The following is a 144,179-nucleotide window of genomic DNA, read 5'->3' on the forward strand; positions in this document are numbered from 1 at the left end:
TAACGTTGCTTTAGAGTTTATTTTCCTGATTAAGGTCGGTCAGCATCGCATATGGAATTCCTGAACCCAGCGGCCCAATAGATAAGGATAGATAGAATACTACGACGTAAAAATTGGCTTCTCCAACAAGGTAAAAATATTGAAAATATTGGTCATAATTTTTTTCGCCCAGTTTTGAGCACTCCACACCCTGGACTCCCTCCGTTACGTAGGGAGGAAAGGGAGTCCACCTGGGCTACACAATCCCGTGTCGAGTCATAGTCATCTGGCATGTGTCTAGCATGTCTGGCTGTCTGGAAAATTTCCGGAAGCAAATCAAACACTTTCCTTCTCATGGTCTGATCACAAAAATGTCGGAAACGGAAAAATATTTAGGGCCTACTTTTTATTCCTGCCATCTTCAGTCTCAGATCTTGCCTTCAATATGTCCAGAATGTAGGAAATACGGCGAAGACTGCTTTGAACGCTGACGCATGCACAGACAGTCTCACAGTCATGACAGTAGTCTAGTCACAGTCGTCAGAAAGTTCGGACTTCAGAGCTGGAGCGCAGCAGGGTGACCGTAAGGTCATGGCCAGATTCTGCTAAATGGACTTCAAAAATCTGTCAGATTGATCAAAAATCTGCCAAATTCCCAAGAATTACTCAAAATACACTATAAACACTTAAAATCACATGCAGCTGTTGTAGTATTGCCTTAATTAAGGTTCAAATTAATTATAAACAAAAATTTTAGACAAAACACTAGTTGCATCACAATGAATTAGTCTGGTTCCCAGTGAACCTCGGCACCTACATGTACACCAGCCAAGCTGTCCCATTTATGCAAGGGTTTGTTTGAAAAGATTTGAGCTTTGTTAAACAAATGTACCAATGTTTTTTTTTCAAATTTGCTATGTTTTTCTGTCAAATAACCATTTTCGCAGAATTCTGCCAGAAATCTGCCAAAAAAATCCATTCTGTCAAATTTTCTGTCAAACTCGTTTTTCAACAAAAAAATCTATCAAAGTTAGCCGAAAATCGGCTAAAACGGTCACCATGCTTCGCAGACGTCACCAGGGTGACCGTAAGATCGTGACCAAATTCTGCTGAATACAATTCAAAAATATGTCAGATTCAACAAAAATCTGCCAAATATACTTAACTCAGAATGACTCGAAATACACTATAAACACTTAAAAGAACATGTAGATGTTAGGCCAAAAAATAAAAAATATTCGGTCTCTGGTCAGACCAAAGTTCCGGAATTGACGCGGCCACGCGGCTTTTTTTTTTGGGGGGGGGGCTTTTTTTTTTTTCTTCAAGCTTGGATTGTACAGACAAGGTGGGTACTATTTTGCTTTTTTGGTGTCCTCGTGTACATTGGTGTCCTCCATAAGGCCCCCCCCCCCAAAAAAGTCTCCGGTTTCTGGTATGGAGCTTGCCCCAAAAGTGGTGCGGCGACGCGGCTTTTTTTTTTTTTTACCTGATTTTTTTTTTTTTTTGGCTTCAAATGTCGGCTGATGACTGCAAATGGTGTCCGACTAAACTTAGTGCAAATATATGGGAGTCCAGAGAGGCCACATAAAGCTTATTCTCGATCATAACCCCATCTAAAAACACGTTAAAATTGTGCAGCAGCAGAATTCCAGTCAAACCAGTGAGTTTGGCGGTTTTGAGACATCATCTTTTATTGAAAAAAAATAAATTTCATTTTGCCGACGCGCATGGCCGGCTACGGCGACGCGCGCGCATACCAGAAACCTGAGACTTGTTTTTTTTTTGGCCTAATGCAAGTTTTTTTTTTTAAAGATTGAAGCTTTTTTAAACAAATGTACCATTTCTCTTAAAATTTGCTGTTTTTCTGTCAAATGTCCAAATTTGCCCCCCAAAAAATCAATTCTGTCGAATTTTCTGCCAAACTCTTTTTTAACAAACAAATCTGTCCAAGTAAGCCGAAAATCAGCTACAACGAGCCCGGGTTGCGACGACTTGAATCAAGGTTATAGAATTGTATGGAACGCCAAAGAGGCATTTAATGTGATCATCGAATCGGTGAAGCACTTTTGCAATCGGTGATGCATATTCATTATCGGTGAGGGACTTCTGCGACCGGTGTAGCATGAATTAAGGTTTTATGAAATACGGACTCCTTGGTGGTATTACGCATGCTCATGCATAGATAATTAGGAGAGGGACCGGTCACGTGAGAGGGTTTAACCAATAAAAGGGAAAAAGAGTCCGATTTTCATACGAGTCCGATTTTCATATGACACCGGTGATCAACTTTTACTGGTGATGCATATTCACGAGCGGTGATGGACTTTCGTGATCGGTGAAGGGCTTCGCGATCGGTGATGGACATTTGCAATCGGTGATGGACTTTCGCGATCGGTGATGGACTTTCGTATGGCGAGCCAAAGTAACATAGTATTAACAAAGTCTTAAAACAATTTAAAGATAACTCTAAATATTTAGAGATATCTCTAAATGATTTAGAGATATCTCTAAATGGATTTAATTCATTTAGAGATATCTCTTAATGGATTTAGAGATATCTCTAAATGAATTAGAGATATCTCTAATTCATTGAGAGATATCTCTAAATCATTTAGAGATATCTCTAAATTGTGTGTTAAATAATGAGACACCTACTTTGTGCATTCCAAGATTTAAAGATATATATCTTTAAATATTTAGAGATATGTCTAAATCGGTTACGGCTCCGTTGAACCACTAAATACATGCTTAGTTTGCACGCACCGTAAGTCAATCATGTTGCCATATCGAATGCACGATAAAATCGCCGGTGCTGTATTTCAAGTATTGCATTTGAAGTGAGTGGTGTTGCCATTTTTAAAGTCATTGTCGAGGTCGTCAATCAAATAATTGTATTTACTGAAGCCCGTTTTACCAACATTTTAACAATAAATAGCCCAATGCTGCGCAAATTAAAACACGATTTAAAGATCTCGAAATGATTAGAGATATCTCTAAAACATGTAGAGATATCTTTAAATGATTTAAAGATATCTTTTAGTACATAACAGACATCGTCGATAGCACTAAATTGTTTTAATGACTTTGCTAATGCTATATAAATGTTACTTTGGCTCGCCATAGTATGAAATTGTATTATAAGACGTCATTGTGACCGGTGTGTTTAAAGCAATCGTTGATGCCAACATTTAGAGATATTTCTAAATGATTTAGAGATATCTTTAAATGATATAAAGATATCTCTAAATGAATTAGAGATATCTCTAAATGATATAAAGATATCTTTAAATCATTGACAATAAAGCTCTTTCGTGTGTCACTTATTTATCAAAATAATTTGTCTTTTAAACGATTGGGAGAAATCTTTATGTATTAAGAGATATATGATTTAGAGATATCTCTAAATATTTAGAGATATCTCTTAATCATTTAGAGATATTTTAAAATTAATTTAAGACTTTGCTAATAAGGGAATAAATGTGTGCTCGAGAGGTTTTAATCACTCTGTTTAAGACTGCTTAGAGTCTGGGTGCAGGAGGCCGGAGGCGAGGGTAATTATCAGCAACCAGACTCTAAGCAGTCTTAAACAGAGTGATTAATACCGACCGAGCACATATTTATTCCCATTCATAAATACCTTTTCGGTAAAAAAAAAAATCAAGTAATTCGTTTAAAAAATCCCGATTTTGATCAACAAGTTCACTCCAGCTTTTTGAAACATCCCTCTAGCAAAATAATGGAGTGTTCAGCTGGCGAGTAAGATGTAAACAACCCTTTTATGGAGATTGACGCGCGCGTAGCACGTTCTGCGCGATGTCGCGCAGAACGCACCTGGGGCGTTGCGTTTTGAATTTAGAACTATAAAATTCGGACTCACAAGTAGTGTTGCGCATGCCTACGTGAGCATTGTGAACGTTCAACCAATGAAACGGTAAGAGGCACTGGATTTTTAGGAGTCCACATTTTATGTGACACTGGAAAAGTGTTTAAGACCAGCTAGCCATGTCTTTATCATCCGTTTTAAGACCGGCCACGTGACGGGCTCTCGACCAATAGGAATGGCTAAACTGTCTGAGGTATTTATGAATGCTATATAAATGTTACTTTGGCTCGCCATAAAAAAAACCTTCGCTCGTCCCCCTGCCCTGTTTGTATGGGCGGCCATTAGGGCAAAAAAAGACAAAAATAAAAATAAAACAAAACCACAAAATTAACGAATACAACTCAAAAATAAACAAACAACTCAAAAATAAACGAACAACTCAGAACTAAACGAATTTAACTCAAAAATAAACAAACAACTCAGAAATAAACGAACTACTCAGAAATAAACGAATATAACTCAAAAATAAACCAACAACTAAAAAATAAACCAACAACTCAAAAATAAACCAACAACTCAAAAATAAACCAACATCTCAAAAACAAAACTAACAACTCAGAAATAAACCAACAACTCAAAACTAAACAATCAACTCAGAGTTAAACGATCAACTCAGAATCAAACGATCAACTCAGAAATAAACGATCAACTCAGAAATATACACGAACTCAGAAATAAACAAACGTACGAGCGAATTCCGTAGCCTTGCACTTTGGAATGAGAGCGATAGAAAAAGGCCGGGAACCAGTCCATCGTCAAGGAAACAAGGACGCAAAAGCCGCGGCCCCCGCCGGCGCTCGCGCGCGATGTTGGCATCATGTATCATATTGTTGTGACCATTTTAGCCGATTTTCGGCTAACTTTGACTTTTTTTTGTTAAAAAAACGACTTTGACAGAGAATTTGACAGAATGGAATTTTATTGGCAGATTTCTGGCAGAATTCTGCAAAGATGGTTATTTGACCGAAAAACATAGCAAATTTGAAAAGAAGGTAGATTTGTTTTTAAAAAGCTTCAATCTTTTTAAACAAACCATTGCAAAATAGGACAGGTTGCCATGTCGATGTGCTGAGGTTCACTGGGAATCGGATTTTGTCGTGACAAAATTTAAAGCAATTTCATAACCCCTTTATATATGACTATATATTGTTTATAATTTGATTTGAACCTTAATTAAGGCTATATTACAACATCTGCATGTGATTTTAACTGTTTATAGTGTATTTTTAGTAATTAAATTCATGGGAATTTGGCAGATTTTTGATAAATCTGACAGATTTGTGAAGCGCATTTAGCAGAATTTGGCCACGAGCTTACGGTCACCCTGGTTGGTATGTTGCGCACATAACATGCATTTATATGCAGATGTCAATGATGCAAACCTCGAGCTGGCAGGCTTTGCTGGCCCTGCATCCTACTTTTGTAAATTAATTGACGATTTCGATGTTGTCATTGCATAGCCTTATGCTGTTGATGTTACCGTAACTATACTGGTTAAGTACTGTTCGTCTTCCAAGAGCAATACGCGAGCGAGTTTGAGCAGATGAATTAAGTCAACATCAGGTAGGCCTGCTAGTGCCACGGTAGCCCCATAAATGTGGCCTATTTACTGGACTGCCTCCGTAAACATAGGCCACACATCCACATGTACAAAAATCGTGTCGACGGAGCCAAATTTTGATTTTCACATTTAGGCTTAGTTTGTATGTTTTTTTTGCTTTAGAAGCATACTCACCCTCTTTATAGGCTAATCAGAAAGTGCTGCCTTTTTCAGATGTATATTTTTCGTGAAATTTCCAGATTCATTTTTACACGTTTGCGTATCAAAATTTCAACATGAAATTTCACAAAAATTAGACATCTGAAAATAGCAGCACTTTCTGATTAGCCTGTAAAGAGGGTGAGTATGCTTCTAAAGCAAAAAAAACCATACAAACTAAGCCTAAATGTGAAAATCAAAATTTGGCTCCGTCGACACGATTTTTGTACATGTGGATGTGTGGCCTATGTTTACGGAGGCAGTCCAGTAAATAGGCCACATTTATGGGGCTAGTGCCACGGAAGCTTGAATTGCCTTCCGCGATACTGCGTTATACCTAGCTGGAGTTACCCAGCCCTGAGTTTTATCATTGGATTGTCATCTAGGGCTGGAGCGTATTTTTCTCGTAACTTGTAGTAACTAGTATATTCAAAAAAATTTGGAAAATGTTCAATTTTGTCCCCGTTACACACTAATTGCAACTGCAACTCACCCCAAACTTGCCTGGAATAACCATTACACAGGTCCTTGAAGTAAAAAACGATCCACGATGAAGATTCAGCCTACAATTGCAGTGAAAACAGGAGGAATAACCGCTAACTTGACAACCTTGTTGGATTGGCCAGGACCGCAATTGGTTTGTGCACAAAAAAAATTGTGTACAATGAATGGCGGTCGATTAACAATAACACTAACAGGCACAGAGAGCGATCGCTGTCAACTACTCGGTTTTGCCGGCTGCGCTGGCTGTTGGCGCATGACGTCACGCGGAAGCGTAACACCCGATGACTGTTTCATGCACTAATATAAGGTTTACCACTCGCATCACAGCTTTGGTACTGGAACCGCAACCAATAGTGCATGAAACAGTCATCGGGTCATACGCTTCCGCGTGACGTCATGCGCCAACAGCCAGCGCAGCCGGCAAAACCGAGTACAGTCATTTTCCTAGTTCCGGATAGCAAACATCATTCAGGCTGCTTTCGGCTCAACTACTCCACGAATTCAAGTGACATTGGTTTAAAAGTTTACCTTGAGTGATGGAGATACTACAAAATAATTTTCAAAATTTCAGCTCTTTTTGTTGTGACTTTACGACGTCAAAAGTACCGATGCCGCTTTTCCTAGTTCCGGATCGGTTTAATCAGTTCCGAATCGATCAAAAACTGATTCGCGCGAAAAAAAAATCACGCGAGAAAATCAAGTTTTCAGCCAGAACCACCCCAAATCAAGCACATTTTCTGATTAAGTATTATTTAATTTTCCCAAAATAGTTAATTCAAGAGAATTCCAGCAAATTTTCAAAAGAGAATTAACGTAAATAATGTTGAAACTTTTGTCTGCAGCGCAACGGCACGAACTCACGCACGGAACAAAAACCTTGCATACGGCACAGAATACGTCACACAAAATTGATTAACGCGCGTGTAGTTGGGTCGTAAGTGCACGCGCGATCCGGAACTAGGCAAAAGCATACGGTCATTCGTTTGCAAATTTTCAAATAATAGAGACGCTACAACTTATTTTGATTGAACAAACATTCGATGGAAGAGTTTATACGATTGTAGTGAATGAAAAAAATATTCGAAACCACACGGTACGAGAGATATACCGAGGAGAAAATTTATCGTCGATTCGCAGCTGCCGTGATTTTCTTTAAACCGTCCAAACATGTCGAAGTGCGAGTCGGAAATTTTCTAAGGATTTTATCGAAAACGATCTTTGGGTATCAAGAAGCTTACATATTCCTTTTCAAAATGCACTCCGTCAGAATTTGTTTTATTGGAGACTAATCCAAAAGAGGTAGGTTTTTATTTGAAGCGATCCGGAACTAGGAAAAATCCGGAACTAGGAAAACGACTGTAGTTGACAGCGATCGCTCTCTGTGCCTGTTAATCAACCGCCATTCATTGTACACAATTTTTTTTGTGCACAAACCAATTGCGGTCCTGGCCAATCCAGCAAGGTTGTCAAGTTAGCGGTTATTCCTCCTGTTTTCACTGCAATTGTAGGCTGAATCTTCATCGTGGATCGTTTTTTTTACTTCAAGGACCTGTGTAATGGTTATTCCAGGCAAGTTTGGGGTGAGTTGCAGTTGCAATTAGTGTGTAACGGGGACAAAATTGAACATTTTCCAAATTTTTTTGCCTATACTATCGTTTTCGAGAAAAACTCGCTCCAGCCCTAGATGACAACCCAATGATAAAACTCAGGGCTGGGTAACTCCAGCTAGTTACTGCGATAATTTATCACAGAAATCCGGAATTCAAAGATAATTCCTTCCTCGTTACCGATTTGTCTTTGAATTCCGGATTTCTGCGATAAGTTATCACGGTAACGCGGTATCGAGGAAGGATTTATCTTTGAATTCCAGATTTCTGTGATAAATTATCACGGTAACACGGTATCGCGGAAGGCAATTCAAGCTTCCGTAGCCTGCCGAGTAACTAGGACTCTAGCTTGAGTAACTCCAGCTGACATGCTCCATTTTCATTCACATGTAACGCTGGAGGCATAACCTGTTCGTTAGAATGTGGTAGCAAGAGACCTAGTCCGAGTAACTTGGACCCAACTTATCGCCTTTTTTAACATTTGGACATGGTCTGGCGATAGTGGGGTCCAAGCTAATACCGCGACCTGGACAACATCATCCTGTCACTGTCCCAAAAACCAACATTTTCCAACAAAAAACATCAGATTTCACCTCAAAACGGCCTCCAAATTACTAGATATGCCACCTGAGGTACAAGTACTCCTAGAACTATGAGGCTCCACGTAGTGGAGCCTCATAGTTTCAGAACCTCGCAAAATTGTTGTCAGCACAAAACACTAATTAAGTACAAAAACGTCCATCCCAACCAAGCTTTTTCCCACAGAACCGCTGCACAGTTTGCCCCTAAACTCCGTACAATACCTCATGACATACTCACGCTATGTGCACCCAACAAACATCGGTGGATTCTGTCTGTTTTTCGGCAAAAATGATGAAAAATATGCCCTCTCCGCACTGAGCCAACCTAACACTTGAAACGAGCACGCGCGCAGAAGGGGGGTACGTACTTGCACTTGTACGCATGCGCATACTATCGTTCCGCTCCTACACCATACCCCCCGCGGCGCGCTCCGAGCGATCGAACCGAAAATGACTGCGATCATTCTGCGCACGTGCTCGGAGAGAAATTAAAGGGAATCTGACAATAAGAAACATGGTCATAGTGGGAGGGCGTATTAAAAAAAAAAGAAGCTTTTGTTGGAAACTTGGTCTTGCCGATCTTGTTGTGGGTTTGAAAAGTTGGAACTTCAGGTTGATGGGGATTGTGATGACTAACATTAGTATGAAGGGGGGGGGGGTGCAGGGAAATATCTACTACTAAAGTTAGGCCCTAATAATAAAAAATAAAATTCAACTGTGAACAATTTGTGAATTTAAAACAAACAATTTATGGTACGCCTAACTTAAGGCCATGTCATATTTAAAAACCAAAAAAATTAAATTAAATTAAAAAAAGGTTGTTGTCATGCTAGAACTTGGTCTTGGAAATTGAAGTTGGGTTGACCCTTCCTTTTTTCCCGGTGGTGGGGGGTGGAGGGGTAGGGAAATTTCTGTTGCTGTTGCTTAAAATCTGTCATGTCTGCAAGAAAAAATAACACAGCAAGCATCAATGGCAATCATTTGAATTCTGTATATGTTTGAATGGAAGCACTTTGACCTTTAATCTTAAACCTTTGACCTCATGACATTTGACCTCATTACCTTTGACCTTTGAATTGACCTTTTGTTTATAAACTAGAAGCAATTTAAGGGTCAATAGCTGTGTGCAATTAACATGCTGATTTTTAATGTGACCTTTTAACCTCTGACCTCCGACAGTTTGACCTCTGGCCCTTTCTTGACCACCGACAAATTTCTCGCTAGACCGGACATGCCGGATCAATGGTCAAGTTACACAGTAAGACCAGTTCAAACTGAGCTAGGCTAAGATAAATGTTCCTGTTTAGGATTGTACTCTTAATTAATCTTATCACTTGTTATACTCACAATCAAACAATTACACACAGTAAGTCACAGTTTTTTATTATGTAATCAATGGCCTTCTCCTTTGACCTTTGACCTGTCTTAACTCCGATGTGCTTGACCCGATCCCAACAAATGAGGTGTCAAATTCAACGATTCAGAGAGCTCTATCCAATGAAATTATTTTAAAGTTGAATCTAAAAATATGTGAATGTACCTACTTAAAACAAACCCTTGCACAATGGCACAGAATATAAACTGGGTGATTTGGCAGACTTTCAAAGTGGATTTAGCAGAATTTTACATGGTATTACGGTCATCCTGCCATGTAAGACGGTTAGTCGGGTACCCACTGGTGATACTTCTTCGGTTTTGCGCATGCGGAACTCGGGGTACCAGAATGTCATGCCTGTCTTTGATTTTCTGATCATTTTGAAAACACTCGTTGTGACAAAGTTGTGCCGTACTTTACATCAAATTTCTTGGCAATGCCAGATCCAACACTCGCGTAAATTTACAGGAGGCCCAACAAGTAAGTGATTCACCTATTGGCAAAATTATACATAGTTTTATGTAGCGGATCAAAAGATAGAATGCTGTCGCTTGTATTTACCTGACGGAAGCGCGTGGCGTTGTATACAACGCCACGTTCACGGGTCTAAAAGAGACCCTAAAAAAATGGCCTCTCAAAAATTGTTCATTTTCACCTCTAATATCCCACCCCAGAGTTAATTTACATACCTCATACATTCAGCGGTCATTTACGAAGCCTAATGATCGACTTGAAACAGACCTAAATAAAAAATGTGAAAAATCTTGACGATTTCCGTGGCGTTTTTTTTTACGGACAAGCCACCAAAATCGTAATCGTAAAATTTGTAATCGTATACAGTCCTTTTCCTAGTTCCGGATAGTAAATATCATTCAGGCTGATATCGGCTCAACTACTCCACGAATTCAAGTGACATTGATTAAAAAGTTTACCTTGGGTGATGAAGAGACCACAAACATTTTTAAAAAAAATTTAAGCTCTTTTAATTTTGATTTTACGACGTCATAAGTGCCGATGTCAATCTTCCTAGTCCGGATCGGTTCAATTAGTTCCGAAACGATCAAAACTGCTTCATGCGAAAAAAAAAACTCACGCGAAAAAATCCTTTTTTTCCCAGCCAGAACCAACTGGATCAAACATATTTTCTGATAAAGTATTATTTCATTATCCAAAAATAGTTCATGCAAGAGAATTCCAGCAAATTCTAAAAAGAGAAAAAACGTAAATGATATTGAAACTTTTGTCTGCAGCACAACGGCTCGAACTCACGCACGGACTGAAAATCTTTGACCCAGCAGAATACGTCGCACAAAATCGATTAAAGGGAAGATACAACTTTTGCAAACATCAAAAAACGAAAAGAACAAATTATCACGAGAGGTTTAGCGAGAGGTTTAGAGCAAGGGTGGAGGAATTGGCAGAGCAGGCTGTGATGAAGGAGAGTGTGGATAGTAGGTGGTCTGTGCCAAGGAATATCTGGTTGCAAGCTGCAGAAGAGGTCTGTGGGTGGACAAAGGGTGAGCCTAGGCACAAGGAGTCATGGTGGTGGACCGAAGAGGTCAGGAATGCAGTGGATGAGAAGAGGCGCCGCTTTAATATATGGAAGTCATTGGGCGAGAAGACGGATAGGTTAGCGTACCTCGAGGCAAAGCGGATATCACGGAGACAGGTGTGGATGGCACAAGATGCCAAGAGAAGGGAGTTTGCAGCGGATCTACGGAGTGGTGAGGGTAGGAGGCAGTTCTTTAAGATTGCCAAGCAGATGGCAAAGGAGCGGCAGGATGTGACTGGTGCGAGCTGTGACGGATATTGAAGGTGTGCAGGAGGTGTGGAGGAGATACATGGAGCGGCTGCTCAATGTGGAGAACGAGTGGGACAGGGAGGTGGAAAGTGAAGTGGTGGAGGGTCCATCTTGCCTTATCGAAGAATGGGAGGTAGCTCAGGCACTGAAGCACACCAAGTCTGGGAAGGCCGCTGGTCCATCTGGAGTGGTTAGTGAGATGATGAAGGCCTCTGCAGGTGTCAGTGTACAGTGGATGACGGCCTTGTGCAATTCCATTTTGGCAGAAGGCCGTATTCCCACAGATTGGCAGAACAGCATCTTGGTTCCCCTGTTCAAGGGCAAGGGTGACCCTTTAGAGTGTGGCTCTTTCAGGGCCATCAAGCTCCTGGAGCAGGCAATGAAGGTGTGGGAGAGAGTGCTTGAGGTACGTCTGAGGATGCAGGTGGAGATTGACGAGATGCAGTTCGGTTTTATGCCGGGTAGAGGAACTACTGACGCCATTTTCATTGTACGACAGCTGCAGGAAAAATTTCTGGCCAAGAAGAAGAAGCTCTACCTCGGGTTTGTGGATCTTGAGAAAGCTTTTGACCGGGTGCCAAGGGAGGTTGTGCGATGGGCCTTGAGGAAGCGGGGTGTGGAGGAATGGCTGGTGAGAGCAGTGATGATGTTGTACACTGGTGCTAGTACGGTGGTGAGGACAGGTGCAGGGGATAGCAGGAGTTTTGAGGTGAAGGTTGGTGTACACCAGGGCTCGGTACTGAGCCCCCTACTGTTTGCTACTGTGATGGACGTGGTGTCCAGTGAGACGCGAGGCGGGCTGCCTTGGGAACTGCTGTATGCGGACGACTTAGTCCTTATAGCAGAGACAAGGGAGCAGCTACATGCAAAGATGGCAGCATGGAGAGTGTGTCTGGCATCTAAGGGTCTGAAGATCAACGCCGGGAAGACCAAGGTGATGGTTAGTCGCCTCAGCGGTGGGCCAATGACGAGCTCTGGTGCATGGCTGTGTGGTGTGTGTGGGAAAGGTGTAGCTGCCAACTCAATCCAGTGTACAACGTGTAGGAAGTGGGTTCACAGGCGATGTAGTGGCTTGAAGGGTAGTCTTCAGGCTGCTAGTGCCACGTTCGTCTGTAAGAGATGTCGGGGTGATGGTCTACGGCCAGAGGAGAGAGAAGCGGGTCTGGAGGTTTGCGGTGACACGTATGAGGTGGTGGAGTCGTTCTGCTACCTGGGTGACATGCTGGGTGCTGAGGGAGGAGCAGATGCAGCAGTGACATCACGCGTGAGGAGTGGGTGGAAGAAGTTCAGGGAGCTGGCCCCATTTTTGACATCCAAGGCGCCGCCCTTGAAGATGAAGGGCCAGGTTTACACCGCCTGTGTCCGAAGCAGTATGGTGTACGGCTGCGAGACATGGCCCACAAGGGTGGGGCACATCCAGCAGATGGAACGAGCAGAGATGAGAATGATCAGGTGGATGTGTGGGGTGTCTCTGGCTGGGGAATTCAGTTCAAAAAACGATATTGAAAAAAAAATACATATTTCTGGTAAAAACAGTGATTTTTGCAATTTATGATTAAAACGTTCAGATTTGGTAAAAAAATAAAATTTTGTGTATGTATTACTTTCTGAATTATAGGGAAAAGATTTGATTTATTTTATGATGTTACAAGTTACTAACATTACTCAGGGACATTAAAAAAAATATAAAAATATGAATATATATATAGTGTAGGCCTTCACTTAAAAATGTCAAAATTAGCACGTAATTCCGTTACCAAAAAAATGGCAAAAGTTACTTATTTCACAAATTTTGCTTTTACTGTAATTTTCAGAAATGGATGGAATTGGGGGTTGAACATATATAGCAAATATAGTTACACTGACTTTTTTGAGGTTTTGGGTTCGAAAATGCTATAAAAACCAAGAAAAACAATCATTTTCTTGTAGTCTGGTTCCCTTACTCCATATAAGACATGTAAGAAGAAACAGAGCAGTTTACATACATTGGGGAATTGTAAGGTCAGGGAACCAGTCTAGCTGGCTCGTACCCATTCATAGGTTTGTAATCGATGGTCGTGCGATGGTCAATTGGGGCCAGTATTTGAAAAAAAAGCCAGTTATTTCCAACGCTGTTCGGCCGATCAGCGTTAGAAATTGATACAAAAATACCACTTTTCTTGAAAATGACAGTAGGCCCTATACCAGGTGCCATGATTTTACAGGATATTTTACACTGTCATTCACTGTCGAAATTATTTTGTCAGCAGAAAATCAACCCAGCTACAGTATAGTCTGAGTAACTTGGACCCAACTTATTGCCTTTTTAACATTCGGACATGGTCTGGCAATAGTGGGGTCCAAGCTATTCCTTATACATGTATGCCGAGCAACACAATTCTGTCATTGACCCCAAAACCCAACATTGCTCAACAAAAACATCAGATTTCACCCTCAAAACGGCCTCCAAATTACTAGATACACCACCTGAGGTACAAGTAGACATCGATTAAGATGGTTGTACTGAAGTTTACTTACGATCCGGATGAAAAGTGAAATTTCCCGTTCAATTCCGAGAGCTCCCCTCGCAATCATGAACACGTTAAATTTCTGACTCGTGTTAATGTTTAAACGACGCCATTTGGTCTTCATGCCCAGCATACATTCAATGGTCCCCGTATCCCGAGTGCGATTCCGTTACCGAGCGCGCGTGATGCATCGATTATGATAATGAGTAGACTGGATCACGTTTGTAAACACAAGTGCATTTCGAATGATAATAGGGAGTCAGGAACTAGGGCAGCTTTTATGGATGGATACCAGTTCAAGCTGGTTCCCGATTCCCTGCACCAAAACAGCACCACGGCACTGGTGCAGTTTTGGTGCTAATTTAAAATTGGAACGCGCACCTCAAGTGCACCACCCCTGTGTGGTGCGCTTTTGGTGCTAATATAGAATAATTAGAACGCGCACCACAAGTGCACCCCATCACCAAAATTGGTGCAGTTTTGGTTTCAGGATTTAATTAGTACTGCTGAAATTTCGCACCCACATCAAATCTGCACCATTAATGCCGCACCAAAACAGCACCACACTCATGTGTGGTGCGCTGTTGGTGCTAATTTAAATAATTGGAACGCACCAAAACTACACCCCGTGTACAGTTTTCAGGTCTAACTTTTTACAGGGTACACCAAAACAGCACCATTTACAAAGGAGGTGTCAATTTGGTGTACACCAGCTTTTGCAAAACACCTACACCAAAACTACACCATATGTACATGTACACAAAATCTGCACTCCAATTGGGTGAGGGTATTCTAGTCCTAAGTAAAATTTCAAGATCCCTATGTTTCCGAAATTTTCCAAATGCCGTATAATTTGCATAAATGCCGTATATCAATTTGCCTAAATTAAAGTTAAAATAATGGATGCCACGTGTGGACATGTACCAATTGAATTTTCCCTGATAATCCAAGTCAAATTTCACACCACAGTAGGGGAGATGGGGGTTAGTTGGAACACGGGGTTAGTTGAAACAATGAATTTTTCTTGCTCAGCTTAATTAAATTTTATAAAATGTTGCCCTCAAGAGATGTCCCTTAGCAACAGCCATCCACCATATTGCCTGCAGCAACACTGCAACAATAGTGCTCAAGTGGGAAAGATAAGGTTGTTTTTTTCACATTTTGAGTAATTTTTTCACCATTCAAAAAATGTGTACTTTCTTAATGGTGTTTATAGATAACAGTGACTAGTTTGGGGATATTATATGCTCCAGTACTAAGCTACAAAATAAGATTAAAAAGATATGTTATTGGAGCCCCTGTTTTGTAGAGTGAGCAAACAAATGTCACATGGGCCACTGGGGCTAGTTGGAACATTTTGATGGGGGCTAGTTGGAACATAATGATGATAATTGAGGAAATATTCTGACTTGGCAAACAATTTTGAAAGCATGTAGACAGGTAACGTTGACCTTACCTCAGTTTTATGCAAGCTTTTCATGTTATATTTGGGGAGTTAAATTTCCCGTTTTGATGTTTTCTTTTTATGATCAGGCTTGTAGCTGACTCTTGCCTCACAATTTTCCTGTGTTTTTTTTGTCTTGGTGCTGTTTGTGCCATTTCTTGCCAGTTTGTTAATTAAACATTATTTTAGGAGCATCACCAGTGCTTGGAACAATTATTTTACTTGAACTCAAATATAAATGCAGTTTTTAAGTAATTGTACTATACTTTCAGATTAACAGCATACCAAGTTCCAACTTACCCCATACCATGTTCCAACTTACCCCATAGGAGGGGTTAGTTGGAACACATGTCGTAGTTATGATCAAGATGGATTTTTAAATAACCATCAACAATTCTGAGAATTTTATATGCTACATTTGCAACACACATGTGTATGAATAAAATGGCATAGTTGTTGTTTCTTGAAGAAAACCTGTTTGTGTTATGGATAGGTTTTTGTGAAAATCGTTCCAACTAACCCCCGTCTCCCCTACAGTGCTATACCAAGGTCCTTAAAAAAGTTGTTAAAAATCCAAGTGGTGGAAATATGCCTAATTTGCATAAATTCTAAAGGCCGCTAATTACATGATTTTCATATGATTTGGCCATATAGTATATGGCAATGTACTTTTGCATTTTGTTTTTTTAAGAAGGAATTTTTGCCATATTTGGAAAGAGTTTACCTCCCGAAGCCGGAAATGCATTGGAGACATTTTTTCTCAGCTACCATGTGGCAGCCATCTTGGATTTCAAAATGGCCGCCATTTCGAGCCTAATTTGTATCATAACTAATTAGGACTTGATTGTCACATGAAGTTCATTTCGATGGCAAACCCCATGTTTTTGATACCAAGGAACCCGTGTACATTATTGTTTATGGTGTACTTTAAATGGATGGCAGCCATCTTGGATACATTTTCAGCTTATTTGCATAATAAATTTGGGCTCGAATGTCGTACCAAGTCAATTTCGGTGGAAAACCCCATACATTTGACACCAAGTAATCTGAATGACCCATTGCTGATGATGTATCCCAGATGGATAGCAGCCATCTTGGATTTTTCAAAAAAGCCGCCATCTTGGGTTTCATTTATAATAACATTGTACCTGAATGTCCTATTAGTCAGGTGGCATATGGTCGGAATCGTGACCGACTGGTCCAAAGCACCAAACTTGGCAGATAGATTCTTGTAGACCTAGAGAAGATATTTAGAAGGGGTGACACCTGAAATTCTTTTGGGAAGGGTGCCTAATTTGCATAAATCTTTAATCCCTGCCATGTAATATATTTTTCCCATATTTGGGTATATTTTTATTTTTTTTATTTTTTTGAAAAGTGTATTTTGGTGATTCTACTTGCATATTCTTACTTCAATAACATTTTCTAAAGCATGTTAGTGACTGAATAATTACAAGGACATAGTAAATCACCAAAATGGCTACTATTTTACCCTAAAGATACGCGCATTTACCTTTTCCTCAGATATCATCAACTAGTCTCGCCAAACGTGGGTATTGATGAGCTTCAAATTCACAAAGGTACTTACTGACATAGTTAACCTAACAAAAATAAGTGGGAAATCATGTGAAAATTGATATCATCTTGATGATTGGCCCAAAAGACCAACAAAGGGGAGAAAATGTGGTGTCCGTAAATTGGGCTACTACGGGAAGGGTAACGTGGGGACTTGAACAAGTTCAACAAAATCCCCTCAAATAAGAGATTATTGTTGTTTACAATAATTTTGTCTACGCCAAAACGTTTTCTCAACAATAATTTTGGGAATTTCCTTGAACTTGTTCCAGTCTTCCATGTTAGGCAACCCTTCACCTTACTTGTTAGCCCAATTTATGGACTCCTCGTTTTTTCCCCAGTTTTTGTTTTCTGGGCTAAATATCACATCATATCATCATTGTTCACATGATTTTGCAAAAGGTTTCAATAGGGTAACTGTACCAGTAAGCTACGTGGTGAATTTGAAGTTCATCAATGCTGATGTTTGGCAAGACTAATTGATGATATCTGGGGACAAGGTAAATGCGCGCAATTTAGGGCATAATAGTAGCCATTTTGGATCGTTGCTATGTCCTCACAATTATTCAGTCACTTATATACTTTGGAAAATGTTATTTAAGTAAAGATATGTAAGTAGAATCCCCAAAATACACTTTTCAAAAAAATAAAAAAATAAAAATATACCCAAATATGGGAATAAATATATTACACGGCAGGGATTAACGATTTATGCAAATTAGGCACCCTTCCTAAAAATTTTTCGGGTGTCACCCCTTCTAAATATCTTCTCTAGGTCTATAAGAATCATTCTGCCAAGTTTGGTGCTTTGGACCAGTCGGTCACGATCTTGACGAAAATTAGATCTAAGCCACCTGACTATATATGAAGTCCATGTTCTTAATTAAACTCAAGTAAATCACTGTGGACGGGGTACTCACAATTGATGGCAGCCATCTTGGATATTTCATAATTGCCGCCATTTTGAACTAATTTGCATATTAAATTTGGACTTGAATGTTGTATGAAGTCACTCTTGGTGGCAAACCCCATAAATTTGATACCAAGGAATCCAATTAACACATTTAGGCATCCCAAATGGATGGCAGCCATATTGGATATTCAAAAATAGCGGCCATCTTGGATTTCATTCAAATGATAAGGTGGCATCTGAATGTCATATGAATTAGTCCATTTTGGTGGCAAACTGCATGTTCTTGAATTTGATACCAAGGAACCCAAGTTAATCATTGTTGATGGAGTACTCCACTGGGAGTATACCCCATCAACAATGATTTTCTCGGGTTCCTTGGTATCAAAAACATGGGGTTTGCCACCAAAATGAACTCCATATGACAATCTGGTCCGAAGTTAGATGCAAACTAGGCCCGAATGGTGGCCATTTTGAATTCCAAGATGGCCGCCACATGGTAGATGGAAAAAAATGTTACCAATGGATTTCCAGCTGAGGAAGGTAAACTCTATCCAAATATGAAACAAACTCTTTTGTTAGCAAAGAAAAATGCAATGGCCAAAAATACGACATATATACTATCTAGTAATAACTCTCGTCCTAGGTTGCTTTTCGGGGTACTTTAAACAAAATGTTGTCATTTGACATTGAGGTCATTTAGGGCCAATGATTTTCCGTTTCAGAAAAGTGCAAATTCCGTTTGCAAAAATCCTAAATTCCGTTTTAGGCTGAAAAAATCTGTTTCATATTTATTCAATACAAAATTTGGCAATTTATATACATTAGGCCTATACCATGTGCACAGAAAATAATTCCAAGACCATAATGAAATAGTCGTTTGGTTGGAGTGCGGGCAAATTGCCCCGAAAAAGATTGCTATTTTATCAACGGCCGATCAATGTACAGACGTAGTATTTAACTTCGCCACAGTCAAGTCGTATACTGCACTGCCACTGCCACACACGTGAGAAACATGCAATAGCTGCAGGCCAATCCCATGACGTCACACACATCAGCTGGCCGAAGCGAAATTCATGTCCGCCATTTTGTTTTCGGGCTAACGTTAGCGACAAAAATAGGATAGTTTACGGTAGATTATTGGACCTAAGCACGACATGCATTTCAATAGAGCCCAAGTTAGATGTTATACGAATGGTTGATTGATTGCACAGAGAAAAATAAACCTGCTGATGGAGCAAAAGAGTCCCGCGAGAGCATGCCGTGAGTGGGATGATTTTCACCCGTGCGCTGGCCGACAGCTACGGCGTGCGTTGGGACTGTCACTCCCATGACCACGTCTACTACGGTAATGATCTCGTAACATTTATTGCTCTGATCTTGAACGTTTTTGTCCCACCAACATCGTGATATAAACATCGCTCAGTTTTATATGGCTCGTCTGTTCAATCAATCACCAACAATTCGTTTTGTATTTGATACATTTTATGAAATTGTGTTTTTTCATCAATAAAATTGCAGAAGTTATTTTGTTCAGATTCAAATTCCGTTTTCCGTTTCAAGGAGCAGATTCCGCGAATTCCGTCCGTTTTCCGCGATCGCGGAAAATCATTGGCCCTAGTCATTCAGTGACAAATCACCCCCAAAACTTTTTAAATTTTAAACCCCAACCTCTTCAAATTGGTTCATATTTAGTTTATGGGGTAATTTCGGCTGAAAAGCCGAAATTTTAAGTTTTAGCGCCATCGGACAAACGGTTTTCATGCTACCGCCCAGGCAATTTTGGTCAAAATGGACATTGCTGCCTTTTTGTTAATCTTGATTTCTTTTGAAAGGTTACATCATTAGAAATCCAAATTTACCATTATATTTCATGTCGGGGTTATTAGAAGTAGGATGACATTTTGACCTTTACTTTGACCTTGAATTTGACCTAGTGGATCACCCGACATTGAGACAAACTGGAATGAAAATTAAACCCCAACATGTTCTCTACAAAATATCAAAAAATTGGGTACAATATTTTTTGTTTTGGTTTTTGGCTCATCTCAAAGTTGACATACCTGTTGCAAAATGTGACATCCATGCAGTGTACTAGTGGATTTTTTGTCCCTGAAATATGTTCATGTACAGGGTGACACAAGACTGTTAAAATTATTCCATTTATTTTCTGAGTTGATTTATTAAGCACTAATTTTTTTACGGCCATAAAGTGTTATGTAACTTCGAAGGTGGATGTACGTGAATTATGCAAATCCTAATTCCTTTTCCCTTTGTTGCATACCAATTCCCGGCTTGCACTCATGTGGGAGGGGTATAAAACCCTTGCCCACGTATTTTCAGATTGAGTTTTGCGGTTTTTGGTTTACTTCTTTCCCGTAATATATAATTTGATTTTTGTGATTGATAAATCCTGTGTTGAATCCTCTGTTCTCTTGAGTTATTCCTTGATTTTTGGTCTGAATAGAGCGGTGCAAAGGTTTGCTCTGCGACACAGGGATATCACATTTTCCAACACTTATACCAACTTTGACAAGAGCTAGAAACCTAACAAGAAATATTATACCCCATAGGAAACATAGGATCGCAAAAGGTACCCAGGACGGGAATGATGATGAAATCAATGTCAAAGGACAAATTGCTGTTCAAAGTACCCCAAAAAGCAATGCAGGACGAGGGTTATGGCCAAATAAAAAATCATGTAATTAGTGGCCATATTGAATTTATGCCAATTAGGCATATTTCCACCACTTGGATTTCTTTCCGTTTTTAAGAACCTTATAGCAATGCACCATGGTGTGAAATTTATTTATGTACATGACTGAACTTGGATTATCAGGAAAAATTTAATTGTAACATGTCCAAACATGACAGCCATAATTTTAACTTTAATCTATGCAAATTAATAAATGGCATTTATGCAAATTATTATCGGCATATTGCAAATTTGGGAAACATAGGGATATTGAAAACTTTATGGTCTAGAATAATGAGTAAATCAATGTAAAAGGACTAAAATTGTTGTTTTTAAATACATGTACCTCAAAAAGCTACCTACCGGTAGTATATGAAATATGACCAAATCAATGCGAAAGTCCTAACATATGCAGCCATTTTGCATTATGCAAATAAGGCATATTTCCACCACCTGGATTTTTAAAGACTTTTAGTATGTCATTTTAGGGACCTTATAGAAATGCACTGTGGTGAAAAAAATTCTTTTGCAATTTGTTTGAGGTTCACTAAAAAAAATGAAGTATTTTGCCTGTACTAATAGTCTTATCGAGCCTATTGATTTTGGGGCCGACGTGTCAAAATTCAAGTCCACTATTGCTAAAACAATAGAAATCTTCCATTTTGGTTAGGCCAAAAAAAAATGATGTGTTTACGGTAATGGCCTGAAAAAATCCAAGTAGGTAGGTAGGTAGGGAAATAATTTTATTTTGTAATTTTTTTTTTCAGGGAACCCTTGCTTCCGGACCAAACTGGAAGTGCCTTATAATTTGAATGTGGAAAAAGATGTAAACTTGCTTTAATCGATGTTAAAGCGCCCTCTAGCGGCAGGTTTAAACATGTTTAAATTTAACTAGTGCAGGGCCAGTCGAAAATGTGCGTGTTCGAAAGGGGCAGTTGAGAACTGCAGCTCGTGCAAACAACGCACATTATTTAATGGTGTGAACGCACACTCGCAAGTTAAACGCACAAAATGTTGTCACCCCCCTGGCACTGATATTTACCCCTACTGGACAATATGGTATCGCCCTAACAACTGTATAGGGCGTAGTTGTAGGGTGATACCATATTGTATTAGAGTTGCTCAGTCGACCGCCTACATACAGTGCAGTGATGGTTGCTCAGTTGACTACAAAATGCATGTGCCCGTGCATGCCACTCACGTATATGTACATGTACGTACAAAGACATGGTGTGCAGTGCTATCGCCCTACAATGGGCCCGTCCCCTTTGCACTGTTTGCGTCATATTGAGCACGCGCGCTTTAGCTCGAACATAACGTAAAGAATGGAAAAGAACCCCATGATGTGCCCGTCTTTTTTCCATTGTTGCATCATATTAAGCACGCGCGCTTTTGCTCAAACATGACGTAAACAATTGAAAAGGACGAAAATGTGCCTGTTCGGAAGGGGCAAGTTGAAAATGTGCCTGTTCGGGAGGGGCAAATTGCTTGACCGCTGCGTTTTTGAGAACTTTTCGTGCAAACAACGCACACAATTATGAGGAAGAAAAGTGTACCTAGTTGTTTATTTACCCTCTATTCTATTCGCGGACGCGGCATATTGACGCCATAGATATAGAACTATAGGCCTACCTATGATTGACGCGGCATATCATTCTACACGCGGCTTATTATTCTATGCGAGCATGCGCGCTTTAGCTCAAACATGACGTAAACAATTGAAAAGGACTGCGCGTGTTCTAGGCTATACTCTGCCACGTTGAAGCTCAAAAAATGCTTTTTCGAGAACCGCCCGTCCAAACCACTTCAAACTTGGCACTGCACATTCTGCTGTCCCGAGCAATACACCCGCCGATTTTCAACTTCATACAGTGCGCGGTTCTGGAGATAATCGGTGGACAGACAGACAGACAGACAGACAGCATGACAGACAGACAGACAGACAGACAGACAGACAGACAGACAGACAGAGATTCCTTGAATTATAGTATAGATAATCAGTTGAAGTGTGTGGCAAGGTTTGCTGAAATCACCTTATGATTGATGTGCATACATGTAATCACCTTCATGCTAAGAACAAGTTGAGGGGGAGAAAGATTGATGAGAAAATTAAAATAAAAACTTTGTAATTGTTGTATACGTGAAATTGGCATCATGCTAAGGCCCCCCCCCCCCAAAAAAAAGAAGCTATATTTTCGATTACATGGCATTCGAAAATAGGGTAGGTAGGTAGTGAATTGATCTTTCTTTGCACATTTTTTTTTGTTTACGATCATATTGAGATGTCTGCATGTAGTCAAGGGTAAAATGAAGAAATTGATGCTTTTGGGTGTTTTTTCTTCTTCTCATTTTTCCAATAAAAAATTAGGGTAGGGGCTGTCAGAATAGGTAGGTAGGGAAACCGGAAGCAGAACTATTTTTTTTTGGCCTAATCAAACTTAACGTAGCCCATCATCGTGTGTTTGTTCCCCAAAACTCTAGTTATTTTTTTTGCTTTTCATAATGTGAGAGTTTTCATCCTTTATTGTTTTAAATCGAATCCTACATTTAATTGCAGAATATTTTGTCTTTTTCTGATTCGTGGCTCTGGAGTCCGAAATAGCGATAGGTCTGATCCCATCTCCTAAAAACAAAGTCACAACAACAGTGTAAGCAAGGCAGTAGACGAAGATTCGTCATGGTTAAAATTCTTAGTGCCAAAAACATCCACTGCGCTTAGATGGCGAAGATGGCGGTATTTATCACCACGTGCCGTAGCCGTGTCTAAACACTCGATCAACATCCGCGACATTTTACAGTGAATGAGCATCTGCATGTTAAGTACATATGAGGCTATCTGTGAATCTACATTCACACAGGATCTGTCATTCCCAAGAAATTTGAGAAAAATATGGGACCCGATACGAACGTTTACAATTTTTGATTTACTGGAATTTCTGAAAGTTCATGCATGGTACCCTGAATCATTTACTTGAAAATGAAGGGAGCCTTCCGAGGTAAACGTTTGCTACAAGAGCTGTTTAGTTTTTACTGCTTCAAATTTACATGCTGTTACCTTTGAAGCAGCTGTAGCTATTAACAATTTTGATTGATCCGCTGTAGGCTTGGGACGGTATTGCATTTACTATACCGCGGTATCCAGTGACAAAAAAACCGCGGTATTCACTAAAACCGTGGTATTATGTTAAGTGGGGTATTAGTTACGTCATTATCAAAAGAAAAAATAACTAACCACCACACCACGTGCCGAGTTGATAAGCCGCCGGCGCAGCATAAATCACGCAAATGCTTCACGCCGCAAATCTCCTAGTCCTACACTAAAAGTGTCTTGGTTTCAAACTTTCATTATCAGTCCATTTGTTTGTAAAAACAACATATCATTGTAACAGATTATTAAACAGGGGAAGCTTACTTTTTGTGGTATTGCATATTTTGAATTTGTAAGTCATTGACTTGACAAGGTCCACTAAAAAATAATGCAGATCGTCGACCGATGCCAGCACCAGAGGCCGACCACGCGACGATCCCCAGATCCTAGTGAACATATGCTTTTCAGTTGGTATCCATTGTGAGTGACTTAAAAGGCTCATGCAATTTATGCCGGCCACCAGCGACTCCTTACGTGCTTCGCCGGTGTCATGTGAAAATCGGACTCCTACAAAAAATATCGTACTCCTTCTCACGTGATCGGTCCGTGATTGATAATAGTAAACATCACAATATTACGCATGCGCAATTGTGGACGCTGTAATATGAAGTTGTCGGTGCCGCGACCTTCATAACGAACGGACCAATCATTCCAAAACATGAATGGAAAATGTTTCGAGCGCCGTTTTAGATGGCCAATCAGCTTGATCTACACAGTGCGTGGGAAAAAGCATGTGCAATTGTGTTTGTGGGCCCAGCAGGACGGACGTAGCTTTACGTGTGATCGTGCGGGCATTACGGGGGGTTTTCCCACGGTGAGAAATCATGGTTCTTGTATTACGCTTTCTTTTGGAGTATTTTCTTTTCTGGATTTTTATCTAGACGACTCGGCATACTCAGGCGAGTCCCTTCCCTTTGAACGTTGGTACCGATGAATAACTAACGGACCAATCGAACCGAAACATGAATGAAAAAAAAATGTTCCGAGCGTAGATTTAGATGGTCAATCAGATTCTTTTAAAAGGGTGTTTGACCATTTTTCATCTCACCATCGTCTCGGTAAAACCTTCCAAAAAAAGGCGAGTGCGGACACGGCTTTAGATCGATAAATGCAGTGGGTGGGGAAAAGCACGTGTTCCGACTCTCTCTGTGCGGAACCAGTGTGGGACCACGTGTATGCGTATCATGCACTGGCATGTACGGCCACGCACATGACGCACATAAACACTAAAGTGTGCGCTTCCAGATCGTTCAAGAGTTTTTACCCACGTTGAGAAATCATTCGTTGAAGTATTTTTTTTTCTTAATTTTCCCGGATGGTTCACACTCGCTGCCTCGTATATTCAGGCAAGTCCAGATTTGTTTTCCGGGGCCGACACTGCTTGATTGTACATTTATTCCCAAGGCCCATGATGAGACATCATGATGGCTTTGATATTGCGCTATCCTTGAAATATTTGTTTCTCATTTTCCCCGGATCGGACGGCTCAGCATCGCATGTGAATCCAGGCATCCCTTCCCTTTGTACGTGCATCTCGCACGCATATAGCACTAGACTGAAGCCTGCAAGTTTTGGCGGTCATATAACCAAGATTGACAAGGTTTTTGTTCTTGTTGCTGATATTCTTGGGAACTAGGTTGTGGCAAAAATTACGCATGATGATGTAAGATTTCTCTGAAACAATTAAGACGACCAGTTTTTGTCACGACCGTCAAAAATTCCATGTGTAAAACATTGTTTGAACTTTCAGCGGAGACACTTTAAACACAAAGAAAACCGCAAACACGGCAGCGTTAGCAGAACTTCAAAGGCCTTTGTGGTATTGCAGCTGCCGAAGTATCAGGTTTTCTAGTCGAGCTTGACAATTGTGTTCAATCTGTCAACGGTAATTGACAATGCAGACATGAAACTGGATGCCTGAAACCACAAAGAATGGAATCAAACATGTCAAAGAGGTTGCTTGTCTTTCTGTTTGAAAGGCTTTTGCGAAGATTCTGAACACAAAGGAAGAATACCGCGGTATTGAAATTCCATACCGACTTCACCGGTGTTTCGGTATTCATGAATCATTAGTCGGTGTTAGTCGGATATTAAAAAAAACCTTGACTATCCGGTAATACCGAAATACCGTCCAAGCCTAATCCGCTGTTTATTCTTGCCAGATAGACATTTAACTATTCGGTAAAAAATATTGTCAAATCAATGTTGATATTGGTATAAGAAACTTTTTGGCTGTATTCAGAAAGTCCTACAAAAGTATAGATCACTGCAATAGTTATATAAACCAGTGCTTTTAATAATACATATACACACTGGGAAAACTGGTATTGACTTAAGTTAATTTTGTAAGGAAATATTTGTCAAGTCTTGTAAATTCTAACAACAAGAGCTGTAAATTTTACGTGGATTTGAAATAATGCTAAATTTTTCATTTTGTTGCAGAAAGAGGATATGTGAATACTCTCACCAAGTGCTACAAATGCTGAATGCAACATGACTGAGAAAGAACACTCCCAAGTGAATGGTGTCACGATGCCTCTTGCTTTGCAAGAAAATCAAAAAGATGATAGTTCTGAAACCAGAAAGAATATTGAGGAGTTGGAATCATCAGGTACATACTTTGTGTTATGTCATAACTATATGCATGAACGTTAGGGGGTAACAGCAGGGCAATTTCATGCAAAAGTGGACACGGCTGGAAAGTGGAAAATTTATGAAATCTTCAGAACCTCAAGCATCACAACCTCTATTGTGGCGTTAAGGGGACAACAAAAACTTTTGTTTGAGTGGTGTGCTTGTGATGAAATTGATTTCAGACACCTAGACACGTAACGTCATTAACATTACGCTACAACAAAAACATGATGTTTCCATAACATCAAACAAGCTTTTTTGTAAAATGTCATTGAAGTTTGTATACATTGAAGCTATGGAAGCTATATATCTACCACAAAGTTATTTTATTTAATTTTTGCAAGAAAATTCACAGACATGTATTAAATTAACCCTAACTCCCTAGCGTCTTTTACTAGGAACTGAAGTCCATCAAAATCCATCAGTCACTGTGCTTCCAATACAAAGCTGTTCTTCCAACACAAAACTGTGCATGACATAATGGAATCCACCACTGACGCACTGGTTGACATTCATGGACTTGCGACACATGGCTTTTATCACAAAAGCAGTACAGGAAGCTAGGCAAAATCAATCGGATACCCCTAGCCTGCTTCAGGTCATTAGGCTGTACTCCATCAATATTTAGTCACGCCAGGCCTCCTGGACCAAGTTCCCCAAAATCCACCAAAATGGGGGGATGTTTTTTGATGAAGTTGGGGTTAGGGTTAATGCATACTGAAAGTTAAAACCCTATGTCAGATTGTGCAACCTCTGTAATGGTCGTTTACAGTGACTGTATGGATTTTGCATCGGGGTGATGTAAATCAAATCAGATTTTGCCCTTCATCGACGTATAAACACTGTATACTCCATGTACTCAGTGTGTTACCTTCCGAGTGAAAGTTGGAAAAAAATCACTGGGGTGGGACTCGAACCCAAGACCTCCTGCTTTCTAGAGCAGATGTCTTACCACTCGACCACCGAGCTAACGGGATCGGTTGGCTGGTTCGAATCTGATGTACACAGCAGCGGGTACTGCATTAACTATTCATAAGATGGGATTTTGCGTCGGGGTGATGTAAATCAAATTAGGTTTTGCCCTTCACCGATGTATAAACACTCTCTCTTTGATTCCAAATATCTTCCGAAATACATACATAGCTGATAACTTTCATATACACCATTGTATTCCTGAGAGTTCGACCATTCATAAAATATAATAAAGCTCACCAAATCGTAACTTTTTCCACGCACATGTATGGTGTCTTGAAAAAATGAACAACAATCAAGCCTGTTGTGACGAGATTGCCGACATTTTGGTTTGATACAGTAGTGGAGAAATGCAGAAGTGGAGCCTTGACATTACAAAGGCTTGCATGAGCTGTTCCACCATTTTATCAGAGAGCATTGAGCAAGTGACTAATGTTGGATTATAATGTTTCGTAGATGAAACATGGCAATACGGGTGATGTTTTGCACATGGTCCTTGAAGCTCTAATTTCTATCAAAAATTACCCCAAGGTTTCTGGTATGACGTGACCATCGGTGTTGATGTTTTCTATGGTGTTATGGCAAGGTTTTCACAGTTGAGCTGAAGTTTATTTGCTCCCATCCATTCTTTCATGTAAGCATTGCTACATTCTGTTTGGGCAACAGCAGTGTTAGCCAAAGTTTGGCAAAATTGATCCCAGGAGACTTGAAATCATTCCTAAGACATGTCTTAGCATTTCATGAAATTTTACCCCCAGTGCAGTCTAGAAGTTTGATGCATCACAAAACTGAATGTGTCCTCATTAAATAGCAGGCTCTTAACACTTGATTCAATATCGGATAATCCCGGATCAGATCCTGATGCTCTTACCATCACACTTGCCATCAATCCCCTCAAACTCCTTGCTGTGTCTGATCACCATCCCTCTTGCCAGATTTAGTGTTATCCTTTTTCCCATATATTCTCTTCTTGTCTCACATAATGTCCTTTCCATATGAATCAAATAAACAAATGAGAAAAAGGACCAGTTCACTTACTATAACCTTTTTGTCTGGAAATGGCAGGTCTAATGAATGGTGCTGGTGGAGAAACTGTACCAAACGATGTCATCAATGACTCCATTAAAATGCAGGGGGAATATGAAGTAGAGAACGAGGTACATGAGGATAAGACTGAACTAAAACAACCTACACCAGAACCAGTTGACCCTGTAAGGTTTCACTTTTGAAAGAATTTTTATGTAAATATAAAGAAGTCACCGGTGCCTCTTTGCAGTCTTAGCCTATAGAGGCCTTTTCACACTGCACAGCCAATCCCCGGGAAATAAATCCCCGGGAAATTCCCGGGGATTTTTTACCCCACCAACACCCCAGCAACCATTCACACTAGACACTTTTGATAACTCCCGGGGACACTATTTCCCAGGAATATGCACGATCGTTTCACACTCGCAATCAAACCCCGGGAATTGTGCAAAAGTTTTTGGGCGGACAGTCGGCTATTAATTTCGAGAAAACCTCCTGTTTCTTGTTGATGATGATGTTGAGAAATACATATCGAGAATTGCTACCTACCTTTCCCCCGACAGACACGGAGCCGGCCCGGCGCCCGGCCAATTAACCCGCTCTTCCGGGCCGGGCCGCACCGGTGAACTACGATGAAATGTTCCCGCATGCATTGTCGGGAGCATGCCATAAGAACAAACAGGCCTCTTTTTACTTCCAATCTTATCAAATTTTTATTTTTAACGACTTTGTAACGTCAAAAAATTAACTTTTCCATCGCAATTTTCTTCGGAAAACATACAGCAATTCGCCTTGCATCATATGGACGGATCATCCAATGAATACCGTAACTAAAGGGATGCTTTTAATACCCTTTTTAAAGTTTTATATCGTTTCTCGAATAAATTCTTTACAAAAATTATATTGTGATGTTGAGGAGCTTCTTTTCTAACATTGGAATGTTTCGAACTTCATAAAGAGAATTTTGTATAATTTTGGAACGGTTGAAATGCTGGTAAATATTCTTTAAAAAAAGAAAGAATATGTTACACCCTACAGTAAATGGTGTGATCCACATTGGTGATGCAGTACTGCAGCTCAGCACGTGCATCGAAGAAATTTTCATGGAAAATACATGTACACGTACGTTGTTGGATGACAGTTGTCCGTTTTTGAGGATAAAAGTGGGTGAGATTTTCCAGGCGCAACGTACGCGAACTTAGTTGGGAGTCTTTCAGTTGGGAAAATTATCACGGATAATGCCTACATGTTCGTTCAAACGTTGCTGGAAAATGATTATGTTTCAGTTGAGGATAAAAGTTGCATTTCCAGGCGCTGCGAACTGAAGTTGTGAGTATTTCAGTCACGCAATTAAAAAAACTGAACACCCTTTGCATTGCGATTTATTTCCAAAAGTTCGGAGCACTTGAATATTGTGTCGCAAAATGCGACCGATACAGGGGGGGGGGGGGGGGGGAAAGGTGGGGTAAGTTCAAACCCGCAGACGTCAGTGCTTTTCCCCGGGAAATACGTAAAACCCCGGGAATTTCTCCTTTAACCCTACTCCCGAGCAGGGGTAAGAAATTTCCGGGGAAAAGCTTTTCCCCGGGAATTCCCCGGGAATTTCTTTGGTAGTGTGAACAGACGACCGAACTTCCCCGGCAATTTCCTGGGGAATTGCCGGGGAATTCGTCTAGTGTGAAAGCCCCTTAGGTAACATTACTCATCAGTTCTTTCTTTGCCCGACATTCAGTACAGTACCTTTTACCATTCCAATAAGGAACGTCAGTATGTTTTAATTGCCCCACATTATGTACGGTACCTTTGACCATTCCAAAGAGGAACATCAATATGTTTTAATTGGCTCTAAAACTTGTGGGTACACAATGTTGCGTGTGTAGTTCTACCATTCCTGGAAATTCATGTAACATTGTCTACCCACAATTTTTCGAGCCCATTAAAACTTGTGGGTTAACCTGAGTAAATGATGCAAGCAACCAAATTTCAACTATGTACATTGTTCACAAACCCATGTTCATTAGAGGTACACTAGGGAATGCCAGAAATAATGTTCAGATGTCCTTTTAATAACAATGTCTTCTGTTTTACTGCTGAGGGCATTATACAATAAGCCAGTTCGGTATCTCGATGAAGTAGTCCATGTCAAAGGTCGTTTGGGATAAAATTGCTGACGTGATGATACGCGATGCTATGCTTGTAATTAACACGCGAGCGTCGTGAGCCCGTCTCCCTTTGCATTCATGCCACTTGATGAGCGTTCGATTATCCGGAATGACCTGTGGCCCATATCATTGTGCGCATGAGCAGTTGAAATACCGAACTGGCTTATTGACCTATCGCTGTTTGCAAGTTAGCCACGCCCCTTAGACAACCCTATGGAGTTTTTGTAGGCTAAGATTTGTTTGTCTCAGATTTTGCGCGTTCTGAGTCCATTTGTATATCATGTAATTGGACAATATTTGACAAGCTGCGTAACGCGATTCTACCGCGATAGGTAAATTTTCTGCTGTGATGTGGTCCATGTCATTTTGTATGCCTGAGGGTTGCCATTTGTTCCTTAGGGCATATAAAACGCATTAACTATATCACAAACCAGGGTAGATCTCTGACAACCCTCTTTCCCCCTTTTTAACATAATGGTCCCACCTTTGGACCCCACGGTACTGTGTGTTCGGTGGGGAGTAGTGCACTGGGTATCCTGATTGCCATCACCAAAAATATCCCATAGACAGAGTGTTAGCACAATGGATGTAAACCAGTTGCATCGATGCGCACATACTTTTCAAACTTTGGCAACGAAGATATTTTATAAAACAAATGCCAAGCAAGCAACTTTGGAATGATATATACAGTTGACTCTCCATAATACGAGCACGGCTAAGACAAGATTTTGGTTTAGACGAGCATATTTCGTCAGTCCTGACCAAAGTGTGCATATTACTATGAAGAAAAAAAATGCTTAATACGAGCTTGGGTGATACAAGATTACGGTTAAGACAAGCACTTTTTGTGGTCTGGTAATTGCAAATCTATTATTATCTGTCAATTTCCAGGCGCATTCAGGAAAACAAGTTGTCAATCAACGAACCTATTCAATTTTAATTGGCACCATGATGATGCTTGCTAACTTCAACGCTGTGGTTTTTAACCCCTCAGCCGAGAGGCCTGAGGGGTATTGTCATCGCCTACGGCGTCCGTCCGTCCGGACGTCTGGCTTGTCCGTCTGGGCAGCTCAGTTTCCAGATGATAACTTGAGTTAGAAATGTTGTTTGGGATTGTAACTTGGGTAGGGGGTTGCCCTTAGGACCGTAGGAGTAAGCAAGTTGGGATTGGTTTTGGGGTCAAAAGGTCAAAGGTCAAGGTCATCATGGTGAGTTGAATGTAAATGGTTTCCGGATGATAACTTGAGTTAAAAATGGGATTTTGGTGTCTAACTTTGGTAGGGGGTTGCCCTTGGGAGCAGGCAAGTTGGGATTTGTTTGGAGGTCAAAAGGTCAAAGGTCAAGGTCACCGTGGTGAGTTAAAGGCAAATGGTTTCTGGATGATAACTTGAGTTGGAAATGAGATTTTGGTGTGTAACTTGGGTAGGGGGTTGCCCTTGGGTACAGGCTTATTGGGATTGGTTTTGGAGTCAAAAGGTCATGGTCACTGTGGTGCTGTGGTGATATAAAAAGGTAAATGGTTTCCGGATGATGAGATTTTGGTGTCTAACTTCGGTAGGGGGTTGCCCATCGGTACAGCGTGTTGGGATTGGTTCTGGGGTCAAAGGTTAAGGTCACCATGTTGAGTTAAAGGTTAATGGTTTCTGGATGATAACTTGACTCTGGCTGAGGGGTTTCAACAGCAACGCTGTTATTTTTATACCACTAGCACACTTTTGTTCGTGTTTTCACGTGCTGCGTGAGGGTGCTCATGATCAAAGTGGACAATGGGCGTTGCGGTTCCAAGGCTATCAGAAGGATTCTTTATGATGGCTCTCGTGCCGCCCGAACAAACAAGGCAGACAATAGGCATTTGTGATTACCGTGCGATCACGGGGTTTCTTTATGGTGCCGCCTGAACGAAGAAGGCTGGCAATGAATGGGCGGTTGTCCCATGCCAATAAAGGGGAATCTTTAAGACGGCTTTCGCATCTGGTCCCGCCCGAATGCAAGCGCGTGCTGCATGATTGCGGTACCACGGTTATTGTGCTTGAAAATAAAAATTCCTTTGGAAAACTAAAATAACCCTCCCCCCCCCCCCGAAAAAAAATGCAATTACCAAAAGTAGATAAATCAATTTTAGAAAGAAAAAATCCCCCAAAATATTAAAATAACCCTCCCAAAACCTCAGCTTATTTTAAAAAAAAAATAAAAAATTAATAAATGTGTTAAAAAAACAGCAATTCCCTGAAAAGTATTAAAATACCATCCCCCAAAAAAGTATCCTTAAAAGAATTAAAAATATGCAGTTTATTTTCTTGGAAAGTTGAGAACAAGAAAAATAGAAGAAAGTCGCCCCCACTTTTCTTGAGATCTACGTAAAATCCCCATTTAAAAAAAAACGCCTTATTCTCCCACTCATGCTCTAAATCCCAATTGTTTAACAAAAGTCTCCGGCATTTCCCGCTAAAATCATTTTAACATAACAAGGGCATTAATTATTCAACTCAAACCAACGCCCTTTACTATCCACATTAAAAAAAATTGCTGGTATCCCCATCTGTACGTGCACACTGAATGCAACTCTTCTGTTAGTCACCAACTCAAAATGGTAGTGTACTTATGTACGTGCCATTGCGATCATCATGACAGGTAGGTGACACCACTTCGATACGGTACGCGGGTTGTGACGATTCCGCTTGCCCTGTTGCTGGGTTGAAAGTCAGTTTATTGTTTTTATGCCCTGCGGCGAAGCCGAAGGGGCATACTGTTTCCGCCTTGTCCTTCCGTGGGTGGGTGGGTGAGTGTGAACGTATAAACACTGCCTTATGGGGTACCGGAACAATGGGAGGTACCCCACAAAGAATGCCCACCGACTTGCGGGGTACCGATTTGGTACCCCACAAGTTTTTCACGGAATAGATAAATGGATTTTACTCAGAATCTAGGAATTCCAAGGTGGGTTGATCTGTCACAAATGGAAGAGTTTTAGAAAAGGGATATCAAGTTCGAATTTCAGCCCAGGAAATTAATCCTTTTTGGCGAGCTGCGAAGCAGATGCGAGCCTATGTAATACCAATTTCCGTCCGTCTGTCCGGGCGTCCGTCCGTCCGTCCGTCCGTCCGTCCGTCCGTCCGTCCGTCCGTCCGGCCGTCCGCGTTCAGATAAAAATGTTGAAGTTTTTGGTTCTAGTTAACTTGGGGAAAAAAATTAAATGCAGTTGTCATGTATCATCTTTATAACTTCAGTTAGGTTCATATCATTGCAGTAAATTTTATGATTTTATTGAGGAATTTTAATTCAAGGAAATGTTAAAGTTTTTAATTGTTACATGTACATGTATACTGGTATAACATGTACGTGTGTGTATACCGGTATAACATGTACATGTACACTATGCATTTTGGGGATGTGCATGAGCTTCTGGTTTGGGGTTGGAGTAGGGATGGGGTAGGGGTGGGGGTGGGGGTGGGGGTGGGGGTGGGGGTGGGGGTGGGGGTGGGGGTGGGGGTGGGGGTGGGGGTGGGGGTGGGGGTGGGGGTGGGGGTGGGGTGGGGGTGGGGTGGGATGGGGTGGGGTGGGGTGGGGTGGGGTGGGGTGGGGTGGGGTGGGGTGGGGTGGGGTATAGGGTTGGAGTTAGGGTTTGTGTGAGTAGGATGAGTAGGGGAGCTAGGATGGGTGGGGCGGGGTGGGTTGGGGTGGGGAGAGGGGTTGGAATACTGGGTTTGGGTGGGGTGGGGATTTGTAGGGGTGGGAACAGGTAGGGAGAGACAGGTAGGGAGAGGATGGGCATGGATGTAGGGGTTGGGTTAGGAGGGGGTTGGGCAGGGGGCGGGATATAGGATCGGAGTAGGGGTTGGGTTGGGGATGTGTAGGGATGGGTAGGGATGGGTTGTAGGGGTTGGATAAGGGGAGGGGGCAGTATATAGGGATCAGAGTAGGGGTTGCATGGGGTCAGGTGGGGATGTATGGGTGGGGGAATGGGGTGGGCGGGATATTGGAATTCAAGTAAGGGTTAGGAGGGGATGTGTAGGGTGGGTAAGGACAGATAAGGGAAGATAGGGTAGGTGGGTGTAGGGGGTTGGGGTAGGGGAGGGTACGGGTCAGGGGAGGGGGGAGGAGATAGGGATTGGAGTTTGAGTGGGGTTGGGATGTGTAGGTGATAGGGTGGGGATGGTTAGGGGAGGATGGAATGGGTGTGGGTAGGGGGTTGGGAGGGGGCGGGTTGGGGATGGGGTTAGGTTTTGGGATGGGGTAAGGTTCGGGGGAGGTGGTGATGGTGCTGTGTCTACATGTACATGTATACCCATTCTTGTTCTGCATTTGTGGCGACTACACAAGAGTTGTCCATGGTACTACAAGTATGGGGACCAGAAGACACTGTTGGGGCTGCAAAAATCCACAAGTGGGTCCTAATAACCTTAACAATGGAAAACTCCCCCATAATACAGTGACGGCTAACCTATATACATATCTTTTATGTATTTATTAGGTAATCTGTTAGGTAATCTTTTTATGTTGACATTTAAAAACTGACCCCTACACCTAGGCACATCAACAAGAATCCTGATCCCCTTCCATCATGCCCATCCCCAACCCTACCTTCAGCCTCCCTTCCTGCCTTGGACAGCGAGCCATGGCGGCTTCGCCGTTCTAGTTTAAATAAGAGCATTTTGAAATTAGTGTGCGACATTGCAAAATTTAAGTACACGAGAACATAGGAAGTACCCCACTTCTATGCCTGTGTAAGGGTGGGTGGGTTGGTGTATCCGGAAAGATCTTATGTATTAGCTACATAAACAATCCATGATACATGTTGGGAGTGCGTGAAAAATGCTTGTCGCTTAAGACAAGGTGTCGGATAATATGAGATATTGTCATAAGTCCCAAGGACCTCGTATTAAGGAGAGTCAACTGTAAATGAAAGGTACAATATATGTATGAAATGTGTATGTGTTTTGGTATGTTTTGAGGTTTCATTGTTCATATTAAAAATAGGGCAGTGCGTTGCATGCATGCATGTGGTGTGGCCGGTCAACAAATTCCATCTTGACAGCTGCTCCCTGATTCCGCCATTACAGATGCAGTACTGACCCTATTATTCGTGCAAACTTTGCCTTTGCGTCCATACGTTTTGATTTTATTTGGCTTTTTTAGACAACATCTCGAAAAGCCTTTGTTTTTCTTTTGATTCTTTTTCTTTCTTTCTGTCTTCTTTTTGTTCTTCTATTAAAGTTTGAACTGTTGAAATGCATGTCATAAAGAAATAAAATGGTTATTTGTAATGTAAGATTTCAATTGTCATTGTTAAAATTTCAGTGCAACCTGTTTACTTTCAGATTGGATTTGTGAAAGAGCATACAGTTCTAAGTACACTGACAGAGGACATGTGGACATCAGAACATCATGATTATATCAATGAATTTTTTAAGCCTCGGAATTCATCCCGCTTATTGGTCATCTTTGTGGATCCACAATTGGGCCTGACCTTAGATAATAAGATACCGCCACAGATTGTTGATGAAATATGCTACTTCATACACAAAGATGGGGTGACAATAGATTCAACCAGCATTGACAAGATGGTACAGTATGGGTCTGTTAAATCTGGCCACATCGAAAGCCTTTTGAGACTGATGCAGAGTATCTACGCACCACTCTTTTTTGAGAACACATCATGGCCTGACAGTATCCTTTTAATGGTTTATTGCCAGCAATACTTCATACATTTTAATTTAATGGTATAATCAGACTTAATGTAATTTGAGGGTCTTTGAAAAATCTGAGGGCCTCTGGAAAACAAAACACCACTAACACAGTGTGCCATCAAAAACAAACCCAACTGGGACTCTACTATGACCTATGTATGTGCATTGGGTTCCATAAAAGCCTGGTGAGGTGCCTTGGGCCAACAAAGCTAAATTCGGCCATGTGTTATGGATGGGTTTTCAACCTCATTGAAAGAAGTTGCAACTCGGGTTAGTACCAGCGGTTCATAAATACAGTGTTATTTGTATACGTGTAATATTGGATGGCTTTAACGGGGATACAAATACATTGTAATGTTACACGAGTCGAAGCGAGTGCAATATTGTTATAGTGGTTGCAATATATTCTTGTATTCCCCTGAAAAAAATCCGTCCAATGTTGTTATTAGTTTATTTCACGCTGACTTCTTTTGAAAAAAAAAATTCATTTTGTGATGCTGTCTTGTAATAGACACCGACTGCTCTTCTTCAGCACTTTCACATTAATGTTAATCTAGAACTTGTGATGCTGTCTTGTAATAGACACCGACCGCTTTCTTCAGTACTTTGACATTAATGTTAATCTAAAACTTTGACTAAATACCGCTAGCGTAAGCTTTTCCAGCGTCTCGGAATCCGTAGGTAGATTCTTTTTGGCCAGGTATGTGTGCTGCGTATTTACTACTGTCATCTTGGTTGCTTTTAAGTCATTTTCAGTGTCTTTAGTTCTAACATTTTTTTGAAATATTTTTCACTTACCGAAATAAATCTCGTGCTGCTCAAAGCTGCCATTGTAATTCGCAAACTGTCTGTGCACCTGGACCCTGTGTGTATGTGTGACCGTGCTGCACTAAGTTCTGTTGACTGGTGGACAACTGTGAGTTTCTACGCTCTTGATAATCGGGAAGCAGCGAAATGCGCATTGATACCATAAAATGCTCAGATGATGATCCAATGTCAAAAACGATATTGTATAGTCATCTTGGTATGTTTTCCGAAAGTGCACAATTTGTTGATGTATTTTTACTACTTGGAAGCCAGATATAAATAATAGTGTTTAAGAATGTTTCAAGGGATTTTGTACTTTTAAGTGACTTTTCCTTAATAGCCATCATCAGGTATCAAGAATGATTTTTCAGCCCAACTTCATCGCTTCATGGCAAGCCTTACAGACACACATTACAAGATGCAGGGACACACAGTGCTCTACATCCCCAGTGAAGGGCTGAATATCTCTCCGGACCAAGCTGCAAAGAACAAAGAGCTGGTGCAAAGATTAGAGAGTAAGCGTATATTTTGTTAATATGGTTTGAAGAACAAATACCTCAAGTTCTTACAAGAAATAAAACTCATTTTCTTCCAAGCAGCCCATTCTACCATGTAAGTCTAGAAGCAGAAGCAGGCTAGTCGGGCCTCCTGTTGATTTCTCATGTTATAAAACCAGGCCTTTGAAACATCAGGCTTCTCCAACTCAGAACTACATGTACATACATAGGTCCTAGAGGCATCAAAGGATTAATATCCAAGTCAGACCTGAGACTCGGATTACAGGACTCAAACATTTGTTTGATTAATTAAGGCCACTCCCGTCCTATGTATTGTGGAGAAACTGTTGCCTAACCAAGGGCCATAAACCAGAATTTTGTTGGTGGGCAAAAGTAAACTTAAACTTGAGTTCAGAATAAGGTGAATTAACATGCCATTTGAATTTAGTTCATTGTCGCACTGCACTTGATGTTAGGGATTACAGGTTTACCAACCCCCTTTTTGCAGACAATGCTACCCTCTTCAGTGAGGATCCTGGCAATTTGGGGACTGTCTCAAAACCTTGAGGCAAGGTAAAAACTCATGGGTAAAAACTAAAGTTCAGAGCCTGTGGTTCAACCCTTGGTTGTACCATTGACTCATGTGGTTTCTGCAGCAAGGACCTAGTGCCCCGAAGCATTATTGCCCGTATGATCATGGGCCAACTTAACTGTTTATAGAGGAGCAAGGGCAGCCTCTATGTAAAATTCTGCTTCTACTGTAACTGTGCTATTTCGGTATTACCGGATAGTCAAGTTTTTAAAAAAAATACCGACTAACACCGACTAATGATTCATGAATACCGAAACACCGGTGAACTCAGTATGGAATTTCAATACCGCGGTATTCTTCCTTAGTGTTCAGAATCTTCGCAAAAGCCTTTGAAACAGAAAGAAAAACAACCTTTTTGACATGTTTGATTCCATTTTGTGGTTTCAGGCATCCAGTTTCATGTCTGCATTGTCAATTACCATTGACAGATGAGACACAATTGTCAAGCTCGACTAGAAAACCTGATACTTCGGCAGCTGCAATACCGCAAAGGCCTTTGAAGTTCTGCTAACGCTGCCGTGTTTGCGGTTTTCTTTGCGTGTAAAGTGTCTTCGCTGAAAGTTCAAACAATGTTATACACATGGGAATGTTTTGATGGTCGTGACAAAAACTGGTCGTCTTAATTGTTTCTCCACGGTTGTTTTAGAGATTTGAAATCTATATCATCATGGTAATTTTTGCCAAAACATAGTTCCCAAGAATATCAGCAACAAGACAAAAACGTGTCAATCTTGGTTGTGACCGCCAAAACTTACAGGCTTCAGTCATGGAGCAAGATTCCGTGCTATATGCGTGTGAGGTGCACGTGCAAAGGGAAGGGACCCGTCTGGATTCACATGCGATGCAGAGCCGTCCGAGCCGGGGTAATTGAGAAGAAAAAAAATATTTAAAAGAAAGCGCAATATAAAGACTATGATTTCTCATCGTGGGGAAAACTACAAGGACGATCTAGAAGCGTACACTTACAGTGTTTACGGAAGCCCCCGAATACACCTGCGTCGTATGGGTGGCTGTACATGTCAGTGCATGATACCCGTACCCGTGGTTCCACACTGGATCCGCACAGAGTTGGGTTGAAACACGCACTGCATTCATCGATCTAAAACACCCTTTTAAAAGAATCTGATCGCGTCGGCCATTTAAAACCGTGCTCGGAATTTTTTTTCATTCATGTTTTGGTATGAATTGTCCGATTCGTTGATTATTCATAAGTACCGACTTGCAAAGGGAAGGGACTCGCATGTATCATATGATGAGCCGTCCAGATAAAAACTGGAAAAGAAAATATTCCAAAAAGGAAGCCTACTATCAAAGCCATCGTGGGAAAAAACCTGTACGATCACGTTACAAAAGCCCTCCTTCGCCCGTCCTGCTGGGCCCATTTTAACAAAAATAGGAAAGTTCTTCTTACAATTAAAACAAATTCTGCTCCAAAATTTCAGAGGAAAGTGCCCAGTAATGGCCTCAGATTGCACCACACAGCATCTTAAATCAAAAATTTTCCAGGGCCCTGAAGCGGGCCCCGGACCCCACGCCGTAATGGCTTCGTGCTTCGCGCTCGCCAGAGTTTGCACTTCATGCATAACATTTTCAGGTTTTTTTGGCACAGACCAATCACATCCCTGCATTTTCCATTCATGTTTTGGTATGATTGGTCCGTTCGTTGTGAAGGTCCTGGCACCGACAACTTCATATTACAGCCTCCACAATTGCGAATGCCTACATATGATGCTTATTAGAATAACCGATCACGTGAGAAGGAGTGTGATTATTTTTTATAGGAGTCCGATTTTCACATGACACCGGTGAAGCACGTAAGGAGTCACTGGTGGCCGGCATAAATTGCATGAGGCTATTGAATCACTCACAATGGATACCAACTAAAAAGCATACGTTCGCTAGGATAGGGGGATCGTCGTGTGGTCGGCCTCATCAGGCATCGGTACGTCGACGATTTGCATTTTTTTTAGTGGACCTTGTCATGTCAATGACTTACAAATTCGAACAATACAATACCACTAAAAGTAAGCTTTTCATTTTTAATAATCTGTTACAATGATATATTTTTACAAACAATGATGGACTGATAATGAAACCATGATTTGCGGCGTGGAGCAGTTGCGTGATTTATGCTGCGCCGGCGGTTTTTCAACTCGGCACATGGTGCCTGGTGGTTAGTTGTTGTTTTTTCCCTGATAATGTACGTAATACCCCACTTAACATAATACCGCGGTTTTAGTGAATACCGCGTTTTTTTTACCACTGGATACTGCGGTATCGTAAATGCAATACCGTCACAAGCCTACTCCTGCTCTTCTTTGTGGTTATGAGACCTGGACACTATGTAAGGAAAAACAACAGTGAATTGAGGCCTTCCAAATGCAATGTCTTTGCCACATTTTACATATTCGGTGGCTCCATTTCATCCCCAATATGGTAGTTCAACAGCATATATAGGGTTTAGATGTATTTTCTAAAAAATCTCTCTGATTGAGGTGCCTTCAAACTTCAGCCCCTTGCTAGACTTGCTGTGGATGCTGCCATCAGTTTTCATCATGGTCAACTCCTGACTCGCCGGGGCTAAGTGACCCGGATGTCACGCTGCACGCGTGTGAATGTGGCCAGGGACTGGATCCGTTTGGGTGGAAATGTACTGCCCGTTACACTGAGAACAAGGACTCTTGAGAAATGATACACCAGAGAGGAATATTCTACTTCATGCCTATAACTAGCTAATTTATTTCCCCACTCCAACTTACTTCTTCCGCGCAATATTTACAAGAATGAGCACAAATACATGGTCTCACTAACTACAATAAAAACATGACACATCAACAGTAACTCTAACCACAGGTTACACTGACAGTGCCCTACATCGAGGTACATTGGTTGCATGTGGTTTATGTACAAACATTGACTCACATAAATTATCCTCCAACCTGTTCAATCCGTGGCTTGTACAACTGCACTCCTCTATACACAACTCTTGGCTCCTCAAGTAATTAACTGTTGCTGAATTAGTCTAAACATGTACCTTGACCAAATCTATTCAACATAAAATAATAATTTGCCAACAAGAACAAAACACCTGACCAACCTTTTGCTTTTCATTCTCAACGATATATTTTACAACCTGTGAGTTAACAAGGCTGTGGTTAATACACACATGTGGTTCTTCTTCCTTTCTTCTTAGCTGCAATGGTGCATTGGACAAGGCAAATCAAAGAAGTCCTTGCATCTCAGGATGCCATTGAAACTTCCGAAAACTCTGGCCCTCTTGAGGAGATTGCCTTCTGGCATAACCGTTGCGTTGACCTCTCTGGAATCAGTGAACAGCTGAGAAAGGAAGGTGTGCTAAGGATCCAGATGATATTAGAGCTTTCAAAGTCATCTTATGTAGCTTCATTTAGAAAGCTCTCAAGACAAATACAGGTAATAGTGAACCTTATCACATTTTCCCCCTATACGCTACCACAGCCACATGATTCAAGCTCAGTTTTATATACGTCCTTCCATATTTCTAAAAAAAATTAAATATTAAAATATCTCTGATCAGTGTTGACCATGAAATAATATTAATACAATGTTTAAAATAACTCCAAAAGGAAATTGAAATAAAGAATAATCTTTCATTGGTTCAGTGTCGGACTTCAATGACAATGTATTTTATTGGTTGTCTTAGTTTTCAATCAAATAACTATGTTATGACTCTTTATTTAACATGACAAAGTTCTCTATTAGCATACTCAACTTACTCTAACATTGTTGAATGGTTATCCAAACAAAGTAAAAGCAATAAATATGGAAACAAAATCAGATGGTAAAATGTTACCTGTTGGACAAAGATACATATAGTTGTTACCAGGTCTTCGTATCAAAAGATTAATGATGAAGGCTGTGAAAAGGCTATGTCATATAACACACAAGAATTAATGGAAAAGAATAAATTCAAAGCAATTACAAATACATGTACATATGTATTTATAAAGATATCTAAACAATTTCTTGTTATATTTGATGCTTGTTTTCAGGATGGCTCAGAGCAAGCACAAAGTAACCTGAAGTTTCTGTCAACTTTGAAAGAGCCGTGTGAAGAGCTATCGAAAGCGAAACCAGTTGACATCCCACCAATGTTGACTAAGATTATTAACTTAATCAGAATGATTTGGGTCAACTCAAAGCATTACAAGAGTAGAGAGAGGCTTACTGGCCTCTTTAGAAAGGTTTGTATTCAATCATTATCATCTTAATAAATGTACAGGATAAATAAGCTACACTGCTAGGTAATATTGAAAATTTTGACTTAAGTTTTGGCTGCTTCTCCCAGTATCCTTACTATAATTCCAGGAATCTCTGTGTGTGTGTCTGTCTGTCTGTCTACGTACGTCAATTATCTCCAGAACCGGGCACTGTATGGAGTTGAAAATTGGCAGATGCATTGCTCCGAATCCCAGAATGTGCAGTGCCAAGTTTGAAGTTGTTTGGACAAGCGGTTCTCAAAAAAGTTGCAAAACAGCAACTTTTTCTCAGGCAAACCATGGCATAGCCTAGACCACCACGCGCTGCCGTCCTTTTCAATTGTTTACGTCATGTTTGAGCTAAAGCGCGCGTGCTCAATATGACGCAACAATGGAAAAACGACAGGCACATGCATTGCAGGGCGATACCATTGTCCAGTATGGGTGAATAGCACTGCGTACCGTGCACAGGCACATGCATTTTGCAGTCGACTGAGCAACCACCATTGTGCATGGGGTCAACTGAGAAACCCTTACTGTAGGGCAATACCATCATCCAGTAGGGGTAAATATCTGTGCCAGGGGATGGCTACATGTACAAAGTGTGCGTTCACCTGTTGCGTGTGCGTTCAACTTTCAATTTTCATCTATAACACTTCCCTGACTATATGCATACCAATTTTCAGAACAATCGGTAGAATAGTTCAAAAGTTATAAGACTGTAAAATATGAACATTCAAATCGATGTCACGTGACCCCTGATGACGTCACGATGTCAAAAAGTTTCGGCATACCCCGTACATCTTCAGATGATGGTTAATGACTGTGCCAAGTTTAAAGTTGATCGGATTTAAAATAATTCCCAAAGTGGCTTGTAGAATAAAAACGTGTACAAAACCTATGGGAAAAGTGGGGGAAAAAAAATAATAATAGAAATGTGTTTGTGGACAAACACTGAGCTGTTTCGACCGTTTTATTAATGACTGTCGTTAAGGAGTTTCATCCAGGTCGAATGATTATGTACATGCGTATTCTATACAAAAAGTGTCCATCCTATGTAAAAAAAAAAAAACCCATTTTTCATGACGTCATGATGACGGCACACATTTTTTTGAAATTTTCTGTATCTATCTACGACCTAACAAACCTTTTGCAAAAAAGAATTTCGAATTAACCACGTTCCATTGATGAGATATGAGTAAAAGGTCCCAAAATTGAATAATTCATATAAAATCACATGATGATGTCATCGTGACGTCACTGCAATTTTTGTCTATAACACTTCCTGGAATATCTGCATACCGAGATTGAACCCAATCGGACCTCAGGTTCTCTAGATATAGTGACTTATTAACTATGCAGTTTTAGGATGATGTCAAGGGACACCTGATGACGTCATGATGCCGTCATGATTCGACCTGAATCTTCAGATCGTGGTCTAAGTGTGTGCCAGGTTTGAAGTCGATCGGACCGTATTTTATATAATTTTTGCAAAATTTAAAGAAAATATTAAAATTTGAAAAATTCATTAAAAAAATCAGACGATGACGTCATGATGACGTCACTTCAGATTTTGGATGCTGTTATCTATACCTACCTACCCACTAAGTTTCATAACGATCAGACATACCCTTATATGTGAATAAAAAAATCACGTTTTTGATGAAATCATGATGACGTCACACATTTAACAAAATTTTGTGCATCCATCTATGACTTAATCAACCTGTTGCAAAAAGAATTTCGAATTTACCACATTCCGTTTATGAGATATGAGTAAAAGGTCCGAAAATCGTCGTCACTGCAATTTTTTCGTCTATAACACGTCCCGGAATACCTGCATACCAACTTTGAACCCAATCTGACTTTTGGTTCTGTAGATATAGGACCTTAAAGTATGCACTTTTTGGATGACGTCACGTGATACGTAATGATGTCATTCGGCATACATCTTCAGATTGTGTTTTAAGTGTGTGCCAGGTTTGAAGTCAATTGGATTTCAAAAAAGTCCAAAAGTGCCTTGTAGAACGAAAACACGTGTTATCCTATGGGAAAAAAGTGGAAGAAAAAAAAGAGAAACAGCTAAAAAGGAAAAAAAAACTTTAACGAAAACAAGAGCTGTTCCCAATTGAAATTGGGAACAGCTAAAAAGGAAAAACTAGAGGTTGTGGTTGTGAACAACCACAGAGCTGTTCCCAGTTTTTGATTGTCTATTGGACCACAAACAAACTTATTTAGGCCTAATGATATTTTTAAAATGAAACTAATAAAATTAAAATTATTACTTTTAAAAATTGCACTTCCGGTACAACCAGAAGTAAAGGTCACATGATCTCGATATTCGAAGAGGTGCATTTTCAGTCCAATATGGGTAAATGTGCTAAGAACTGCAATCAAACTTATTGTATTTCGGAGATATGGCGATCACAATATTGCCTCGTTAAATATTCATGACATCATAACATGAGAATAATAAATTGTACAGTAATAATAATGCAATATATTAATCTTTGAATGTTGCTTCTTACTATTATTAGTTACCAACCCGATCAGATTTGTAATTCGTGAGAGATGATAATAAGGGTCTCAAATTAACACTTCCGGTAACACAGGAAGTAGGGGTCACATGACCTTGACATACCAATTTTCGTCTTTAACATTCCCCTGTCTGTATACCTACCAAATTTGAGAGCAATCGGTCATATAGTTCTTATAGTTATAAGTCTGTAAAGAATGCCTCATTAAATATTCATAATGTCATAACATGAGAACAATAAACTGCACAATAATAAAAATGCAAGATATTTTTTTTTCAAATGTTGCTTCATTATAATATAAGTTATCAATCCCATCAGATGTATAATTCATGAGATATGATAATTAGAGTCAAAAATTATCACTTCCGGTTAAACTGGAAGTGAAGGTCACGTGACCTTGACATACCAATTTTCATCTATAACACTTCCCTGTCTGTATACCTACCAAATTTGAGATCAATCGGTGAAATAGTTCTATAGTTGTAAGGCTGTAAATATTCAAACTATAAATAGATGTCACGTAACCCCTTAAACCGGAAGTGAAGGTCACGTGACGATATACCAATTTTCATCTATAACACTTCCCTGTCTGTGTACCTACCAAATTTGAGATCAATCGGTGAAATAGTTCTATAGTTATAAGGCTGTAAATATTGAAACTATAAATACATGTCGGCATACATCTTCAGATGGTGGTTAATGACTATGGAAAGTTTCAAGTTGATCGGATTTAAAATAATTCCCAAAGTGGCTTGTAGAATAAAACGTTTACAAAACCTATGGGAAAAGTGGAAAAAGAAAAAAAAAAAAAAAAAAAAAAAAAAAAAAAAAACTTTAACGAAAACAAAACCTGTTCCCAATTGAAATTGGAAAAAGCTAAAAAAACTTTAATGAAAAAGCTGTTCCCAATTGAAATTGGGAACAGCTAATTAATAAAGAAGGGACAAAGGACGCAAATGTTTACTTTGGTGAACAGTTGGTATGGTCGTGCGGTGAACCTTGACACTGAGAATCGCAAAAGAAAGTGAAATGTGGCGGAATGTACATGTATTGTCTTACGTCTGTGGTAGGCACGCAAATCGGCTGTTTTTTTCTGGCTCGCAAATCGGAATACACAAAATACAAGCCATTTTCAGCCCGAAGACTGAATACATAATGGACTAATATGCGATACAGATTGCGGCGAAGTCATGTCAGTTTTCACCGGTTGTTATGTGTTACCATTCAGTGCTCCAGCATTTTTCATTGGTTGTTATGTGTTACCTATCATCACTCCAGACTCAAGAATCATTGAGTTTTAAGAACATCAGTCTGGGAGTTAGATAAGCCAATGTAAAAATTTCCCGGATTCCTGCGCCCACGTATAAAGACTGCATTAGTATAGCAGTGTACACGTAAAGTCATACATTATAATTATATCTGAGGACAAGACGTCATGTTTCCTTTTGTTAATATACTACAAACCTCTCCTATAGACTAAGCAGACAAACTTACATACAAAGACCATTCTCAACAGATCTCCAAGGATAACAATGGATCTGTTATCCTCTACTTTTGTTGCTGTCCTCTTGACTTTATTACACTCGCACACACTAGCACGTTTGTTTATGGTGTAAATCGAGGATTTTCTTTTGTTCCTCTTCCCTTTTCTTTTGTTTTTTGCAACAGCTCTCACTGGTTTTGTACACGTTTTACAACAAAGGAGTCCTCGATTCGGTTTTTGACCTTGATTCACCGATGATGCAGCACTACACCATAAACACACCCATACAAGTGTGTATTTGCCTGCAATCGGGAACCCCCTATTGCCCCTCTTTTGTTTGTACTTTTTCGAAAGACCTCCCATATGTTTTGTACACGATCGCCAAATTGGGGACCCTATTAGCTCCGTTCACAAGCACCCCCTCACCGGCAAAGGAAGTACAGTTGGGGGTGACCGACTGACGCCATCTTGCCTGACTGCAATTCATTTGCTGCGAAGCCCAGCCACTGCGCGTAAATAGAACAAATCCCCTGGTGTACGTGCGTCACACACAAGGAACGGTGCACGTAAACCAGTGAAATGTCTCGCCCATGGGGCGACGTCGTTAGGTAAAAAGGCGCCCTCTTTTGGTAGCGCACGGAGCTCATTGTCCTCTATTGTTCAATGTCCCCTATTGAATGCAGAAACAAACTCACACACATCTTTGTAAACACTGGCAATCGTGGACCCACCATTGTCCGTAATCCTCATTCCTTTGTTTGTACTTTTTAGCAACAGCTCTCATTGGTCTTGTACATGAATTTCAATCGTGGACTATCGGTCCATCGTGGACGTATTGTTTGTGCCCTAACCCTTTTGTCCAAGGTCCATGATTGCCGGTGTTTACATACTGACATAAAACATCTTCAATAGTGGACCCCTGTTATCCCTCTTGTGTTTATACTTTTTAGGAAGACTTATGGGGTACCATTTTCTCCTTTGTGTGAGTACCCCACAAGCCACACAGAAAACCTTCTTTACAGTAGAATTATAAGTGTAATAATCAAATGTGATGTAACAGAGGTAATGAAGTGCAAATTAACTGACAATAAATCTTCCATTCTAGGTGAGCAATGAAATCATCCATCGATGCTGTAAGGAAATTTCACTAGAGAAATTGTTTGATGGCTATGTAGTATCATCCATGAAAAGCCTCCACCAGAGCATTGACTGCTGCCGAGCTTGGAAAGAAACCTACTCATACGTAAGTCACTTGATCATGTTTGTCATTCAGCTTCGAATTGAATAGAGGGTTCAGCTGACGTTTGTGTGCTTTTATTGAGCTTTAATAAAACAAAACATCATAATGAAGCAAGGTCATTCTTATTGGGGGTGTGGTTAAAAAGGTTGTGAAAAGGGCACTCACACATCAGTGCTGAAATGTAGACAGGGTTTTTTCCTCCGGTAACTTGGCCTCCACAAAATCAAAAGGGGGGGGGGGGGGGTTCCATCTTCCTATTTGGCGCTGAGAAACGCCGGTACTATGAACTTCAAAGTCCACTTTGGGCCCTCTCTTACCTGCTACATTTGTATTTCCTACATTTGCATTAATCCTTTTAGGCCGTAGGCTTTATCCGGTAGATTTAACGTCTACCACAGCGCCCTCTGGGCCAATACACAATACCCATGATGCCAAGCCACCCCTGTTTTCCAGGCGACATTAGGTTTGTGGCATTTCCGTGCTTTAGCTTGTATAAAACGCCCTCTCTGGGACCGAATTGTATCCAGTCTCGTTTTGCATATAAACAGCTCACTGGAGGACGTCTTTTCAATCACTTTTTTATATTACAAATAAGTTTTCGATATATAACAATAAATCGACAGAAAAAGGACTATAATTTTTTTATCAGATAGGACTGTGAACATTTCGGCGAGACACTTGATGAGAAAACATTACACTTGATGAGAAAGTAAATTAGCATTGGAAAGACTAAATAAAGGAGAATGACCCTGTGGAAGACTTTAAAGAGCAAACCCTGATGGAGCCACGTACGAAGCTATTTAATACATACACTAAATGTAAATAAACGGCCCCATATGTGCACACATCTATATATAGTCAGGCAGCTTAGTGAATGGATGTGGACATTCCGGACAAAAGTGCCAAATTTTCCATACATGCTCCTCAATGCCTTAGCTTTCAATTTTTGATAGGAACCAACTTATCCAATGACATTATGGCGGCCATCTTGGATTTTAAAGATGGCTGCCATTGAAAACCTATTTGTACCCATATCTCATCTTCTAAGCCACTTACGATGAAAGTTTTGGTGTCTAAACATACATTTTCAGGGTCAAGGAATGCAACTGTACCATTTGGGATCGTGTCAAATGGTCAGTTTGTCCAGATACTTAATACGGCGGCCGTATGGTTTGCCGTAAAAGGACCAACACTGGCCCGATTCAGGCTATGTACCTTTTTTGCCATTATGGTTCGACTTGAAAGGGCCGGCACCGGTCCCATTCAGGTTGTGTACCATCTTGCCATTATAGTTTCCCAAAAAGGGACCAACACTGGCCCGATTCAGGCCTTTTACCTTCTTTTCATCATGGTTTATCGTAAGAGTACCTTCAGGCTGTGCGCTGTCTTGCTGTTGTTTGCCTTAATAAGACCAGCGCTTGTCCGATGCAGGCTCTGAACGGTGTTACCATTACCGTTTGCCACTTAATAGGGCAAGTACTGGACCAATTCCGACTCTGTGGTGTCTGTACCGTCAACACGGAACCATTTTGGCGCAATCGAGCCAGCATTAGCCTGCTTCTGGTCATGTACCGTTTAAACTGTACTAGTGCAGTGCCCGTCTAAAATGTGCATGTTCGGGAAACGCAAATTGCTTTGCCGCTGGTATAGGTTGAATACTTGCAGAGTTTTGGAGAACTGCTCGTTCAAACAACGCACGCGATTCAATGGTGTTATTTTCACAGGTTGAACGCACACTTCAAAATTTTTGCCATGTTTGAAGTTCGACCACCTACAATGGTCGCTCAGTCGACTGCAAAAATAATGTGCCCATGTACACGTACGAAAACATGGCATGCAGTGCTATTCACCCACTGATCCATTAGTATTCACCCATACTGGACAATGTATCGCCCTGCAATGCACATGCGCGTGCCCGTCCTTTTTGCATTGTTTGCGTCATATTGAGCACGTGTGCTTTAGCTTAAACATGACGTAAACAATTGAAAAGAATGGCAGTGTGTGCGGGTGTTATGTTCTAAGCTATATACTGCCACGTTTGCCTCAGAAAATACTGCTTTTTGCAGCTTTTTCGAGAACTGCTGGTCCAAACAACTTCAAACTTTGCACTGCACATTCTGTTGTCCCGAAAAATATACCCGCTGATTTTCAACTTCATATGGTGCCCGGTTCTGGAGATAATCGACGGACAGACAGACAGACAGACAGAGATTCCTGGAATTATAGTAAGATTAGACTGTAACAAACCCATAATTAGCTGGTATCAGCCCAATACCGTCCTGTTTACTGGGTCAATGCCAGCCTTGAATCTAGGCAGGTAGAAATCTCTGGCACTACAGGATGTGATACAACTCACCCTCTCCACAACTACATGCAACTGAACCACTTTTGTAGCTCCATTGGATTAAGGCGGGTCTGTGATCGGCTAGTCCTGGTTCTCAAGTGGCTGATAGTTTTCCATTGAACCCATGTCAATGTAGCACCTGTTGGGAGGTTTTCCGTCGTTGTTATAGTATAACCATGACAATCGGTGGGCGTTTACTATCAGTCTTTGCTTCCAGTGTTGGAGTCTTGCCACCTCCCTGGATGTTGTGAAGGAGTGGACATGGCTGAGGAAGCTTTTCTTGACTTCAGCCTTTTGTGCCCAAGTTTGCCGTCCCTGGAGGAGGCGACACTCGTCACTTATCAATATTTGGACATCTTAGCTTGGCTGGCCACTTCCCTTCGGAAATCCGAAGAGGAAATGCCAGCAAGGAGGTGCAAATTACTTGTGTTGGTGGGTTTCAAGCATCCAGTGATGAAACTGCATGTTGTTTAAGGCTGGGTCAGGTTTCATGGTATGGGCTGATCTCTCCCAGACGGGGCACGCATACTCTGCTGAAGAATGGCACGGAGCCAAAACGGTTCATCCTATAGGGTGTGTGGTTTGGCTCCCTTGCGGAGGTTGTTCCATTTCTTTATGATGTTGTTACGGGGAACTAAATTTGGATAACTTGAATGACAGGATGCGATGGAGGGTAACCCTTAAATAGACGGGATGGCTACAAGGGGCCAATGGTGTTCCGGACCATTTGATGCTAAGGGGTCGGTTGGCTTCGCGGTTAACGTTCCTGAGATGGAACAAGCAGACTTGGGTCTTAGCGAGATTGGCAAGGAGGTGGTTGCGCTCATAGTATAAAGACGACTAAGTGCTGAGGTAAGTTTTGCTTCTATGCATTCGAACGGAATCTTTTGAGATGTAACACAAAGTTCGTCTGCATCTAGATGAAACGCTCAGTGTCCTGGTCTATTAAATTGTGATTTGTTTTGTGTAGACGTTATACAGCAACGAAGCTAGCACAGTGCCCTGATGTAGGCTGTTTTCGTGCCGTCGACAGCGTTTTTGTTTTGTTCAGAGCAACAAAGAAGCATCTGTCTTTGTGAAGGGCTCCGATATGATCCGTAAATGCGAGGTATTGGGTCAACTCCAAGATCTTTTTTAGGAGGCGGCAGTGGTTTACAGTATTACATGTGACCGAAAGATCCACAAAAATAGCTCCACTTATTTGTCGTTTTGAAACCCATCCTCAGCTTGCTGTGCCATATTAAGAGTTGGCTTGTTGTTGACTTGCAATGTCGCAATCCAGGTTGCTGAGGGATAAGGATGTTTCAACAACAGGGACAAGCCTGTTGAGGATCACGAGCGGAACGCAGTAAACACATGATTGGCGAAAATAATTATATACTTGTCGGTTGCCCTGTAACAAAGTCTAATTGATGTTTTCTTGGCAGTCTTAATACTAGCTTAACTTACTTGATTGCAGAGAAATTGCTTTGTTTTGCACCCTTTTTTTCACTGGTTGCTGGCTTTCGTTCAGTGAAAGAGGCCTTCGTTTTTTTGGTGTTCGTGAAAATAACGACATTGCATTTAAAATATTAAATCTACTCTACTCTTGGCGTCATTGTATATCCATGTATGTCTTCAACCTTGATACAATGAAGGTAGCTTGCTAGTATAACTTATAAGTTTGGACCCCATAAGATCATATAACATAAGACCCCATTTTTTTTTTCACCAAACTAGTATACATATGCAAATGTAATCACTCACTAAAATATTAGGGGGCCTGTACACTGTTTATACATGTTTTTTTTTGTATAATCAATGTGGCTTCTCCACCCTTTTTTCTTGGACAGTCATATTTTTTTAAATTGAAACAACAGAAAACAAACACATGTACATGTATTACTAAAACTTGAGACTTGCACCGTAGTAAATGTACATGTACATGTTTATGCAGCTCTGTAGGTTGTTCTTAGGATTTTGAGTCACCCCATAGGCCAACTGTTCTCATTACTAAAAACCAAAGAAATGATGTCATGATGATAACTCAAGCTTATTCAAATAACCATATTTTCTTTTGATTATTTAAAAATTCCTATTTCCATGTAGGCCTTGTAAATGCTCAAAGGATTATGCTCAGAGGATTTGCCTTTGAGAAATGTCTTGCTTAAGACTGAAAATATCCAGTCAGTGTGCTTAAATCACATACCGTACAATGACTTCCCAACAGAGAAGCAAAAAACAACTAGACATATGTTTGTGGACAAACATAGGGCTGTTTCGGTAGCTTTTTGAGGCATGTGACATGTGTTCCATCAACGAAGGATGTGTAGTTCTGTTGATAATAAATGGTGGCATATAATATGTGATTTCATTCGCATAGGGCTTTGAATTATGACGTCACATGTCACGTGATGACGTCATAATGACGTCACATAAAGTTTCATCTATTACTATAATATTATGGTAAAGAACAACTAAGCCAGAGCAAACATCGTTGAAAGCAAGTTCGCGTCTTGCACCAATTTTAAATTACAAAGCACTTCCAGTTTCAACCAGAAGAAAGGGTCACGTGATTTATTTGCACATATTTAAAAAATGAAGACCCTCGATAATTCTATCAATCCGCAAAAATCATGTTCAGGTCTCGACCACCTAAATTTTGTTTACCTATAACACATCCTGGTCTAGCCACATACCAAGTTTCAACCCAATCAAACTTACAGTTCTGTAGATATAGGACTTCATAATATGCACGTAAATTTTCAAAAATCAATAAAAAAAATTAGGTGATGACGTCATCATGACGTCGTAGTCTTGGCATAATTTTTGTATGAGGGTCTTCCTTGGCTGTAACATTGATGAAGATTCCAGATCGCCAAGTTATAGAAATGGTGGCTTGAAAACGTGCACAAAGTCAATGGGCTAACACGTGTACAAAGTTAACAGGCTTTAAAAAAAACCACTGCAGAAACATTGCACCTTTAAATTTGTAATTTGCCTTTGAACTGAAATATTTTTATGAAATATTACTTGATATTCTGACCCTTAGGAATATGTTCAATCGAAAGTTCAAGCGCGAAAGTTGAAGCGCGAAAAAAATACGATTTCTCTTTCCTTCTCATAGTAATTCTCGGCTGAAGTTCAGAACTACTCAGTAAGATATCAGTGTTGTATAGGAAAAGACTTGTGGAAAATCCCACTGCAGAAAATCTGCACCTTTAAAGACGTAACATAGGGACTTTTCGGCATTATATTTTTTATTATACGTCCCTGACTATGCGTATGCATGAACATAAAATCTGTCAAAGTTAGCCGAAAATCAGCTAAAACGGTCACGGTGATGTGGACAGGATTTGACCTCGGCAACACGTGCTCTGCAGGCTGACTGACATACGATGTATGTGCGTAACGTGCAGTACGTGTATGTACATGTAGATGTTCTATGCATGTTTTAGAGCAGAGGTATTGTCAACCTGAAGTTTTAAGCGTGCGCAGGGCATGTCCGAGTTCGCTTATTGCCTCAAAGCTTTGAAATGCTTTAGACCTACCCTTAAATTGACAATTAAAGTAAAAACTAACGTAAAAACTGCCATGGTTGATTTTTCAGGAATTTTCAAAGAAAAAAGGGTCTTTTTATTATAACTTCCAGTCTGATGACGTCATTTGCCTAAAACTTCGCACACCTCTTAAGTGGGCCAAGGTCATCATATACACCAATATTTAGGCGATTCCGACAAACTTCGCCACAGCCATTTATTCAAAATACATTTTTGAAAATTTTCAATCTGTCGCTAGAGGGCGCTCGAAGATTGCATGACGTCATTGGTAGATGATTTGAAGAAAACTTTTAGCCAAGAGACTAACACCGTTGAAAGCAAGTTCATTTCTATTTCCACTTTCAAATAATAAGCCACTTCAGGTTTTGACCTTTTTCGACCGGAAGCAAGGGTCACGTGATTTCACGCACACTGAATGAAATAAAGACCTCAACCTACTCTACCACTTGCCTGTAACAGAATGATACAGACGCGTACGGTTGATTTCTTATGCATTTTTAAATATTAAAAGTGTCACAATTTAATTGCCTATAAATACACGCCGGATGACGTCATCATGACGTCATCATTACACAATTTTGTTTGAATTAGGGTCTTTGCTTGGACAAAGAGTGGTGCAAATGAATTACTGGCAAAGAGTCAAAAATGCCCTTTGAAAATCGACAATTTGTTTTTGATTTCTGTGTACAAAGTCTATGGGAAAAATTAAATATTCAAAATTCTATAATAAATTAGTCGATGACGTCAATCTTCGGGGCACATCTTCAGATGCTGGTCTAAGTGTGTGCCGAGTATAAAGTCAATCGGATTGATTTTAGTGCCCAAAGTGCCTTCCACTGTAAAGCGTGTACAAATGCTATGGGGAATGGCTGAAAAAGAAGAAAAAAAATAAAATAAAAAAATAAAAATCTTAACGAAAACAAAGGCTGTTTCGGCAAAAGTGCCGAAACAGCCAAAAATTCATTATGGGATCATAGGCATCAATACATTACATACCGGTATATAGCCTAAAGAAAACAATAACGATGTCAATGAACGTTCCATGTGACCCAGGCAAGTTGATGTTAACCCTTTGGTGTACACGGCGGTCGCTAGCGACCGCCAAAATCACGTTCAATTTGGCCTTTGAAATAGTGGTCATAACTATTAAAAAACTACGGTCCCCATATATATTGCCCTCATTAGGTTGTTTAGAGCAATGCTTTGGCTTTGTATTGATGTGATATTGAATAGGGGGTGCTATTGAAAAAAAATAGAAAAAAAATAGGGGTGAACGTTTTTTAGATTTTCGTGTGATCTTGCGAGAAAAAGCGACTTTATCTCAACATGACGTCTCGTTTTTGGCCTTGGATCAAACACTCGAACTCCTTGGAAATATATCCGAAGATGAGATTCAGGATGATTCTGATTTAGAAGACGAAATACATGTAAGTGATGAAAACAATGACATGGTGGGAGATGATTATGACACATACGTGCATCGCAATGGAGGCGTACGAGTCCGGTGAGATCCTGCAACCATGGATTCGGTCTTGCACACGGCTGATGATTTTCAGGTTAGCTCACATGTTTTTTTTTTTTATTTTTTTTTTGGGGGGGGGGGAGGTGGGGGGTGCTTTTGCTTTTAGAATAAACAGACATAATGGTTGCAATATAAATGATTGAGTCATAAGTTTATGTGTCAAGTTTTTGAGGGAAACAAATGCAAAAAATATTTGAAAATGGATAGACAAATTTGATGTTTTTTCTTGAATTTTACAATTGGCACATTGGATCATCCAGCAAAAACATTTCTATTTCCAGGGCAGTCAAAACAGTGATGAAGAAGAGATGGAACAGGAGGTGGACAGTGATGACAGTGACACACCTGGCCCAAGTGGAAATCAAGGGAGGCAAGGTCAACATGGAAGGGGAAAAGATAGAGGGAGAGGACATCGTGGCCATGGTCGTGGTCAAGTTGGTTGTGGCCGTGGCCGTAGCCGTGGCTGTGGTCGTGGCCGTGCTGCAGCAGGTGGTCAGCTGCCCAATCATCAGTGGATCTGGGAAGAATTCACTGGAGTAGAAATCAATCCTGCAGTTGCAGCAAATCTCTGAGTTGGATTTCTTCAACCTCATGTGGGATGACGACATTGCATCTAACATCTGCCAGGAGACTAATCGTTACCAGAGCTGCAAAACACTCGAATATGAGATAGGTGCCCATTGACAGAATCACATTGGATGCATTCATTGGTATGAACATTGCACAAGGCATGGACAGGAGGTCTCACCTGCGGGACTATTGGAGCAACAAGCCATGGCTTAGAACTCAATGGTATGGAGAGATTTTTGCTGTGAATGAATATATGCAAATTCATCGGTACCTGCATAGTTGTAATAACAATGATTACGATCCATTGGATGGAAACCGTGACAAACTTTTCAAGGTGCGATACATAATTGACAAGCTTTCTACAAACTTCAAGGAAGCGTATGTGCCAGGCATGCACATTTCTGTGGATGAGCAGATGATTGGTTCGAAGTGTCATGTTTCATTTGTCCAATACATGCCCCAAAAGCCCAAAAAATTTGGCATCAAACTATGGGTTTTGGCCGACAGTGAAAATGGATACTGCAGCCGCTTTCAAGTGTACACTGGCCGTGTTGAGAATGCACCAGAGGTGGGTTTGCCCAGTCGAGTAGTAAATGACTTACCAGAGGATTTTCGTAATCAGGGGTATCATTTATATACCGACAATTTTTATACATCTCCCACTTCATGTATCAACCTTTTACGTAAAGACATTTTATCATGTGGAACAGTACGAGTAAACAGAATTGGTTTTCCGAAAGAGTTGAAACCAAAACCTAGAGAAAAGTTTGAGAAAGGTTCCATGGAGTTTCGCAAATGTGGAAATTTGACCGCAGTACGATGGAAAGATAAAAGAGATGTGACTGCACTGTCCACAATACACTGCAATGATGTGCAGGTTATTCCACCACGACGAGATGAGGCTAATGAGGTGAAAAAACATCTCATGATTTATGAATATAACCAACATATGGGAGGAGTGGATCAATTGGACCAGTACTTATGTTACTATACTGTAGGGCGGCGTACTTTGAAATGGTGGAAGAGATTGTTTTGGCGACTGCTAGAATTAGCGATTATCAATTCCTACATCCTCTTCAAAGAAGTTATTGGGAAGCCGGCACTGAGGCAGAAGGATTTCCGTGAAGGTCTTGTCCTTCAGCTTACAGAGACTTACCGACAACAGCGAACCAACAGGGATGACCCTAATTTAGGAGGGAGACCCGGCCGAAGACGTTCTACACCATTGCCACTGACGGTGATGTCCCGTGTGACTAGTCGCCATCCATCCACAACTTCAACAACGATTTGTTTTTATGAACGAGCTCATAAATATTTATTTTACAGCGCAGCCCGGAAAAACTGGCGCATGCGCATAAACCTAATGTCGGGCTGTGAGCCTCTGGAACAGTGGTGAAGCGGCATATCATCCTCATTTTTTCTAGCGCCGATCAGGTGTAGTGGTATTCTATTGAAGCTCTCTCAATATACGATTTTTGCTAGCTTTAGAAGTGTTTATTCTCTTTTAAACTTAATGTTCATTTACTATTGAGTTCTTGTTAGTTCGTTACAGCGTTCCTCAGATTTTCTTGTGATTAAATTCAGAGTTCCGAGTGAACGTTTTGCAAACGTTTCTCGTTTTCTTTTATTTTTCAAGATGGTGGACGCAAGTAGCGCTTGGTGTGGTCTCACCCCACCTTATTTTGTTACTTGGACAAACTGTAGAATTATTAAAGCACGATCCAGGCAGGATGTGCATGATTTATGCCCCAAGTATAGGGTTTGTTCTCAGGCCCACCCGTGCGAGATATGCGAAGGGTGGGCTTCTGATGATTGGAATGGAGTCTCAGGGTGGCTGCGCAGTCATTCCCCCAGTGGTGATTAGGTACGAAGCGGTTCTTCGGAGCCCTTTGGCCGACAAAAGTCTTCCCTACTAGGCTCTGCTGACATGCCTGATAGGCCGCTGTCCAGCACTGACGCCAAGAGTAGAGGTAGAGCTGTGCCATTAAACTAAACGGGTAAGTAAATCTGCCAAATGGGCCCCGAGAGACATGCCTGCTAGGCCTCTGTCCTGGGGGCTGAGAAATATTCGGACGGCAATACGGGGCCCGGAGACATGCCAACTTGGCCGCTGTCCTCCTGTTCCGGGGGAGGAAGCCTTGGCCGACAACACGTTGCCCGGCGACATGCCTGTTCAGCCTCTGTCCACGGTTACTGGGGCCAAGAAAGCCCCGACTGATATGGGCACCATATGGGGCCTGGAAGAAAACGCTGTATAAATAAAGTTGGCATGATTCTTACTTCTCGGAACGTAGGCGACATCGCCATCGTAAGAGTAGACGCCACTGTTCCAGCTCGAGTTCCGGCTCAAATTCTTCCGGAAATTCCTCAGTTGGCCGTTCCATTGATTCTCATCACCATCGCCGTCGCAGAAAACAGAGTAGTACGCAAGCCCTATTGCTCCGAGGTTTTCAGGAATTGTCGGCTATGCTGGTTTCTCTGGTTCCCCAGCGTCCGGCACTAGCGCCAGCTCCTTTAAATCTATCAACCCATACCCCGCGTGAACCCACATCCCCAGAACGCAGGGATGAATTGTCCAACTCCGACTTTGGTAGAAGTTTACGACTGTCTCAGGGTCTGTGCATGACCAACCGGCCCCACAAGGGAACTGTGCGGCACAAGAGCCACCGGCGTGCCGGAACAGCTAAAAATAATTACATGGCAAAAAAAAGGGCACAATTTTTACCTCCATTGATCAGTGCTGTGTTTTAAATGTGAATATGTATTTCAACAATTTTCAATTTGAGAAGGTATATTTTGTTCATCTTTCATTCTATTGTTGTACACTTACTTCCATTTGAACCAGACTGATAAAACTCTGAATTGCTTTGTGAATTTTTTTTTTTTTTTGCACTCAGTGGTGCAAGGTGTACCATCTCACTATGACTCCAGGAATCTCTGTGTGTCTGTCTGTACATCGATTATCTCCAGAACAGGGCACTGTATGAAGTTGAAAATCGGTGGGTGGATTGCTTGGGACCCTAGAATGTGCGGTATCAAGTTTGAAGTTGCTTGGATGAGCGGTTCTCAAAAAAGCTGCAAAAAAAGCTGCATTTTCGAGGCAGACGTGGCAGTATATAGCCTAGACCACCAATTGTTTACGTCATGTTTAAGCCAAAGCGCATGCTCAATATGACGCGCACTGCTGTCCTTTTTACGTCATGTTTAAGCTAAAGCGCGCGTGCCCAATATGATGCAACAATAGAAAAAAGACTCACCTGTAGGGGTTATACCATTGTCCAGTATGGGTGAATGGACTGCCAAGCACTGCATTTTTTGTCTCCTATGTACACATACCAGTATGTGTGTGGCTATTACCATTGGGTTATAAATACCATTGTCCAGTATAGGTGAACATACTGCCAAGCACTGGATTTTTTGGTCTCCTTGTGTACACATACCGGTATGTGTACACATACCGGTATGTGTGTGGCTGCACGAGCACATGCATTTTGCGGTCGACTGAGCAACCATCACTGTAGGCAGTCGACTGAGCAGCCCTCACTGTAGGGCGATACCATTGTCCAGTGTGGGTGAATATCAGTGCCAGGGGATGACGAGACGTACAAAGTGTGCATTCAACCTGTGAATGATGTGCATTCAACCTGTGAAAACAACACCATTGAGTTGTGTGTGTTGTTTGCATTAGCAGTTCTCAATTGCCCCTTCGGAACAGGCACATTTTTAATGGGTACTGCACTAGTAACATTAAAAACAGAGCCTAAACTCAAAATGCATATTTAAAAACAAAGCAAAAACAAAAACTAGAAAATAAATAAAACTAACTGCAGAAGGTTGTTCTGTTTTAAATATATTATGTCAGCCTAGCAGCGACTTACTAAACGGGTATTGTCATTCTCGAGGTATTTGAAATGTATTGCGAGACAAAGAGCTTACTGATTCTAAGTCCAGCTAGTGCCTGCTGGGTGATCTACTTGAGACTGACCCAGAGTTGAAGTTCATCTATTCATTCTTCAAGAAACACGTACAGCACAACAGTTCACAACAGTTCGGTTTTACATGAATTTGTAAATAAAACAATTGGCAGATTGGCGGCAAGGCCATGTTCAGACACTGTTTTAGCTAAAACGATAAACGTTAAAACGGTCACTCACCATGAAAGGCCCTTCGTAAAAATAAAGCTACAGAGTGTCCAAACATCGTTTTAAGTATAGCAAGTTTTAATAACCGGAAGTGGTTTATCTCAGTTTCTAAGGTAACAGAACAATCTCGGCAAGAACCGCGCGCTGAAAAGAGCCTTCACTCTTCCATTTTTACAGTTCGCTACATTTGGTCTGAGCCTCTCACCGTCGTGATGTGTGTTGCCGTGTTTTGTCATCGTAGCCTTGGCCGGTCATATAGCTCGGCATGTGGTGAACATGACGACAGTCCCACTAGTCCATCGTGGCAATTTCCTCATTTTTTTGAAGCATCGTACATCGGCCTTAAATCATTTGTGTTTACATTTTGGGGGCCACTTTCTGCACCTTTCGTGGTGCAGAAACATACAATTCTGTTTAAAAAGTTGTTTGAAAACCAGCGTTCAAAACCACATGTCATTGAACAGACCATATATTTTGTTTGGCCTAATGACAACAGACATCTGAAAACGCACAATTCAACAAGGTGAATAATGTGCAGTTAAGATTATTTGAACGATTTATTCGACAAGACAATTTCAAAAATTTGATGAAGGTTTTTACCATTGAATTTATGTTGTTTTCATGTCGGGCCATTTTAGAGTGGCAGAAATATATTCAACCAGGCTTTGCCATGCCCGCTACGTGGGGAGAGGCGGCTTTGCTGCCTGAGCGCCCACTTTATAGTAGAGTGCCCGCTTAGTGGTCGAGCAACTCGTGAATGCACACATGGTCGTATTTTACTATACTCTTGAGGACAATGCTTTGTGTTTCCCTTTGTCCATGTAATATAGGCCTAACACTCTCCCATAGCCTAAGTGCACAAAATTACTACAGAGGACCGGTTCCAACAAAAGACACATTTCCGGATGACTGAAAGGATCTGTTGTTCTCCCCTTGTGAGTTGGTCCTTGGGGGTAATGTAGAACATGAACATATGGAAAACATTTGTTTATGGTTTAAATCAAGGAGTCTACATCACTCTACTTACCTGTAGAGCGAATACTACATATGCATTGTTCCCTATGCCGGCAGGCAATTCGCTAAGAGTTTTACATACAATAGCGCCCTCACGTGTCCTACCCACGACGCCCTGTGACATGCGCACTACGTTAGCGTCCTCTTTTTCTCTTAGCCGCAGGCGAGGTATAATGTGGAATTTCAATCGACCTGAATTTCACTATTTTATTGGTACCTCTTTTGCTTGGAGAAAGCTATTTCGAAGAAATAAAGAGAAAGTGTTTATTGTAGAGTTGTTCTAGTGAAGTATTTGAGTGAAAGTGAAGTAAGAAATGAGTAAATCTAGGAAGTTGGGGAGGACTGGGTGTGTCGATAATGGAGGGACGTACATCCCACCAGACAAGCCCGAGTTCTCGGGGGACTGCACCGGTGATGGTACGTCACTGCGGCAGCAGTCCCCTAGTCGGCCCTTTCAGCCACTGCCGGCTGTCGGAGCTGACGGACCCGTTGACCAAGCGGGGGGCCGTACAACCCCACCGTCTTCGGTCAATATTCACAGGTCCGCCCAACTGAAGGGGAAACGCACCGGCAAGACAAGGAAATTGTCTGACGCCGGGGCAGTACCCAAAAAGGGACGTACGGCAAAAGGTGGCCCCGCTACGGGGCGCACCGTGCCTGTCCCTGGCCCGTCTACGGGGCACACGCAGCCGGAGGAAGTACTCCTCCATGGCTCAGTGCACCCAGGCCCACCCAGCCCCGTGATTACCACGATGCCTGGGGATGGGCTGTTATATGGCCGGTTAATCGACCGTACAGCACCCGCCTATGTTACCGGCGTGGGGGCGCTGTCGGCCGCCTGGGCTATTGATAGCGTAGAGCCGAATCCCTGGGATTCCCCCAGAGCGTTAACGCTACGCTCGGAGGGCCATGCCTCTACATCGGATTTTATTCGTTGTTCGGGCATCCCCGTGTCCCCGCAATCCTCGGCAACTACTCGGAGTCGTTCTTCAAAAAAGAAAAAAATCGAAAAAGAACCGCCGTTCTCGCCGTTCTTCGACGAGTTCTAGTGAGTCATCCGATCAATCACACCGTGGGAAACGCCACAAGGGTGGCGACCCGATTTCACGCGATGATTTTTTTGAGGCTTTTCACTCCCTCGCGGCCTCATTGTCGGGCCGACAGGGAGACTACGTTCACAGCTGGATGACTCCGGGCCAAAGGGACATACCGCACACGGTTAGCCGTGCGCCAGAGTCCCCTCCAGAATTACAGCCCCCACCCGCCAGTCATCACGGCCGGCCGTGGTGGGGTGACTACAGACCAGCGGACAATGCCGTGCACGGAGAGCCGTGCACCGGCGTCACCGCCCGGTATTAGTTTACACCCATCGGTGTCACTAGAGTCCGAGCGGGGCTCGATACCGTGATGGCGCTGCTTCGCCCCCGGGGCCTGGTTCCCATTCCCCGGTGACAACTCGCCCCCGTACTCTGACAACTCGGCGGACGAGAGCGAGCTAAACCGAAAAAAAAAAAAAAAAAAAAAAAAAAAAAATTCCGCTTGGTCCAACGGGATATGATCAGAGTTCTGAATCTTCCTGCTGGGACCAAACCTCCTCCTCCTCCTGAACGTCAGTCATTCAAGAAGAGATCGGGACCAACGACAGAACCGGTCCGGGCGTTTCCCACAATGCCCCTGGACCGCGTGTGCGTTGACCACATCGATGGGATAATGCACGCAAAGACATGGAGTGCCTATGCTAAGCGCGTAGACTCGTATTATCATTTTCCCCCCAGGGGATTTTGAGAAATATTTCTCAACTCCAGTCCTGCCGGACTCGGCCATTGACAAACTCGCCGCTGACCGAGGGACAGCTTCATCCAAAGTTCCTTTTTACGGACAAGACCCGTGGAAAACTGGAGGATGTCACCCGTAGAATGGACTCGGCGGCACGCATGGGTATGCGTGCGACGTCCTTTCTTCTTCTCCTATCAGAGTACCTGGCACTGGGATATGAAGAAGATTCGGTGATACCAGCCGACATGATGGTGGCTGCTCTCCATTGCCTCGATCGCGGCCTGTGCTCCACTCTCGACCAGTTTGCTAGAGTGTCGACCTTAGCAACATCGTCACGCCGCGCCAATGTGCTAGATGCGCTTTTCCTCCCGTCACCGGGAGCTCGTAAGCGTCTCGACGAACTTCTGCTTTCAGGCCCGGACTTATTTTCTGGTAAGTTCCAGGAGGCCATGGAGGCCGAAGCAAAGCGCCTCAAGGCCACTGAGAGAATTAATCTCAAGAAACCGGCCGAGTTGAAAACTGCGGACAAGACAAAGAAACAACCTTCTTTTGTCATTCCCTGACGCCGCCCGGTCAGGGCGGCCCGTGGTGGATTTCGTGGGCGCGCCAATAAGACGGTGGGCCCGCGTTATTCACAACCACATACCGAACAACGGCGTCCCCAGTCGGGACGCGGCTTCCGGGCGCCCACTACCCGGTACACCGGGGCGTGGCGCAAGTGACTTATGCGTCTCCGAACGGCCTCCCGTTCGTGGGGTCCTGGGTGCAGGTGACTTCCGACCGGTGGGTCCTCGAAACGATCAGCAGAAGTTACGCGCTCGAGTTTACGAGGACCCCCCCCCCATCGGACATGCTTATTCGGACAACGCCCATACCGCCCGACACAGCAAAACGCTGCTCCCTCGAGGAGGAGATCGACGCCCTCCTTCTAAAGAGAGCAGTTCGTGTTGTCCCCCAAGGGGGGACCAGGGCAGGTTTCATGTCAACCTTCTTCTTGGCCCCCAAGAAGGAGACCGGCGTGTGGCGTCCAATATTGAACTTAAAACCCCTCAACAAGTTCATACGTCCGAAACGTTTCCGCATGGAAACGTTACGGACATTCTCGAATCGATCATCACGCCCGCGTGGGCGGCCAGTATAGACTTGAAAGATGCGTATTTTCACGTACCGATCAGGCCGGAGCACCGCAAATTCCTACGTTTCCAATACAAACATATACTGTACGAATTTGTGGTGCTCCCGTTCGGGCTATCCACTTCTCCGCAGGTGTTCACCCGGATCGTGAAGACGATCGGGGCGGCACTGTGGCGACGAGGGATCATGATATTCATGTACCTTGACGATTGGCTAGTAGTGGGTCGTTCTCGAGGGGAGACGGAAGCGGCGCTCCAACTAACGTGGCACCTTGCTACCGACCTGGGATTTCTCATCAACACCAAGAAATCCCACCCAGTCCCCTCTCAGGTTCCCACCTTTCTAGGTGCATCCCTCGATCTTCGCAGGGGACTGGCCCGTCCATCGGAGGACCGCCTGCTGAACCTTCGGCAGTGCGTGTCCCTCTTCCTCCTGACGGTAGTGGCTCCGGCCCGAGCCTGGCTCAGGCTGTTGGGCCTTATGGCCAGTCTGGTGGACTTAGTGGATTTTTTGCAGGCTGAGGATGAGGCCAATTCACCTTCACCTGCTGTCTTTCTACAGACCCCGCTGGCACCCGATCGACCATCCGGTGCCCACTACGTCTTGGCTAGTCCCCCACCTTCGTTGTTGGCTAGTCGAGGCCAATATAATCCAGGGCCGCGTTTTCCGCCCGCCCCGCCCGTCGGTACTTATCACAACCGACGCGTCAGGGTACAGCTGGGGGCCTACCCTCCACCCGCGACAGGTCGCGGGCGTGTGGGGCCCCGCACATCAATCATCCCACATCAACGTCCTGGAAATGCTGGCAGTCACCAACGCACTAAAACATTTCCAGTCGGACGTCAGAGGGCAAGCAGTCCTGGTACGATGCGACAACGCCACAGTGGTGGCATACATCAATCACCAGGGTGGCACTCGGTCAGGCCATCTGTGTGCACTAACGTGGGATCTCACCCTCTGGTGCATACATCACGGGATAGCACTGTCGGCAGTACACATCCCGGGGGAAGAGAACATCACAGCCGACGCTCTCTCCGGAGGCTGGATCGCCCCGACAGAGTGGTCACTGCTCCCACAGGTGGCTCAGTCGATCTTCCGACTAATCGACCGGCTGCATGTGGACCTATTCGCGTCGCGAATGAAAATCAGCTACCGATCTACTGCGCGAGGGACCCAGATCCCAACGCGTGGCAGACCGATGCACTGTCGGTGCGGTGGGACGGCCTACTGGACTACGCCTTCCCACCCATCTCCCTCGTTTCTCGAGTGCTGACCAAGATCGAGCAGGAGGATTGCCGAATTCTCCTCATAGCCTGTTCTGGCCCCGCCAGCCGTGGTTTTCCCCGGCTCGGCCGACTCTTGGTTCACCGCCTGGTAATTCTACCGAGGAGGGCCGATCTCCTTTATCAGCCCAGCTCGGGAATCAGTCACCAGGCTCCGGGGGATCTTCACCTGACGTGCTGGGTATTGTCACGCGATCCCTCTGCTCAGCAGGCCTTTCGCGACGAGCTGCAACAATTGCAGCTCAGTCCCGTAGAGCCTCAACCAGAAAGGTGTACGATAGCCGACTACGCCATTTCTTAAATGGTGTAGACAGCAATCCATTCATCCCCCCAATACTTCTGTAGGGGAAGTGGGGGATTTCCTCCTATACCTTTTTAACAGTGGGCTCACGACGGCCACAGTCAAAAATTATCGATCGGCCGTTGCCGTGATCCATCAGGGATTTTCGGACGGTTCCTCCGTTTCCGGCAACCCTGCAATTACCCAACTGATCAAGGGGATGTTTAATACTCGTCCCCCAGTACGCACATTAATCCCATCTTGGGACCTCTTCAGTGTATTATCTACACTTGCGAAGGCTCCCTTTGAACCAATGAATTGCTCAACTTTGTTACAACTCTCCATCAAAGTAGCTTTTCTATTGGCTGTCGCTACGTCCCGACGACGTGGTGAACTACACTCGTTATCGATGCAGACAGGACACATCCGGTGGGAACCGGGGGGTGTCCGCCTGATCCCTACGGCCGGTTTTCTCGCAGAGAACCAGTCGCAGACCTTTACGCCCCCGGACATCTTTGTCCCGGACATCAAGTCTTTTTCGAACGAGACAAATGACAAACTTTGGTGCCAGTTCGAGCACTTAAGTGGTATGTCAACCGTACGAAGTCACTTCGTACGGGACACGAAAAATTGTTCATCACGACGACCCCGCCCCATGGGCCGGCGTCCCGCGATACAATCACTCGCTGGATCGTGACAGCTATCCGGTCCGTACCGGGCGGCTGGCTAGCGACCCAGGGACCCATTCGAGCGCATGAGGTCAGGGGAGTGTCCACCTCGTGGGCCTTTTTTAAGGGTGTCCCCCTAGGTGACATCGTCAAGGTAGCCTGCTGGAAGAACCCTAACACGTTCTCCGAATGCTACCTGAAGGATGTCCTCCAGGTAGATGGCAAGGCTGGAAGAGAAGTGCTGCTGGCGGCCAGTCGAGCCTCACGGAAGCACTAACGGGTGAGCATATAAATATACATATATATTTGTATGGGCATTAAGTTTAATTAGGTGTACCTATCATGGGTTCATCCCCATAATGGTTACACCCCCTGACTGTTTGCGCACGAGCTCTTTGGGTTCCCCTTACGAGGTGAAACCTGGAGCGTCTGGGGTGTAGGTTTTTTGGTTTGGTGTTGTTTGCCTTTGGACACGCCTCATGTCCTACACCCCTGTAGACATACGGTAATTTGCGTATACCCACCGCCTTACTCGGTGCGAGTCTATGCATATGTAGTATTCGCTCTACAGGTAAGTAGAGTGATGTAGACTCCCCCCCCCCACAGTAGTGTGGTTGGGGTCTACGAGCGAATACTTACCTGTAGATCACCCCTCCCTCCTTCCCCACTATACTCGATTCCTTGAGTGCTTACGCAAGTAACGCTTGAGAAAAAGAGGACGCTAACGTAGTGCGCATGTCACAGGGCGTCGTGGGTAGGACACGTGAGGGCGCTATTGTATGTAAAACTCTTAGCGAATTGCCTGCCGGCATAGGGAACAATGCATATGTAGTATTCGCTCTACAGGTAAGTATTCGCTCGTAGACCCCAACCACACTACTGTGGGGGGGGGGGGGATTTTCTTTTGTTCCTGTTCCCTTTTCCTTTGTTTGTTCTTCAACATTTTTGCAACAGCTCTCATTGGCAGTCCTTCTGATTTGGAAATCACAGGTGTGTGGAAAATGGCACACCTGGATTTTTCTAGGCGTGTGGTTTTTCTGGGGGTGTGATTTTCTTGGTGTGTGATCTGTGGTCCAGGAAAATTCAGGCGTGCAATTATTCACACTTCTCGGGAAGCTTTTAGGTGTGCGATGACGTGGGGGTGCGATCGCACGCTCGATTTATCGAGGTGTGTTGCACTTGTGTGTCCTAGATTTACACCATAAACAAGTGCACACACTCAAGTGTGTATTTGCCTACAATCAGGGATCCCTTATTGTCCCTTTTTTGTTTGTACTTTTACTTTTTAGGAAGACCTCCCATATGTTTTGTACACGAATCAAAAGTGGGGACCTCTCGAGAATTGGGGACCCTATCGTCCTCTATTGTTTAACGTCCCCTATTGAATACAGAAACAAACTCATACACACCCAGGTTTGTATATGGTGTAAATGTGTGTTCCGCATCATCAATCTTTTGTTCATACCGTTGATTTTGTACACCTTTTCTGATGGAGGTCGTCGTCGATTTGATTCCTGTCCTCAATTTCTTGATGATGCTTCACATTTCGTCACCGACACCACGAAGTAACACCCATCTACATACCAGTAAAAACTAGCAATCGGAGAAAACGGCTTCTAAAGTTGCACGCCTTCTAAAACAACACTTTGCGTCAAAACGACAGAGTATTTTCAGTTGGGTTTCTCGTTGTGGACACTTGATGAATTGAATTTATTAAATATGCTGTTTTTCACCCGTTTGTGTATTAAATAAACAAGAAAATGAGAGAAAAAAGATGAGTGTTAGTTCGTGAAACCGAAAAGGTTGCGAAACTGTAAATTTTCATTTTCACGAAGTAACACTCTTCAATGTATTCAACACGAGGAAAGTGCAACTTCAGGTCAGCGCGCGCGCGCTCGCTCATACAACTTATTACAAGAAGAGAGTTACTTCGTGAAAACGTTTTTGCTCACTTATGAGCAGAGTGCGCGCCATGCATTGCAATGGTAAATGGAACTTGAGTGTTACTTCGTGAAAACGAAAATTGTCACTTTTGCGCAAAAGTTGCCATGGATACTTAGCGTAATTATTAAAGTAAAGCTCTTGAAGCTTTGAAACTTCGTGCAATGGTAGGCCTTGATGAATAATGTTTAATAATCAAAAAAACTGAAAATCAAAAAAAAATATGGTTTAACACGGTAGAGTGTTACTTCGTGGTGTCGGTGACGATTTGTGTCCTCGATTTACACCATAAACATGCACACACATATACCTTTTCTTCTTTTTAGTATAGTGGTGATGTATGTGTAACACATTTGTAAACCTGTGTATGCAGTCTTATTCTTGGGGAAGTTTGGTTTGATAGTTAGTTGTTAAGGCCACACACTTAAATTCTACACACTCCGTAAAATACTTAGTTGCCTAGTCAGGCTTTGGAAGCTTACCAGAATGTCACATCATGACTTTAACATGCCTTTAATTCTATCATTATCATTATGTATACTCACAAGTGTGTATTTGCCTGCAGTTTGGGACCACCTATTGTCTCTCTTTTGTTTGTACTTTTTAGGAAGCCCTCCCATATGTTTTGTACGCATCAACAAATTGGGGACCTTCGGGAATTGGGGACCCTATTGTCCTCTATTGTTCAACGTCCCCTATTGAATGCAGAAACAAACTCAATGCCATCTACTATTTTTTTATATTAAGGTCAGACAGATGCATCACAAGTTCTCTTCAGAAGGATGGGTATTGGACCAAAGTAGCATCTTTGCTCAGGTTGATGCCTTTGTTCAGCGTTGCAAGGATTTACTTGAGGTACATGTAAGCTTCAACTTTATGCAACTTTAAATGGGAATTGATCATAAAATTGATGATTTGCACTTTACATGTAAGTCCACAATGAAGCTGTTTATTGATTCACATGGTATTTTTATTTGTCAAATAAAGACTTGTTCATAATAAATTAGCCCAATGCATGTTTTTTATTTACCTCTTTATTTGTCATATGTGTAGGTTTGTGAATGCCAAATTCATTTTGCTCGTTGGGAAGATGGTAACAAGACTCCACTCCCCTGTTTTGCTGGCCAGAGAGGTCCGGAGATCACACGCAGTCTACTAGAGATAGAGAGTGCTTTTGAGGCAAACCTGGCTGTTATGAGCGGTGTCAGGAAGACAATTCTGGACGTTAAGGCAACCACGTGGCATGATGATTATAACAGGTGTGTCCATCTCATATCAATTTCTTTTTATTCCAAGATCTTTTTTGTTGAAGCTTTTTTTTCAAACAGCACTTACATGTACAGTCGACTCTCGTTATTACAAGGTTCTCAGGTCTTTAAACATATTAATGTGAGATGCATAATTAGTGGAAAGCAGGCAGTCTTGCCCAATTTCTGTCACTGGCATTGACTCTCCATGGCAAACTCTTGGTGGCACCGGCGCACTGCATTGTGAAACGTCCGAATTATTAGTCTATGTTCTTTTGTCGGATCCACCATTCCACTTTCTGATTCATATTCCACATCCCGATTCCATATTCCCATTCCATATTCCCATACCACAGTCCCATTCCACATTCTCATTCCACATTCCATAACCCTATTCAACATTCCACCGTGACTGTGTATACAACTGTCTCTACTTTCACCGGTTTACTTATCCTGTCCAATGAGGAATGCGAGTGTCTTCTCTTCACCATTCCTTGCAGAATAAGTGTCGAGCACCACAGGCTAGACATGTGGCAAAAAAATGAGCCCGGACAGACCTTGCCTTGGGTTGTCCCTCACAATCAGCCAGGGTCGTCTTTCTTCCCTGGTCAACAATGTAATTTTCCAGCTCTGCCATAGTGGCTGTGTCCGTGGGTTAACTCCACACAACAGTGGCTTCCTAATGCTACGCAGCAGATGTTTCATCAACTTTAGGGAAATCCTTCTACCCCATGACAACTTTGGCTTCCTTCGCCAACGAGTCCGATTGTTTGGGACAGTAATTCTGGCGAGGGTGCGAATTTGGACTCCGTAAGTATCAGAACGGAATGATTGGAGATAGGTGATGAAACCGAATCGGATTCTCATAATCAACAGGTATTCCAGTGATATATAAAGTTCTTTCCTGGTGGGAAGACCTGCTTTCAAATAAATTGGGACATGATGTGTTCAAAGAAGAGACTCAATCCAAGAACCAGTGGGACAGAAACCACATTTCAAGGCTCAGGAATTACCAAGTCAGGTAAAGGTATCCTTCAAGGAAGCTTGAGCGTCTTTGGTTACCCAAGATGACAAGCTTAAAGATTCTGATAATCACCTGCTGAAAGCAGCTTTTCCTTTTACCCATCTCTTTGATGCTTTGGTGGATCCATCTTGCCCAGAGGAGACTGTCGATACCAGTCTGGTTAAATCTCAAGCCACTGATACTGCTTTGGTCTGCAAGCCAGAGTCTGGCTCTTTCAAGACAGCATGCCTTTGATGAGCTGCTTGACAAAAGATTTAAAGCCATTGATGAGCCATCTTTTTGGTGGAAATTTAGGCAGAGACTGTAGCATTCACTGCAAGGCCATACAGGGGAATATATTTTCTCCTTATTGTTCTGCGGCACATAGGCCAGTTCCAAGTGTTGTTTTGGCCCGTTATCTGGCAAATCCAAAACTATGTGTCTTTTCAGCGTTGGAGGTGAACATTCATCATACACGACTGCTTAGACGCCTAAATAACCAGCAATTTACCGGGGTGTTTTTATCGTTTGGGAAACCCCATCATCCAGTAATTTCACCTACTATTGCAAGATGGCTAAGAATAGTGATGGTATCAGCAGGAATAGATTTTGCTGACAGCAGACTGGTCATCAGTGAATGCCTTTAGCAAGTTTTATTTAAGTGAGATGTCAGTGAAATTTACATGGTGAGTCTCAACGAGGACGAAATATAATTTCCAATTATGTAAGGGTTCTTATAATTGGAATTGTATGAGGCCGAGGAGGAGAGACTCACCTCCCTCCCTTGGTTCCTCAGTTCTCTTCAGCCTCCTACCCATCTTGAGTCCTCAGCCAGGACCAATACCTTAAATGTACAAAGAGACATGCTTCAATGGTTTCTTGGGGGCTTGATACCCTGCGTGCTTGGGGTTACTTGGTTTTTTTTTTATGAATGAAGGACTGATCCAATTTCTTCTAATGTAAGTTCCCTTACATAATTTGAAGTTGTATGTGGGCAATATCACACTAATGGGCCCAAAAGTGTGACACCCATTTCCTTACAGTGTGTCTGTCCATTTTACATACCGGTAAGTGTCACACAAAAAAAGATGCCTGTTATTTTCTCCCCTGCAAAAAGATAACATCTTTTGTCTTGTCTTTTCCTAGTCACTTTCAACTTAGCAAGGTATAGGAAAAAAAACAGAAGAAAATACTAGCTCATCTTTTACCCTCAATATGCAACATCCATAAACTCATCTAATTGGCCCATTAGTGTGGAATTGCCCATGTATGGTTCCACAATAAAGTACAAATGTATCTTCATTTGTGGCAAGAGGTAATAATGTCTATTGAAAACAAACAGTTTTATAAGGATGACAACAGTTTCTATACATCATAAGCACAATTGTTAGGATGGATGAATAATTGCAGTAGACTTTATTGGTGGCAATAACTCATTTGCGAGTTGTCAACTGAGGTAGCATTAGTTGCATTTGGAGCAGTTCAGAGAATATATCTGGAGAATTAAAAAAAAAATTCTGACTGACTGACTTAGAAAGCTAATATGTTAAATTAATGTGTCCACTGATTTGGAGCAGGTTCCGAACAGGCATCAAAGATTTAGAGGTCATGATGCAAAATGTCATCTCTACTGCGTTTGAGACCATCAACACAGTTGAACAAGGAGTGGAGTTACTGGATGCATTTCAACATCTGTCATCGAGAGAGGTATGTTATAAACTAGACCAGGAAGTTATTTGCACCAGAAATGCTACTCATTCAAGAGGGGATTAACATGTGTTCAACTAGGCATCAAACTGGTCACTATCAGTGGATTGTATCTACCAATTTTACTGGGGGATGGGAACACCAACACCTTGGCATAAAATACTGAAGTTCACTTGCTAGCAAAAATACCAATGTTCCAAATTGTAATTGCAGATGCAGCTTTCCTCCTGATAGGCAAACATTACAAAGTTGAATTGTGATTAGAAATGTGATTCATTAACGTCATACCCTCTCTTGGGTTGCATATGACAGGATCAAAGACCACAGAGATTATTTGGAACTCTAAAAGGTGGACTGAAACACAAGGTCGTTGTCATAAAAGTAGGCAAGTTTGAAGGAGAACCTAATAAAAGTTTACCATCGACTCCCGTTAGTACAAAATCCACGGGACCTGGTCAAAATGTTTTCCGAATTTCGTATTATCCGATGCAATAATTTCCAACCCATTGTTCTTTTTTGTGTTAGCTCTTTGAACGTGCATGATGTTTGTATGTGTAATCAAAATGAAATGGAACATCGTATTGGGTGTGTAGTACTATAAAAAAATTAATAAAAAAATTGTAAAAAAATTATGTAAAATGTATGGTACATATATTGTATGTAAAATAAAAAAAACCCAAATAATACAAGTTCATGAAAACTTCAAGAGTAGAAGACAGAGTATGTATAAATGACCAGCCGGAATGTGACCACTGAATCAACCGGGACCATGTTGTTCCATTTAAGTTAACTCTTCTACACAAATTGTGTCATGGAGAGACATTTCTAATTTATTTCTATACATGTACCGGTACCTTTTGTCTTTCAATGATTAATTTTAGTAGTCTCCACGGCAAAAATTACGTCTGAGAGACCTTCAGACCTTGGTTCGTTTCTACATAAAATTGTCAGGTACTCGTCCTAAATCCAAACTTGTTTGCTTGCTTGGCAATGGTACCAGCTGTTCAGAAAGTGCCTTAACATCTGACAAAATGTTCATCACGGAAGCAATGTGAGCTTTTTATGGCTTGCACTATATTTTACCCACAATCCTGTGCATACTGTCTGCATAATGCAGTGACTAGGTGATCAGTGTCTTCCCAGTAGTTGCCTTTTTAAAATATACGAGATGGGAAGGGCTGATATCTTCCTATCGGTGCATGTTGCGAAGGTCATGTTTGGATTATGAATTCACAAGAAGCATTTCTGTGGTATGGGCAGTGGCGTAACTGGGGTGAAACATCTGGGGGGGGGGGCACCTGGGAGTGCGCACATTTGTTCAAGGGGGCACTGAAACTAGAAAGTAATTGAACTGCGGCTTGCCTTTTTGGTTTTTTTGGACTGATTATGGACGTAAATGCTACACCTGTTATACCTTTTGAAACACAAACCACAGGGATATACCAAATCTTACCAATAAAAATTAAAACAACTGGAATTTTCTGTTGTGCTTTCTTGAAAAGGTAGATACAAACTCATCCAGGTCGATTATCTTGGCTCTTTGTGGATGGATGGCAAGCACTGCTACTGAGGACAGCTTTTGTCAGACTCGCAAATCGAGAATCAAAAAATCTGCTAGACCCTGTGGTACGGTCACGCGCATGACCTAGCAGATTTTTTGATTCTCGATTCTTCGATTTTATATCTAGTCACCCTGACTGATGCACGCGCATGCGTATAAGCACACAACAACCACAAAACAGACATAACAGCGGCATTGGATGATACTTCATAAAAAGCCATGGAAATCATCAATATTTTTCATATTTTCGTAACTGTTGTTCTGTTTCAAGTCGATCATTTGCTTCGTGAATGTCTGGTGCAAGGTATGAGGTATAGATTTCATGTCATCTGGGTTGGAATAACAGGGGAAAGGACCATTTTTGTGGAGTCTGTTTTTTTAGGGACTCCGCCAGTTTGAAACAACGGATACAACATAGCTTGCACTCAAGGGCAATTCCAACTTCACTCACGTTACATTTATATGCCACGAGGCTACTTTGACCTCTCCCTGCTTCAAAAGTATTTGATCAAGCTGAATCAAACCAGCCATACAACAACCTTGGGGTAAGGGCTACTCAAAATGGAAAGAAAAATTAAATCCATTGTTATTTAAAATTAGGCCTAATTGTTGGTCGTCGCTCACGTTACAAAAAAAGGATATGGAAAATTGTCCTGCAATGTTGTTGTTACAGTCTCCTCAAACTGTTTTCTACAACACATAAGTAACATTATTTTACCTTTCATTCAACCCATAGCTATATATTAGAACCCATTATTTGAATCAAATATGTGTATTTTAGATGCAAGGGACATTAGATTACAGGGAGGTATCGTCACTCACGTTATGTTACTCTCGTTACTTCATGTTTTTCAACATAGCATAAAATCTGAGTTTGATGATCTGCAACATAATGAAACTCTTTTCTTATAATATATGAACCTTTTGCTCTGCCTTCAACACAAAAACTCTCGATAACAGTCACATTTTGCATGTTAAAAACAAGGTGCCAAAATGACAACCAAAAATCCATGATTTTAGCCTGACTTAAAGGGAAATAAAAACATTTGCAAACATCAAAAAATAAAACTACCAAATCATTTTGAAATACCTTGCTGGACTGTTAGTGAATGACAGTGTAAAGCATCCTGTAAAATCATGGCACCTGGTATACTGTCATTTTCAAGAAAAGTGGTATTTTTGTATCAATTTCCAACGCTGATCGGCCGATCAGCGTTGGAAAAAACTGGCTTTTTTTCAAATACTGGCCCCAATTGACCATCGCACTTGTTTGCAATCGATTACACACCTATGAATGGGTACAAGCCAGCTAGAATGGTTCCCTGACCTTACAATTCCCCAATGTATGTAAACTGCTCTGTTTCTTCTTAAATGGAGTCAGGGAACCAGACTACAGGAAAATGATTGTTTTTCTTGGTTTTTATAGCATTTTTGAACCCAAAACCTCAAAAAAGTCAGTGTAACTATATTTGCTACAAGCTGATTTACCCGATCATAGATCGGGTAGGGCGTAGTGTTGGTGAAAATGTGGGGAGTTATATGTAAAAGGGGGATATACTTTGGGGAGACATGCAGTTATAAAAGCAATTTCTGTGGTGTGTGGGTACTGTCAAAGGGCAGTGTGAACTGAGGTAATTTCTGACCACTAAAACCAATTTGAGCAAAAGATCATCTTTGAAAGTTTTGAGTTTAGAGTAATTGAATCAGCTACATGTATTCTGAGCATAGCAATAGAATCGTTATTGTAGGCTACAATATTTTAATTCGGGGAAGAAAAAGTTGGGGGGGGGGACCAAACAATGTCCCCCGCCTCAAAATGTGTGTGTGGTGGGGGGGGGGGGGGGTCCCCTGTCCCCCGTCGATTTACGCACATGATCATTATGTACCATGGCAACTGTCTGTATACTTGAATGTTGCCGTTGGTCTGTTAAATTGACTTTTTGTGAGGCAGTCGCATTTGGAAAACGTAGTGAAAAGGTTACTGTAGTACACAGGCAAAGGCTGGTTGTACAGTTTTGACAATAAATCATAATGCAATAAAACGTGAAGGTGTCATTTGAAATGAAAATGTTGAGTGTTACCATAAAATTACAAACGGTCTGAATCATGGAGGAAGGTCATAATTAAGTTTCAGTATTGGACTCTTCAACAAACGTAAACTTGAACTTAATTCTTACAATTTGCGAGATCGTCTGCGAGGAAAAAAGTTGGTTCAACCATCTATATAAAAGCAAGTTTTACTTGGCCTCCGAGAAATGTTTGCTCCTGAAAGGATCCGAGACCGCGGCTTCACGTCCGTGGAAAAATGTGGGTGTCTTCCGCCGGGTCGGAGACTTTTTCGTCGATTTTTTTGTGACTTTGTTTAAGATCGCGATATTTGAAGCAATATGCATCGATCCTTCGTTGACCCCAAACAGGCCCCCGAAATTATAACGCGACACTGAATTATACATGGCGGGCAGCGAACTCACAACGCTCAGCCTTGGTGGTGGAAGCATGGAGCTGTAAACACATTATGGAAGCAACAGCACTCTATCACGCGACGTCACAGGCTCGCGCTTCAAATAGCGAGCACCGTAGACCCAACCTCGTTTGCAGGGTGTGGAGCAGGCTGCAGTACGCGTTGCCGTCGACAGTTTTGCATAGCCTGGAAATACTATGCAAAGTAGACTTTCGATTGGTCAGACCGCGCAAGGCATACTAATGTGTAGTCCTTCTGAGTATTCGTTGCACTCGGCGCAGGGGCGGCAAGCAAAGCACAGGAAACAATAGGGACACTTGGTGGCCACGGACCATGGAGAAAAAATATTTTGCCAAGGTCACCCCATACTACCATTTGGTGAACACTTTTGCCAAACGGCCGAGTAGAACACGTAAACGAAACCCCTACGTTGACCTCGCTGACCTCGCATAGTCTAGACTTGCAGAAAAGCCAGCACAGGGGGCGACCAGGCAGTCATTGTGAAAGCGCACACGACGGCAAATTCCTGCGCAAAACGCAGTCACGAAAATTCGACGAAACGGATCGCCGGTCCGTACGGGAAAATTAGGACGACCCGAAGCGTCCGACCCGGCGGAAGACACCCTCCGCATTTTTCCACGGACGTGGAGCGATTTTGGCGCCGCGGGAGCCCGCGGTCTCGGATCCTTTCAGGAGCAAACATCGTCTCGGGGGCGAGTAAACTTCTCTCTTATATATATAGATATATTTCCCACCCCCCAATTCCATGCATTTGTGAAAATTACAGCAAAAGCAAATGATGTATATTCCCTTTAAACCAATTGATGACTAGGCTAATGATGTTGCTTTCAGACAAGGTCTGAAAGAAAAAAGCCGTGAAATTAGTAAGCTTTCGTGGTTTTCAAATTTTTTTTGTAAAAAATGGGTTGTTAACAATGCTTTTACTTGCCAGGGGGTCGCCAAAACTTTCATTATAACAGAAAATTTGTACTACCCGATTTCGTCTGAAGCCCGGTTCATACTTCACGTAAAAGCGAAAGCGAAGCGAAATTCGTGACGTCAACAATACATTCAAAGTGCGTCCACCATTGTTGACGACATGAATTTCGCTTCACACAAGCTTTTGCGTGAAGTGTGAGCAAATTTCTCCCCATAGAAACTTGTACAATTTTGCTGGGACCAAAGATAAGTGTTTTTATAATTGGAATTTTGTCCTGTCCCGTCCTATTGAAATGCTGCATTACTTGAATCACTAAGATCCTGATGAACATCCCGTTTTTGATGGAATTCCTTTTTTTCATTGTCAAGTTTACATCAGTAATATTTAACATAATATATTTCATCCTTAATAGGCTATTAGACGGACAATTGACAAGAAGACGGTTGAAGTGTATGCCCTTTTCAATGATGAACTGAATGCTGTGAAAAAAGAACTGACTAAGAAGAGCCAAAGTCTGGGACCCCTCTTGCCAAAGTATGCAGGCCAGGCCCATTGGGCAAGATCATTAAAGGGCCGTATTGATCGGTCCATGAAGGTAGGCATATTGGAGCCCTGCATTGTACAAGTACTTGTTTTCAGGTTTTCAGGACATGGACAATGTCAACTTTGTTTTGGATATTGGTCTCTGACAATATTCAACCAGTGATTTCAATATAGATAAAAAAAAATTGTAGTTTAATTTAAGAACCCCTTCTCATTATATACATGTGTGTGATGTAATGGAGCAAAAAGAACATAAAACTTTTTTCTTTAGAAATGTTTCCAAAAGAATTGTTCAAAGCCATCAAAATGTACACATTATGCTTGGAATTGACACTTTGGAAAATAAGGGTGCGTCAGATATGTTTTAAATAAGAAATCTGTCCATTTCTAACTGAAGTGAGTGCAAGCAACAGATTCTTTGTGAACTGGTAGATCATGTATACAGTTTCTCTTTGGTGGTATTAAAATAGTAAATCAGGCAACAATCATTCTGTTACCATCAGAATCACATGGTTTAAGCTATAGAGGTACACACCACATGTACACTCTGGGGGAAAATGTTGTCATTCGCCTGCGCAGGCTGCCGGGCCATGCGCTAACTTTTAAGGCCGGGGACCAGCTGGGCCAGCCGGCATCAATTCCCGGTGTTTATTTCTCAACTTCAATTTTCATATTTTTTTGGGAGAGTATCATACGACAGTAAATGTTTTGATGGTAAATGTTTTGAATGGAACGGGTCCGAGCTTTTTGACTTTAGAATTTAGAGGCCTTACAAAATTGAAACCGCTGCGGCTTATACGCCGGTGTGGCTAATACGCCTACTTCAAATCTTAATTTGCAGATTTTTGCGTGCTGCAGCTTATACTCAGCGCGGCCTATATTCCGAAAATTACGGTACATGGTAGGCAACAGGCATGAAGTACCTTTGGCCGCAGAGAGAGAGAGAATGAAAGCACACAAACTTTCTGCGATTCAAAAATTTCTCGTTTACAGCAATTGATCAGTCTTTTCTGTGCACGTATTTTCCGTTTTCATGTTGGAGATTGTACCCATCGTACTTGAAGCAATACGGCGTAGCCATGGTTCGTTGCCCCGGCTCCTACACAGTGCAAAACACAGTGCCCGTTTAAACTTGCAAACGTCGCATCTTTAAGTCCCACCCAAGTAAACTTTGGAAGTTTTTCGAGCTGGTTGTGAACACCAAAAGCCGGAAACAATGTTGCCATATAAGAAAGATATTACATATCCAAGAGTGTGACATTTTCTGTGTCCCTGTTACACCTGACCTGTGAAATTTACCATACACGTATCATTAAAATTGACTCCAAACATGTTTTATTTGTTTAGCAGGTCTTTTGGTTACCCAATTACTCTTGGAGATCGAAGGCATTAATTAAAGAATGTGTCATGAATTTACTATCTTATATCAAATGTAACAAGGACCCCACAGTTATTGAATGACCCATTTACTTCTTCGGCATCATACTTTTTATTCCCCTGGCTGTAAGCCGGAGGAGAATATTGCGATAACGTATTCCTTCTGTGTGTATGTATGTATGTGTTCATCTTTTCAAACCGTGGACGAAAAATCCAGAGAACAAAAGAGAACTATATCGTCCACGATTCCCAGCATACGTCCGCGATTGGGGTTGTGTACAAAACCTATGGGAGTCTTCCTAAAAAGTTAGAGTACAAACAAAAGAGGGACAATAGGACGTCCGCGATCAAAGGTGAACACACGTTTGTATGGCTGTTTGTTTATGGTGTAAATCAAGGACACACGTGCAACATCATCGATGAATTGAGGACAGGAACCAAGTCGAGGACTCCTGGGTTACAAAACCTATGAGAGCTGTTGCGAAAGAGTTAAGAGTATAAACAAAGGAAAAGGGAAGAGGAACAATAGAAGACCCTCGATCTACACCATTAACAAACAAAAGAGGGACAACAAGGGGGTCCCCGATTGCAGGCAAATGCACACTTAAGCGTGTATGTCTATGCGTGTTTATGGTGTAAATTAATCAAGAATCTTCTATTGTTCCTCTTCCCATTTCCTTTGTTTATACTCTAACAAAAAAAGGAAAAGGGAAGAGGAACAAAAGAAAATCCTTGATTTACACCATCAACAAACGTGATTTGGTACACCTGTGGAGACATGTGCACAATAGGGAACAATAGGGAACAAAAGATTGTCTCCACAGTGCAATTTCTATAGGTGAATACGTCTTCACAAGGTTAAGTTGTTCTTGGTAGTCTTAAGAAGCCTATTGCTTTTGGGGTCGACAGGTCAAAGGTCAAGGTCATTATTGCTAAAACAATAGAAACAATGTCAGTATAATAACTTGAGAAATACTCAAATTAGGAACTTGAAATTTGTGGTTTGTGGGTTGCTCTTGGTAGTCTTGAGAAACTTATTGATTTTGGGGCTGACAGGTCAAAGTCACTATTGCTAAAACAATAGAAATCTTCCATTTTGGTTAGGGACACTGACTTTATAAAACTGCCAGCATGCCAGGGGGATTGCGCAAGTCTCACTTGCAGTATTTTTTTGTACAGGTATTGGACAAGGCCTACTTCCTGCCACACATAGGTACTGGTGCAGAAACACGGACACAGTACAACCAGCTCAGCACAGCTCTGGATGAGTTCATTCGTAAGACATTTAATGAATGGGCAGTCACTGTGGATAAGGACTGCATGAAATTACTCGATGTTCCACTCATGTGCAGAAGCACTGAGAAACAGGCCATGCTAGACATGAACTTTGACAGGTAGGAGAGATTACCCATGTTACAATAAGCTTTATACAAAAAGTGCTTCCAAAAATTGAAAAATTAAGTAACAGTTGTGTACATGTACACTGTAGTTAATTTTTGTCTTATTGTTTTGTAGTAAAATTCTCTAGTATTGTTAAGGAAATAAATGTTTGTTTGGGAGGTTTTATATCACTCTGTTTAAGACTGATTTGAGTCTTGATGGGTGATAATTACCCGAGGCGAAGCGTATACCGGCTAACAGATTGATACTTCGCCCCCTTGACAGGTCCCATGACTCCCTTTGTATACTTGCTAACAGAGTGATACTTCGCCCCCTTGACAAGTCCCTCATTGACTCCCTGCATATACCAGCTAACAGAGTGATACTTCGCCCCCTTGACAAGTCCCATGACTCCCTTTGTATACCGGCTAACAGAGTGATACTTCGCCCCCTTGACAAGTCCCTCATGACTCCCTGCTTTTACTGGCTAACAGAGTGATACTTCGCCGCCCCTTCAATTTTTTTTAATTATTATTTATTTGACCTCAACAAAGAATTACAAACAGTGATACAAAACCAAACAAAAATTACACACTTTGACAAGTCCTTAATGACTACCTGTGTATACCAGCTAACAGAGTGATACCTCGCCCCCTTGACAAGTCCCTCATTGACTCCCTTTGTATACTTGCTAACAGAGTGATACCTCGCCCCCTTGACAAGTCCCTCATTGACTCCCTTTGTATACTTGCTAACAGAGTGATACTTAGCCCCCTTGACAAGTCCCTCATTGACTCCCTTTGTATACTTGCTAACAGAGTGATACCTCGCCCCCTTGACAAGTCCCTCATTGACTCCCTGTGTATACTTGCTAACAGAGTGATACCTCGCCCCCTTGACAAGTCCCTCATTGACTCCCTTTGTATACTTGCTAACAGAGTGATACCTCGCCCCCTTGACAAGTCCCTCATTGACTCCCTTTGTATACTTGCTAACAGAGTGATACCTCGCCCCCTTGACAAGTCCCTCATTGACTCCCTGTGTATACTTGCTAACAGAGTGATACCTCGCCCCCTTGACAAGTCCCTCATTGACTCCCTTTGTATACTTGCTAACAGAGTGATACTTAGCCCCCTTGACAAGTCCCTCATTGACTCCCTTTGTATACTTGCTAACAGAGTGATACCTCGCCCCCTTGACAAGTCCCTCATTGACTCCCTGTGTATAATTGCTAACAGAGTGATACCTCGCCCCCTTGACAAGTCCCTCATTGACTCCCTTTGTATACTTGCTAACAGAGTGATACCTCGCCCCCTTGACAAGTCCCTCATTGACTCCCTGTGTATACTTGCTAACAGAGTGATACCTCGCCCCCTTGACAAGTCCCTCATTGACTCCCTTTGTATACTTGCTAACAGAGTGATACCTCGCCCCCTTGACAAGTCCCTCATTGACTCCCTTTGTATACTTGCTAACAGAGTGATACCTCGCCCCCTTGACAAGTCCCTCATTGACTCCCTGTGTATACTTGCTAACAGAGTGATACCTCGCCCCCTTGACAAGTCCTTCATTGACTCCCTTTGTATACCTGCTAACAGAGTGATACCTCGCCCCCTTGACAAGTCCCTCATTGACTCCCTTCGTATACTTGCTAACAGAGTGATACCTCGCCCCCTTGACAAGTCCCTCATTGACTCCCTGTGTATACCAGCTAACAGAGTGATACCTCGCCCCCTTGACAAGTCCCTCATTGACTCCCTTTGTATACTTGCTAACAGAGTGATACCTCGCCCCCTTGACAAGTCCCTCATTGACTCCCTGTGTATACCAGCTAACAGAGTGATACCTCGCCCCCTTGACAAGTCCTCATTGACTCCCTTTGTATACTTGCTAACAGAGTGATACCTCGCCCCCTTGACAAGTCCCTCATTGACTGCCTGTGTATACTTGCTAACAGAGTGATACTTCACCCCTAGCCCAGGTGGACTCCCTTTCCTTCCTATGTTATGGAGGGAGTCCAGGGTATGAAGTGCTTAAAACAGGGCGAAAAAGTCTATGACCAATATTTTCAATGTTTTTACCTTGTCGGAGAAGCCAATTTTTACGTCTTAGTATTCTATGTGTCCTTATCTGTTGATCGGGGGGGGGGGGGGGCATGAATTCCATATGTGATGCTGTCTGACGTTAATCAGGAAAATAAACTCTAAAACAGCATTAAACTTGTATGTACTCTTTTCATCAGTTTCTCACCGCTGAGTCTAGTCATAAGACGTACACATGTCGTATGTCATGTACGTCTGTGCACTTGAACGCACAGTGCGCATGCGCGATTTGCTTAGTAACCACCCTCAAATGCATGAGCACTAACTTGTAAGCATAGTAGCCTATCCAATAACAGGGCGTGTTTTCACGACCGTGACCAGAAACATGTTTCGGCTTTGGTCATTGGTTAAGTGTTTTTGCGTCTTCAGTTGGCTGGAGTGACGTCACTGTTCCCACCAAAACTGAACCAAGGAGGGCGCTAGCGTGCGTGTGCGCTTTCATACGTACGTACGTATGTACGCACGTATGTATGACTCTGTACGATGGTGATCATGAGAAACTGATAAAAAGAGTCTACAAACACGTACAAGGTTAGTGTTGCTTTGAGTTTATTTTCCTGATTAACCTCAGTCAGCATAGTTTATGAATTCCTGAACCCACCGGATGCAAAGATAAGGACACATAGAGAATGTGGGTGTGAAATAAGCTTCCATAACGAGGTAAAACATAAAAAAAATCTTGTTAAAGTTTTGGATGGTATTGCGAAGAGAATTCTCATCCTGGACATTAGTCGTAATGCAATGAAGACGTCGTCTAACCTGGGCTACTTCACCCCCTTAAAAGGTCCCTCATTGACTCCATGCGTATACCGGCTAACAGAGTAATACTTCGCCCCCTTGACAAGTCCCATGACTCCCTGCGTATATCGGCTAACAGAGTGATACTTCGCCCCCTTGACAAGTCCCTCATGACTCCCTCTGTTACTGGCTAACAGAGTGATACTTCACCCCTTGACAAGTCCCTCATGACTCCATGCGTATACCGGCTAACAGATTGATACTTGGCCCCCTTGACAAGTCCCTCATGACTCTCTGCGTATACCGGCTAACGGAGTGATACTTTACCCCCTTGACGGGTCCCTCATTGACTCCCTGCATAAACCAGCTAACAGAGTGATACTTCACCCCCTTGACAAGTCCCTCATGACTCCCTGCATATACCGGCTAACAGAGTGATACCTTGCCCCCTTGACAAGTCCCTCATGACTTCCTGCGTATACCAGCTATCAGAGTGAAACTCCGCCCCCTTGATTAGCCTCTCGTGACTCCTTGCGTATACCTGTAAATGAGTGATACTTCGCCTCCTTGACAAGTCCCTCATGACTTCCTGCGTATACCAGCTAACAGAGTTAAAGTTTGCTCTCTTAGTAAGTCCCTCACTTCATACCTTTTTACCAACTAACAGAGTGATTTTTTGCCCTTTGGGCAAGTCCTTCACTCCCTACCCATAACAGCAATACTTTGCCCTCTCGGCAGGTCGCACACTGCCCCCCTTACGATCACCCTAACCACAGTGACCCCATCATGGCAAGTCAGTTACTCCCTTCAATACAATCAATCGCGCTTTACCCACATGGAATCGAGGCCAGAAGTAATCTCCATTTTCGTCTTGATCCATGGAGATAACTTCTCACAGCAAGTCACTCGCTCCTGATTAATAATACGATCAGTTACGCTCTGCCCATGTGGCATCAAGCCCAGAGCTGGTCTCCATTTTCCACCTACTCTGTCGGCCTTTACCAAAAAGTGCCCTCTTCCTGACCGGAATACACTCCAGGTACCCTGATACCTCACATGGCAATCTGTTCACCAGATTCCCCAGTTGTATCGGTATTTGCTCCCTGTTCGCTCAGCACCCAGACCAGTGTGTCGCCACCCTCCCCATCACCACCCCCTTGTGCCAACAAACACTATAGGTCTAAGCCCACCTTTCTGGCCATGCTTTACTGCCTCGTGCAACGGGACAGTTCCCGAACCCAATTCTCCAATGCCAAATACACAGCCAAAGTCGTTTAAACGCTTGACAGGTTCGCACTTACTGGACACCCCCAATTCACAACCAGTGGGGCCCATTGATCGGGTTTGTACTCAACATATGAAGTGGGTGTTTCAGGTGCCCAAGTTGCACCCCCCCCCCCTTCAGCACACGGTCCTGTACTTCTTTCCAGCACATGGGATGACAGTTCCTCACCTCCCTGACCATTGCGGATGAGGTGCGCAACAAACCTGCTGTCGAGACTGGTCATTGTGCTACAGCTACTGCCCCCTTCTTGATGCCTGTTGCAACTGAAATGAATGGACTATCCAGCACATTAACAGCGCAGCTCGTTCGGGCCTAGCCCACACGGCCATCTCCCGCCTTCAGAGTATTTGCTGCAAGGATTTTAGATTGATTCCACTGTCCCTGTTGACATGCTGGGCTCCGCCTTCTGCTGCCTGAAAGACTCCCTTCGCGCAACTCTTTTGTTGTCTCTACTGCAAAGGCTTTTCTCTAAATCAAAATCAACAAATTAGTCCGCTCTCTGCATCACCACAGGCTGCCTGAAGCCCACACCCACTCACAACCTCCCTGCTCTTGCTGGCATACCACCTCACCATTTCAGGCGTGAAGCCACCACAAGACGGGCAGCACTTAAGGCTGCCAATCAGGAGGCTCACCCCCTTCACAACAAGGTCTACACAGTCCTTCTGACTCAGTGCCTCAGGAGCAGGAAGCCCTTCGTAATAGCTGCCCAAACCTACATCAAGCAAAATAGGAACACCAGCAAACAGCAATGGCTCCTCAACGAATGGAAGAGGCAGCAACCAACCGGCAGACTCATTACCATGCTGCCCATATCATCCCACCCAGTCGGTGACAACCTCCCTCGCAAGGAGTGGTGTTGCCTCAACCGCCTCTGCACTGGCGTTAGACACTTTAAGATCCTGCATGCACGTATGGAGGCTCTCTGACACCAGCAGCTGTGACCGTAGCAACGTGCAAATGGCAGACCACCTTGTCGAAGACTGCCCATCCAATGGCTGGAACGGCATTTGGAACGGGGTTGAGGGTCGTCACATTCCCGTCATAGGATGGACTCGGCACTAGCTCAGACCACACTAACTCCAAGTTCAATCCCGATCATTTCACTATCATCATTTTCAAACTCATGGAGCCTTCATTTACCAATATTAGAAGTCGTCGTCCTCTCCTGTTGTCATTCCTATCGCGTCGATACATGGCACAGTCTGTAATGTTTAGCTCAGCATCCAGCACATGGTGATTCAACCACATTTAAGTTAAACAAGCAACCTGGTAATTATTGCTCTCAATGTACACACGAAGAGACGCTTTGTAATCATCAAGTTAGTTTTTGAGGCTATGCACATTCTGATAGCAGAGAGAACCTTGCAGTGACTAGTTCCTGGTCCTGGATTCAGGTCAATGCCTCCTAACTAACAAGGACTGGACAACTTGAGCACGGAAATTGGCAACATGGTCGGAGTAGTAAGGCAAAGAAGAAAATGATTTCTGATTAAAAATTCTTGCAAAAAATGCATTAAAAGAAGAACTTAAACTTCACACTGAAATAAACTATATTCTAATCTAACTTGAACACCTACCTAAAAGTTGAAATTGTTTGCCCGAAAGTGAAGAAGTGAAAATAAACAGCAAAATCTTGCTGACTTTGGTGACTATTTATCTGATTGCATTAATTGCAAATAGATGGTAGAAATTTAACTTAAACATGATTAAAATGCATCTAGAAAGACCGTAAATGGAAAAGAATGACTAAAACAAACTTGAATGCTAGAATGTCCTTAAAAAGAAACCCTAGTGTGGTCCAATTTCAAAAACTTTGTGAATTTAAAAGCGTTTTCATGAATTTGAATGGTTTGTTAGTTGAATATGGCCGGGAAATCCTATAATTTTACTTGGCAAAGTATGCCATTGACATTCCCATTTGAAAGAAATGTTGACTTCTTTGATTTCAATTACAGGATATTGCTGAAGTTGTTCAATGAGATCCAGTACTGGGAGAAGTTGATGTTTGAGATTCCGCACTATGCCACCGAGGTATACCTCAAAAGAGAAGAGTTGAGAAACCTGAGAGAAAATGTGCTCCTGGTTGTACGTGATTACAATAGGTAAATAGAATTCGAAATTTTTGCAAGCACTACTCGGATCTCTTTTGGGGACTTATGTTACATTCAACAATTTTTATGCCCCGCTGGCGAAGCCGAAGGGGCATACTGTTTCCGCCTTGTCCGTCTGTGTGAGGTGCGTGGCTGCGTGTGCGTGCGTGAGTGCCTGTGCATTTGGTTCCACAGCGATACCTGGATTGTATGTCCATGTATGTCTTGAACCTTGATACAATGAAGGTAGCTTGCTAGTATAACTTATAAGTTTGGACCCATAAGACAAAGGCCAAGGTCATAAGGATTAAAACAACAGGATTTTATTTTATTTGAATTTTTTTTTTTTTTTTTAACCAAACCAGTATATAAGATGGAATTTTTGCGCCGGGGTGATATAAATCAACCCGGCGATTTATATCACCCCGGCGCAAAAATTCCATCTTATAATAGTTTATGCGGTACCCGCTGCTATGTACATCAGATTCGAACCGGCCAACCGATCCCGTTAGCTCGGTGGTCGAGTGGTAAGACATCTGCACTAGAAAGCAGGAGGTCGTGGGTTCGAGTCCCACCCGAGTGATTTTTTCCAACTTTCACTTGGGAGGTAACACACTGAGTATACAGTGTTTAAAACGTCGGTGAAGGGCAAAACCTAATTTGATTCAAACCAGTATAGGCCTACATGTGCACATGTAATCACTCACTAAAATATTAGGGGGCCTGTACACTGTTTATACATGTTTTTTGTATAATCAATGTGGCTTCTCCACCCTTTTTTCTTGGACAGTCATATTTTTAATTGAAACAACAGAAAACAAACACATGTACACCCCCATGTATTACTTAAACTTGAGACTTGCACCGTAGTACATGTATATGTAGCTCTGTAGGTTGTTCTTAGGATTTTGAGTCACTTTCGTACCCCATAGGCCAACTGTTCTCATTATTAAAAACCAAAGAAATGATGTCATGATGATAACTCAAGCTTATTCAAATAACCATATTTTCTTTTGATTATTTAAAAATTCTTATTATTTCCTTGTAGTGCAGATGTCTTACCCACTGATCTAAGACTGGATAGCGGATATCCATACAGCATTCACACAGTAGACTTTGCATATTGAAAAATTCATAAATTTACATTTTAAATTATATCAACCATTTTCAAGACTAGGTGAAAAAGTTATTTAATTCTGAAAAGCCGTTGAAGAGAGAATTAAAATGGAGTAATAATGTAATTTACTGGTTGGGATTGGGAAAGGTGCTATGGGCTGGAGTTAAAAGTGGGTAGTTATATTATGTACCGTAATTTTCGGAATATAAGCCATGGCTTATACGTTGAATTTGCCCATGAAAATGCTTACTGCGGCTTATACACAGGGCGGCTTATACATCGAGCTTTGAAGAATAAAAATGAATTCAAATGTGTATTTAATGTACTAGTATAAGAAAAGATCTGTTGCTAAAATGAATTATCAATTAAGAAAGTGATTAACAAACCGAAACCACGTCCCACGTAAAGGTACCGAGTGGTAAAAAGTATGGGTGAAAGCTGTCTTCGATGCTTGCGACCAGCCGTACGTGATACTAGTGCTGCATGCCATGCTGCATGCTTTCCCATAATTATGCGCTAGCGGACCACACCATTTGTGGTAAGAAAGGGGTGTACTTTCTTGAGTACAGTAATTACCAATATTTCCGCTGCTTTTTATGGTGTTCGAAGCATTTCTTTATTTGATAATCAGTTGTTCAACGTCACAATATAATTTTTAAGATGGAATTTTGCGTCGGGGTGATATATAAATCAAATTAGGTTTTGCCCTTCACCGACGTATTTTAAACACTGTATACTCAGTGTGTTACCTCTCGAGTAAAAGTTGGAAAAAAATCACTCGAGTGGGACTCGAACCCACGACCTCCTGCTCTCTAGTGCAGATGTCTTACCCACTGATCTCTATATAAAGACTGGATAGCGGATATCCATACAGCATTCACACAGTAGACTTTGCATATTGACCAATTCGCCCCCGGTCTCACGAAGATGGCTTCGTAAATACGAACGTTCAGCGCGTATATACGCGTGCGTTGTATCAACAGTTGACGCGTACTTTAGTCTCATGTACACATATTATGATGTTCTAAAAGGGACACATTTCCGTAGTGATTATTATTTCCAAAACGCCGAAAAAGTGAACTGCGGCATTAAAAAAGTAAATCACGTCTTTAGAAAAATTGTAAACCTTGGTCAGTGGTGGTGGTCAAAATATAAGTCAAGTGAACCGCGATGTTACAAAAGTAATCATGTTGTCTATAAAGACGGCGACTTGTCCTTTATAGATCACCAGCCGGTCTCTTCGGTCTCACCAATATGGCGCCAAATTCATTCATTGTGCGGCTCTCTATTCGCTATCCAGTCTTTATATAGAGATCAGTGGTCTTACCACTCGACCACCGAGCTAACGGGATGAGTTGGCCGGTTTCGAATCTGATGTACATAGCAGCGGGTACCGCATAAACTATTTTATAATTTAATTTATAAATATAATTTTTTTTCTTGAAATGTATTCAAGAAATGATGTAAAACTCAAAACAGGGGCTAAATCACCCCTTATGAAATAATGGATACGTTCATAAAAATGTCAGCATCGTTTTGACTATTTTCGAAGAAAGTTACGATCGAAACTTGAATTTTTAACGTTACTACTCGTTAGTAATCACAACAATTTGATAAGTTTTGAGGTAAAACATGACCTGTCTATTCTTAGGACAAAAACAAATCAGCATCTGTTGCCACAAAGCAATATTTGTAGCGCTCCAGTCAGACAACACACGGTGGGTTGCATACTCTCTCACATGCTGCGGGAAAATGTTGTCATTCACTGGTGCAGCGCAGGCTGCCAGGCCATGCATTAACTTTTAAGGCCGGGGACCGGACGGGGCAGCCAGCAGCAGTTCCCCGTGTTTATTTTTCATCATCAATTTCCATATTTGTTTGTACGAGTATTGATTGTAAATGATTTGATATAAATTTTGTGGCCCTTTTTATAGCTTCTGTAGTGTATATGGAACTGGTTCAGAGCATTTTGACTAAAATTTGGAGGCCTTACACAATTTAAACCGTTGTGGATTTTTGCGTGCTGCGGCTTTTACTCCGTGCGGCTTTTATTCCGAAAATTACGGTAACTACTGTGCCTTAGTTGCAGTGAGGTCATGATGATGTCATAAATTGATTTTAAATATTGTGCTTGGCCGGTTTTAAACAAGTATGTTTAAAACTGGCTTGGGGCCTGGACGCTGATAATGGCCCAGGCCGAAGGCAATGCGTGCAAAATCATCAGCCCGCGGTTGCATTATGTCACATGTACAATTGGGTATGTAATAATAATAATAATAATAATAACGGAGTCTTATATAGCACATGTATCTACCAACAATTAGGTATTCAAGGCACTGGAAATTATGTCAATTATTAAAGAAAGGTAAATAAAGTTTATGAGAAATATGAGACCCATTATGTAGCACCTTATAATGGTTTACAAGGTGCCGCGGCACACATTGCAGCCACTGCCAGAAACACAGGGGCAAACCCCTTCTCTTAGCGATAAGTGTTACTGGGTTCTCACTATTGGGTCCGTACAATTGGGTCAGATCAGAAGGCTAGTCTTCTTTAAATGCTGTTTAAAATGAATTCTAACTGCATCGCGCAGTCTTGAAAAATAAATGTTCATACGTTACGTGACGTTCAGGAACGGGTGAGTGCATTACATTCAGGGCGTACAGTTTTCAAAATAAGCGTGCACTGAATAGCCGGTCAGCATCATTTACGTATTCCTCACGGCCAGGGGTTAGTGAAGGAAAGCGCACGCGCCCATGGAGTCGAGGCTGGTTCAAAGGAGAACATGTTCAGATGACTAAGCTCATTTCAAGGCTAATCATTTTGCATTGCATTTAATCGGTTTTTAGGCTGATCAAGTTCTATAATAATTGTGCATTGTTTTCAATGCAATAATGGGTCCAGGTGGCCAGCATGTGAAGTACATAGATGACACGTGTATAATGGGGTCGGGTCACAGCTGAATTAAGCACTCTGACTGCTAGTGTTATCATTGCCCATATAAGCTCATAATGTATGTTTCACAAAAGATCGCAATTCATCTGTATTGAAACTACTCGATCATATTATTCGACAATGAACGTGTGGAGATGACTAGTCTCATTTGAAAGCTTAAAATTTATGCATTGCATGTGAGTTGTTTGTGGGTTTTTAACAAAATGTTATAATATTATGGGCTCCTTGCACAAGTACCCCCTCAACGGCAAGAAATGGAGAGTTGTGGAGACCACTGGAAAAGACATTCGAACGCATCGCCGATGATGCTTCGGCTTTGCACACAGTAAAAAAATAAAGAATAAAATCATATTTTGATTTATCTTACTTTGACCTTCTGGTAAGCCTGGAAGTTACATTTCATGTACATGACAATTGTACATGAAATGTTTATCAAGGTATGATCTATAAGATTACGAAGTTTGATCGTGATTGTTCATTTTGTCGCCTTTGGATCAGGGTTGATATAAGTTTTAGGTTTCAAATATGTACCATTAACAGTTAAAAGAGTCGCAGAGAGTTATTGTCTGGGAAAAAAGAAGAAGATTAATGCACACGATTTTAAAACGGTAACCCGGGTGATACCCGATCACCCAAAATGCCAAAACATCCTTGATTCTTGTAACAGCATACCACTAAATTGGTATGGTGCTCCAGTGGAAATTAAGGAGGGTAGACCCAGCACTTCAGTTTGTTTATAGCACCTTTACTACAATTTCAGTTCACTACAATATCTTAATGAAACATTTACTGTTAAGCACAAATATTGCACAATTTTACATTGATGATATAGGGTTGTTAATGCCAGCAGAATCCATTTAATATTTGATAGGTCTCTCTCAAAGACTGCCATCTTTGTAGGAGAACTGCAACTGCGTATTTTGCACAATCAAGCACACATTGCGCAATGTTAAAAATGTTCCAAACACACGCTGCTTGCTCGAAATGTGTTAGAAATACAACACAGCCGATGCGCGTTATGCAAGTTGACACTCAACATGCTGATGCACATGGCTGGTGTGTAGGAAAAGACGTCATTTGAGAGGTCTATATCTTTAAAGGGAATATACATCATTTGCTTTTGCTGTAATTTTCAGAAATGGATGGAATTGGGGGGTTGGAAATATAAAGCAAATATAGTTACACTGACTTTTTGGAGGTTTTGGGTTCGAAAATGCTATAAAAACCAAGAAAAACGATCATTTTCCTGTAGTCTGGTTCCCTGACTCCATATAAGAAGAAACAGAGCAGTTTACATACATTAGAGAATTGTAAGGTCAGGGAACCAGTCTAGCTGGCTCGTACCCGTTCATAGATTTGTAATCGATTGCAAACAAGTGCAATGGTCAATTGGGGCCAGTATTTGAAAAAAAGCCAGTTGTTTCCAACGCTGATCGGCCGATCAGCGTTGGAAATTGATACAAAAATACCACTTTTCTTGAAAATGACAGTATACCAGGTGCCATAATTTTACAGGATGCTTTAGACTGTCATTTACCAACATCCTATTAAGGTATTTCGTAAAAACTTGGTAATTTTATTTTTCGATGTTTGCAAATGTTGTATATTCCCTTTAATGACATTTTTTTGGAACATTTTACATTTCTTTTTCGTTTATATTATAATAGTCTTAATTAATTAAATTGTCTAAAATCTACCATTTTTTTAAAAAGAGGAAGGAAATCAATTCTCTGCTTTTTCTGGACAGAACCAAACCCATTTTTACCTGTAACACTTCCCACACTTCAAGGCAGTAGCTGTGCCAACATCACCGTTTACAAGCAAATGTGTTTGGTGGTGCCAGCGACTCCGAAGCCCAGCATGTGGTTGCAAATAGGCATGGTGGCTGGTCACTTCGGCAACGACAGCCTGTTTAACCAAGAAAAGGTTTACAATTCCTGACACGTCATTGTACAGGGTTGTATGGTAGATCCTGGTATAGAAAACAACAAATACCCTCTCCTTCGCTGTATTGCAAATGATGCAAAATCATACCAAATATTAACTTTTAAAACATTGATATTCATGAGCTGATAATGAGTACTGCCATTAAAAAAAAAATGCACGCATGCCCAAACCGAACGCTGTGTGTTCCTGCCCCCTCTGAACAGTTGTGCTGTTCTGCTCGACTCACAATGGTTCCAGCTTTGTACTGTCACATCCAGCATGCAGAGCTGGGCTTGCCCACTTTGGCAAATCACAATCCAATTTCTTAGCAAATAAATAATTTGGCCCAGACCTCGTCTGCCACCAGGCACTAAGCAGGCTTCGCAAAGCTTTTAAAAATTGTGTTGCTCTTCGGGTTGTTAATAAAGATATTGTGTACTACAGTTGTTGAAACAAGTATTTTGTGTCATTTTCTTTGTTGTTCCAAACAATCAGAACACACAATAAATTTGCTTTTTGAAAAAAACTGATTTTAGGGTTACTTCGTTTATTTTTAGTGATAACATTTTAACGTGTAGAGCAATTGAAATAATTTTCTCACTTAAAAGTAGTTTAATAAATGGGCTTCCAAGTCATAAGTAATTTTGATGCTACCAGTACTTAGTTTTTTTATATGAAATATATTTCATTGTTTGTGGGTGCTGCTGTTTTTTACTCACCCTGAATGTGTATATTTGGACTCCAAGCCCCGGACCACACTACAGCTACAGTCCTTGCATTTTGTTTGGAACGCATTGGAGTTAACCGAGACGGCAAGGGCAAGCGGTCCGTCAATGGTGCACCAATTGCAAAATGGGCAGCTATCGCATTGACATGGAATGTCCTTGTTGAATTTATTCTGCAGGATCATTGCTGCCCTTTCCTTGGAAGAACGAGGTCTGTTCAGGGAACGCATCAGACATCTTGATAAAAAGATTCATCCAGGTCTCACAAAGCTGACTTGGGCATCAAAAGGCATATCCGACTTCTTCATTGGAGAGTGTAGGCAGTATGCTAGCAAGGTAAGAGCACGTGTTATGTAGGGTTTTGCCCCCCCCCCCCCCCGATTTTCCCAGGCCGACAAAAGTGACCCTCTCATGGTCATAAATGTGCCCCCTCGAGATGAAAATAAAACTGCCCCTGAAAATCACACATGAAAGCATTATGATCACGCTTAAAAATTGCCTCCTCTCTTGTAATGCGAAAGCGCCCCTCAAAAACACAAATACCCCTTGCGCACTAACAAGATTGTGAACCTTCTAGAGATGGAAAACTACTCCTCGAAAGTACAAATACCCCTCTTGCAGTAATACAATTGTGCCCCTCTCGAAATGGGAGTTGGCCATCAAAAACAATAGTGCTCCCCTTGTGATAACTTATCGAGATGGAAAATTGCCCCTCGAAAGCACAATTAGTGCCCCGCTCGCAACATTAAAACTGTCCCCCTCTGAAGATGGAAAACTGGTCGGTAAAAAAAAATTATAATGCTCCTCACATGAATAAAATGGTCACTGAACTGGCCAAAAACAACATTGCCCCTCTCACAATAAAAAAAATGGTCCTTTTGCATAGGGCTAACTAGTCAAATTCAAGGGCGGACCCAGAGAGGTTACTGCCAAGGTGATGTGCCAGAGGCCGAAGGGCTCTCTCATGTGAAAAATTCGTTCTTTGTGTGTGTGTGTTTTTTTCGGGGGGGGGGGGGGGGGGGGGGGGTACCTTGAATTAGTAACACCTATTGCTTTTATCGTTCTAGATATTAGATATCTACATTATTTGTGCATCATGTGTAATAAGTTGGCTATTTTCAATTTTTTTTTTTTCAAAGGCCAGTTTAATTTCTGTATGTTGATTTCTAGTTTTTTTAAATTTACACAAAAGGTACAGGTTATTGTGGACGACTACAAAATCGCTAACTTAACCATCTCTCGCAACTGCAAGCGCATCAGTGAAAACCTGCTGGTCCGAATTGACAACAAGAAGGTGTATGAGGGCTTGGAGTTTGAGGAAGAACAGATGAAACACAGGGCAAGTGCCCAGAAGAGGCTTAAGATCATCCATGAAGAGATTGTTCACATCATGAAACAGACTTTTGAGGTTTTCCGAACAGATGGGCAAGAGGTACAATTTTCTGAATATTAAAAAGAAGATGTTCAAACTAGTTTTAAAAATGATGAACAGAAGATGAGCAAATATGCAGTTTTCACAGAAATTGAGGTTTTCTCTTGTCTGACACAAGTTTACTCTATCAGAAAAGTTAAGGTTTAGGTTGGGGAAGTAAAAGTAGGTAACCAGCAATGGCACATGTGCACAAGAGGACACATAAATGTTGCTGTTTTTAAAATGGATTCAAATTGATTTCGCAATTAATACTGTTGCAAGATTGTTGTTTTTCCTTATTTACATGTATATAAGTATTTAGTTTTCCATTGTTTTCTTGTATGTAGGTCCAGAATCATTGGCATCGTTACACAGAGAAAATGGATAGAATGGTGGAGGAGGCATTTCGACTCAATGTCAAATGGTCATTACAGGAGCTGTCCAAAGCAATCAATGGAGATGGCAAAACAACACCTAATCCTTTGTTTAGAGTCAAAGTTGTGTTGACTGGAGAAAAGGTTAGTTGCTGCTTTTAATATATATCACTAAACAGATCACCTTAAACCTCTACTTAGTTTTGAGAAGATATCAACAAAAAGTGTTTTTGCAAATTTGCCTGAAGCAGTGTTGCATACGCCTACCCATGCAGACATTTTTTTAAAACTCGGATTTGTCCTGCATTTTTGACATCTTTCATAGCCATTCAGGTATGTCAAATCCTCTGTACTTGTCTGCATCCCTGAGTTGTCGGCAGGTGAATTTGGGAGTTGAATGGTGTTTTTGTGTCGCCTAAACGAACTTCTGGGGGACACTTACCAGTCCTAAATTCTGTATGACCGTATCCCCATATACAGTGATTATATGTCGGTGAAGGTCAAAACCTAATTTGATTTGCAAAACATACAGGAATCAACCTCGAAAAAAGGCGACACGTGCGATCCGTGGATCACCTTGTATTTAAAAAAATGATATACATGAATTCTGAAATACGTTACCTTCAAACCTTTGTTCCTCCCATTTTAAATACCTGCTGAAATACTGATGCCACTTACATCTTTTAAAACAACATGGAGTATAACAAATGTCGATTCAAAACCTTTAACATATTTCACATAGAAGAATAAATCAGCTTTGTTAAAAAAAAATTGTTGAACAGTAAACATAATAGCAGTAAACATAATTGCATGAAATTTACTTTTCTATTTCTTTTGTATTTTTGACAGAATTCAGTGGAGTTCTCTCCAACATTGAAAAAACTTGCTACAATAGTTATGAACACAAGTAGTCACTTGACAGCAGCAATATCGGTTATTCAAAGATTACCAGACCTACTGACAAGAAAGCGCTCAACAAAAGAGGTAAATAAATGTATTGGAATGATACAGGTTGGTGTATGCTTTTTAAAACATGTAGTCCAGTGTGCACACAGCGTGAAGGTGGAGGGTTTCCTTTCTAATCTAATCTAATCTTACACCATGTCCCGAAGGACGTTGGCTCCACGAATTTTCGCTCTCCACTCCTGTCTGTCTTGCGCTCTACGGTGTTCCAGGTAGAAGGTGCTGTTAACCATGATGTCATTTTCCCATCTCTTCCTTGGCCTACCCCGTCTATTTTTCCCAGTCACTGTTTCCAGCAGGATACGCTTTGAAATTCTGTTGTTTTCCATCCTCACTATGTGGCCAAACCATGTAAGCTGGGTTTTATATATATGCGTAAGGTGATTAACTCTGGTGGTTGCCGTGAGCCGAAATTCTCCTCCATACCTCGTCATTTCGTACTTTGTCTTGCCAAGAGATGTTCAGGGTTTTACGATAGCAGCGCATCTGGAAGGCTTCTGATTTCTTTTGTTCAGCCTTCTTGATGGTCCAGGCTGCTGAGCCATATAGGAGAACAGGGTAGACGAGTGCATTAACAAGACGCAGCTTTGTTTTCTGTGAGACATCTTTGTCTTTCCAAATCCTCTGAAGCTTCCCAAGGACCACGGACGCCAGCATGATTCTGTGTTTTATTTCGCAGGAGTCGTCATTAGAAGGTGTGAAAAACACTCCAAGGTATTTGAACTGCAACACTTGTTCCAGTGCTTTGCCATTTATCTTGGGCTAACCATTTCTTGCTCTTCGAGAGTGAAAATCATTACTTTGGTCTTTGGTACACTGATCTCCATTCCATACTTGTTGCTGGTCTCATGGACCCTGTCGAGCAGAGTCTGAAGGTCGGCTTCTGTCTCAGCTAACAGAGCGATGTCATCTGCGAATCGCAGGTCCCGCAGTTTGTACCCATCTACATTTATCCCAAGCTGGTCGCACTCAGCAAAAGCCTCGGACATGATATTTTCCAGAAAGAAGTTGAACAGATCAGACGACAAGAGGCAGCCCTGTCGTACACCAATTGTAGTTAGGAACCAGTCTGTGAGTTTGTTGTTTATTCTAATGCAGCTCTTGGCCTTTGTACAGATCCTTGATGATGTTGACCAGTTTGCCAGGGACACCATACTGTTGCAAGACTGCAAACAAACCATAATGCCATACACAGTCGAATGCCTTCTTGTAGTCAATAAACACAGCATACACCTTTCCACTTTGTTTCTCCAGTCGATGTTGGATTAGGAGTCTTGATGCGAAAACCTGTTCCACTGTGCTACGACCGGCTCGAAAACCTGCCTGTTCTTCCGACAGAATAGCTTCGACATGTGGCTTCATGCGCCTTCTAATTACCTCTAGAAGAATTTTGCTACCATAGTTTATAAGGCTGATGGTCCTATGGTTCTCACAACAACTGGTATCTCCCTTATTTGGTACTGTCACAAAGATGGATTTTGTCCACTCGTCAGGTATCCTTTCTGATGTCCAAATATCATTACATATGCGATGATATCTGTCGATCATACTGTCACCTCCCATCTTTAGTAGTTCGCCTGGTATCTCATCTGCTCTCGGAGATTCACCTGCTTTCAGTTTTGTTAACAGCTTCCTCAATTTCGGATCGGAGGATTGAAGGCTCACTTTCAGTTTCAGTAGGCCATGATATCATTTCTGCACAAACAGATGGGTCTACAACCGGTTTGTGACTATATAGAGCCTTGCCGTATTCAAACCACCGTTGATTTATATCTAAAGTGTTTGATAGAATATCCCCTTCTTTGTTGCGGATGCATTTGTTTGTTGGTTGTCTGTCCAAACCCTTACTAATGGTCTTGATGGTGCTAAAGACCTCTTTACTGTTATGTTGCATGTTGTTTTCTAGTTGCTGGCATTTGTCCTCAAACCACTTCTCCTTGTCATCTTTCGGGCTCTTTTGGACTCTTCTTGTTAGTGCTGCAACTGATCCTCAAAGTTGGGTTCGGTTCGGTTTGATTTTTTTCTCCGAACTTCAGGGTTCGGTTCGGCTTCGGAAGTGCATACATAATGTCCATACAATGTATTAGGTTACAATGAAAAGCATACATAGGCCGTTCCCCTGTTCGAACAAACACGTGTGTACCGCGCACGTCTGACAGAAAAAGGCACCGCAATTTCCACATGCTATTCAACACAAGTTGAAGGATGAATCTTATTTTTGTTGTGTAAACAAAAGTCCATTATAATTTGACTTGATGACATTGAGAAATGAACATTGTAAATTGCTACCGTGTTATCTATCCGGCCCGGCAACTATGATAGTGTAGGGCCCGACTCCTAACTTAAGTAAACAAATTGCACTTTAAAATTATTAGACAGACCAAACCAGTTGGTTCTCAGTAAACAGGTATGTCATAGATGGAGGGCAGGGTGTTGATTTTTTGGGGGGAAATGTGGGGGTAAAATGACGATGACAGCACGGCAACACAACACGCAACCCAAAAGATGGCGATCACCGCGCGATGTACCGTGAGCATGCACGGCTTGCTGAATCGCAAGGTACAAACCGTGCAGGAAAATCGTGATTTCTCCCTCAAGAAACTGTTAAAAATTGCAAAACGGGTGTCATTAGAATTGAGAAGTCTGCTTTTGATGATGAAGGTAATTTTTTTAGCAATAAAAAACATTTTTGACTCTTATTTGATCAAAACAAATTAGGGGCCCTACGCTACACGATCGCCATAAAATTTTCCCACACGTGCTGACGGGTTTTCCCGACGAGGTCGTCCCGTCCGAGCATGCCCTGATGAGCACTAAAAACTTGTCTCGTGGCAATGATTGCTGAATAGTTTTGTTCTAAGAACAAACAGGTCCTTTTACTGTGCAAAACTTATGAAATCATAATTATTTTTAGCAACAAGCTGACAAGTAGCTGCCGTAAATAACTTTTCGATTCGCGACTGCCATGAATATTCATATTGTTGACAGATCCATTAAGGGGTGTTTCACCCTCTTTTGGGAGATTACATCGTTTTTCATATTCATTCTTAACGAAAAAAAATAAATTGCGAAAAGTACGAACTTATTCTGAACATGGGAAAGGTTTCAGACTCCATAAAGTATTTTTTAAATTCTTACACGGTGAAAAAAACTGAAAATGCTGGTGAATCTTGCCGAAGGAAGCACACCCTTCACCGCAATTGGTTTGGTCCAACCGTACTACGTCACGCTGGGAGACGGCGCAGCAGGGCGTGAGATACTGACCACGCTGCATGAATGTTTCCTTTCACGAGCTGTAAATATTTGCACTCTTATTCCTCTCTCAAAAGAGACCACATTGTGCCATTTTAAATTTTGTTTGACATGCTAATTTGAGCATTACTTACAAGATGTTAGATTTCTGGTGCCTAGTAACTTTTCTACCATCTTCGACATGCGCATTTCAAATAAAACTAGATGTCCATGTCGGTTTGAGGAACAGAACATAGGGCTTTTCCGCATTTTGATTTTTTTATGGATCTATGAGCAGTGAGATAAACGATCAATTTCAGGCATGAACAAAGTTGCATGACTAATTAGCTGTTTTTGCAAGACTTGTACATATAGTTCTTTATAGAACTTCAGAATTTGCACCCTTAAGATGATGTCACATGACCCACGATGACGTCATGATGAGGTCACATCTGTTTTCATCTATAACATGCCCCTGTTTACGTACATACAAAGTTTCATCCTAGTGTAGTTCTCTAGATAAAGGACTTTAAAACCTCCTTTGAGATGACGTTACATGACCCCTGATAACACGTACGCCATCATGACGTGACTTTCTGATTGCATTTTATGTGCAATTTTGCTTATATTTATTTTGCTTACATGCTTGAGTCCCATCAGAGAATTTTCCAGTAAATCACAAATGTCGAACTGTTTCTGGGAAATTTGAAAACAACGTAAATATGAGTACTGTAATAGAAAATAAAGTAAATGAGTAATATAAAATAAATTAAATATGAAAATTACAAAATTCAGCCTCAGTTTGTGGTAGAAATAGTTATTCAAGGCTTTCAGTCATGTGAGTTGCAAGTTTATGTACCGGTAGACACACTGCCTTTGCATGTCACCCATGGCACACACGTTTGTTTTCTGAGGATGAACACCTCAGACTTTGGTTTTCTAGCAGACTGATAAATTTGATCACAAATGTACCTTGTCCACTCACTTTGATTGAATCGTCCACCCTGCTGGCAGGTGTCACCCTCCAGGGAAGTGTAAAGTTGATCCCAGTATTGAGCAGTCAGTCTGGACATCCATTCAACAGGACACAGCCAATGCAAACTGTCTTGGACCTATAGTTCACTTCTTTAGATGCTATTGAGGATTCTGGCATTGCGGAAAATCCCAAATGACAAAAGCAAATTTTCCACATACATTTTACATTAACCACAAAATTCCAAATTGTTTGCAGTTATACACCCACTCCGACAACACACTGTAGCTCTATGCACCCCACTGTAGAATTAGCTAGCCCCATTCTGTGGCTACATTGCTGGACTCCCTCCGTAAAGTTTGGAGGGAGTCCAGTATAATAATGACTTGGCCACTAGCTTACTTGCTTATGGTTTCGTACAACGTACAAAATCTATATTGAAAGTTAGAAAATCTCTTTAATTTCAGGTACCTGACTGCCAGTAGTTACTTAAAAGAGTGCACAGAGACTTGTGACATGATATTTATGAAAAGATTGAGAATATCAGACTCATAGTATGTTAAGATTAAAATGAATTGAAGAGTTTTCTACACTATGGTGTTACAAACACAAGACAAACCAGCCATTGTCAAAGGAGGTCGTTGTTTAGTTTTTGTGGTTTCAACCTTCGGGTAACATGAAGCAAGCCGGTAAGAGCTGTTCGAATTCACGGTCCATGTCGCAAAGCTTCAAGGGCAAGCGAGACGTTATCCTTGCAGACTCGCTCTCCGATGCCTCCCCAGGCGTGGTCGAAGGCCCAACTACCCTCATCCATACCAAATTTAGCTGACATGGGGACGGTCAATTTTCCTACCGATCCTCCTGGGGCAACAAACAATTTTTTCCAGTACATCGGTGATTGATTCAGCATCAGAATTACTTCAGTGCTCTGAAATTCCTGCTGTTCCACCTTCATCCGAGTCCTTCCGGAGCCGATCTCCCAAAAAAGGAAAGCCCAACAAGAAATATTATTCTCAATTGGGGTCGTCTTCCGACAGTTTATATTGCCAAAATAAAAGACGCCGACTTTATGCATGCTATACAGACCATTTCTGCAACATTCTCAGCCATGGCAAACATAAGCCAGTTTCCCCACCACCCAACCGGCGTGTTTCTTATGTGGGACAACTTGCCCCACGCGTGGTTCAAATTGACCCGTACTGCTACACACTTTCCAACCTTACCCTTTGATTAATATTGCATCAAGTGGGCAAGTTCGTATTTTTGCTTTTCCACGAAAGGCTTAGAAAACTACTTGTCCATCCCTGCCGTTCCTGACTTGGCCAAGGATAAGCTGGTTGCAGACGGGGCAGGGTTCAATTCCGTTAAAGGGCTATTCGCTGGCCGAACCAAAAATAAGCTGAAAGACACCTTGAACAAAGTTGACTGGGCCTCTAGGTTCGGATTACTCACAACCTCCTTCCTCTTACTTCTTTCTGAGTATCTCATTAAGGGAAAGCGAGGATGGAACCAGCAGCCTTCCACTGTTTTGATGAAACCTTGTGCATGTCCATGGAACAGTTTGCCCGCATCTCAGCACTGGCTACAACCGCCCGTAGAAGCAACATACTAGATACACTGTTTTTTTCTTCTGACGGGGCGAGGAAACGCATGGAATCACTCCCTGTTTTGGGATTTATTTGCTGGGAAATTCCAGGACTCAATGGAGGCAGAAGTGAAGCGCATTGGTACTAAAATCAATTTGCGCAAGCCTGCTTCCAAGTTAGGGCCAGACTTGGCCAAGACCAGGAAATCAGTGGTGACCTTCCAAGTTCCCATGCGATGCTCCCAAAAGACTTCTTGAGGAAGGACCCATGATTGTTACACAACAACATCACAGTCAGTCACCTCCTCCCAATCACTCAAGAGATATCGTCAAAATCAATTTTCCAAACCGAATAGCTGTCCGAAAAATTTGGCTGTCCGAAAAATTTCTGTATGGACTCCCTTTGAGTAGTTCTGGACTCAATTCCAATACCAGCATGGACTACATCGTTTGACCTCAGAGGTGCGTACCTGCACGCTCCAATTCAGCTTCATCACTACCGATACCTGCTATTTTGCTACAACAAAGTGACGGACAAGTTTACAGCCCTTCCATTTGGGCATTTAACATCTCCCCGGGTCTTCACAAGGATTGTGAAAGCTTTAGGGGCTGCCTTTCACAAACAAAATATCATGGTGTTTGTGTACTTGGATGACTAGCTGGTGGTCGGTTGGTCAAAGTATGAAGGTAGCAGGAAGAAGGAAGCTCCATGTCCTGTCAATCGAACCTGGTAACATTAGATGGAAACGAAATTGTGTTCAACTAATTCCCAAAAGTTCGTTTCTTAATACCAAGAATCAAAGGGCATCTTTTCAACCTCCAGACATATTCATTCCAGAAATACATTTGCAATCATCCATTCTGGAAGATGGAAAATGGTGTCCAGTGAGGGCCTTGAAATGGTACATCAGCAGAACTGAACCACTCCAAGGGAAATGTTCTCAACTTCAGTTCCTTTGTATCGATCAGCTTCACGGTATACCATCATATGCTGGATTGTGACTGCTACATGTATCTGATGGGCATCGAACATTGCTAAAGTGTCTTGGATGATTCTAATATACATGTACATGCTCATCAGGTGAGAGCAGTGACAACATCGTTTTTCAAGGGAGTATATTGCGATGACATAGTCCAAGCAGCATTTTTGAAATCTTCCAACACTTTCACAACTTGCAACCTCCATGAAGTCCTCCAAGCAGAATGACGGACAGGGAGAATGGTATTGCTATCAGCTAGAGCATCTACTGCACAGGAATCTTCCTCCCAGCATACCTAGTAATTGGGACCAACCTAAAGGCTAAGCTCTACCCTAGTTTGATATTTGGCTTTACACGTATCATGACTTTTCATTTCATTTAATTCCACACATTACAATGACCTGTTAACTTAACCAAAGTAACTAGTCTCATCCTGTATACACACATTAGCATCTCGCAACCTACCCCCTGTTTAGTCTGTAGTAGAAATAGCTCTACAGGTAAGATGAGTGCAGTAGACTCCCCCCCCCCCCCCCCCCCCCACAGTCGTGGAGGAAGTCAACTAACAAATTTGCTTACCATAGAGCATTCCTCCCTCCTACCACTGAGGGCTTGCTGCAGATCCTTACCGGCCGGCTCGTAAGAAAAAGAGGCAGATTATGGCGAGTACACCCCAGGATATTGTGGATATGCTATTGTGCAACTCTTAAATGAATTGCACCCTCTAGCATGTCTAGGGAATATGCAGGAGTAGTACATGTAGTAGTAGTGGCTCTGCGGGTAAGTATTTGCTAGTAGACTCCTGCAACACAGCTGTTCCAAGGGAAATTTTGATCAGTAAAGTTTTTAAAAGCACAGACATGACACTTTCCAGATTTTTGTCTGAAATCAGACCTTTTGAATCCGAGAGAGAACAACATTTATTAATATAGAAAGAATTGCATCTTTCAGACTTTCATCCAATGTTATCCCGAAAATTAGGGAAACCTATGTTGTATTTTCTCTAAACCTTGTCTACAGCCCATTAACAACGTGATCGAGAAGGATGAAGAAACCAAGAAGATACAAAAGAGTATTGATGCTGGCATGCAGAGCAATGCACAACACCTTATGAACTACCTCGGAACCTGGGACAAGTAAGATTAAATCTAAATGCAGTGCAAGTGAATTCAACAGTGCAGTACATATGTTATAACACCTCCCTCACAGATTCTGTCACTTGATTGGCCCAGAGTATGGCAAATGATTTGCTATAGAGTACCCAAGTGAATAAATCACGCACATGATTATGTGTGTAAAAGACATTAGCGCGTGATTCAGTCCGTGAACCAACACGCGCGCGTACTCCATTCGTTTGCACTACACTTCCCGGTTCAAAATGACGTCACACTTCGGTACTCTATTGTTACTATTTTACCATGCACATCCAAAAGAGACTATTAAATGGCTCCCTCTCTCTGAAAAAGTACTTCATCGGGAGGGTTTAGAGCACATGTGTATTGTTCCCATGCACTTCATTGTTGGACATTGATATTTCATGAAGGGGAAGTTTGAAAAACTGCAAGTAAATTTTTAACTACCTTAATTCCAAATATAAAAAAATTTACATTTGTGTTGGATTTCGGTTTTATTAATCAGATATATCTACACACAAAAAACCAAGTCAAATATGTTGGTGAGGTGTTATGTCACAGATATTGCCTACTACAACTTGTGGTACAGTGATCCATGGAGTGTTCAATTTAATTTTGGCTTTATCTCAAGAAAACGCTTCATGGATCGCTTGGGATACTACTTCTACTGCACCATTCAAAGCAGTCAAATATTATTCAGTGTGTGACGGAAGATAATATCAAGCTCGTAAGTGTTGATGTGGGAATTAATGTTAATTGTGGCTTTTCCTTTTTTAGTTATCGTGAGATTTGGGAGATCAATAAAGATGCCTTCATTCGGAGATACCAGCGGCTCAATCCCCCAGTAGCTTCATTTGATGCTGATATCGCAAGGTAAATCAAGGGATTTGCATAAATGTTTATCAGAAACCTCTGTTTTACTCACTTTGAAGAAATTAAAGCTAAAAAACTTTGAGCTTAATTCCACTGAATCAGACTACCCACCATCGTTAATAAGTGAACCTTTCATTAATAAGTGAGTCAAGATGCCACATTTTATGATCGCGGGTATGTATGTATTACAATATGCACAAGTATTATGTAACCAGAATGCATTTAAAATGGTTGGCACAAAAGAAGTCAAAAACACAAGTTTTGCATGGTATAGCGGTTAGTGGAAGGGATTTGCTTTTAAGAGGCATGTAGTTTGAATCCTATTTGAGGACTTCATTTTTGATTTCGATTAAATTTGTTTTTACCAGTTCCCTTTGTGATACTAGTTCCCTTTGCGATTCACTTTCGCAATGATGAAAACATGTGTGTAATGCTCAATGTAGCAATGCTGTACTGGTTCCTGCCGCGCCGTGTGCTAAAAGGGCCAAAGAAGGCATGATGGAATGCGGCAACCAGTCTATGGGTATGGCCGGCCAATATAGCGTAACACTGCAGAGTGCACTGCAGTTGCAGGTCGGATTAGACATCGTAAAAATGCCAAGTAAACATCGATGGAGAAAGAAGATTTCTGCAAGTTAATTCACAGAACTCGGTCTCTCTTGTCTGAGTATGTGTTTTTCGTGTTCATGAACTAAATTTCGAGGTTGTACTGCTCGTACTAATAGATACAGCGCAGCGTGTTTCCCGCAGAAATTTCCTGCCGCAACACGAGGTTGTTCACCCACCACACATGTGCATCATGCACGCTTATACCGTGGGATATGCGGACAGTGTTACAGCAAAAAGTGCAATTGGATTGATGTGATTACAGCCTAAACTACGTCTGTTGCACAAACCAAACCTAGACCAGTGTTACCTTAACACATGGACTAGCAGTGTGGTTTGACTTTTGAGCTGACCTCTTCTTAGAATTCTCACATTAATTTCTTTTTCCCCCTCCCCCCCCCCCCCTCTATCCCCCTGGCTGTAAGCCGGAGGGGGATATTGTGATAGCGTATTCCTTCTGTGTGTATGTATGTATGTATGTATGTATGTACGTGTTTTACATAACCCCCGAGGACAGACACACAAAGGGAGAAGAAAGGATCCTTTCAGTCCTCGGGCATCGGGTCTTTTGTTCAAAAAGGTCCTCTGTTGTAGGTTCATGTGCTTAGTCTATGGAAGAGTGTTATATTAAAGGGAAGATACAACATTTGCAAACATCAAAAACCGAAATGATTACATTATCACGAAATACCATACTGGATTGTTAGGGAATGACAGTCTATGACAGTCTGTAAAATCGTGGCTCCTGGTTTGCTCAAACTTTCAAGAAAAACTGGGTTTTTTTTCCAAAAACTACTTCTATATTTTCATAGTTAGTTATTTTGCATTTTCCTTGCAATTGATTACACACCTGTGAGGAGGTACAAGCCTGCTCGACTGATTCTCTGACCGTAAAATTCCCCAAAGTCTATAAATTGGTCCGTTTCATCTTAAGTGGGGTCGGGGAACCAGACTACAAGAACATGATTGGTTTTCTTGGTTTTTCCATTATCTACAAGCCCAAAACGTGAAACAAGTAATTTCAACAATATTTGCTTTAACATACTAATCCTTCAAATCCATTTATTTCTGAAAATTGCAGCAAAAGCAAATGTTGTACATTCCCTTTAAAGGGACAAAGGGAAATACAAAGCATTGTCCTCGGGAGTATAGTACTTCAAGAGTGCTCTGTGTGTGTTTGTGTGTGTGTGTGTTATGTTTTGGTTAGGTTGACACTTGTCAGCACATAACTTGAGAACAACTTTACTTAGGATTTTGGGGCCGACAGGCCAAAGGTCAAGTCCACTATTGCTAAAACAATAGAAATCTTCCATTTTGGTTGGGGACACTGACTTTATAAAAAAAAAGTGCCAGCATGCCAGGGGGATTGCGCAAGTCTCACTTGCAGAATTTTTTTCTATACATCCAGACGTGGAGTCAAAACTCTGAAGAATATATTATGCTCTTTTGTTAAAAATACAATAAAAAGACAAAAAATGGAAATTTTTTGTCCTAATTCATTTTTCACATTTATTACCAGCTGGTTTTATAATGCATCATTATCAGTCTTGAAAATGATTTTAAAACCAACCTTGTGACAGGCATTTGACCAGGAATGGTTAAATTGTCTCAGGTAATACTGAATATTACCTGACGTATTCAATGATTTTTATGCCGTTGAACCATGATGTATTTTTTATGAACCAAATATACTCTTGTATTATATTCTTACGTAGGCACCATGTTACACAACCTGGAGTTGATCAGTGTTGTTTGGAAATCATTAAACCCCAAGGAGAAAATAAGGTTGATAGAAGCCTAAAAGGAAAATAAAACAAGTAGGATATATTGTAAATGTTTGCAACTGTTGTTGGACCTTTTAATATTGTTTCCATAATTTGAAATGTAACATCAAAATGCTGCTGGCAAACCAATACATATAGATACAAGCTAAGATATTTTGTTGATTAAATTAGAGACCAAGTAAAGTTGGGCATTATAGCTGAAGTTTAGACTGTCATATTTTAGTAATTTAGTTCTAAATGAATTAATGTGAAATTGACAACTGCAATTTGTGTGTGTGTGCATATATATGTTTTAATGGTTAAAAAAAAAAAGTGTTGACAAATCAACTGATGCTAGAGTCATGCAAGTAAATAGGAAAAATTAATAAAATCATTTTTAAATTTTTTTATTTTATAAAAGGTACACAGAAGTTGCCAACAATGTGCAAAAGGAAGAAACCGTTCTTAACATACAGTTCGTTCTTTTGGACTGCTCCCCACTGAAGACTGCACTACTTGGACACTGTCATGAGTGGGAAAATAAATTCACCACGTTGCTTGGTGAGATGGCAAGCCAACAGCTAAAGGATCTACACAACTTTCTCTGCAGCAACCAGGAGAAGTAAGTTTGCCAGGAAAAGGACAGAAAGGGGGGGGGGGGGGGGGAGAGAAACAGAAAATAAGGTGTTTTACCCGAACTAAGAAAAATGTTATTTGATGAAAATCAATAGACAATTTATTAACCAAAAACCTCAAAAGGTTGAATTCGGTACAATGATTTTTTTTAACTCATTCTGGTCATCAAAATGAATGAAGTTTGAAATGAAAAGTCAACCTGTGTGGCCAGTGAATTGCCCTACTGATCGGAAAGCAAAAATCCTTTCTCCTGCTAAACTGTCATTTTTAAAGTTCACAAACTGTCTCACAGTCCACCACAAATCAAAGTTAATGTAATACTTGCAAACACAGCTGACTAGGCACTAGCTAAATTTTATGAAGTCTCAAAGGCCTCAGAACCAACTGTAGAGAATATGGACTCGGTGCACAAGTACATCACAGAGAGTGACATTGTTATGAATCACATGTAATTCCTGACATTGCTTGATGCTCACCATCGGATGCTATAGGTTTGTAAGCATTCTGTCGTCTGTACTTGGCGAATGAATCAGTATGCTTACACTGTGTGTGTGAACAGTATTTCCATCTTCTCTTTGATCGTAAGATGAAAATTCAGACTCTAGATTTCGTTACCATTGCTCCATGGACTTTGTGTATATGCTTTAATAACCCAATGTCAAAATTTGCAAATTTTGATATGGGCATGCAGGGTTGGATTAGCAAACTGGTATAAAACCTTATTATGTTGAAATCTTTCAGTTTGAAGTGGCAGCCACATTGTTTGACAAATGTACTGCCAGCTATCAATCAATCAACTAGATAATGTGGCATTTTATGAAGTTTGCTCTTATTTGCTGGCAAGGGGTTGATAAACAGGGCTGCAGTAACTGGATGATATTGGGAATGTCATGTGAAATACAAAACCTCAAAAACTTTATAAAAAAATTAAAAAACTAGTTTGATGTGCCAATGCCCTCCACTGCAGCCTTTGCCTATTTAGCATTTGTCAAACTCACAGAGAGGCCACTTTTCCGGTTTTAACCGGAATTCCGGTTTTTAAAAAAATCTCACAAAATTCCGGTTTTTCCGACCGTCAAAATAAACCCCCAAAAAATGAAGAAAAAAACGGAAATGCGTTGATTTTTACCTCCTTAGTGCCCTCGATTTAGAGTTAGGCGCACGCACGGCACAACGTTATTCGTTGAAGTAGTCTTAAAATCAGTCTTTGTTGTTGCCGAGCCTGCATGCGATACAGGCGGCCAACGTACTTGCACGCAGTATGCGCCTCCCGCATGCTTCACCGTGTGCAGGCATGTTGTGCATAAGCACACAGAGCATTCAGCCTGGAAATCAAGTCTATCATTTCAGTTGTCGGTGGTTCCCATTGCAGCGATATATGTGAATACAAAAAAACGCCGGGTACCAACCATTTTTTCGTTGAGCGTATTGTGTAGTGCAAACTGCAAAGGTCATGTACACCGTACCGACAGCAGTGTTGTGGAATCGTACATGTTTCGTGTCGAATATTACGTTGGAAATTCGGGTAGGCAGAATAAATATTAGGAATATGGAAAAAGTCAAAGTGATCGAACAAACTTACAGCTTAAAGGCCATAGAAGCAAAATTTAAAAATAAACAGAACTGGGCTTGGCTACAAGATAAAGATGACAAGGGTGACTTTGTGTTGGACTCGGAGTGGCTTTTTTAGACACACAAAAGCTACGTTTTTTTTCAGGCAGCCGAGCAGATCCAGTTCCGTTTTTTTCAAGCTTTCCCTGTGGCATCTCTGAACTCAGGCACAACTTCAAATGTGCAGTAGAATCCTTTATGCAGATCCTTTCAGATTTATTCCTGTTCAATTTGTTTTCATGATGCATGATACAGATTGAGTAAGCCCCCCAAACCCTTGACGAGCTGGGTGATAGTCTGTCATTGTTGGAACAACTGCAAACAGATCTCAGTAAGATAGAGGCCCGCTTCCCTCCTCTTCATGAACAGTTTGCTATCCTTGAAAAGTATGATGTAGCCATACCTGATGGGGTAAGTATGGTAATGAAAGTGTTCATTGGTAATTGAAGTTTTTAAGGTACCACTCTTGCCAATTAATATCTAAAAAGCTATGATTAAAATGTGAAATATAACAGAGTTTATACTATACACTAAGATGCCAACAAAAATACCTAAAATCCATAATCCATAATAGCCACAAAAAAAAACGTTTTACCATATTTCATACACCATTCAAATATAAGGTCTTGCTGTCCCCTTTAATTTGAGTTTTAAATTTTGTTTAAATGTAAAATCGCCCCAAGCAAGGCTATAAAAGCCACTCTTGGTCAAGGGCTAGAAGAAAAATATGATGCCAAAAAAAAAAAAATTATCAGGAAAGCTGAAGGTAGGAATTTATATTCCTCTTAAAAGAGGCTAGATCATAGAATAGAGAGAAACACGCACTAGGCAAGGAGTTCCAAAGAGATACAGAGCGTGGGAAACAAAGCTATAGAGTATCTCTTTGTTGTACATCTCGGCACAGCTAGAGTGTATGGGTGAGAGGAAGCAGAGAACCTGGTTGCATGCTCAAACACCCTGACAGCCTAATAAGACAATAATTAGTAGATTCAGAACGCTCAGCAGAACCCTTGAAGATAGGGAAAATGGATGCCACTTTCCAAGATGAAGGAAACACCGATTCAGACAAGCACATGTTAAACAGCTTGGCAAGAACAGATGAAAGTTCAGGAGAACACATTTTCAGAACAATAACAGGGATTCCATTAGGCCCGTGGCCTTGGAGGCATCCAAGGTATGAATGATGCGAGCAACCTTCTTGGGGGTGATAAGAGGATCAGGGACATCATTGTCTGTACATGAAGGAAATCATTATTATTATTATTAGTTAAATAACAATATACATGGAAAGCTTCTGTAAAATATACAAATATATTTAACATTATAGTACTAGAAACATACTTTAACAGAATTAGAACATGACTAATAAGTAACTTCATCGGACATAACTAATATTTAAATTTAAAACAAAACATTTCAGTTATAATAAACAGGAAGTGGATGCCCCTCATCATTGACTGTAGAATTTAAGACAAACTTGTTGGCAAAAAGGTTTGCCTTGTCCGAAGGAAAAGTAAGGACTTCAGATCCATGAAAGAGAGATGAAATGGAGGACTTGTTGCGGTTACGTTGTCGGATTGACCAGGTCATCGTTTTAGATTTATTCAATAAATGTGTTGTGTAACTGTGCAGTGTACTTGGGAAACTTAGTGTAGCTCTACAACAAGGACAATTTCAACTCTTATGATGACTTTCTTCTGAATTCTTATGAAATCTCAAAATGGATCTCATTTTCTAATTACACGATTTTCCAATCAGATGTTAAAAGAATCATTAGTGTACAAAGACAAACATACATTACAGAGTCTGACAAAACAAAATCATAATGTGTATTGTTTAATGATAAAAGTTTATTTGGTCCAATCAATATAGGTTCGTCAAATGCTTGATGAGTTAGATAATGAGTGGGTGACATTCCAGCAGTGTTTGCTCGATAGTGATGTGATGTTGAAGAAACACAAGGAAAAATTCAAGACAGGCCTTATTCATTCTTCTGAAGAATTCAAAAAGTCTGTTGCTAACCTGCTTGACGACTTCAACAGTAATGGTAAGCAGTATAACCCCATGACCTGTACAGAAACAACTGGGCACAATAGTTCATATTTTGTGGCTCTTGAACTTTAGTTTAACAAAATATTCCATCTTATAAATAAAAAAATATTCAGAACATGTATCCTCAGTTATAAATGCTGCATGACCTAGTAATCTTTATGTATGTGATCATGCCATTTCATGTAGTTTTCTAGCTTCTGTGAATTTGTCCTAGTTAAAATAAAGTTATTTTTGGAATAGGAATTGAACTTCATGGCTGAAACTATTTCTGAATTGAAATGTTTTGTGGCAAGTTGGACCCCCTGTTGCATTTCTAATTATGATAGTTGGTAATACTACGATACTTCCTTCTTTTTAATCGTACCATTACTCTTCCATTTGAGTTGTTCTTCATCTATCCAAGTGTCCTACCATGATTGTGAGAATTTTTGTTCAACTCCTTTGATTTTTTTCCTCAAGGGCCATTCAGTAGTACCCTAGGATGTGAGGAGGCATTACAGCTGGTTTCACAAATCAGAGATCAGGTCAACACTCTCAAGGAACAAGAAGCCAAGTTGCGTAGGGGACTTGGTATCTTCAAAATTGATCAACCTCCGTCTAAGGAAATACAGCAAATTGATAAGGTGAACCACATTAGGAACTATATGGGGTTTTGTAATTTCAAGTTGTTTGTGTTTAAGTGTTCTGCTAATTTATCTTTGATTTAAAGACTTGGAATTAAATTTATGCTGTTTCACAATTGACTTGACATTTATGGATATTTGTTTTGTCCCTTTTGCGTAGTTTGACATACTTACAATTTGAGAATAATGTTGACACGTAAGTGTAATTTGGTATTGCCCATTTTCAACATATTCCTTTGCTGGCAATACAATCCAGCAAGGTGTGAAGATTACTATAAAAAATGAAGAACATTTTTGCCAGAGAAGGACTTTTTTTGAGAAATATTTTTTTAATTTGATAAACATTAAAAAAAAAACGGAACCCAAACCCCACAAATTACATTTCATATTTAAAAAAAAAATCTGTAGCACCAAACATAAAAATGACCGGAAAGCCAATTTCATAAGCTACTTTTAGATGAAAAAATTACTCAAATTGCTCAATCTGTTCAAAGAACATCACCATTTAAACACAATGACCCTAAAACCTCTTTCGTCCAAAAATGCGATTTCAAGAATCATTGTCACAATTGTTTTTAAACATCACCAGCTCAGTTTAATTAAAAGAAAAAGGTGATTTTATTAATAATAATAATAATTATAATAATAATAATAATCGGCATTTAAGAACGCTCTTATTAGTAAACTAAATCACAGCGCTTACAAATAATGAACAATTAAATTAAATAAATAAATTAAGTTTAATAATAAAAACAGGTAGCATAGACAATGAATTGATTATTGGAGGAATAAATTGGTCTTGATCAGCTTCTTGAATTGCTCGAGAGATTTGGCATTTTGAATGGAAAAGGGCAGACTATTCCACTCATTCGCTGCAGTGACTGTGAAGGTTCTGTCACCAGCTTTGTTGTGGGTACGTGGGAAAGTCAGACAAAAAGGATTAGAACTAGAACGGAGGTTTGGTCTGGGGGGAACATGAGGCAAAATGCAGGACTGCATATATTCTGGTGACTGGTTGTGAAATGATTTGTATACCAAAAGTATTAACTTGTAACGAATTCGTTTGGAGATGGGTAACCAGTGTAGTATTATTAATCATATTATTTGCCTAACCAGGGCTGTAAATAAAGATACAGTGGAACGACGCTATACCGAACACCGCTATACCAACCATTCGGCTATACCTAACATCGTCCTTGGAGCCCAGTGCTTGTGTACAAAACGTACCGAACATTGTTGTCGAAAAAAATTCAACAGATTTACAAAAAACCTACCGGTTACAAAATGTATATTAAACGCTGTTTGGGCCTTTTTTTTTTATTCCCGAACGTCAGACGACCCATATACATCGTGTTTGAATGTCGAAGAGTGATAGGTGGCTTGTATTTCCCCAAAGAATAGAAGGGAAAAGCTGCTCGTTACTGAAGTTTTGTAATGACTCCTCTAGCTGCCGCGGGATGTTAATGCCAGTTCACTATTGGTCAAAAGAGGGTGCTGCCAATGTGAAATCCTGTGGTGAAAACCACCTTAGTAGGGTTTTATTTTTCTTGAAGCTTAGATTTGGAAAACTAAGGCTAAAAGTGAAAAAAAAAGTAAAAAAATAGAAAACATACATTTATCCCAGCCATTACGTTCCCTTTTCCCGATTCCTCTCTTCTTCTCCGTGTTGTTTTTGTTTATTGTGTCGATTTTATTAAGTTCTCCATTCATAATTTTACAAATGTACTTGATACAACTTTACAACTACTATATTAAAAAATAAAGCCTTATAATTAAATAACTTTTTATGTAAACTTTTTGGCAATTTCTTGATAAAATATTAAAATTTAAAAGTACAGTTTAAGAAACAGTTTCGTACATCGAAACGGCAAAAAAGGGGAAATGAATAAACACTTAACAAATCCAGTCAAAAGAGGGAGCACTTAAAGTAGGGCACAAGAAGGCGCTATTTAAACGGATAGACTCCATTTTAATCACCAGTGGTTCAAAATCGCTATACTAAACAAGTGCTATTACGAACATTTTCTGTGGATCCCTTGATGTTTGTTATAGCAGCGTTCCACTGTATTGTGTACTACAGTTTAAACAATTAAGTATTCTGTGTCATTTTCTTTGTTGTTCCAAACAGTCAGAATACACAATAAACTGCTTTTTTTTTTTTAGGACGAAACAGGTTTTAGGGTCATTGCGATTAAATGGTGATCTTCTTTGCACGGATTGAGCAATTTCAGTAATTTTTTTGGTGCTATATATTTTTTAAAATATGAAATATAATTTTGGGGGTTTGGGTTCCACTTTTTTTTACTCACCCTGTATTCTTCAAAATGAAATAGCACAATAATGTGACTTTTAAATATGTTATGAATAATACATCATTACCATTAAATTGTCTATATGATGAAATCCACGTTCAAAAGCATTTGATTAGTGGTTGGATTGCTAAAACAATGTGTAACTCTGTCATAGCAAAACAGATAGATACATGTATATATGATGGTATACTTGTGGTATTTTTCGTTAACTTTTGATAATTGTACACTAGGATCTAGATCATCTTGAGACTGTTTGGCAGTTGACCAAGGAATGGGAAGGACTTTGGAGTACATGGAAGGTTGGATTGTTTCATGAACTAGTCACAACAGAGATGGAGATGACTGCTGGCCAATTGTACAAAAAGCTCAATAAACTCAACAGGGAGTTGAAGGTACGAAACAGCGAGTTTTTTATTAGTTATTTTTGTGTGATCATTATCCTGCCTAGCAATTCTGCTGGCTTGGAAGTTTCACAAAGTCTTTCATTCCCACTGGGTGCTCCATATGATGCACAAATTGTGATAGTCAATTTCAATAATGCCTTTCCCATGGAGTTGACTAATTTACTTGAGAGGAAAACCCCAGGGCCTGGTTGGAGTATTGGAATAGGTGATGGAATTCTTGGCATTTTATAAAAAGGTGTAACCTTGAAAGTTTCACGTGTCAGTTAATTGTCCAAGTACACTTGGACTTTATGTCTGTGTGGCTGAGACCTTGTTGGATGACACATGCATGTTCATGTACTAGTGTTAGAGAAATTAGAGCATCACTTGTTATTCCTATGGTTCTCATATTTGTTTGCCTTATAATAAGCTGGATTGGACAGTTAGCAAAAACTAAAACTTGCATGTTGCACCCATATACGTTTATAAGAGTTCTATTCAATAAGAACCCCATGGAATGTTGGAGAACGTGCACTGAATTCTGGCATTGCCAAGGGTCAGCAAGTTCGCAAACTCTCCAGCCAATATTTAGTCATGCTGTTCAAGTTAGTGAGGCAGTACCCGCTCTTGTGTGGTTGTTTTAATTCCCCTAAGTACTGCATAATTAATAGCTTCAGAAGTCTCTTGTAAACATCCACAGAGCTTCTGACCTTAAGTGCTTGCTTGTGGAGAATCACTCAATTATATATTTTAGGAGTCATCAAGCCAAATGAAGTAATGCAATTGAGATTGTAATATACGAGAAACAGTGTTGGAGCAAAGGCTTTGACCCTCAAGGCCAAGGCCAAGGCCAAGGCTTTGCCCCTCAAGGCCAAGGCCAAGGCTTTGCGCCACGAGCCTTGAAATGTTTTATGAAATGACCACTGATATAGAACTAATTATAGTCACATGAGTGACACATCATCACGCAAGGGCGGATCCAGAACACAATTTGGGGGGGGGGGGGGCGCAAAGAAATTTCGGTGTCCCCCCCTAAAAAAGTGGGTCGAAAAATTACGGCTTGGGCTTCGGGGCCCACTTAAGGGACCCGAAAAAATTTTGGATTCGAGATGCACTGTGGTGCGATTTGAGGCAATTTCTGACCATTTTAACCGATGTTTTTGAGGAAAAGATGGTGGTGTACTCATTGCCTGCCTTTATTACGACGTCACATAAAAAAAAAAATGGTTTCGTTTTTTTTGGGGGGGGGGGGGGCCTGGGCCCTTTTAGCCCCCTGGATCCGCCCTTATCATCACGAATTGCTCGTTACGAAGAACAACATTTCTTCAATTGCAATCAACATGCTCGCATAGGCCTACACCATTTTATGACTGCACTGTATCTATTAAAGTATAAGTTCAGGTCTTCAATATGGTTTAACTAAACAAAATAATGATTTACTTCTATATTGACACACAATTCTCCCAAGTGTAACAAAAGGGGGATCCAAGAAACTGATTTTGGAAAGTTTTTATTTGCTGGTCCAACATGGTCAGAAATATCAGCATTATCTGAAACAGATACATGCAAATCTTTAGCACTTATCAGGGAGACGTAATTATACAACCAATCAGATCTATTCCATAGTTATATGCAATTAAGTGATCATCTCATTAGCCCCACAAGTGTACGAACTATTTTTGCAGCAAATCTACTACAATGGTAACAAAATGTGATGCTACAAAAGTGGAAGTGTGCCCAAAACACAAATCTATAGCGTGCTTCCCTCCTCCATGGTAATACGATTAAAATGGTAACAGCAAAATTTCGAGCAGATTTATCTGGAAAATGCAAAAATCTATGGGCCTTGAAGAGCCTTGACTCAAAATTGCAAGGCCCTGAACCCTCAAGGCCAAGGCCAAGGCCAAGGCTTTTGCCCTCAAGCCTCGAGGCCAAGGCCAAGGCCCTAAAATCCAGCCTTAAGGCAGCCTTAAGGCCAAGGCCCAGCATCAAGGCACTACATCACTGACGAGAAATAATTGATTATTCCAAGGTAAATTCCAGAATCGCAGCAAATGGACACTTATGTTGTAGACATATATTACAAAAGTAATTGGTGGCTGGAAATGCGATTTTAAGAATGAATGTGGGCAACAATTAACCGCATTCTTTGGGATCTGTTGGTCCATAAGTAGAGATCCGTAGGTCCATAAGTAGAGATCTGTACGGACCCAGAAACCAATAAAATCATGTCATAATGTGCACTGGAGAAAACTTTGATTATATTTTGATTACTTTTGAATGAGATGTGGGCAACAAAAATCCAGAGTGATCGAATCCCTGCATGCAAAAATGGTATTACTGTTGGGAAATAATTAAGAAATTATGCCAATTGAGATTTTGTTTCTTTTCTGTTTGTAATGGTGACAGGAGAGAAACTGGGAGATTGTTGAGACATCACGTTCTAGAGTTGATCAGTTCCGTCGCACTATGCCACTAATTGTAGACCTCCATAACCATGCTATGCGTGACCGTCATTGGCAACAACTGCAAGAAGAGGTGCAGAAGACGTTTGACCACAAGGCAGATGACTTCACACTGGAAAAGATCATCAACTTGGGGTTGGATCAATATGCCGAGAAGGTAGGTTGTAGAATGCAATATTATTGTGATACATGTAGAGGTTTAGGTATTATATGTATTATGCTATGTTGTATTATGATCGGAATTTCTTTGCTTGAAGAACAACACCATCTTCAAGCAGATTAAAATCCTATCTTGACTTGAGACTACCATTCCATTTGTTAAGGTGTCAGACATCTCTGCAGCAGCTAGTAAGGAGTTGGCTATAGAGCAAGCTATCCAAGGGATTAAAGAAACGTGGGATGAAGCTATTCTTGATGTGGCACCCTATAAAGACAGAGGCCATTTCAAACTCAAGTAAGTGAATGTGCTTTAAAACTCTATTGATTGGGAGATGGGTTGGGTTTTGCATGGTTAATGAGATGAATTGACTTCTGCACTAATTAGTAGGATGTTGGAGAATGAGTCACACTTGGTAAGCTTTTAGAGTTTTAACTTATTGTCTCTTGAAAGGTACTGAGCATACGAAACAGCCTTTGTTTTCGTTAAGATTTTTTTTTTCTTTTTGGCTTTTTCGCAAATTTTTGAGAAAGCCTTTGTTTTTATTCTGATTTTTTTTTTTTTTTGGCTTTTCCGCATAGTTGCGGAAAAGCCTTTCTTTTTGTGCTGATGTTTTTTTTTTTTGTCACCAAAAATCCCATAGACTTTGTACACGATTTTTCAACATGCCACTTTTGGCATTCATCTTTGTCATACATTGTTCAAAGTCAGCATAGGCATAGTCCCTATAGCAAAGTTGTGTCCTGAAGAGTGATGTCATCATGATGGCACAATGGGTCACGTGACGTCAGCTAAAATGTGCAATTTTAAAAATCCTATATCTACAGAACTGTCAGTCCAATTGGGTTGAAACTTGGTATGTAGGTAGACCGGGATGTGTTACAGGTAAAACTTGAGGTGACGTCATGACGACTTCATCTTGCGATATTATATGGGTTTTTTTTTATTTTTGGACCTTTAAGCCATATCTCACGAACACAGCAAGCTAAATTCAAACTTCTTTTATATTTGATTTGTTAGGTAATATGTATATGCACAAAATTTCGAAAAGAGTCAATCTTAAATGACGTCACCACGACGTCATCAGTTGATTTTTAATGATTTTTAACAAATATTTACATTTTTATTCTGCTTTCAAATTTTAACACTTTCTTTTAATCGGATTGCTTTCAAACTTGTACATTTTTTCATTGTGGTCTTGCCACAATGCAAAAATGTGCTTGACAAGTGTTGTCAACATGACGTCGTCATAGGGCATGTGACGTCATCATGAAGGTGCATTTTCCAAAGTCTCATATTGAGAAAACTATCTGTCCGAAAAGTGCGTATGAACGTATTCCAATACATTCGTGTTATACACTTAATTTTACCTGAAGTCATGATAAACATCATGTAATTTTATATCATAAATTTGAACAAAAAGTAACAAACAAAACATGCTACATTCATTTTTTACCTCTTGGCCGAGAGACTCGAGGGGTATAATTGTCATCCATCGCCTACGGCGTCCGTCAATCCGTCTGCCCGTATGTCCGGGCAGCTTAGTTTCCGGATGATAACTTTGGGATTGTAACTTTGGTAGGGGTTGCCCTTGGGAGTAGGCAAGTTGGGATTGATTTTGAGGTCAAAAGGTCAAAGGTCAAGGTCAACGTGGTGAGTTAAAGGTAAACGGTTTTCGGATGATAACTTAAGTTAGAAATGAGATTTTGGTGTCTAACTTTGGTAGGGGGTTGTCCTTGGAAGTAGGCAAGTTGGGGTTGGGTTTGGGGTCAAAGGTCAAGGTCACAGTGGTGAGTTAAAGGTAAATGGTTTCCGGATGATAACTTGAGTTAGAAATCACATTTTGCTGTCTAACTTCGATAGGGGGTTGCCCTTGGGAGTAGGCAAGTTGGCATTTGTTTTGGGGTCAAAAGGTCAAAGGTCAAGGTCACCCTGGTGAGTTAAATGTAAATGGTTTCCAGATGATAAGTTGAGTTGGAAATGAGATTTCAGTGTCTAACTTGGGTAGGGGAATGCCCTTGGGTACAGGCAAGTTGGGATTGGTTTTGAGGTCAAAAGGTCAAAGATCAAGGTCACCATGTTGAGTTAAAGGTAAATGGTTCCCGGACGATAACTTGAGTTAGGAATGAGATTTTGGTGTCTAACTTTGGTAGGGGGTTGCCCTTGGGAGTAGGTAAGTTGAGGTTGGTTTGGGGGTCAAAAGGTCAAAGGTCAAGGTCCCCTGGTGAGTTAAAGGTAAATGGTTTCCGGATAATAACTTGAGTTGGAAATGAGATTTTGGTGTTTAACTTGGGTAGGGGAATGCCCTTGTGTACAGGCAAGTTGGGATTGGTTTTGAGGTCAAAAGGTCAAAGGTCAAGGTCACCATGTTGAGTTAAAGGTAAATGGTTTCTGGACGATAACTTGAGTTAGAAATGAAATTGTGATGTCTAAGTTCGGTAGGGGGTTGGTACAGGCATTATGAAAGGGATTCCCACCCCCCCCCCCCCCCCTAACAGAGATGCCACTTTTCCGGTTTTAACCGGAATTCTGGTTTTTAAAAAACAGTCACAAAATTCTTGTTTTTCCGGCCGTCAAATTAACCAGAAAAAGAGACGAAAAACTGTGGAAATGCGTTGATTTTTACCTCGATTTAGTACATTTAGGCGCATGCATGGCACAATGTTGTTCGTTGAAGTAGTCTTAAAAACAGTCTTTGTGTATGTTGTTGCCGAGCCTGCATACCATACAAGCGGCCAACGTACTTGAACGCAGTATACAACGGCGCCTCGCACGTGCTTCACCGCGTGCGGGCGTGTTGTGTGCTAAGCACACGTAGCATTCAGCCCCCGGAAATCAAGTCTTTCATTTCAGCTATCGGTGGTTTCCGATCGCAGTGATATATGTGAATACAAAAAATGCGGGGATACCAGCCATGTTCATTGAGCGCATCGCGTAGTGCAAGGATCATGTACACCGACAGCAGTGTTGTGGAATCGTGCATGTTTCGTGTCGAATATTACTTTGGAAATTCGGGTAGGCAGAATAAATATTAGGAATATGGAAAAAGTCAAAGTGATTGAACAAACCGACAGCTTTAAAGGCCATAGAAGCAAAATTAAAAAATAAACAGAACTTGGCTTGGCTACAAGATAAAGATGACAACGGGGACTTTGTGTCAGACACGGAGTGGCTTTTTCACACACAAAATAGTTCAGTTTTTTTCAAGCAGCCGTTCCGGTTTTTTTTTTCAAGCAGACCCAGTTCCGTTTTTTTCAAGCAGACCCTGTGGCATCTCTGCCCTAAGTTCTTGGCCATCGAGTGACGAAAAATTATGAAACTCAGTACATGCACAGAACAACTTATCATGAACATATCCAAAAAATGTCCTGAATATAGGTCAAAGGGTTTTGTAATTATGGCTAATTACTTATCCATATGCACGAATCGTAATTCTGTTTTGTGTACACTAAGTATATGGGGAAATTCAGTTTTCACAGCGCGTAGCAGTGGAACATTTTTCTGCTGCGTGACCACCCCTGGTCTGCATTTTATGTTTGAGTATCAAAAGATGCACAAGACTTGAGGCTAAAAAGTCACAACAGCTCGGGCCACAAATTTTTTTTGTTCAAGGCTATCGCAGAATCCGCCCCCCCCCCAACCCCTTTAGGGTTTAACGTGTAAACGTCACATCCTTAAACCAAATTTTGTAAATTCACTTTGCTCAGAACTTGAGACATACATGTACAAAATACTGTTTAACATTGCTATTCAAAGATTTTGTAATTTCATACTTTCTTGAGAACACATTTTTTTCTTCTTATATTGCTGTTACTCTCTATGAGGTAGCACATATATTGCATTTATTTATCCGAAAAGGAATTCCATCAAATTTTGATGTACCCATGTGCAAGTTAAATAATAACTAATACATAGCTGGCTTATTGTTATGAGAATGTGATGTGACTATTATGACAATTAGCATCTGTATTTTCCCCTTTGCCCCCTCTTTGCTTTTATTTGCATTGTGATATTGTTTTAAGGATCAAGTTTGCACTGCAATCATGATATGATACAGAGTAAACGGTCTATCTTTCCTTTTGACTACATTTCAGGTCAACTGATGATGTGTTCCAACTCTTGGAAGACAATCAGGTCACACTGGCTACCATGAAAGCTTCCCGCTATGTCAAAGCATTTGAAAAGGAAGTAGACTTTTGGGAGAGGACACTATCACACATCCTTGAAGTCATAGAAATGACATTAACCGTGCAAAGACAGTGGATGTATCTTGAGGTATGAATGAAATTGCATTTCAATGAATTTGACGAAAACAGCACCGTGACATCTGTATTGCCTGCGCAATTTCAGTCTGTTCTACCAGTTGTCTGTGCACAAATTGTATGGTAGATGTACAAAAGTAAGCCTGAATTGGAGTAGTTAACTGCTGGAAATAAGTTTCTGCATTAACATATCACATGATCGTACAGAGCTTCAAGGCTGTTGCAGTTGCACATGGCGATCGACTGCAATAAAATCCACATGTTGTGTGATTTTCGGAGGTTTTTGATTTAGGCCAAACAAAAAAACAGTTCTGCTTCCGATTACATGCCTTTCACAAATAGGGTCGGTAGGTTGGCTGATTGAATGGGGTATTCAATCATATGCGAATTGCAGCCTGAACTATTTCCATTGCACTACAAAAGCCATAAAATAATGGCCACAAAAAGTGATTTAAACTTACCTTAATTATTGTCAATATATTTACGGTCAATAATTCTTAAAAATAATATATAAAATTCAGGTCGTGCACACCATATGCACAACCCTAGTCAAGATGGGAAACTGGCCAACACTGTCACTGTCGTACATTGCGTGGTATAAGCGTGCGTGGTGCACTGTGTGTGGCGGGCAACAAACCTCGTTTTTATGGTAGGAAATTTTACAAGTAGAACGACCTTGAAATGAATTCATGAACATGGAAAATACATACACAAAAATAGAGACCCAATTCTGTGAATTAAATTGCAAAAATGTTATTTCTCCATCTGTGTTTTCTTGGCATTTTTACGATGTCTAATCCGACCTGCAACTACAGTGCACCATGGCCATGCATAGCCATGCATAGCCATGCATAGACTGGTTACCACATTTCCATCATGCCTTCTTTGGCCCTTGCGTGGAATGGGGGGAACCAGTCATTGCTGCATTGAGCTAGCATTACGCACATGTTTCGTCACCCCGACATCAAATTGCAAACTACTTATCGTGAAGCGAACTTGAAAAAATGATAATGCCCAGTTTTTTTCCCCACATGCGTTATTAGTGGAGTTGTGTGGTTGAATCCTGGACATGATTGAATGGTGTCATGGATGGTGCACTTATCTTTCAGAATTTTTCCTCGACTTGCTCAAGTAGGAAGTGAAATTCTTTGTTGATAAGTCCGTTACTGTAACCGTAATTCAGGCTTTTAATTTTATGAAAACATAACATTTTTCTTATCATAAAATTTTGTTTGGATCTAAAATAAAACAGGAGGTTTGTTTCCGGAAATTGGGCATGAATTGTATCAGTGGTACAGTAGCCAGCGTGGGGATAAGGGGGTATTTAAACCCCCCCCCCACTGCCCTTTTGTATACAAATCACCTTTTTTAAGCTCTGGCAGGAGCTTCTAAATGTCACTTTGTGGTCGGTCTGTCTGTCTGTCTAGGTGTTGGTCTGTCTGTCTGTCTGTCTGTCTGTCTGTCTGTCTGTCTGTCTGTCTCTGAAGATTGACCCGAAATTTGACAAATAATATTGACCAAATGCCATGCCATGGTCATATAATTATAAATGCACTCTTGCCAAAAGTTTTCGGAACACTGGCTTTGTTTTGATCAATGCGCATGTGCGTCTATTTTGCATATGTCTGTCCCCTCAAAATTAACCAAAAATGAGCCCCCTAAGTTTCCCATAAAATATAAGGCAAAAAAAAATACTTCTGCTTCCGGTTACCCGACCGACCCTATTTATAGGCCGTGACCCTAAAAATGTTGTCGGCAATCCCCCCCCCCCAAAAAAATTAATGATTGAAATAAATTTTAAAAAACCTTTTTGTCTTTTCTGTCTTCACAAAATACCTCTGAACATCCCTTTTGCATCAAAAATGCTTGTATTTATTTGTTTTCTTACTTACATTCGTTTTTTTTTTTTCAAAAGAAACCTCCATTACTTTTACAAATTTGCTTTGCGATAACTACTTCGCAATTCAATGTCAAGGTGACGATAAATACGTGAGTAATGCTAGCTCAACACCAAACAATGCGGCGATTGATGACTGGTTCCCGCCGCGCCGCGCAGGGGCCAATTTAAAAGACATGATGAAAATGTGGTAACCAGTTTGTGCATGGCTATGCATGCGCTAGTATGGCTATGCATATGCATGGCGCTGTCAACTGGTCGGATTCGACATTGTAAAAATGCCAAGAACACACTGATGAAGAAAGAACATTTTTGCAAGTTAATTCACAGAACTTGATCTCTCTTGTCTGTGTATGTATTTTTCGTGTTCCAGAGTTTATTTTGAGAGCACACCACTCGTATTTGGAGTGATACGATGTAGCATGTTTCCCCGAAATTTTCTACTGTAAAAACGAGGCCTGTCACCCGCTATAAATGCACACAGTGCATGCATCATGCACAGAGTTTTGGCCAGTTTCCCGTCTTGACTAGCTTGATGGTGTGCACGACCTGAAATTTCCATTATTTTTTAAGAATTATCGAGCATAAACATATTGACAATAATTAAGGTACATGTACATGTAGGTTTTATTCACTTTTTTTGGCAATTTTTTTTGTATAGCTTTCGTAGCGCAATGGAAATAGTTCAGGCTAAAACTTCGCATATAATTGAATACCCCATTCAATCAGCATAAAAAAATTAGGGGGAAAAAAACATTTCCGACCGACCAACCCTATTTTGAAAGGCATGTAATTGGAAGCAAAAGTATAAGTTTAATGTTTAAAAAAAGCAAACAAAATAAATTTGAAAAATTAACAAAATTGCTCGTAATAATTTGTAAAGATGAAAAATTGTAAATAGAGGCAAAATATGTGCAGTAATATTAGAGTCATGTGGTATAAAGCACGCTACATAGCGCGCTACACAGTGCGAGTAAAAAAAACTAGACACTTTAAGAATTAGCCATAGTTTATTCTGTTGCAATATAGATAAGATATTTTCATATATACTGTTAGAGAAGCTCTTCCTGCTTCTTCTGATGACATTGCTTCTTTTGGATTAATTTTCATGCATGACTGTACAGGAGACAATTAGTCGGAAAACAAAAGGGGTCGGGTGAAATCTGACTTCCGCCACCTGGTCAGGGCTGGATAAGAAAGAGACAATTTTAAAGAACACAATCATTGTCTAACAAAGAGGCAAAACAGGATTTCATTAGCTTTTTAAAACTTCGTGTTTATTTAAAACATTTAAATTACATTAAAAAGGCAATTAAATTCCATGGTGTCTTAGTCCTCAACATGGCCACCATCTCGTTGAATGCACAGCTGGGCTCGGCGCATCATTCCTGCAACAGCACGGCGAATCACCTCCCTGTCTTGTCTGACCGGAAGTCAATCCCACGATTTATCCTTTCCTGGAGGTCATCCAGATTTGCCAACTGAAACTCTTGCATGCAAGATCCACAAATCTGAACTGATTATGCATTCCATGACCAGAACCAAGACAATGGTTGTGTTCTTTTAAATTGTCTCTTTCTTATACAGCCCTGACTAGTTGGCGCAAGTCAGATTTCACCCGAACCCTTTAATTGTCTCCTGTGCAGTCATGCATGAAAACTAATCCAGTGAAGCAGGAAGAGTTACTCTAAAAAAGAACATATGAAAATATCTTATCTATATTGCTACAGAATAAAACTATGGCCAATTTTAAAATTGTATAGTCTTTTTTTGACTCGCACTGTATTTTATTGGAAACTTAGGGGATTTATTTTGGTCAATTTTCGGGGACAGACTAGTGCAGCATGATTTTTGCATGGGACGGCAACCTGGGCTTGTACGCACAATCTCCGGTCAATGTTACTGTCCGTTGCACGGTGAAATCCTTTGTGCCAGCGTGGATGGTACCCTGAAGCACAAGGTTATTTCTTGGCACTGGTGTGGAAAGGAGGCAGGCGTCGCATTTGTGGGCATCGTATTCATGCACGACTTTCATGCAAGACGGCCAGAGCTTATTGTGCACTTGCACTTGTTCACCAGCAGTTATCCCCTCCCCTTAATATTTGTAAAGAGTGTCCCTTTAAAAAAAAAACTAGTGCCCTTTCTTGTACCAGCTGCCTTTTACGAATGTCCTTTTTGGAATTTCACATGAACGTGTGCTGCCCTGAAAAGCGCCACCTCTTGTCCAATAGCGTTCATGATCGTCCGGTTTGAATACGCCCCCATAGTAGGAAGTTGGTACCCCAAGTGACCGGAATAAAAACCTGTCTACATTTCAGCACGGATGTGCAAGTGCCCTTTTCATGAATATTTTACCCCTCCCCCCAATAAAAATGGCCTTGCTACGCCACTGTGTATTGTACATACTTTCAGGTATGTGTGCGTGTTTATGGTGTAAATCGAGGACACTCGCGTGCAACATCATCAATGAATTGAGGACAGGAACCAAATCGAGGACGACCTCGATTAGAAAATGTGTACAAAACTGTTGCAAACAAGAACAAAGGAAAAGGGAAGAGAAACAATAGAAAATCCTCGATTTACACCATAAACAATGTATGTGTATGTACATGTATTTGTAACTGCGGAGCGGCCCAGATTTCGAATGCAGATTTTTGTTCAGCCTATTTTCTGATTTTCTTCCCGTAGGCCAGTTTCATCTCTGGAATAATGTTCAACAATTTCTAGAAGGAAGTTAAGATTGCGATTTGCCTTTAATTATTCACTAATGTAGGGTTACCACTCTTAAAAATAGAAGTGATTGCCCACTAGCCCAAGGCAAAAAAACCCAAAACTGTGGTTTCTGGTCTGCGCGTGCATCGTCGTAGCCATGCGCGTCGGCAAAAAAAAAATTAAAAATTCGTCGTACATTAAGATCTCTCAAAACCGCCAAACTCACTGGTTTGATTGGAATCCTGCTGCTGCACAATTTTAAAGTGTTTTTAGCTTTAAGCTTTTTAGCTATGTGGCCTCTCTGGGCTCCCATATACTTTGCAATAGATTTAGTCACGCACCATTTGCAGACTGTGGTGTAATTTTGTAATTGTGCGTTTGGAAGCCAGACTGAGGGAGCGATAGTCGTGTATCTGGAACCTGAAACGCTTTTTAATGTAAGGGAGCAGACTAATGACCAGCCTGACAGCACATGCTCGATGTCGCTGTGTGGTTGGTCTGACGCTTCCGTTTTCTCTGATTTTTGTCTTGACTTTCCAAATTTCCCGAAGAATGTTCATGTCGGTCGAGATTGTAAGTGGGTGTAGAATTCTCAAGCCTTATGGCCTTACTGAGGTCACCTCAAGCTGCTCCAATGTGAAGGATATTTTTGAGAGTTTTTGTGTCGAAGTGTCAACCATCTGCAACATCGGTCGATATTTGAAGACAAAAGAAGTATAGGGGAAAAAAACAATCGCGTACCAAGAAACCGGAGACTTTTTTGGGGGGCCTAAAGGCTAGTGTTATACCTTAGCATGGTTCTCTATTTGCTCATCCGCAGTCATTTTGTTTCCTTATGATTGTCTCTTTGAACATCCTTTTTCATGACACTTTGGGTGAATGGTTGCCCAATGGAAAATAAAGGCTGTGTAGTACTTGGGGTCAAAAGATCTAAACCCTCTGTCTTGAGAAAAAGGAAAAAGTGTGTTTTTTTTGGTTCTAACTTGTGTTTCAAGTAAGATTGCTGCATGTTGAAAAGGCTCATTGTGGACTAATATGAAATTTGGACTAATATCGAAATGTTGAGTCCCTCCGGTTCTTTTCAGAACCACACATACTCACAAAAGAGATTTATTCACATGGTGCTACTGCAAACTTATCTTGTCTTAGTATCTTTCCACCATGCAAACCTTCAAATCTCAATATCAAATTTATATTTCTCGTGGCAGAACATTTTCCTTGGTGAGGACATCCGGAAGCAGTTACCCCGTGAATCAGCAGAGTTTGATGCAGTCAATAGCAACTGGAAGATCATCATGGTTAGACTGAGTAAAGATAACAATGCCCTCAGAGGAACGCATCATGCAGGTATATTGTTTATGGAATGTGCTGCCAATTAATGAAGCATAGAGTTAATTAATATATAGATGTTTCTTTACTTAATGTTTATTAGTATTCCCACTACCTTGGAGTATAATGGATAAATACCTGTGAAGAAATGTGAAAGGGCCACAGAACAAAACTCTTGGGACAGTCATAACATGAGGTGAAAGTGCAAAACGATTTCCCAGTTGGCAAGGACGTGATCAGCAGCCTCAAGGCTGACTGTGTGCTGGGCAATTTCACAGTGACTGACATTACATTTTTACAATCTGTTGGCAACTGATTCTTGTCCAGAAACAAAACAGTACATCCAGTACTTCAGTTAGTTTTGCATGAGCAATAGTTTGGCCTAAATACATGTGATAAAATCAATCCATCTATCCCATCCTCCTCCTCAGCTAAAACAATACTTTGTCTATTGTGACTGACATTACACAAAAGCAACACAACAAAAAAATAGATCTTTGTCTGTTCGATGAACAGAACATAGGGTTTTTCTGTATTTTGAGTTTGTTTATGTTTATGTTTGTTTGCGTCTAGAAACATATATGCAGTCATGTAAATGATGATGAGTTTCATATATGAACAAAGTTCCATGACAGATTGCCATTTTTTGACAATTTTGTACTTATGATTGTGACCTACCAAACATGTTACAAAGCAAATCAAGATATTAGCATGACTTGTTGCCTAGATAAATAGAAGAATTCACAAAAAAAGGGGGAAATATTTAAAAATCCCAAAATCGAGATAAAAATCATATGATGACATCATCATGATGTGACATCAATTTTTACCTAGAACACAAGCCTGCCAATGTACGTACTAAGTTTCAACCCGGACGTCACGTGACCCATGATGAAGTCATCGTGACGTCACTTGTCAATGCATACATTTACTATGCGGTCTTTGTGTGTGCTAAGTTTGGAGTCGACCTCATTAAAGACAGTTTCAAATTGTATATGTGAAAGAAAATTTAAAAAGTTAAAACATTTATCAAATCAGTTCATGACGTCATTCTGACGTCATTTTGGAATTGGCATACTAATTACCCACCTACCTACACACCAAATTTAATGACAATGTGACCTTCCCTTCTATGTCTTGATGACGTCACACATTCTTCAAATTTTTTTGCATATATCTAATACCTAACAAATCTAATACGAAAGAATTTGAATTTAGCATGTTCTGTTCGTGAGATATGGCTTTAAAAATTCAAAAAGCCAAAATAAATCACACGATGATGTTACATCAATTGTTAGTGTACAGTTTTTGTGTACAAAACATACTGAATATCGTTGTGGAAAAAAATCAACAGATTTACAAAGAAACCTACCGGTTACAAAATGTATATTACATGCTATTTGGGCCATTTGTTTAAATATTCTCGAACGTCAGACGACCCATATACATTGTGTATAAATGTTGCAGAGTGATAGGTGGCTTGTATTTCTCCAAAGAATAGAAGGGAAAAGTCGCCCGTTGCTGGAGTTTTTTAACGACTCTGCGTGCGCGACAAATGCCAGTTCAGTAAATATTGGTCAAAAGAGGGCGCCACTGATGTGAAATAATGCTGTGAAAACCACTGTAGTAGGTATTTTTTTCTCAAAGCTTATATTTTGAAAACTAAAGGTTAAAAGTGAAAAACAAAATGGAAAACATACCTTTATCCCAGCCATTCCCTTCCCTTTTCCTGACTCCTCTCTTCTTCTCCTCGTTTTTTTCGTTTATTGTGTACATTTTATTAAGATCTCCATTTATAATTTTGTAATACAACTTTGCAACCACAATCTCAAAAATAAAGCCTTATAGGCCTAAATAAACAACTTTTTATATAATCTTTATAGCAATTTCTTAATAAAAATATTACTTAAAATAAACTTTAGAAGTACAGTTTAAGAAACAGTTTTGTACACCGAAATGGCAAAAAAAGGGGGAAATGAATTAACACTTAACAAATCCAGTTAAAAGAGGGCGCACTTCAAGTAGGGCACAAGAGGGCGCTATTTAAAAGGACAAACTCTGTTTTAATCACCAGTGGCTCAAAATCGCTATACCGAACAATCGCTATTACGAAAATGTTATGTGGATCCGCGATGTTCGTTATAGCACAAGGGCGGATCCGGGGGGGGGGGGGGGGGGGGGGGGGGGGCCATGGCCCCCCCCCAAAAAACGAAACCAATTTTTAATTTTTTTATGTGACATCCCAATAAAGGCAGGCAATGAGTACACCACCATCTTTTCCTCCAAAAAACATTGGTTAAGTGGTCAGAAATTGCCTCAGATCGCACCACAGAGCATCTAGAATCCAAAATTTTTTCGGGGTCCTTAAGCGGGCCCCGAACCCAACGCCGTAATTTTTTTGACCCACTTTTTGGGGGACCAAAAATTTTTGGGCCCCCCCCCCCCCCAAATTGTGTTCTGGATCCGCCCTTGTTATAGTGGCGTTCGTTATAGCGGCGTTGCACTGTACATGTAGGTCTTCCTATAAGATCTCTGTCTATGTTATGCGCCTATCAATTGTTTCCCCCACCCCTCCCCTCCCGGGCTGCCCCACCCAAGACGTGTGGATTGTCACTTTTGAAGTGACAAAATCCCCACCCCTCGGGCAAAATTTAAGTGACAATCCCCGACCATGCCCCGACTTAACATACGTGGGGCGCACTAGTGATTGCCTTCCATTAGTACGCCAATGTTAACAATGTAATTTGAATGATCAAAATCCCCACCCTGGGGCATGAAAGCATTACCAAATCCCGACATCAGCCCTGACCTGGCCCGACATCACCCTAAGAAAGGCTTACAAAGTCAGTAAAGGAAAACAGATGGGTAGAAAAAAAATGTGTATTTTGATGATTTGATACTAACAATTAGATTACATGGGTTTTGTTAAAACAAAGACATAATTAAAACCTACATGTAGCATGCTTTGAAATGCATTTGCAGAATTTGGTAAAGGATCTTATTGTGTCAATTGGTGCAGAATTAACACAATTCTCATTTTTTTTGCAATAAATTGATCCTGAACAGCTTTAGTTGTGGCCAAAATTAAATTATAAAAATTCGGTCAATATGCCTGGCAGGTATCGTAGGGGTGTTCTTTGTTATTTGAATCTGGTAACAATGAATGAACCAAAGGTTAACTCATGCCTGTCCAAGCAATACACAACCACTGCCCTCTGACTTTGCCTTAAGGCATCTATACTGTCTATTTAAAGGGAATGTACATCATTGGCTTTTGCTGTAATTTTTAGAAATGAACTATTTGAGGGGTTAGTATAATGGATCAAATATTATTACACTAACTTGTTTGAAGTTTTGTGTTCGAAAATGCTGGAAAAACCAAGAAAAACTAAAATGTTTAAGCAGTCTGGTTCCCTGACTCCACTCAAGATGAAATAGATCAATATTTATAGATGCCGGAAAATTGTAAGGTAAGGGAACCAGTCTAGCCTACCTGCACCCATTCATAAAAATGCAACCAATAGCAAACAAAATTTGGACTGAAAAAATGGTAAATTTAGATCAGTAGTTGACAAATAGTCAGGTTTTTCCAACGATGGTCGGCCGACCACCGTTGGTAATTTATACAAAAATACTATTTTCTTGAAAATTACTTCACACCAGGTGCCATAATTTTACAGGATGCTTTCCACTGTCATTTATCAACATCCTAGTAAGGTATTTCGTAAAATCTTGGTAGTTTTATTTTTCGATGTTTGCAAATGTTGTATATTCCCTTTAAAAGTATGACTGTTTTCCATTTTAGCAAGTTAAATCCTGACTTCTTCAGACCACTACCCTATGAAAATAAAACAATTCAAATTAATAGTGTGTTAATCAATTTATATGAGGAAAAAACACTCAATAATAATTGGGAAGTTTCTTACTGATGATAAATTGGGAAGACAAGAGCAAAACATCTAAATCAGTGGACATTTTAGCACTTCTTTGATATAAATCATACGTAGCGATTTTTAACGTCGTTTTCATTCAACAATGATTTACAGGACTGCTAGAGACCCTCAACGAAATGAACAACAAGCTGGAAGAGATCCAGAAGTCGTTGGATATGTACCTGGAGACAAAACGACAAATCTTCCCTCGCTTCTACTTTCTGTCAAATGATGATCTCTTGGAGATCCTGGGTCAGTCTAAGAACCCAGAAGCAGTGCAACCTCACCTGAAGAAATGCTTTGACAACATCAAGTCACTCAAGATGCACAAAATGGGGATTACACAGAAGTTTGAAGCACAAGGAATGTACTCTGCTGATGGAGAATATGTTGATTTTGGCCACCCTGTATTACTGGAGGGCCCAGTTGAGGTTTGTTGTTTTCAACATTTGTTTCCTATTAACTGTTCACTAAACCCTGCTCTGGCATATAAACTCTGGAATATCAAATTCCTTAAAAATAAAAAAAAATAAAATTAGGGAGCAGTTATGTGTGGTATTGTTGATGCCTTCTTTTTTGTGTCGCCTAAACAAAGTTTTGGGAGAAACTAACCTGTCCTAAATTCTGTATGACCGTACACACCAGAGCTACTTGTGGGGTACTCGTACAAAGGCAACGGTACCCCACAAGTGAAATCTCTAGAAAAAGGGATAAAAGAACAACAATGCAAGTACCCCCATCCGCTGGAACGTCCGTATGACCATATAGTATGTTAAAGTTTTTGGAATTACTTTCATTTCCTAAACATTTACCTGAATTCCATAAAACTTGGACACAAGCATCATTGAGTAGCAAAGATAATGTGGGATATATTTCAGGTCAAAGGTTGTAGGTAAAAGGTCAACTGAAGTTAAAAATGATGTAATTCACAGTTTTTAGGGAAAGTCTACAACATTGTACATGCTTTCACGGATTTTTGCGTTGACCCTTGGGTTTGAAAGACACAATTCTTCAAATAATTACTGAGGTCAAAGGTCATGTAGGGGTTATTAGAGGTCATTGTTCAAATATGCTTCACATGTTTCTTTGTCTACAGAATTTTATGGATTTTAATGTCACTTGGATTGAGTGATCCTTGGGTGGGGGTTCATTACAAGTCTTCCGAAATTGGAGGTCAATCTAAGGTCATTTGAGGTCGTTAAAAAATACTCAAAATTTGACATCGGTACGCTGATCACTTGTAAAATATTACCTTCCGACCATTAAACCATGACATTAAGCCAGCTACACCTGCTCAACAATTGGGGGTTAAGAACTGCATTTATTCCACAACCGCTTTTGATGAGTTTATGGAATTTGACATGGACATTGCACTAATGTCATAACCCGCAGGAAAATTCCTTGTTTTTGTCATTGGAAAATTTAATTTCCTAGAGTGTGTGAAATGTGCAATCTATTCCTGGGTTGATATTTCTAGCAAATGAATAAAAAAATATCATTCTTTTGACACCTATTTGAAATTTCAACCATATTTGGGATCCAAAATTATAATGAAATGAAAAGGCCATTTTGTGCGATTTTCTTGCTAAAAAATTGATATTCATGCAAATTAGGCAAATAAGGTTAAATTTTCTCAAATTAATGGTATATCCAAGTCACTGAAAGGTGTTTTGACCTCAGAAATGAAGAGATTTTGTTGCATTTTCAGCTTCAGAAACTGACAGAAAGTAGACAAATGTGAACAAGCTATAGGCCTGTTTTATAGGTTTAAAAAATGCACTTTAAGATGCATCAATGTCGAGTTTTGCATTTTCTCTCATTTTGGAGGTCCTTTATGTCATAAATTGCAGAATACATCATGCATTTATGTTCGTTAGTAAAGCAACATAAAATGAAAATGGGATGTTTGACACACATATTTGTGTTTTTATGACTCAAAAGTTGGCAGTTTGTTCAATTTATGGTGTAAGCATGAATTTAGGTTTTATGAAATACGGAATCTTTGGTGGTATTGCGCATGCTCATGCATAGATACTTACAAGCACGACCGATCAAGTGAGAGGGTTTAACCAATAAAAGGAAAAAAGAAATTCAATTTTCATATCACAAGGGCTTTTTAACCAAATTATGCAGAAAATCATCCATTTTCAAGAATCTTAAAACTGCCATAACTTAAAAACGCTTTGACCAATTTTCAAATTGTAAACTGCTAATGCTTATGTTTTAAGGTTCTTTCAGAAAAACACTTTAAACCAATGAGATCTGATATTGATGAAAATATAGTGTGACCCCACTCTCTCCAGATTGTCACTGAGAGATGGAGGGTAAATGTCAGCGGTTATGTTCTTTTGATAGCCAAATAAAAACAATTTGTAAAAGAAAAAGGCTGAATGAACTCAATCTCTTGAATAAAACTTCATTTTCAAAAGATGTAGGAGTTATGACTAGATTGTTGCATCTGTGATTTTAAAGAATTTGTTTATGTGGTGTCACAATTTGATTTGTCTATACATGACTGTACTTGAATGTTTCTTATTGCAGGCCTGGCTGTGTGACATTGAACGGACAATGCGTTGGACTCTGAAGGATGTTCTAAAACAGTGTAAAGTGGCCCTGAAGAAGTCACTCAGTAAACGTGATAAGTGGGTGAAAGAGTGGCCAGGCCAGATGCTGATCACATCAAGTCAAATGCAATGGACAGCTGATGTGACAAAAGCATTGTTTACTACCAAAGAGAGAGGAGATAAGAAGGCACTCAAGAGCATGAAGAAAAAACAGGTCAACAAAAATTAGAGACATTATCTCCGGTCTTATTAAAAAGAGGCATTATTATTTGACAGGAGACTATATACGTGCAATACAAAATAGTCATACATTTTAGCTGATTTTGCCAAAAATATTAGGCCTGATTCTAACTGTACAACCACATATTTCAGTATAATTTGGCACTGAGAGAAGAACTTGACTACAACAATGCTATAATGTACAAAAGCATTTTAAGCCAATCGAAAAAATACCTTTGGTTCGGGTAACATGGTTAGAAAAAAATTGGGTCGGTTGGTCGGCATGACATTTTATTTTGTTTATTTATTTTTCTCTGGAACCAGTACATGTGAGGAACGATAGACGTTTAGTGGTCCACAATCTAAGTGTTTTGGGATGATTTTTACCCCTCAGCCGAGAACCTCGAGGGGTATTGTCATCACCTACGGCGTCTGGACGGCCTAGCCAGACGGAATTGTGGGGTGATAGCAGTGTGTTCCCATTATCCCTTTTTCTAAAGATTCTCTTCTGGGGTGATGTTTTTCTATTGTGAAATTAGTGGGGTGATGTGTCCTGAAAGGAACATCACCCCACAAGGGGGGTATGGTCAGAACGTCCGTAAGGGCGTCCGTCCATCCGGGCAGCTTAGTTTCCGGATGATAACTTGAGTTAGAAATGTTGCTTGGGATTGTAACTTCGGTAGGGGATTGCCCTTGGGAGTAGGCAAGTTGGGATTGGTTTTGAGGTCAAAAGGTCAAAGGTCAAGGTCACCGTCGTGAGTTAAAGGTAAATGGTTTCCGGATGATAACTTGAGTTAGAAATGAGATTTTGGTGTCTTACTTTGGTTTGGGGTTCCCTTTGGGAGTAGGCAAGTTGGGATTGGTTTTGGGGTCAAAAGATCAAAGGTCAAGGTCACCGCGGTGAGTTAAAGGTAAATGGTTTCCGGATGATAACTTGAGTTAGAAATGAGATTTTTGTGTCTAACTTTGGTAGGGGGTTGCCCTTGGGTACAGGCAAGTTGGGATTGGTTTTGGGGTCAAAAGGTCAAAGGTCAAGGTCACCGTGGTGAGTTGAAGGTAAATGGTTTCCGGATGATAAATTGAGTTAGAAATGAGATTTTTGTGTCTAACTTAGGTAGGGGGTTGCCCTTGGGTATAGGCAATTTGGGATTGGTTTGGGGGTCAAAAGGTCAAGGTCACTGTGGTGAGTTAAAGGTAAATGGTTTCCGGATGATAACTTGAGTTAGAAATGAGATTTTTATGTCTAACTTTGGTTTGATGAAAAGTGAGGTCAACGACCCAAGTTAAAGTTTAATTATTTGAACTCTGTAGCAATGTTGCCAGCGTCCTTCGGCATAAGCTGCATGTAAGATGATTGCGCGTCATTACAAACCGGACTTTACACATTCTTTTTGTTGTAACTCAAGGAATGTGTGATTCTGAATGAAATCTATGTTGATTTGGAATCCACAGGGTGTCCTGAAAATTATGGTGCATGTAAACGCTGCCATTTACAACCGGAATGTACTGCAAATGTTTACACGATCTTCAAGGTTACAGATTTAGCTTGAGAATACCATTTGTTTAATTAAGATTGCTTTTGTAAATCCAGAGATACATGTATGTTTGAATAACCGCAAAGCCAAACTAGAAATGTGTTTGTGGACGAACACAAGCTGTTTCAGATATTTGAAATACTCTGTGCATGTGATGAATACTTGATGACGTCACTTTAAATGTCATCTATAACACAGCGCATTATACGTTCATATCAAGTTACGTCAAATCAAGCCAAATCGAACTTATAGATATAGACCTTTAATAGAAAAAATGTCCCTTTAATGGACATCACATGACGTGGTGACGTCACTTCAACTTTCATCTGTAACACATCCCTGTGTAAGTGCATACCAAGTTTCCACCCAATCGGACTTGTACTTCAGAAGTTATAGCGATTTGAAAAATGCACATTTAATATGATGTCACGTGACACATGATGATGTCATCGTTACGAATTCATTGGGGACCATCTTCGGCTGCTGGTCAAAAGCCCGGTTCATACTCGGCACGAAAGCAAAAGCAAACGCGAATTTGTGACGTCATGGCAAGTATTCGCGCTGCAAATTTGTAAAAGTTGAACATATTTCAACTCGGGCGAATTTCGCAGCGAATGTTTCATGGTGTCAAAGTCGCTTTGCATTTGCTTTCGCATGAAGTATGAACCGGGCTTAAGTGTGTGCCAAGTGTAAAGTCAAAATTCATCTTTGATGTGACGTAACCTAACACCTGATGACGTCATGATCACAAATTTCTTTTAAGTTCATCTGTGGGTGGTGGTCTAAGTGTCTGCTAAGTGTAAAGTCAATCAGACAAAAAAGTGCCAAAGTGTAATGTTTTCAGAAAAACGTGTTCAAAACCTATGGGGAAAATTGCATCTTTAATGTGACGTAACCTGACACCTGATGGCGTTACGATCACGAATTTCTTTAGGCCTTTAATAGAAATGTGTCCCTTTAATGGACGTCACATGACATTTGATGATGCCATCACTTGAATTTTTGATCTGTAACACGTCCAGGTATGGGTACATATCAAGTAACAATCCAATCAGACAAATGGTTCTGTAGATATAAGCCTTAGAAAATGCCTATTTAATGTGACGTCACACGAAATGTGATGACGTCATGATGACGTTACTTCAATTTCCATCTGTAATACATCATCGGGGACCATATCCGGCTGCTGTTCTTATTGTGTGCCAAGTCTAAAGTCAGTCAGACATATGAAAGTGCCAAAGTGTATGGTTTGAAGAAAAATGTGTACAAAACCTATGGGGAAAATGTGCATCTTTAATGTGACGTAACGTGACACCTGATGACGTCACGATCACAAATTTCTTCTACGACCATCTGTGGGTGGTAGTCAAAGTGTGTACCAAGTCTAACGTCGATCGGATTTACGAAAGTGCCAAAGTGGAGTGTTTTAAAACGCGTACCAACCCTATGGGGGAATAATGCATGTTTAACGTGATGTTATCTCACACTTGATGACGTCACGATCACGAATTTCTTCTAGGACCTTCTGTGGGTGGTGATCTAAGTGTGTTCCAAGTCTAACGTCGATCTGATTTACGAAAGTGCCGAAATAGAGTGTTTTAAAACGTGTACAAACCCTATGGGGAAAAGCTATCTTTAATTTGATGTTACATGACACCTGATGACGTCACGATCACGAATTTCATCTAGGACCATCTGTGGGTGGTGGTCAAGTATGTATAAAGTCGATAGTCGATCGGATTTTTACGAAGATGCCAAACTGGAGCGTTTTAAAACGTGTACAAAACATATGGGGGAAAATGCATCTTTAATGTGACGTAACCCGACACCTGATGATGTCACGATCACAAATTTCTTCTACTTTCTAGGACCATCTGTGGGTGGTGGTCTAAGTATGTACCAAGTCTGAATCAATCGTAGTTAAAAAAGTGCCAAAGTGGACTGGTAGAAGAAACCCATGGAGAAAAAGTCTGAAAAAGGAGGGGAAAAAAAGAAGAAACTAGAGGTCTATGTCTGTTTCCAACAGAACATACGGCTTTTCTGCATTATGTTTTTTTAAATTGAGGTCATGTGTTTTTTGTTTTGTGCAAAACTGTGTGCATTTACCTTTTGTGTAACAAACCGAATTCAAAAAGAATGTTGATTTTGGAATATTGCATTTGTAATTGCGTTTGTGAGATACGACAATAGTCTTAAAAATTTAAATATATATATATATATAATCACAAGATGACGTCATGATGACGTCACCTCAATATTTATTTGTAACACATCCCGGCCTACCCCCATACCAAGTTTCAACCCAATCTGACTTACTGTTCATGAGATATTCAGGGACTTAAAATAAACAAGTTAACAATGACGTCACATGTCTAATGATGACGTCATCGTAACAATACTTGGCAGTGCTCATTATTTTATTGTGGTTTTAGTCTGTACCAAGTTTGAAAACAATCAAATTGATAAAAGTGTTAAATTTTGTAAGCAGAATATAATTGGCAATATTAAAAAAAAATCATAAAAAAATCTACCGATGACGTCATCACGATGTCATTCAAGATTTTGTGTACTAGTGTTATTATCTACCCACCCACCAAGTTTCATGACGATCAGACATTCTCTTATATGTGTTTCAAAAAAACGCATTTATGATGTCGTCATCATGATGTCAGACATTTTTCAAAATTGTGTACATATAACTATTGCCTAACAAACCTAATACAAAAAGAATTTTTAATTTAACATATTGGGTTCGTGAGATATGGCTTCAAGTTCCAAAACTTCAAAAATCTTTATAAAATCACATGATGATGTCATGATGACGTCACCTCAATTTTCGTCTATAACACATCCCGGTCTACCTACATACTGAGTTTCAACGCAATCGAACTTACGGTTCTCTAGATATAGGGTCCTAGAGTTTGCACATTTAAGATGACGTCACATGACCCATGATGACGTCATCGTGACGTCACTGTTCGGGACACAATGTCACTATGGTGTCTTTACATGGGACAAGTTTCATTAGAATACGAGTTTGTTTAAGGTCCAAAATGCCGCGGTGAATAAACGTGTACAAAGTCTATGGGATTTGAGGTAGGAACAAAAGGGGAAAAAAAGAAGAAGAAAAAATCAGAACAGAAACAATGCTTTTCCGCTTTCAAGTGGAAAAGCCAAAAAAAAACTTAACGAAAACAAGAGCTGTTTCGGTGTGTACACCGAAAACAGCTAAAAACTAGAAATCTATGTCAGTTTGCAACAGAACATAGGGCTTATCTGCATCATGCTCTTTTTTTATCAATAACACGTCCCAGACTATGCATGTACAATGTTTCAAAGTATAAGGTACAGCATTTTTTTAATTTAGCATGTAGCGTCTGTGAGATATAATATCGTCCAAAAGAAATACATCCATATCAACAGAACATAGGGCTTTTCCGCATTATGCTCTTTTTTTTTTTTTTTATCAATACCACGTCCCAGACTATGCATGTACAACGTTTCAAAGTATACGGTACAGTATTTCGCAAAAATCATGTGATGACATCATGGTGACGTCATTTCGGATTTTGCATACCAGTACGTACTATTATCTAGCTATCCACCAAGTTTCATGACGATCGGACTTTCTCTTACATGTGTTTTAAAAAACTACATTTTTGATGACGTCATGATGACGTCACACATTTTTCAAAATATACCTATTACCTAACGTACATAATACAAAAAGAATTTTTAATTTTGCATGTTGCATTCGTGAGATACGGCTTAAAGGTCCAAAAATTCAAAAATTCATGTAAAATTGCACGATGACGTCATCATGACGTCACCTCAAGTTTTACCTATAAACTTACTTTATAACTTATCCCGGTCTATCTACATACCGAGTTTCAACCCAATTGGACTTACAGTTCTGTAGATATAGGACTTCAAAGTATGCACATTTGTGATGACGTCACGTGACCCATCTATGCTATAAGGACTATGCTTATGCTGACTTTGAATGATGTACGACAAAGATGAATGGCAAAAGTGGAGGCCGGAAAAAACGTGTACAATGTCTATGGGATTTTGAGGCGACAAAAAGAAGAAGAAAGAAAAAAATGAGAGATCTATGTCAGTTTGCAACAGAACATAGGGATTTTCCGCATTTTGCTTTTTTTTTTATCAATAACAGTACGTCCCTGGCTATGCATGTACAACGTTTAAATCGAATCCAACCTACGGTTCTTTTTTTCTTTTATCTCTTTTAAATATGCACCTTTAAGACCACATCACAAGACCTGTGATCACTTGCCATCAGAGTGCGCTCAAATAATGCATGCTTTTACTTGTCAGATTTTTGAAAAGCCCACCTTTTCCACAGAATAACATCGTTGAAAGCAAGTTCACATTTTTTACAGTTGCAAATAACAAGGCAATTTCAGGTTCAACAGGAAAGAAGGGTCACGCGATTTTGCACGTTGTATCAAATATTAAGACCATGAATTATTCTATCAATTCCCGTGAAAAAAAAACAAAATCCTATCTCTCACTATTGATTTTAGATTGATTTTACGTGATGATGTAGTCATGATGTCACTTGGCAGTGCTCATTATTTTATTGTGGTTTTAGTCTGTACCAAGTTTGAAAGCCAGTCAGATGAATTAAAGTGTTAAATTTTGTAAGCAGAATAAAATTGTAAATATTTTAAAAATCGTAAAAAACCAACAGATAACGTCATTGTGACGTCATTTCAGATTTTGTGTACTAGTACTATTATCTACCCACCCACTAAGTTTCATGACGATCGGACATTCCCTTACATGTGTTTTAAAATCGCATTTGTTGATGACGTCATAATGACGTCACACAATTTTCACAATTTTGTGAATATACGTGTTACCTAACAAACATAATACACAAAAATTTTTAAATTTGGCATATTGCATTCGTGAGATACGGGTTAAATGTCAAAAATGGATATAAAATTACACGATGACGTCATGATGGCGTCACCTCAATTTTTACATATAACATATCCCGGTTTACCTACATACCGAGTTTCAACCCCTTCGGACTTACAGTTTTTTAGATATAGGGTCTTAAAGTTTGCACATTTAAGATGGCGACACATGCCCTGTGATGATGTAATCATGATGTTACTTGGCAGTGCATATTATTTAATTGTAGTTTTAGTCTGTACCAAGTTTGAAGCCAATCAGACGAACAAAAGTGTCAAATTTTGTAAGCGGAATAAATTTGTCAATATTTTAAAAATCATAAAAAATACACCGATAACGTCATCGTGACGTCATTTCAGATTTTGAGTACTAGTTCTATTATCTACCTACCCACCAAGTTTCATGACGATCGGACATTCCTTTATGTGTTTTAAAAAATCACATTTTTGATGACTCATAATGACGTCACACAGTTTTTACTATTTTTAGAATATACCTATTTACCTAACAAACATAATACCAAAAGAATTTCGAATTTTGCATGTTGCGTTCGTGAGATATGGCTTAAAGGTCCAAAATTCCAAAAAATCATATAAATCACACGTTGACGTCATGATGACGTCACTTAAATTTTTGCCTATAACACATCCCATGCAGTCTGCTCACATACCAAGCTTCAACCCAATAAGACTTAGAGTTCTCTAGATATAGGAATTTACAATATGCCCCTATAGGATGACGCCACGTGACCCATGATGACGTCATCATGACATCACCTAAATGTTCATTTATAACACATCCCGGTCTACCTACATACCAAGTATCAATCCAATCGGTTGGACAGTTCTGTAGATATAGGACTTTGTAATATGCACATGAATGATGACTTCACGTGACCCATGATGACGTCATGATGACGTCACTCTTCGGGACACATCCTTGCTATAAGGACTAAGCCTATGCTGACTTTGAATGATGTATGGCAAAGATGAATGGCAAAAGTGAGGGGTGGAAAAGACGGTACGATGTCTAAGGGATTATGTCAGGGAATAAAAAGAAGAAGAAAGAACAACTAGAGCTGTATGTCTGTTTGCAAACAGAACACAGGGCTTTTTCGCATTTTACAAATATTTGTTTCGTTTGTCCTTTTGCAGTCACTTTTCAGAGTGCTTCATGCAGTTAAAGGTTGTTCAAAACGCTTAGAATAATTCCTAAAGTATAATTTTATCAAATGATGTCACTTGCCCTGCAATGACGTCATCCTTAAGACCCTTCTCAATGCACATTTTGTCATTGTGGTTTTGGTTTGAACCAAGTTTAATGTCAATCCAATGAAAGAAAGTGTGCAATTTGTGGAAGCAGAATAAAAATATAAATATCTAAAAATTATAAAAACCAAACGATGACGTCATCGTGACGTCACTGTAAACTGTGTATACTAGTTTCATGACAGTCAGACCTTTCCTTATATGTATTTTGAAAAATGCATTTTTATGACGTCATAATGATGTCAAATATTTCTTTCAAAATTGTGTGCAAATACCTTTTACCTAACAGACCAAATACACAAAGAATTTTGAATTTTGCATGTTACGTTCATGAGATATGGCTAAAAGGTCAAAAACTTCAAATATTCATATAAAATCTCCGGATGACGTCATCATGGCGTCACCTAATTTTTTTTTACCTATAGCACATCCCGGTCTAGCCACATACCAAGTTTCAACCCAATCAGACTTACAGTTCTGTAGATATAGGACTTCATAATATGCACGTAAATTTGCAAAAATCAATAAAAAAAATTAGGTGATGACGTCATCATGACGTCATAGTCTTGGCATAATTTTTGTATGAGGGTCTTCCTTGGCTGTAACATTGATGACGATTCCAGATCGCCAAGTTATAGAAATGGTGGCTTGAAAACGTGTACAAAGTCAATGGGCTAACACGTGTACAAAGTTAACGGGCTAAAAAAAATCCCACTGCATAAAAATTGCACCTTTAAATTTGTAATTCGCCTTTGAACTGAAACATTTTTATGAAATGTTACTTGATATTCTGACCCTTAGGAATATGTTCAATCGAATGACAGCGCGAAAAAAATATGATTTCTCTTTCCTTCTCATAGTAATTCTCGGCTGAAGTTCAGAACTACTCAGTAAGATATCAGTGTTGTATGGGAAAAGACTTGTGGAAAATCCCACTGCAGAAAAACTGCACCTTTAAATACGTAACATAGGGCTTTTTGGCCTTATGATTTTTTTTATAAAATTGCGAAAAAGCCAAAAAAAAAAATCAGAACAAAAAGAAAGGCTTTTTCGCAAAATTGCAAAAAAGCCCCCCCCAAAAATGAGAACAAAAAAAAGGCTTTTCTGCACTTTGTGGAAAAGCTTATCAGAACAAAAACAAAGGATTTTCGCAAATTTTGCGAAAAAGCCCCCCCCCCCCAAAAAAAAAAAATGAGAACAAAAACAAAGGCTTTTTCGCAAAATTGCGAAAAAGCCCCAAAAAAATCAGAACAAAAAGAAAGGCTTTTTTCGCAAATTTCGCAAAAAAGCCAAAAATGAGAACAAAAAGAAAGGCTTTTTCCCTACTATGCGGAAAAGCCAAAAACTAGTAGTTTATGTCTGTTCAATCAACAGAACATATGGCTTTTTTGCAATTGTTGATTGTTGATTGTTGATGTTGATTGTTTGATGTTGATGTTGATTGTTGATTGTTGATTGTTGATGTTGATTGTTGATTGTTGATATGTCGATTGTTGATGATTTTTCTTGATGTTGATTGTTGATGTTGGTTATTGATGTTGATTGTTGATGATGATTGTTGATGATGATTGTTGATGTTAATTGTTGATTTTGATTGTTGATTGTTGATGTTGATGTTGATGTTGATTGATGATTAGTTGATGGTGATGTTGATGTTGATGTTGATTATTGATGTTGATTGTTGATGATGTTTCTTGATGGTGATTGTTGATGTTGGTTATTGATGTTGATTGTTGATGATGATTGTTGATGTTGATTGTTGATTGTTGATGGATGAGTAGTTGATGCTGGTTGTTGACGTTGTTGTTGTTGTTGTTGTTGAATGTTGATGTTGATTTTTTTTATCGATTTTTTTATGTTGATGTTGTTGATGATTGTTGACGTTGATTGTTGATTGTTGATATGTCGATTGTTGATGATTTTTCTTGATGTTGATTGTTGATGTTGGTTATTGATGTTGATTGTTGATGATGATTGTTGATGATGATTGTTGATGTTAATTGTTGATTTTGATTGTTGATTGTTGATGTTGATGTTGATGTTGATTGATGATTAGTTGATGGTGATGTTGATGTTGATGTTGATTATTGATGTTGATTGTTGATGATGTTTCTTGATGGTGATTGTTGATGTTGGTTATTGATGTTGATTGTTGATGATGATTGTTGATGTTGATTGTTGATTGTTGATGGATGAGTAGTTGATGCTGGTTGTTGACGTTGTTGTTGTTGTTGTTGTTGAATGTTGATGTTGATTTTTTTTATCGATTTTTTTATGTTGATGTTGTTGATGATTGTTGACGTTGATTGTTGATATTGATTATTGATGTTGATTTTTGATGTTGATTGTTGATGTTGGTTATTGATTTTG

At 40.7% G+C, this 144,179-nt stretch overlaps 2 protein-coding genes across 3 annotated transcripts; both read left to right on the top strand.

Annotated features, from left to right (window-relative positions):
- The first annotated feature begins 5,197 nt into the window (after positions 1 to 5,197).
- On the top strand, positions 5,198 to 111,164 carry LOC119728259 (dynein heavy chain 2, axonemal-like). 2 transcript variants are annotated; one of them, XM_038200417.1, is made up of 24 exons: positions 5,198 to 5,425; positions 16,965 to 17,020; positions 26,211 to 26,379; positions 28,440 to 28,585; positions 35,881 to 36,229; positions 37,407 to 37,571; positions 41,339 to 41,577; positions 42,177 to 42,368; positions 47,509 to 47,646; positions 68,604 to 68,711; positions 68,910 to 69,115; positions 71,684 to 71,813; positions 77,188 to 77,370; positions 79,875 to 80,089; positions 86,159 to 86,305; positions 93,196 to 93,352; positions 94,209 to 94,448; positions 94,775 to 94,945; positions 95,651 to 95,785; positions 103,554 to 103,669; positions 104,444 to 104,539; positions 107,330 to 107,530; positions 109,411 to 109,566; positions 111,028 to 111,164. In XM_038200417.1, the coding sequence occupies exons 3-23, from the start codon at positions 26,262 to 26,264 to the stop codon at positions 109,493 to 109,495; spliced, it is 3,537 nt and encodes a 1,178-aa protein (XP_038056345.1). In that variant the 5' UTR covers positions 5,198 to 5,425; positions 16,965 to 17,020; positions 26,211 to 26,261; the 3' UTR covers positions 109,496 to 109,566; positions 111,028 to 111,164. The 2 variants fall into 2 exon arrangements, with proteins under 2 accessions (XP_038056345.1, XP_038056344.1); XM_038200416.1 differs by lacking the exon at positions 16,965 to 17,020.
- On the top strand, positions 54,436 to 57,215 carry LOC119728260 (piggyBac transposable element-derived protein 4-like). The gene has a single exon (XM_038200418.1). It carries the CDS (start codon positions 55,761 to 55,763, stop codon positions 57,012 to 57,014), a length of 1,254 nt encoding a protein of 417 aa, XP_038056346.1. The 5' UTR covers positions 54,436 to 55,760; the 3' UTR covers positions 57,015 to 57,215.
- Positions 111,165 to 144,179: the final 33,015 nt, after the last annotated feature.

This window comes from Patiria miniata, unplaced genomic scaffold, assembly GCF_015706575.1.
Source record: "Patiria miniata isolate m_02_andy unplaced genomic scaffold, ASM1570657v1 HiC_scaffold_20, whole genome shotgun sequence".
NCBI lineage: Eukaryota > Metazoa > Echinodermata > Asteroidea > Valvatida > Asterinidae > Patiria > Patiria miniata.

Bases quoted from the DNA above. Each gene is read 5' to 3' on its own strand.
- LOC119728260 (XM_038200418.1), top strand. From the start codon at position 55,761: ATGAACATTGCACAAGGCATGGACAGGAGGTCTCACCTGCGGGACTAT.
- LOC119728259 (XM_038200417.1), top strand. From the start codon at position 26,262: ATGACTGAGAAAGAACACTCCCAAGTGAATGGTGTCACGATGCCTCTT. The intron at 36,230-37,406 runs GTATCCTTTTAA...AGCCATCATCAG, and splicing joins GAACACATCATGGCCTGACA to GTATCAAGAATGATTTTTCA. The intron at 42,369-47,508 runs GTTTGTATTCAA...CTTCCATTCTAG, and splicing joins TTACTGGCCTCTTTAGAAAG to GTGAGCAATGAAATCATCCA.